Source organism: Muscardinus avellanarius, assembly GCF_963383645.1.
Source record: "Muscardinus avellanarius genome assembly, chromosome: 5".
NCBI classification, from domain to species: Eukaryota; Metazoa; Chordata; class Mammalia; order Rodentia; family Gliridae; genus Muscardinus; species Muscardinus avellanarius.
Genome location: NC_137790.1, coordinates 88,397,833 through 88,525,078, shown reverse-complemented (window position 1 = coordinate 88,525,078; position 127,246 = coordinate 88,397,833). Strand labels below are relative to the sequence as shown.

Genomic DNA, 127,246 nt, shown 5'->3' with positions numbered 1-127,246 from the left:
AGTAGAATGCACTTGCAGTAGATGAGATTAGCCGCCTGAAGGAGTCTCTCTAAAAGATTATGAATGTGTTGGAAAGGGGGTGTGTGTGTGAGGGGATTGAACCAGACATTCGACCTCCAAGCTACACTCCCAGGCTTATTATTTTTATATTTAAAATCAGGGTCTAAATTGCTGAAGCTGGCTTTGAACTTGCAATCTTCCTGTCTTAGCCCTCCAAGTACTAAGATTGCAGGTGTGCACCACCATGCCTAGCCAAAAGATGTTATCTTTTATGAGGCAACAAAGCAGCCCTGAGTGCTCAACCAGTACATAATTGATACAAAGGAAGGAAAGACCTAATCTGAGCACTGAGACAGATACAGAGCCTGTGTGCACATGTGTTGGGAGTGCTCTGTATACAGCACAGGAAAGGGCCAGAGCAGACAGGGTCTGGGGAGGAGCAGTGCTGGTGAGATGAGGAGTAACCAGGCTGTGGGAAGGTGTTTGCTGAGTGCGGGACAACACTGGAGTCACGCAGACAAAAGGCCAGGAGCGTGCACTCCCGTGGCAGCCTTCTGGGTTCAAATTCCAACTCCCCAACAAGTGGTGGGCAACAAGGCATCTGCTTTGCTGTCTCCTTGCGCTCTTCCCAGTTTGTGGAAGAGGATGCTGAATCTCCCCGACAGGGTTGCCATGAGAATGTGCACAGAGAGCAGTAAAGAAGCTATTGAGCTATAATTACTGATAATACTGACAGTGATATTATTTCTGGGAACTTACGTGGCAGTCTAGAAGGCCATTTAGCAGGAGCCAATCCCAGAAGCTGTTCTTGCGTGGTACACAGAATAAGGCCAACCACCCTGCACTCACCATGCTGAGGCCGGGACTCCGAGCCTTGGCACCAAGTGACCACCAAGGCCTTGCAGGGCAGCAGCCTCCTCCACCACCCAACCTCCACTGAGGACGTCAGACATGGCACAGGCAACTCAAATACAAGGTCTGTAGCTTTGTGTGAAGTAAATGCTATTTGTGGGGAATATAAGTTTTATTCAATATAAACCTATTGTAGCTAACAAAAAAGTTCATATTACAAAGATTTCTGAGAGTTATCATGAGTAGTGACCATGAGCACATATTGTGGATAACAATATTTACCTGCACTCTATAAAGTCTGTGAAGTTTAAATGGAATAGTGGACATAACATAAATTGCTTATCTCTTAAGCACAGAGTAGACACTCAATAAAAATGTTTCACATTTTGCAAATTTGAATTTTTGTTTCTAGCTCACATTGTGGACATTGTGGTTGTTATTTAAATCAGGCAGGCCTCTCTCCAACTCGGAGGCGGGGACAGAAATATTTCACACTCCAAAATGGCATATTTGTTCTGGTACAAAAGAAAAAAGTAGTCCCATTTATTTTACAAGGCAGTATTTTCCTAAAGTATTACACATACAAGGAGAGCTGAGCTGTCTTGGGAAAATGGAATATAATTTGGAAAAGTTACAGAAGAGTCAACATTGTGCTTAAAAAGCTTACATAGACAAGTTTTTTTTTAAGTAATTAAGTAAATATCATAAGGTACAAACAGCCTTACACAGCAGATGTGAGCGCAACGCTACGGAGGCGCTGTAATAAGAGCACTGTCGAGGGCCTCCAGCCACCCGGTGGGCCAGGCACGGCCTCAGCAATAGCTCAGCCTGAAGCAGAGCCCTTGCCCGATACACCCAAACGCTTAGTATCACAGTCACTACAAGAAGCAGTGACAACGTTCTTAAATGGTGAACTAATACTGATGTTTGGCTTTGAGAAAAACTGCTATCCCTGTGATGCGCAGCCCTGATGGAGCAGAGCTCACCTGCCTTCTCCCTCTCCTCCTCCGCGGGAAGAGGCAGCACACGTGACCAGAGGCCCAAAGCACAATTGGCCTCCTCTGCTCCAGTTCACACCTCCTCTGGACAAAGGTAGGAAAGAAAACTGCTCAACTCTTTCTTCATGTAAAAAACCAATGCGATAAAACTCTGCAAACAGAATGTGGGCGTAACTAAGAGCTGCCTGTATAAAGATTATTTTGTTCAACTTGTGCTTTTTTCTTGTCCAGTATACTGTAGCTATACTACCAAACGTAACTGGATGTTGTGACAGCTTTCTAAACTATCCTATTCCCAAAATAAAGAATTAAATTTGCCTAAGAGGAGTTTGTTGTGATCAGTTCCAAAAGAATTGCCATGTTTCAAATTAACCACAAAGTAGAGGTTAAGAAATAAAACCATCACTTCCATGATACAATCAACCCTGTATCAAATCCTAAAAGTATTTCAGGAAACTACATGGTTTGTTCTGGTGTTGGTGGTTTTGTTTAGATTTGTTTTTTACATTTCATACTGTATTACTTTGAACTGTGAGTCTTTCTCTTCCAGAAGCGCAACTGGTTTTCTTCAGGGTTGTTCTCAAATTCTTATTTTATACCTTAAAATTCCCATGAAGTCTTATTTCTAATATGCCAAAGAGTTTTAATCACAAAGGCATTTTAATTACATTTAAAGGCATTTTAATTGCTTTGTCATTTCTCATAAAAGTTAGGAGCATATTTGAAACTTAAAATTTTAAATACATACTTAGTGGAATTAAGCTTCTACCTAATAACCTGCATAACAACTTTCTTGAGTGGGAATGGTCCCAGGTTCCACAAAACCCCAAAAAAGCAGTTTATCCATCCATGTGGCCCGACCTGTGCTCCAAGTGAGCCTTCTACTAGGTCCAAATGATAAAGCTTTCATTTCGCTCTCTGTACAAGTATTAATCAAAAACCTATTTAACATGACTGTGCTTAATGTCTATAGTACACATTGCAGTCTAAATATTCCTAAAGTGCCTATAAATATGCTTATGCAAATTAGCAATATATCAGGATTACAGAGAAATTGTTTCCTATAAAACAGACGAGACCTAGATTTTAAGTTGAAACTACACATTTTTATATCCTTCCCAGGTGGTTTCAGAATGCAAGCATAGAGAAACAATTTTCAGTTCAATCATATTTCCGAGCAATATTATTAATAGTGCTAGGGCAAGAGAAATTCTTGTTTGTGCTTATTTAGAAAAGGCTGTTTTTATATTGGGAGTATCTGATATTTAGAATCCAACAGGCCATCTCCAACTCTATAAAATAGATTATATGTGAAGCTTTGTGAGTTTTTAATTATAAAGAGACTGTGTAAATATTTAAAGTGTTTATCAATCATTATTAAATCCAAAAATTCCATTAAAATCATAGCTGATCTGAGTGGTAGTTAGGGAGTTTAAAAAATAGGTACCTGAACAAAAGTCATAGATACTACTGATAAAGGGCCCCACCGCGACGCACAGCTCTGGAAGCGAGGCCCGTGCCCGTGTTTCCATGGCTGCAGAAGCCCTTGTTGTCTCTAATTAAAGTGTGTGGCTGAGGGCCCACAATAGAAAACCAGGGCGAGGTGTAGAGAGGCCGCCCTGTGTGCGGCCGGCTCGGGGACACCAGCAGGGCCCTCACAACCCTGAGGACAGGATGACTACTGAGGGCTGGCTCACAGGCCTGGCTTCCTGCCCACCTCCAAGCAGCTCAGGCAGGACTCGTCAGGTGTCCCAGGTCACTGGAGCACGCCAGGCCAGGACAAGCCCCCGGCCCACACCACCCTCATCCAGGCCTGGGTGTTCCCGAAGTATCTCGTACCACCTTCTTGGTTTGACTTGTTGTGTCTTTACATTTCAGTAAGTGGGAACTTCATGCTGCATTCTCCTCTAGCACAGAAAGTTTTGACTAATGTTGTTTTCCAAGGAAAATGTGCACTCTGCCTTCTAAACCCTATGGATGTTTTGGGTACCTAAACCTAACAAAAAGTTCTAGTAAATCACTGAACTGTACATACAACTAGGAAAGAAGATTCTTCCTTGAGTAGTTTGTGAAGAATATGAAATGGAAGATTCCGGGAAAAACACAACGAGCCTCTTCTTCTTTCCTAAAATACAAGCTAACAAGACACAGAAGAGACGTGCGGTATCACTGACAGGGCACAAGATACTGCCTTGGGAGCACGCTCATGGTAGTTAGGGTGCCAAGGGTCTCTCCCTCTGCAATGTTGACGGTTCTCATTTCTTTAGGCCAGTTTAAAAGTTCCTGGATTCTTAACTATTCCTCACAGAAGATTTCAGGAAATGCCAAATAACTCATATAAAAAAATACCTGGTATAAATGGGGATTAGGAATCAAATTCTGATGACAGCTAAATAAGAATTATTCACTATTTTGTGTGGTGAAAGAAGAGAACATAAGCCGGGCATGTTCCGGAGGATCACGGTTCACGGACAGCCTCAGCTACTAAGCAAGGCCCTTCACAACTCAAGAGAGACCCTGCTTCAAAATTTAAAAATGACTAAAAAATAGAGCTGGAGGTGTACTTCAGAGGGACAATGTCCCTGGATTCTATCCCCAGCAATGCAAAAATAAAAATAAGAAATAAAGAAAGAAGAGAACATATACAATGGACTGTGGCTATTAGTAGAGTAAGGTGAATATTATACAAAATATTTTCTCCTGACTTAGCAGTGAACTATTTCAACTGCTTTTGTATTTGCATAAAAACCATGCATCATACTTATTCTAATCCATTTCTCACCTAGCCATTCTAATGCTTCACACAACCAAATGAAGCAGAATTAATCAAACCTATTAGATTCATTCCTAATCCCTAAAGGACTTCTGTCTTTTAGCATTTCCATGCTAACTAAAACTATTAACTGATTTTTTTCTCTCAAGATGTCAAATGTGGCTGCCTCTTAAATACAATATCTAAAAACTTCCTAAATGTTTGTCCCAGATTTGAAGGATGGTTAAAGAAAGCAGAGAAATGTTGGGGAACCCACAGAGGCCTGCCCAAATGCCCCAGCACCCTCTCCAGCGAAGGCAGGCAAGTCCATCTCTCCTCCCCTGCTTTCTCAGGGCATCCTGGGTCCTGTTAGCACATGTCATGTCCTCTACTGGAATGTGGAAATCAGCTTTTATTTGTTCTGTGTCCCCACAGCCCCGACAGCGTGCAAGTGTTCCGCTAAAGCTGGAGTGAGCACAAAATTGAAGAGGTCATCTCTTCTTAAGTGAAGGTCTAGCTCAGGCCCATCGTGGTGGGCTGTGCAGATACTGGCTGTCACCGGGGGCCACGCTGGCCTCCAGCAGCCTCCCAGACATAAGCTGGAGCAGCTAGTCGAGACCAAGTTCAGGCGGTGGGGAGAGGAGAGCAGAGAGAAGGGAGAGACAGCACTGACCAGTGCGCACTCCTTCCCTACAAGTGAGCTAAATTCCTTGTGGGCCCAACAGGGTGGGGTGCTGTGAGCATACCAGAAGGGTACCAAGAGTCCTTCTACAGAGGACTGAGTATTTGGAAAGTACTACTGCCTTCATGCTGGGTGGCTGTTCCATCTGATCCATGATACTCTGTAATATCACTTCATTGCTTTCAAGGTCCCCAGTGAAATTAAGGCTGGGTCATAATTCATGACACCAGATGCTACATAGAAAGTAAGTCAAGGTACAAAAGAAAACCATTTGTAATAAAAAGAATGTCTTGGTTAAAAGACTAATCAGAGTGACACTAATCAGTAGACCACGGAACTGCTATGGTTGGTAGAGGAAGGGTAGAAAATACCAATATCCGACAGCACTGGAAAAGGATCCATCAGACAAAAGTACAAAAAGCTCACATGGATCAGAGGCCTGGGCTCTTGCCTGGACTCTCACACGGTGGTTTCTATTGTTTCAATCACTTCCAGATCAGACTGCGACGGGGAGAGAAGGGTACACTCATCCGGTTCCCAGCTGCTCTCGGGACTATAATCTTCCTCTGAACTCAGTTCTGCTCCTTCTTCTGTGTCCTCATCACAAGACTCCACATAGTGGGCCCCAATCGCATTGATCCCGGAGTCCTCAGAACTTGAGGGAGAAGAGCAGTGGTCTATTTTTGGTGTATTGCTCTCTTTTGAAATTAAGGCATTGTGTGCAGAGATCTCCTCAGGGCTCGTCTTGTGGGAATGTGGCACTGACTGCTTCTGCACATAGCACATCTTCCCATTAATACATTTCACCTGATAGTTGTCAATGAAGAGATCTGAAATCATACAGTACCTTGGTGAGTCCGGGGGGAGGGGAGGCTGGAAGACAGATGCAAATTTCAAAAAGTGTTCGGTGAGCGAGACTGAGATCTGAATGGTGTTTGTGGGTTCCCGAGGCTGGGCAGGAATCTCAGTGCTTGGGAGCTGTTCCACGGGAGTCATGGGCTGGTACACATATTTGCCTGTGGAACACAAAAGAGAGAGTTAAAATACACAAACTATATTATCTATAATGGTTCTGAGGACACAGAATTATCTTAAAAATATTTCAGTAATATCTAGACAGAAACTAGTGATAGAATCATTCAACATTGTTATAATCAACTAAAATACTGCATGGTATATAATAAATTTCATCTAAGAAATTCAATATATTTTCTAAATTTTAATCCCTACTTATGAGTTTTCTATGGCTCTGAAGTAAGTAGATGGTTACTATAGTCCTTAATTTACAGATAACTTTAAATGATTTACTCATCATACTGGAAAAAAGAAAATTCATGATTTTAGTAGGGTAAAATCACAATTTGTAAAATAGTATACTATAAAATTAGTTTATTTTTTATCTTTAACAATAAATTAATGTACATGTTATAATATACCAAATTATAATAAAAATTATGGAAGAACACAGATGGATGCAGTGGTACACACCTATACTCACAGCAAGTCAGGAGGCTGAGGCAGGAGGGTCACAAGTCTGAGATCAGCCTAGCCAACTTAGCAAAACCCTGTCTCCAAAAATAAAACAAAAAGATGGGGGTGTAGCTTAGTGGCAGAACACCCCTGGATTCAATTCTCAGCACCATGCAAAGAAAAAGAATTATGAAAGACATTCACTTTCTATGTTTCTATGTATGGTTTTCATTTCCTTTTTTTTTTAGTTTGTTTGTGGTACTAGGGGTGTGAGGGGTACTGGAGATTGAATCTGAGGCATTCTACCTCTGAGCTATACTCCCACCCCTTTTTTTTATTTATTTATTTATTTTTGTGGTACTGGGGGTGGAGCCCAGGGGCTTTCTACCTCCGGGCTATACTCCCAGAACTATTTTATATTTTATTTGGAAACAGGGTCTCACTAAATTGCTGAGAGCCTCACTAAGTAGCTGAGGCTGGCTTCAAACCTGTGCGATTCTCCTGTTTCAGCCTCCCAAGCTCTGGGATTACAAGTGTGCGCCAACACGCCCGGCCCGCTTTTTATTTTTGAAACAGGGTTTCACTGAGTTGCTGAGGCTGCCTTGAATCTGCCGTCCCTCGCTGGAACTGGTAATTAAACCCAGGGCTTTGGGCAGGCTAATGAGCATGCGCTCTATCACTGAGCATCCCAGCCCCTAAGTTTCCATGTTTCAGTCAGAACACACACACATATTTAATAAGAAATGGACTACTGAGTTTTCCTGGCCATTCTTCATGACAAGCTTGAGGGTGTAAAGATCCTCTCTAGACACAAGGATATCAGAGGCCTGCTGAGGAGGCTTTTTCTCTGACTCCAATGTGCAGGAACTCAGCAGCCCAAGCCTTACATGGGGCAACCTGCAGGGTGCTTCTAGGAGACCAAGCATCTCATCTCCAGACCCTCCCCTCTGCCCTCAGCCCTGGACCATTCCTCGGTTTACACAGAAGTGAAATCTAAAAGGATCTGGTCCCAACGTGTCCCCCTTCTTCAGTCTCCTTACTTTATTCTACACTTAGCAAAGCCTCTCATTTTGCCAAGGGCTAAGGAAACAGATGAAAAGTACCCAGTCTGTAAATCTAAAATTATTTCAAAATAAAAAGCTAAAAGGGAGAAAAGAGCCTCCCCAAACCCAGAGACAGTCGCACTACTGTGGGCACCTTGAGTTTCCCCAGTTTAGGTGAAATTGTTGTCAATCCGTCCGAGTGGTATCTTCTGCACATATCGGTGACAGAGCTTTTTAACCTTAGTGCTACTGGTATTTTAGGCCAGGTAATTCTCTGTTGTGGGCCATCCTACACATTGTAGGGTGCTCAGAGGCGACCCTGGCCTCTGCCCCTCAGTAGGTACCAGTAGCAGCTCTTCCCCAAGCAAGATAAAGAGAAATGTGGCTGGACATTGTCCAGTATCCCCTGAGCTGCAGCCCCTTCCCAGCCAGGAATCACTGGTGTATGGCAGCCTCATGAACATCTTTTGACTAGCAGTCACTGTGTATATCACTGATTTCTTGGTCAGACTGGAAATCTTGGTACATGATCACATTTGTGAGAAAAACTGTCTTTGGTTTTCTAGTATTAATTAAGCCATGGGAAAATAACAATTTCAGATCAGAAATGTGAGCAACACAGAACGCCATAAGTTATGCGCACTATTGGTGATTTACCCAAACCAACCCAGCCTGCGTGTGGTTTTTTACTTGTGTTTTTTTTTTTTTTTTAAAGAAGCAGCTTGGATTCCATGATTTCTTTGTAATGAAGTTACTCTGAAAATATCTTCAGTTTCATCCTGGAGTGCCTCACAGAACACTGTCATACCTTAGCAAGGTGCTGTGGCATAAGCCTGTAAGCCCAGTATTTGGGAGGCTTAGACAAGAGGATCGCAGTTTGGAGGAATGCCTCAGCAAGTAGTAAGACTCTCATCAACCTACTGAGACCTTGCTTCGAAATAAAAAGTAAACTGGGTGTGATGATGCGTGTCTATAATCCCAGTACTTGAGAGGCTGAAACAGGAGGGTGGCAGGTTTACAGTCAAGCTCAGCAAATTAGCAAGGCTCTCAGCAACTTAGTGAGATCCTGTTCAAATAAAAATAAGGCTGAGGATATTTCTCAGAGGTAGAATGCTCCTGAGTTCAATCTCTAGTAACACACACACACACACACACACACACACACACACACACACACACCTTTGGGTTCCCAGGTCTGCCTCCAAAGCTGAACAAATATCATACAGACTCTATGGTCTGAAAAAAATATAAATTATGGGAACAAATCTACCATTTGATCCAGCAATACCACTTCTGGGTATCTACCCAAAAGAAAAGAAACCAAACTACCAAACTAATGCATGTGTATCTATGTTCATAGCTGCACAATTCACCATAGCCACACAATTCACCATAGCCAAACTATGGAACCAGCCAAGATGTCCATCAACAGATGAATGGATTACAAAACTGTGGGATATGTACACAATGGAATTTTACTCAGCCATCAAAAAAAACCTCAATTACATCATTTTCAGGGAAATGGATGGAACTGGAGGACATTATGCTAAGTGAGATTAGTCAATCACAAAAAATAAGAAATCAGATGCTTTCCCTAATATGTGAGAGTTAGGGAGAATTGGGTCATAGGAGGAACTCTAGATGAAAAAGAAAATCCTACGAAGGAGCAAACAAGACAACCTAAAGGAGGAGAAAGGAGGGGGGAAGAGGAAAATCTCTAAAACACACAATGTACTTAAACATATCAAATTCAACCACTAAGCTGAGCAAGGGAGGGAGGGAAGGGGAGCGAATGGGGTGGGAATTGGGTAGGGGTTAAATCAGTGATGTGTGCATGTCTCTACACACAAGTTTTTTACCCCAATATGATGTATGAATATAATGCACCAATAAAAATTAAAATAAATAAAAATAAAAATTAGCCAGGCATAGTGGCACATACTTGTAATCCTAGTGCCTAAGAGGCAGAAACAGGAGGGTTGAGGACAACCTAAGCAAGTAGTGAGATTCTCATCAACCTAGTGAGACCATGCTTCAAAATAAGGATAAAATAGGGCTGGAGGTGTAGCTCAGACACAGAATGCCCTGGGTTCAATCCCCAGAACCACAAAATAATTAATAAATAAGTAAGTAAGTACGTAAATAAACAAATAAATAACAAGAACCCAGCCAACCTACCCAAAGAACTTGGTTTAAAATATACCATCTCCATTTCTCTGCATATGTAACAGAAGGTATTGCTGCTTGCTAGGCAGAGGTGAAAGCAGGTTAGATCTAATAGCTGGCACGGCAGAACCCCTGTGTTCAAGCATTGTGGATGGAAAGGAGACAGGCCCCACGGCCCCTCCAAATCCTCCAGCCTCAGGATTAGAGAAGGCGTGCTTGAGCAGAGGAGAGAGAAGGGACGCGGGGAACTTAATATGGAAAATCCTCTCTTGCCTGCAGAGTGATCACAAGGAGGTGGACAAGTTTCAAAGTCAGTTTTTACCTCTGAGTCCTCCATCTCTGGACTACATACAGTCCTGTTCCCTCTGGCTCTGAGGATGGTTCTGGAAGGCAGGAATCAATTGCCAAGATCCTCCTGTGGCTGTGATGAGTGGTAACTAGGCTAGAATTCACTGGGTGGAATGAACTTAATCAACAAGCATGTCTTGACTGCCCACCATGCACAGCTAAGATCAATAACTTCTGGCCAAGATAGAAAAGACAAATCTCCAGTCTACTCTGCACTGTGCAGACAGGAGAGGGTAATTCCCCAGGTCCCCCAAGATCCCTCTGTCCTGCATCCACGCACGCCATCTCTGGTCCTGAGCTGGAGGACCTGGGGGGACCTGCCCCTTGTGTCCCATCACCCATCTCCCCCCACCTCCTTGTGTGTCTTCAGACTCTTTGGTCTCTCCTCTTGGCGCGCCTCTTTCTTTCTCTGGTCCCTTCTCCTCCAATGCTCTATTTTTCTTTCTTGAAGCGTGATGCTATAAACTGAACTGTGTACACAGCAGGATGGTATTTGGAGGTGGGTATTGAGGTTGGGGCTGCCATACCCAACCTCTCCTAAAGCTCTCTTCATGCTCCCTTTGCTATGGAGAATCTTTTTAATGTGATGCCACCTTATTTATTGATTCTAGGTGTTATTTCCTGAGTTTTAGGGTCTTATTAAGAAGTCTGCTTGTACCTATATGCTGGAGAGTTGGCCTTTTTTTCTTCTAATATTTGCAAAGTGTCTTCATTTCAGAAGGGCATAACTTCTTTACCATGATGGAACCTATTAACATTGAGCAACACTGTAATGAGGCAGCTCACCAGAAGCAAGGTTTATCTACTCATTAAAACAGTTACTGAGTATCTGCTGCTGCAGGGAAATAAAAGGAAATGCCATATGTAGCCATGCTTCTGGGATTTTTCAAGTTTGTACAGAAAATTTTAAAAAGTAGAAAAAGAATAAACTAGCCACATGTGGTAGTACATGCTTATAATCCCAGTACTTGGGAAACTGAGGCAGGCCAGCACGTGGTAACAGAGCAAGACCCTGTTTCAAAATAAAAGAAGGCATTTCAATCCCCAGTACCACAAAAAGAGCTATGTGTAGGAATATCTAGATGCTCAGGGGCAGTGGGACGGGAATCCAGGCCCAGTGAAGGGTCTGACTTGGCTCTCAGGAGCTGAGCGGGGTTGTGGGACAGTGAGCAGAATGTTCTAGACTGGTTTCAGAGCTGGGGTGTGTCAGTTGAGCATTGGGGGCTCAGAGAGTAGACTAAGAGTGAAGTCTGAGGGCGAGACTGAGGCCAGGTGGGGCCTCACATTCAAAACCTAGATGCGCACAGGTGAGCTGCTAAAGACAGACACTGAGGCCGGCAGAGGCAGTAGGTACGGAGAGGACTTTAGAGTCTTTGCTCTGGTACACATATGCTGCTGGACTCAAAGAGGAGAGACAGGCGCTGCGAGGAGGCTGCTGCAGATCTTCAGCATGATGTTCTGATCTTGGCCACACAGCGTGGGGGGGGAGCAAACACAGGAGACACCTTCGGAAGGAGGCTGGTCCAGGGGTCAGAGCAGAGACTGTGCAGTCAAAGACACCTGAGGTCGTCCAGCCCTGCTGCTCACTGGCTGTCTGACCTTTATGAAGCTGTTACTGTTCTCTTGTTTTCAGCTTCCCCGGTGTAAGAGTGGATAGTGCTGTCTACTTCAAAGGGTGGTTGAAGGATTAAACATGAAAATGCTTCTAAGGATTAACTCAGTGCTGGGACGCTGTAAACACTCCATACTCTGCTTACGGCAGGCACAGCTACCTGCAGGGCTCTCTGAGCCTCTCTAGAGCCTGCCAGGTCGCCCTTCAGCCTAGTCTGGTACACACCAAATGCAGCCAACGTCCTGACTCAGCTCCTCCTGTCAACGCCCCTCTGACCCAGTCGTCTGCCACCCTACCCTCGCCACCTATCCCCAAGCCCTACATCTGCTTTCACCCCATTTTTCAAACTATTATTACTAAACCTCAATTATGTACTGGGTACACTAGGGACATGGGTCAAAAGAGCAAGCAAAATGACTGTCTCCTAAGCCCCTGGAGCCTACTCAAGGCAGGACTCATACTTTAAACAAAGGAGCACACAAAAAGATACATAATTACAAGCCACTAAAAGTGATAGGCAAAAGTAATAGGAAAGACAAGCAAAATCAGTGATTAAAAATTATTTGAAGCCGGGCGTGGTGGCGCACGCTTGTAATCCCAGTATTCGGGAGGCTGAGACAGGAGGATCGCATTTGCATCCAGCCTCAGCTACTTAGTGAGACCCTGTTTCAAAGTAAAGAATAAAAATATAGGACGGGGGGCGGGGGGGGGGCTCAGAGTCAGAATGCCCCTGGGTTCCATCCCCAGTGCCACAAAAATAAATTATTTGGGATGCCTGATTTGGATGGGGTGCCAGGGAAGACATCCCTGAGGAGAGAGAGTAGGGCTAATCAGGCCAAGAAAGAGGGAAAGGCCTGGCATGGCGGGGGCACAGGGGAAGGGTACAGGGTGATGGGGTGGTGGAGGCGGCACCACGCAGGCCCTAGGCCCTGCCGACACTGGGCTCACACGGTAGAAAGCCTTTCCTCAGTTTTAAGGACAGAAGTGCCATGGTCTGATTTGCTTTTTGCTCATTTTCACTCCCACTTGCTTCTCTTACTATATGGGCACCAACAAAGCTAATGCAAAGTACCCTTCTCCTAGGATCATCCTCAGGGCTTGACTTGAGCCACATGGGTAAGAGATGGAGTGAAGGAGGGGAAGGACCACCAAGTAACTGTGCAGGGAGGGCCCTTTGCCAAGAGACTTCTGTAATCCACACAGCTCCAGGCCACAGCTCAACACCCTGGAGTATGGCAGCAGGTACAGCGAGACTTGCCTTAAAAAGAACATTTCTGTAAGTACCATAAGCCAAAAATAGAAAAGCTATCTGCCTCACTCACTTATGAATTTGCTGCAGCCAAATGGAAAGGAGAGAATGATAGATGTATAATTTTTAAACCATGTTTAGTATTACCTGAGCCCAACTTTTCTGTTTTAAGGGATAGATATATGCAAAAACCTCTTGTGTATTTTAATAAGAAACTGCCAGTGAACAAACAGAATGAAGAGGGAAAATATAAAATGCACCCCACTTACAATCCAGCTTGGGTCACACAAACATCTGTGAACACAGAGGAAGAAAAATACCGAATTGTGGGCAGAGTCTGTGTAGTATAGTCGTTCAGGAAAAACTGAGGGTTAAAAGATTTGGGGAAGGCTCCACAGCAACCATGGAATGAAAACTGAGAGCCGGGACTTGCTAAGAGACAGTGATGTGCCTTGTGCAAACACACACTGGGGAAGAGGTGCGGGGTGTTAGGAGGGCGGGCGAGGTGAGCAGCCTGACCCGCGCCACGGCTCCCTATGACCAAGACTAGACACATCGCCCAGATACTCCGGAAAGAGAAAAAAACCCTCTCCTGTCGTGTGAGGTCAGATACAGTAAGAGTCACTCTGTTCCACAAATTGGCACAAGGACACTCCTTGAACCCAGAAGACACAGGCAACTGCAGTTCAAAGAGGTCCCTTCTAGGGCCAGAGTTTAGAGTCATTCTGCCATGCAGGTTTAACTAAAACAGGACATGCTGTGTGTGAGAGGGGGAAAGGGTGGGAAATCTTATAGGTGTCCAGTTTCTTTTAGGTCATATGAACTGTATATGTCTACCTATTTCACTTAACCTAGAAAGTCCTACTTATCTGCTGGGAGTGACTCCGCAGCGCTAGTGGAAGATAGTAATTGGTTAGAAACAGAGCTGAGAGAGCGTCTCCCCAGGATGGGTCACTGGGGTGGCATAAAGCTTGAAAACTATATGTTGAGAGAAACGATGGCTGCTGGCAGGGCACAGAGACCCAGCCAGAATGGAGTGCGTGTCTGCAATCTGCAGCACAGGAAAACACTCAGAAATGTGATGGAGGAAAAGAGGAATAAATGGGAAGGCAAGTGGCTGACTGTCAAAGCCACCATCACTATGAGGTGAGAAAAAAACCCTCTAACAGTTAATTTTATTTTATTTTATCTTTTTTGGTGGTACTGGGGTTCCTGGAAGCCCTTCTACTTCTGGGCTACACTCTCAGCCCTATTTTTATATTTTTATTTGTAAACAGGGTCTCTTAAGCCAGCAAGGCTGGCTTTGACTGCGTGATTCTCCTGTTTCTGCCTCCCAAGCGTGGGGATTACAAGCGTGCGCCACCACGCCGGGCGACAGTTAATTTTAAAAAGTGTTATTTTTTTGTAATAAGTTTTTAACTTACAGACATTTATGAGATGACCTCAGTTTCCTACCTTTCTCTGCAAAAATCATTACATATGGACTGAAACAACAGATTTTTTTTTCCAGTACTGAGAATGGAACCCACAGGCATTCTACCTCTGAGTTACACCACCTAGCCCTATTTCTTGTGTGTGTGTGTGTGTGTGGTACTGGGGATGGAATCCTTCTACCTCTGGGCTATACTCCCAGACCTATTTTATATTTTATTTGGAAACAGGGTCTCTTAAGCCAGCGAGGCTGGCTTTGAACCTGCGCAATCCTCCTGTCTCTGCCTCCCAAGCGCAGGGATCATAAGCGTGTGCCACCACGCCTGGCGATCCATCCCTATATTTTTTATTCTTTATTTTGAAACAGGGCCTAAGTTGTAGAAGGCCTCACTAAGTACCTGAAGCTGGCTGCTAACCGGGATCCTCCCATCTCAGCCCCTCAAGTACTGGTATTAAAAGTGTGCACCACCACGCCTGGCTGAGATAACAGATTTCTAAAACTGCAGTTGGAAAAGTCCATTTGGGAACAAAGAAATCCCTGTGTGTGGGGAGTGTAAAAGGTGAGAACTCCAAGCATAACAATTCTGGCATGGCTTTCTACCCCTCTGCTAGCACACCACTGTAGAGTTCTACAGATCCCAAACACACTAGCAGCCCTATATCCCATGGAAAGATACTGCTGACAAACTAAAGCAAAGGGTGTAAGACATCTGTCGTGTTTATTTATTGATCTAGGGTTGAAAAGTTCAGGAACTTACAAGGAAAGATGCTAACTAGACAAAGGTGATCTATGAATATAAGATCTTGAAGCACCTGAATTATCTGTGCTTATTAGCAGGCGGGCTCAGCGGGAACTCAGAAAATGTCTTTTTATGTGTGTGGGTACTAGGAATTGAATCCTGGTGCTTTCTACCTCCAGGCTATACTTCCAGTCCTTTTCTGTTGTTTGCTTTCTTGCTTGATGGTTTTGAAACAAGGTCTTGTTAGGTTGCTGAGGCTGGTCTTGAAACTGCAGCTCCTGCCTCAGTCTTCCAAGTGTTGAGATTACAAATATGCGCCACCTTGCCCAGTTCTAAGATTTTGTTTTTTGTCGTTTTTGTACTGGGGATTGAACCCAAGGGCATTCTGCCTCAAAGATACATCCCCATCCTATTTTATTACTTTTTATTTTGAAACAAGTTCTCACTAGGTTGCAGGGAGCCTCGCTAAATTGCTAAGACTGGCTACAAACCTGTGATCCTCCTGGCTCAGACTCTCAAGTAGTAAGATTATAGGTGTGCGGCACCATTTCCGGCTTCTAAAGTTTTTGTTTTTTTTTTTTTTTTCGGTACTAGAGATGGAACCCAGGGGCATTCTACCTCTGAGGTATACCCTCAGCCCCATTTTTAATTCTTTATTTTGAAACTGGGTCTCACTGATTTGCAAGGGACCTCACTAAATAGCTGAGGCTGTCTGCGAACCGTGATCCTCCAGTTGCAGCCTCCCGAATGCTGGGATTACAAGTGTGTACCACCATGCCTGGCTTTAAAGTTTTTTTTAAGTAACTTTGTCAAAGGTTATTTTGTAAGTAACATGTCTGTTCATTACTCAAGCACTTCATGTTCAAAGTTATATAAACTAATATGGGACTTTATTATTAATAATCAGCCACAATAATGATGAAACAAATTCTAAATATCTATAAGATATTTTAAAATGAAAATAACATTTATATATGTGAATTATAGTTTCAAATATAATCAAGGAAAATATACTTAGGTTTTTTCTTCAATAAATCATAATAATTATCTCTGATTTACCTTGGACTTGTGGTTAGGCTGGCCAACTTCGAAATCAATGCCACTGAAGAAATCCCAAGAAACAGGGGTAAGAAACAGCAAATTTCATACTAAACAATTAAATAATATCTCTACTTCACTATCCACTTAACTACTACCAAATGGGAACAAGGGGGCTCAGATGATCACACCAAAACTCACTGCCTCTTCATCACAGTAGTTAGGGTATAAATCTATGAAGGGAGTCAGTTCATAGTGGACATTAAATAGTAAAGAGAGAAAAAAAGCGAGTCCACAGTATGGTGAGACGATGCACGTGCACCAGCTGTCAATTCATGGCCTCAGCTCCAAAGTCACACCCATAGGAGAGATGCATTGCCAAATGGGCAGAATTTCTTTAGGCATGTTGCCTTTTTCTGATGTGACATGTTTTCAGGAGAAAGTGCTGGAGGGACACTGCAGGAGGAAGGGGCTCTTCCTGCTGAGGCCCTAGCAGTGTTCCCAGTTTCTGGCAACCTTCCCCTTGGCCTGGCTTGAGGATGAGCCCACCACAGGAAAGCCGGCACTGTGAAGGCTCCTGCCCGCTGAGCCCGCCCCACTTCTCAGCTTCGCCTCAGCCGCTGATCACCTGCCCCACATGCACCCCAGACACCTCTCTTCTGCTTGCCAAGCACTGGCAGACCAGGATGGTCCAGAACAACCAGCGAATATTCCTGCTATCACGTGGGCTGAACTACATTCTCTGGAGTGAATGAAGCTTTGGGGCAGGGATGGGGGATAATACTCTTTCCTAATTTGTCCTTCTTCCTGAGGCAATTTCCCAAGACCCTAGGGAACCATAGAATTTCCTTATATCTCATAGTCATTTATTTCTTAGCATTTAATAGTACTTTTTATTAAATTTCTTCTCCATTTAATCTACTCCATTGTCCCTATCTCCTTATTGGACTCAAACTGATTCAATGACCAAGAATAATATGTGGGATTTCTTGTAGGAGTGATTTTATGATCATCTACTGAGAAAATATAAGCACTAAGAAATTAGTATATATAGTTGGACTTATACTAATAAATACTAAATATCATATATTAAATGTCAATTAACAGGATGTTTAAAATAGAAAAATTGATGAGCTAACTTTAACATTTAAGTTTAATATCAATAAGATTTTAGAAGAATGACTTCTAAAACCTATTGTTTTAAAGAGCATAGCCTTTGCTACTTGAATATTTCTATATTAACAATGTCAAAAGAGCTAAGAAAGCCACAAAGAACTTACTGAATAACTTTATTCGCCCCTCTCCAAAGAATGACATATAAAACTAAAAATGCTTTACTTGAAAAATCAAGCAGGGGAAGAAAGATTTAATTCAGCTTTCATAATAAATGAACATCTTAATTCCAGAGTGGAAAATTTCCACACAATAACCAGGAATAACATTCAGCAATTTTATGAATGGGAGCAGAGCACTGAGGCTGGCCAAGGATAATATAGCTCTTTACTCAGAGCCTGGAATAAAAGTGTTTTGGAAGACTGACAGGGAGGGAGCACCTCCGCCTATAAAACACAGGGGACGTGAAAAGCCAAATCAGCCATCACAGAGAAGAAATCCTAGTTTACATGGGGCGTTCTAGAGAAAACTGGTGCAGAATATAAGACACGCGAGAGACATCGAGGACCACCACGGGCACTATGGAGCTTTGTCACATCGGGTGTGTGGAACCTTATGATTTTAACAGATAGCTTTCAGGATTTTAGCCTGCTGGAACAGATAGCTTTCAGGATTTTAGCCTGCTGGCACATCAAGGAGATTTGGTATTATGACAATGCAGATTCTCAAGGCCAAATAAGATTTCTTCTATGTATCTGATGAGATTTTTTAAAGTGTCTCTTAAGAGACCACCAGCGCAGTATGACCCTTCAGAAAAACAAAGCCACAAGCCCTGCCTCGAGGACGGAGCACAGCCAGGTATCATTGCTCTGGGTTTACCTGGGCTAATCAAGCAAATAAACCCATCCTGGAAACTGTATGTGCAGATAGCTGGCTCAAAGAGATCCCCAGCTGGTCTTCAAAGTGGCACACCAATTAGGGGATTTTTTAAAGCTGCTAATAAAGAATCAAGTAAGATTTCCTTTGTAGAACATGATTCTAAAATATCAGGTGAGAGCTTCTTGATGGTTTCAAACAAAGAGATTAATAAGGCTTTTATTGCTTCTACTTGAAAAAAGGACACATTCTGTTCAAAACAAGTATCTCTTAGATTCCATTGGTTAATGCCAATAACTCAGAAAATGTATTGTTTTCCCATAAAACTGCAAAGGATTAAAAAATAATGTCATGCATCTTCCTTTAAAATAAACATTTTTTGTAAACTCAACTAGTTATTCATTTTATATCAACTTGGAGGGTATTCTTAGACTAGATTAACATTTAAATCAGTGAACTTTGAGTAATTAGCCTGCAATCCATAATATGAATGGGCCTCATCCAAGCCTGAAGAGAACAAGACCAGTTTCCAGACCAGGAGGGAAATCTCCAGTGGACTGCTCTGGCCTCACCTACACCACTGCTCCCTGGGTCTCAAGCGTGCTGGTCCACACTAGATTTGAACTTGCCAGTCTTCCTCCCTCCCTCATTTCTCTGGAAAACAATAAGACAGTGGGATTCATTTTGCCTGCTCTGACGATAAGATATTGCCATGGCAATGTAATAAAATACAACCAATTTGAACTTCCTTTAATGGGCAAAAAGCATGTACTCAACTCTCTTCTTTTTCCTTGATGAAACAACCCATAAAGGAAATTTTCTACATTGTCTTTAAATGGCCCACGGGCCAGTTGGTAAGAAGCAACACTGATTCCGACATGGTGGCACAGGCCTGGAATCCCAGTACTTGAGAAGTGAGACTGCAGGACTGCAGGTTCACGGCCAGCCTTGACAACTTAGGAAACCCTGTTTGTGGTGTGGTGACACACGTTTGTAATCCCAGTACTTGGGAGGCTGAGACAGGAGGATCCATGTTCACGGACAGCCTCAGCTACCCTTTGCAACTCAGTGAGACCCTGTTTCAAAATAAAGAATAAAAAATAGGGCCAGGGCATAACTAGGAGGTAGAATGTTCCTGGGTTCCAACTCTAGTACTGAAAAGAAAAAAAGAAAAAAAGAAAAGAAAAGAAAAAATAAAATAAAATAAAATAGGGCTGGGGGTGTAGCTCAGAGACAAAATGTCCCTGGGTTCAATCTCCAGTACCACAAAAAGGGAGGGAGGGAGGAAAGGAGAGAGAGAGGGAGGGAGGGAGGGAGGGAACAAACATACATACATAGGCACTGAGAAGCCCCGATTTTCCTTCGTTTAAGGGTGAACATGCAAATGTATTATATATTCTAAAATGACTAAATTATATAGTTACATCTAGTTCAGTTCTCCTGTAATGAAAATGATAGATTTATATACATTAATAGATTATTTTAAGATACTTTCCTTGATTTTCTATTAAATATTATCAGCATATTTTCCCCACTTGCTTTGGCTACCAATATTTTAAGACTCTTAAATATTTCTAAATACCAGTTTTAGATCTTACTCTTTGCAATCTCACTTTGGTTGTGTTTGCATGTGACTGCAATTCCAATTCCATGTGGTAACATGAAATGAAAATGAGGTTAAGTACCTCAAATATTTTCCTCTAATTTCTGATTTTTTCCTCTAGGTAGTCTGAGTTTTTATATTGGGATTCATGTGGTTCTATTTCAAATTCTGCATCCCTCTTATATAGGGTTGATCCTACATAGCCCAGGATCAACCCTAGAAACTATCTTAGAGATTAGTCCAGAAGTAACTATTTTAATACAGTGTGACAAGTGTAATAACGGGACTATGAACAGAGTACATGGGAAGGAGAAATAAAAGAGTCTGGAGAGATGGGCAGAGACCATGCCGTATGTGCTTACAGAAAGGCTGTATGTGCTATGTTAGAGAGACTGGATCTGAAATTTCTATCTAGTAGGGAATAGGGAGTTCCAGATGTCAGAACATGTTTTTGTGTTAGAAAGACCACAGTATGGGTACTATGGGAGGAGGATTAAAGCATCAGGAAAATGACTTAGGTTGCAGGAAAGAAATGAACAAGAGCCTGAATCAATGGCAAAGGAGCAAGTTTAAAAAGAATAAATTCTGGTGGCACACACTTGTAATCCCAGCACTTGGGAGGCTGAGACAGGAGGATCACAGGTTCACAGCCAGTATCAGCTACTTAGTGAGGCCTCCATAACTTAGTGAGACCCTGTTTCAAAATAAAGAATAAAAAATTGGGCTGGGGATATAGCTCAGAGGTAGAATGTCCCTGAGTTCCATCCCCAGTACCACAAAAATAAATAAAAAATAAAAAATAAAAAATTCTGTAAGACTTGATAACTTGATATGTAAAGAAAACAGGGGCCAAAAGTGATCCCTGAGAATTCCACTTGTGGAAAAGACAGAGTAACAGGGACCAGAAAATTATATATATATATATATATATATATATATATATATATATATCCTGAAACAATGGTTTTCAAAACCCTGGATATCAGAGAAAAAGCCACTGCCTCTGAGAAATGATAAACTAAAGAAGGCCTTGAAGTTCCCGACCTTTCCACCTTGAGGTTTTCCTAGCCAAAGCACAGAGAAAGGGAACCCCAGCAAAGCCCAAAACACTCTGAAATGAGAAGATGAAGCTGAGGACCAAGAAGAAGAGTACCACAGAATAGGGAGCTGCACAAAGAGAGAAGCCCAGGGAATGAGCGTCAGAAGCACTCACTAGCATAAGGGAGAGTACATATACAAGAGGAGACTAACACAGGCTAGGGAAAGAATCATCTGAAATGTGCCCACCACTCACATGGAGTGTTTTCACCAGGCTGACTTTAAAAACTTACAATTCAGCCGGACATGGTGGCACATCCTTATAATCCCAGGTTCACGAGCAGCCTCAGATACTTAGTGAGGCCCTCTGTAACTTAGTGAGACCCTGTTTCAAAATTAAAAAAAAAAAAAAAACAGGGCTGGGAGTGTATCTCAGTAGAATGCCCCTGGGTTCAATTCCAGTTAAAAAAAAAAAAAAAAAAAAAGCTTAACAATTCCCAAGGCACTGAGGATAGTACTAGAGAATATCTTGCGCCTCAGTATTGAGAAAAAACTTAGCCCTAGTGTGAATATTACTCCCGACTCACCTAACATTCCAGAAAAGCAAAACCTGGAAGGATCAAACTGTTTGCAACTAACTGCATCCCAGAACAAAGCTCAAAAATGTTCATGGGAATACAAAAGTATCTATTAACCAACAAAGTAAAGATTATAATGTTGGTAACTAAAGATTACCGGACACAGCAAATGAGGAAAAAACACTAGCCTATAATATGGAAAATATCAATTAACCAAAATCTACCCAGAATTGACAAAGAACTGGTAGATATTAAAACTATCAGATACACCAAACAATTTTTATAACAAGCCTGTGTGTTCAATATACTAAGTAGTCAATAAGACAATTGAATATCCATGTACAAAAGAAAAAAGACATCATGCCAGGAACAAAAATTAACTCAAAATAGATCACAGTTGTAATCCCAGCATTAGGGAGGCTGAGACAGGAGGCTTGCAATCGCAAATAGCCTCAGCTACGTAGGCCCTTTACAACTCAGTGAGACCCTGTTTCAATATAAAGAATAAAAAATGGGGCTGGTGGTATAGCTTGGAAGCAGAAAGCCCTTGAGTTTCATCCCTAGTACCACAAAAAAAAAAAAAAAGAAAGAAAGAAAAAAAGAAAAAGAAAAATAGAGCTGGGCATGCTGACACACGCTTGTAATCCACACACTTGTAATCCCTGCACTTGGGAGGCAAGACAAGAGGATCGCACAGTCAGAAGCCAGCCTCGCTGGTTTAAGAGACCCTGTTTCCAAATTTTACATATATATATATATCGTATATATTTAAAAAAATAGGTCTGAGAGTGTAGCCCAGAGGTAGAAGGGTTTCCAGGAACCCCAGTACCACCAAAAAATAAAAAAATTAAAGAAAAATGTATCACAGATCTAAACATAAGAGCTATAACTATTTAATGCTTAGACATAGTAATAAATCTTTCTGATCTTGAATTAGGCAATGTTTTCTTTTTTTGGACCTGACACTAAAAACATGCATAAAAGAAAAAATAAATTTCACTCCATCAAAAATCTTTGTGGCTGGGCATAGTGTAATCCCAGCATTTGTGAGGCTGAAACAGGAAGATTACAGTTTGTGGACAGCCTCAGCTACTTAGTGAGGCCTTTTGCAACTCAGTGAGACTCTGTTTCAAAATAAAGAAAAAAAAATCTTTGTGTTTCGGATGATACCATGGAGAAAATAAAAGGACAATACAAAGAAGAAAGAAAATGTCTGCAAATCATATATCTGATAAGGGACTTTAATCAAGAATATATAAGCAACAAAAGCAAAGGGCCAAGTGACATTCAGAGGCAAACCAATTAGAATCACTCCAGACTTCCCAAACCAAGTTATGAGAGCCAGAAGGGCTTGGAGTAACATATTCCCAATTCTGAAAGAAAACAACTTCCAGCCAAAAATTTCCTACCCAGCAAAACTTTCTATCAAATTAGATGGAGAAATAAGAAGCTTCCATGAAAAACAGAAACTGAAGGAATTCATGTCTTCAAAACCAGCACTAGAGAAAATACTCAAAGAGATTAACTACAAAGAAGAAATAGGTAACACACACCAGAACCAGAGAAACAAGATTTTCCATCCAACAGACAACTAAGATTGGTTATCTGTGGAGATTCATTATTTATGTTAGTCTTTTACCTATCTCTAAAGGGTATTGTTTGCCTTTATTGTTGTTAATTTTTAGGATTTCTAGTTGGAATATTAATATACCTTCAGATATAGCAATTGGAAATATTTTATCCCATTCTATTAGTAACTGTTAACTCTGTTTACATTGTCTTTGGATATACAATATTTTTTTTTATTTTTTAGGGAGTTTGTATACTCCTCTGTTGCCTGTGCCATTGAAATCATAACCAAGAAATCACTGCCAATTTCAATGTTGTGAGGTTTAATGACCCAGATTTTCTCCTAAAAGTTTATAGTCTTAAGATTTATATTTAGGTCTATTATCTATTTTGAGTTAATATTTGTATATGGGATTAGGTAAGGGTCCAATTTTACTCTTTTCCATGTAATTATTATTTTTTAACAATATTTAGTTAAAAGATTAATATTTCCACCACCAAATGTTCATGGAAACCTTGTCAAAAATAACTTGACAATATAGGGAAGAATTTAGCTCTAGGCTTTTATTTAACTCCAATGGTTTATATATCTGCCTTTAGAATAGTACTATACTGTTTCAATTATTGTAGCTTTATATGGTTTGAAATCAGAAAATATATATCTTCTAGCTTTGTTCTTTTTCAAGATCGTTTTGGGTACCTAGAGTCCATATTCCATATTAGGATAGATTTTTTTCTGAAAAATAAATATATAAATATATGATAGTTTCACTTAAAAAATAGAAAAAAATATTCTCTGGTAAGAAAGAAAGCAAAAAGAAATATTGAAATGTTATCTTTAAGTCATCAAAAGGTTGGTATCAGACAAATGAAACTGTTATGTGAGATTATCATTTTTAATTTTAGATAAATTGCCATAATACTAGATGTCAACTACTAAGCCAAGCATGGGAGGGAGGGATAGGGAGAGAATGGGGTGGGGATTGGGTGGGGACTGACTGGGAAAAGTGTCTACAAAAGTATGTATCCTACTATGATGTATGAATACAGTGCACCAATTAAAAAAAAAAAAAAGGGCCAATAGATACATGAAAAGATGTTCTTCGTCACTGGCCATCAGGGCGATGCAAATAAAAACTACACTGAGATTCCATCTAACCCCAGTCAGAGTGGCAAGCATAAAGAAATCAAACAACAACAAATGCTGGCGAGGATGTGGGGAAAAAGGAACTCTTTTACACTGTTGGTGGGAATGCAAACTAGTTCAGCCACTATGGAGATCTGTGTGGAGATTCCTAAGAAAGGTGGGAATAGATCCACCATATGATCCAGCTCTACCACTCCTGGGTATCTTTCCAAAGGGGTTGAATTCAGAGAAATACAGCAACATATGCATACCTATGTTCATAGCAGCACAATTTGTAATAGCCAAAATATGGAACCAACCCAGATCACCATCAACAGATGAATGGATAGCAAAACTGGGAAATACACACAATGGAATTCTATTCAGCCATAAAGAAGAACAAAATTATATCATTTGCAAGAAGATGGAAAGCCCTGGAGAACATTATGTTAAGTGAGATCAGCCAAGCACAGAAGGAGAAAGTACATATGTTTCCTCTAATATGCCCAAACTAGTAAACACAGAGGATACCAGTGGGACTCCAGATAATGGAGGGGAAATATCAGCAAAGTTTGGATGGTAAGATAGGAGAGGAGGAAGGTCGATCTTGATTAATGAGGGTCTACATCTGAACATGTGTAAAATTATGAATATGACATGGTTAACCTGGACAACCATTGGTGGGAGGGGGGAAGGGAAAACGGGGGCGGGAGGAGAGGGCACCAAATATAGTTTAAATGTATACTATATATGTTCAATAAAAAATTGTTAAAAGAAAAAAAAATGAAACCAGGATAATAGCTACACATTGTTGGGGAAGAGGCTATTAATAACAGGAGGCTGTAATAAAGGGGGCTTCCAGAAAAAAAAAAAGAATATATAAGAACTCTTACAAGTTAACAATAAGAAAAATCTAATATTTAAGTGGGCAAAGGTTTTGACAAAATATTTCTCTAAAGTAGAAATACAAATGGCCAATAAGACTATAAAAAATGCTCAGCATCATTAGTCACTAGGGACATGCAAATTAAAACCATAATGAGCTAACACCTTACAACCCACTAGGATGACTATAATAAAAAAGAAGAGTTAGCAAGAATGTGAAGAATTTGAACTCTGACTCACTGCTGATGGAAACATACAATGGTAGAGGTGCTTTGGAAAACTATTTTAAGGTTTCTCAGAAAGTTAAATATAGAATTCCTATATGACCCAGCAATTCCTTCCCTAACTATAGAGAAGAAATGAAAATATATACACAAAATTTATACAAAAATGTTGACAATATTGTTCATACTAGACAAAAATGGGAACAATCTAAATGTCCATCAACAGATGAATGTATGAACAAAACTGGTATATCCATACAGGAATATTCATTATTCAGCCATAAAAGGAATGAAGTACATACATCCAGATAAAGCCTGAAATTGTTATGCTTAAAAAGTCGGTTAAAAAAGATGACATTATGTGATTCTATGTATGTGAAATGTCTAGAACAGAACTATGTAAAGACCGAAAATAGATTCTTGGATGCCTATGGCTTGGAGACTGGCGGGGGAGAAAGGAAGGGAGTGACTAATAAGGAGCACAGAGTGTTTCTGAAGTGGTGAAAATGTCGTGAAATTAGATGGTACTGATGACTGTACATCCTTCTGAATAAACTAAAACTCACTAACTGTATACTTTAAGTGGGTTTTTATGGTATGTAAAGTATACCTATGTTTTAACAAAACAGAATTTAAAACAAAACAAACAAACAAACAAAAAACCTAGTTCCACCTGTAACTCAAACTATTCACTCAAACTATTCACGGTAAGGGAACCCTTTGCATTGTGGTGGTGGTGGTGGTGGCTACTTTCCAATCCACTGTAAATACTTTTATGAAACCTAAAGGAAATAAACCACCAGGATATGAAACTTAAAACAATATAAAATGCAAGCCTAAATTTTTTACAATTGGTTTCAATAAATATGAACATTAAAAAATACCACAATGAGATGAAAAACAAATTTTAAAGCCAAGGTAAAAACACACAGAATGAAAAAGAATGCAGTGAACTAAGAAGCCCTGGGCCCTTCTCTCCTACCCCTAAACATCAATTCAGCAACAATTCACAGACAGAAAAAAAGTAAAAGACTCCACCCAGGAAAAGCGTGAAGTCAGAGTCACTGAGGCTGGCAAGGGTATTTGGAACACTCTCTTGCCAGAACCACTGACCCTAGCACAGGGCCATACGATCAAGAAGACGGCTTCTTCCTCCAAACTTTCCCCAGGGAAGGAAAGGGATCATTTATGTGCTGGGGCATTTCAACATGCTCCAGCTTTTCTGCAGAGGCTCCCGGAGGACAGGCATCTGTCTTTCCCGGCATGGAGCTCTGATGGGACTAGTGCATTTTAGCTGCCTGAAGGAAAATAGAGATGGCAATTTGGACTAGTCAATACTCTGCAATACTTTAGTATTGACTAAACACTAGTCAATACTCTGCACCACTAACAACAACTCTTCCTCTCTTTCCTCCTCTTCCTCCTCCTCTTTTTTTTGGGGGGAGGGTACTGGGGATGGAATCCAGGGGCATTCTATCTCTGAGTTACATCCCAAGCCTTTCTTATTCTGAAACAGGGTCTCACTAAGTTGCAGAAGCTGACCTCAAACCTGCCTCCCTGTCTCAGCCTCCCTGTAATGGGATTTCAGGTATATGGGGCCACACCTGGCCATCCCTGGCTCCTTCACAGAGTAAGTGGACAAAACCCAACAGCTTCCTGCCTCTCCCAGAGACAAGGTGACAGAGACCTTCAATCTCTGGCCAAGATGACTGGTAAAGGTCTCATGTCAAGGCAAACCCCTAACAACTGGAGGCGGGTTCTCCTTTGTTTAGCCCATAGAAACCAACAGTTCAGCACATAAAAACCAACGCAAAAATCAAGGAAATAAAAAATCAGGCAAATATATTCTAAATAAAAAAACAAAACAAATCTCCAGAAATCGATACTAATGAAGTTATATCAATTACCTGAAAGAATTAAAAATAACTGTCATAAAAATACTCAGTAAAAGCCTTGTAATCCCAACATTTGGGAGGCTGAGACCTGAGGATCACAGTTCACGGACAGCCTCAGCTACTTAGTGAAGCCCTTAGCAACTCAGTGAGACCCTGTTTCAAAATAAAAATAAAAAATAGGGCAGGGGGTATAGCTTGAAGGTCGAATGCCCCTGGGTTCCATCCCCAGATCCGCAAAAATAAATAAATAAATAAAAATAAAAACTCGGTAAAGTCAAGAGAACAATGCATAAACAAAGTCAGAATTTTTGTTTTTCTTTCTTTTGGTGGTACTGGGGATGGAACACTTCTACCTCCGGGCTACACTATTTTATATTTTATTTGGAATCAGGGTCTCTTAAGCCAGCAAGGTTGGCTTTGAACCTGCACGATCCTCCTGTCTCCACCTCCCAAGCACAGGGATTACAAGTGTGCGCCACCACACCCCGGAACAAAGTCAGAATTTAAACAGAGATAAGAAAATATTTTTTGAAAATGGGATAGAACAAAAATAGTACTCAGAAGTTTTTAATTGTGATAAATATCTACATTTAAAAGAAGAAATATTTGTCTCTTCTAATAAGCTTGGGCTTGAAGTCTATCTTGTCTGATATCATAGTTGCTACTCCTGCTTGTCTTCGAGTTCCATTGGCATGGATTACCTTGCTCCAGCCCTTTACCTTCAGTTTGTCTCTATCTTTATTTGTAAGGTGTATTTCTTGCAAGCAGCAGATAGATGGGTTCTGTTTTTTTAATCAATTTTGCCACTTTATGTCTTTTTATTCGGGAGTTGAGGCCATTTACATTCAATGTGATTATTGAGAGATAATTTTTAATTCCTAACATGTTGATGTTTTATTTCCATTTGAGGTACTGTTTGTTCTTTTTTGCTTAGTTGTCTGCTGGATGGAAGTTCTTTTTTTTATATATTTTTTTGTTGGTGCATTATCTTCATACATCATATTGGGGTAAAAAGCTTGTGTGTACATACATGTACACATCACCAATTTAACCCCTACCCAATTCCCACCCCATTCCCTCCCCATCCCTTGGATGGAAGTTCTTATTTTTCTGGTTCTGGCATGTATTACTTATTTCTTCTTTTCTCTAGTGCTGGTTTTGAAGACATAAATTCCTTCAGCTTCTCTTTGTTGTAGAAGCTTTTTATTTCCCCATCTAACTTGAAGAATAGTTTTGCTGGGTAGGAAATTTTTGGCTGGAAGTTGCTTTCTTTCAGAGTTTGGAATGTGTTACTCCAGGCCCTTCTGGCTTTCATGACATGGTTTGGGAAGTCTGGAGTGATTCTAATTTGTTTTCCTCTAAATGTCACTTGGCCTTTTATTTTTGGTGCCTTTAAGATTCTTTCTTTAGCTTCTACATTGGTCATTTTTACTATTATGTTGCATGGGGAACATTTTCTCGGATCTTGTCTAAAGGAAGTTCTATACGTTTCCTGGACCTGTGTTCGACCTCTTGCTCTGTTTAGAAAATTTTCCGCTATTACTTCTTTGAAGAGATTGTTGATCCCTTTGGTTTCACCTTCTTTTCCCTCCTCTATGCCAATAATTCTTAGGTTAGTTCTCTTAAGATATGTCCATATTTCTTCAATGTCCATTTCCTGTTGACGATTTTTTTTTCTGTTATGAACTATGCATTCATTTTTGGAGTGATTATCCTCTAGGAGTGAGATTCTATTCTCCATGTGGTCTAATCTATTGTTTATAGTTTGAATTGATGCCTTTACTTCAATGATTGCATCCTTTATTTCTTTCAGACTCTCTCTAAATTCTTTTCTAAAATCCTGAATTATTTCTACAGTTAACATTTCTGATTTGATCTTCTGGAAATCTCTGCATTTCTGTGTTATCAGGTGCTATTATTATGGGGTTATGAGGGCTTATTGCTCTGTTGTTGTTCCTATTTCCCATGATTTCAGAAGTTTGTACCTGTTGCTTTTGGTAAATTTCTTTCAGTCTCTAGGTGTCAGCTTGTATAATCAAGGGGAAGTTGTGTTCATCAATGAAGGCTGAGTAAGGAGGGATGAGAAGGAGTAAGTGGAAGAATAGGGTGCGGTCAAAAAGGGTAGAATAGTATGAGTTTGTTGAGGTAGTACATACTAGAGATTAGAGATATTACCAAGTTAGTAGAATTCTAGTAGCCAATGTATAGTTTCTGGTATAGTGATATGAATTAACTTCAATATAGGGCATGGTGGCTCATGCTTGTAATCCCAGCATTCGGGAGGCTGAGACCAGAGGATCACAGTTTGTGGACAGCCTCAGCTACTTAGTGAGGCCCTCGCAACTTAGTGAGACCCTGTCTCAAAATAATGAATAAAAATAGGGCAGGGGGTGTAGCTTGGAGGTTGAATGCACCTGGGTTTCATCCCCAGACCCGCAAAAAAAATAATAATAATAATTAAAAAGAGTTAACACCAGTTGTTCTCAAATTTTCCAAACGCTGAAGAGGGATTATTTCCAAATTCTGATACCAAAGCTACATAAAAGTCATTGTTGGAAAAAATAATAAAACAACAGGCCAATATCCATGATGAATATAGGTGTAAAAATCCTCAATAAACTACTAGCAAGCTGTATCCAACAGTACATTAAAAGGACTATCCACGATGAACAAGTGGGATTTATCCCTAGATATAAGGACGGTTAACAGAAGAAAATCAATGTAATACACCATCAGAAAAAAAGGATAAAAAACACAATTGTTTCAATAGATGCAGAAAGTATCTCACAAAATTCTATACCCTTTATGATAAAAAAACTCTCAACAAATGAGGGACAGAAGTTAACTACCTCAAGATAATAAAGGTTTTGTATATATAAAAACCCACAGAAACATCATACTGAATGAAGAAAAACTAAAACTTTTTCTGTTATAATTAGAAACACAGCAAGAATATAGTAAACTCTCATCGCTTCTATTCAACACAAAAGTGGAATGCAAGCCAGGGCTTAAAAAAATAAGCAACCAAATTGAAAATAATGAAGTAAAGTAGTCCTGATTGCAAACAATATAATTTTCGTGTGTGTGTGTGTGTGTGTGTGTGTGTGTGTACGTGCACGCGTGCATATGTGTGTTATACTGGGGTGGGGACTGAACTCTGGAGCATTCTATCTCTGAGCTATATCCCCAGGCCTTTATTTTTTTTATTTTATTTATTTATTTATTTATTTATTTATTTATTTATTTATTTATTTTGCGGGTCTGGGGATGGAACCTAGAGGCATTTGAACTTCGAGCTACACCCATTTTTTCCTTTTATTTACTATTATTATTATTATTATTATTATTATTATTATTATTATTGGTACTGGGGTTCCTGGAAGCCCTTCTACCTCCAGGCTACACTCCCAGACCTATTTTTACATTTTTTAAATTTGGAAACAGGGTCTCCTAAGCCAGCGCACGCGGCTGGCTTCGAACCTGCACGATCCTCCTGTCTCTGCCTCCCAAGAATGGGGATTACAAGCGTGCGCCACCAAGTCCGGCTTTTCCTGATTGCTGAGGGCCTCACTAAGTAGTTGAGGCTGTCCGCGAACCGCGGTCCTCCAGTCTCAGCCTCCCGAATGCTGGGATTACAAGCATGCACCATCACACCTGGCTTCAGCTCTTTATTTTTTTAATTTTTGAAATAAGGTCTCACTAGTTGCTAAGAGGCTGAGGCTGTCCTTGAACCTGTAGTCAGTCCTCCTATTTTAGTCTCCCAAGTACTGGGAATACAGATGCGTGTCACATACCCGGCTCAGATGATGTAATTTTATATATAGGAAATTCTAAAGACTCCATTTTAAAAACTTTTAAAAATAAGCCAAGCATGGTGGCAGACGCTTGTAATCCCAGCATTTGGGAGACTAAAACAAGAGGATTGCAGTTTGCGGACAGTCTCAGCTACTTAGTGAGAACCTTTGCAACTCAGTGAGACCCTGTTTCAAAATAAAAAATAAAAAATAAGGCTGGGGTGTAGCTCAAGGTAGAATGCCCCTGGGTTCCATCCCCAGTACCACAAAAAATTGTTAAAAATAAAAAAACAAATTCAGTAAAGTTTCAGGATACAAAATCAACAGGCAAGCCAGATGTGGTGGTACACACCTGTAATCTCAGTAGTTGGGAGGCTGAGACAGGAGAATCGCAGGTTCAAGGCCAGCCTCAGCAAGTTAGTGAGACTCTGATCAACCTAGCAAGAAACTGTTCCCTGTTTCAAAATAAAGATAAAATCAGGCTGGGGGTGTAGCTCAGAGGTAGAATGCCCCTGGATTCAATCTCCAGAAGAAAAGTCTACAATATGCTACAAATGGATAAACCTTGAAGACATTATGCTATATGAAATAAAATAGTCAAAGAAAACCAAATAATGCATTATTCCACTAATGTGAAGTATTTAAAATAGTCAGGATCATAAAACTCAAAAAGTAGAATGGTATTTGTCAGGAGCTAAGGGAAGGGAGAAATGGATAGTTACTAACAAGTACCAAAAATTTAATTAAGCAAGATGAATAAACTCTACAAGCCATTCTAGACACTATTACTATCATAACAACGTGTTATACACTTAAAAATTTTATTGAGAGTAGATCTCGTTATTTTCTTACTACAATAAATTAAAAACCACTTTCCAGTAAAAGCATTTCTTAGAAAGATTCGAGCCAAGACATAAAATTAAAAAGAATTGGACAAAGAATATTCCAGGAAGAAAGTACAAGGAATTTTCTCAGATAAAGAACCTCTAGAGCTGGGCGCGGTGGTGCACACTTGTAATCCCAGCATTCGGGAGGCAGAGACCAGAGGATCGCGGTTCCTAAACAGCCTCAGCTACTTAGGGAGGCCCGTCACAACTCAGTGAGACCCTGTTTCAAAAAATAAAATGACAAAAAAAAAAAAATAGGATTGGGGGTAGAGCTTGGAGGTAAAATGCCCCTGGGTTCCTTCCCCATACTGAAAAAAAAAAAAAAAAAAAAACAACCTCTAAAGATGTTAAAATTTTGTTCAAAAATATTTTTCCACTGACAAATGGGCAGATACCTCTAGTACAAATACCTCTAGTACTATGCAACCAATTATCTATAATTACATGCCCTCCCTCCAGAAGTAATAATCCTGAATTTTGTTCCACTCATTCCCGTGGTTTTATTTACCAAAGCTTAATATTTATTTATTTATTTATTTATTTATTTATTTGTACTGGGGGTGGAACTTAGGGGCTTTTCTACCTCAGGCTATACCCCCAGACCTATTTTATACTTTATTTGGAAACAGGGTCTCACTAAGTTGCTGAGAGCCTCACTAAGTAGCTGAGGCTGGCTTCGAACCTGTGTGATCCTCCTGTCTCAGCCTCCCAAGCGCTGGGATTACAAATGTGTACCACCATGCCCCGCTACCATATACTCCTTTTTAAAAAAGATAATTTTACTCTTGCATATTTTAAACTTTATGGAAATTAAACAATTCTTTTGATTCTGTTACTTGAATTCTTATTACTCAACATTGCATTCATGAGATTTAATAGTTGTAAACTAATTTGTTTTACTGCTGAAAAAAGACATACAGAGAAATAAAGATAGGAATGACAGAGGATTTCTTCTCAGAAAAATCTCAATGAAGCCAAGTATGTGGTACATGCTTGTAATTCCAGTACTTGGGAGACTGAGACAGGGGATCACAGGTTCTTGGCCAGCCTCAGCTACTTAGTGAGGCTCCCTGCAACATAATGAGACCCTGTTTCAAAAAAAAAAAAAATGAAGAATGAAAAATAGGACCAGGGATGTACCTTAGAGGGAGAATGTTTCTGCGTTCAGTCCTCAGTAACACACACACACACACACACACACCTCAATGAAACAGTGGAACAATATTTTTTAAGTAGTGTCAATGTAGAATTTTATAGCCAGAGAAAATATATTTCAGGAGCAAACTATAAATAAAAATATTTTCAGACATACAAAAACTGAATTCATTATCAGAAGACCTGCACTACAACAAACAAATGAACAAACAGCAAGAACAACAAAAAAAAGAAATTCCGTCTGGCAGAAAGAAAATTAGACCACATAAAAATCTGGATCTACACAAGGTAACCAAGATCCAGGGAAATGGGAACTATATGGACAAATGTGTAGAATTTTGCTCTTATTATTTAAATGTCAATGAAAGTAGATTACTGACCAGGTGTGATTCCAGTACTTTGGGAGGCTGAGACAGGAGATCACAGGTTGGAGGCCACCCTCACCAACTTTGTGAGGAAAAATTATATTTTGGCTCACAGCTCCAGAGGTTTCAGCTCATGGTTGGCCAATTGCATTGCTTTTGCCCTGAGATGAGACAGAACATCATAGCAGAAGGGTGTGGAGGAGGAAAGCTGCACAGCTCATGGCCGCCAGGAAGCAGAAAGTGGGGAGCAAGGGGCTGAGATGATGATAAACCTTTCCAGGGCAAACCCCAATGAGCTGCTTCCTCCAGCAAGGTTAAGGCCCAACTCCCAGGAGTCCACGCAGCCATCAGGTATTCATCCACTCATGAGGTCATAGCTCTCATGATCCAATTACTTCTCAAAAGCCCGACATCTGAGGCCAGGCCAGGAGGATCACAGGTTCAAGACCAGCCTCGGCAATTTAGCAAGCCTCTGAGCAACTTAGCAACACTCTACTTTAAAATAAAAAAGGACGACGCCAGACCCCTGGAGAAACCGGGCCCAGTAAGACGCTGGGTTCTGGGCGGGGGTCGCACGCGGGGCACGCCAGCCGGGGGCCAGGTTGCGGGACTCTGGGCCCCGGGCCGAACTGCGCATAGCATGCCAGACCCCTGGAGAAACCGGGCCCAGTACCCTGGGACCTGGGCAGGGGTCAGGCGGGACACGCCAGCCAGGGCCCGGGTCACGAGACTCTGGGCCCCGAGCCGAAATGTGCGTAACATGCCTGGAGAAACCGGGCTCAGTACCCTGGGTTCCGGGCAGGGGTCGCGCGGAGCACGCCAGCTGGTGCCCAGGTCGTGGGACCCTGGGCCCCAGGCAGAGTAGTGCGGATCACTCTGGACCCATGGGGAAACCGGCAGGGTTACAGTGCTACTGAGTGCCTGATCCCATTACCTCTTCAAACCACATATACTGTCTTCTCTTATTTAAAAAAAAAAAAAAAAAAAAGGAACAGAAAAAGAAAAAGAAAAATATCGGAGAGGAGGTAAGAAAGCCGTTAGGGATGCCAGGACACTGGAGATGCAGACAAAACTTATCTAAATGCACTGGAACTTATGGAAAATTCCCCGTGAAAGAGGACTGCGATTTCTCTATATTGTTAAGAATCTCGGACATCACCTGTAAGGAGAGAGTTTAGCGGAGACCAAGGAGAAAGGCGGTGTTGAAAGAGTTCTCCGCGATGGTGGTGGAGACTTGTATTCAGAAGAAGCAGAAACCGGATGCTACCAACCTTATATTTTTGGAGAAATTACACCAAATGTCGAATGCTACCATCATGCATGTTTAGGAACACTGGACAACATTCAGAGTGGAAAAAGAGCCTGGGAAGGATTTGAAATGGTGGAGGCAGTGGCAATGCCAGTGGCCAGTACTCAGGGGAGGCAGACATCTGATACATTACACCTGGAACCTTTGAAATAATAACCACAGAGACAGTGATCGGAACCTGCTGAGGGGTTAGGCGGGCGCCGGGGCCAGTGGCCGACATCGGAGCTTGCTGTGAGGCAAGGCCACTACTGAGGCCTCTGTGGCCAGGATTGGAGCCTGCCGAGGGGTTAGACCGATGCTGGGGCCAGCGAGGTCGGCACTGGAGCCTGCCATGAGGCAAGGCTGGTGCTGGGGCCTCCGAGGTCGGGTCCGGAACCTGCTGAGGGGTTAGGCCAGTGCTGGGGCCAGTGAGGTCGGAATCGGAGCCTGCCATGAGGCAAGGCCGGTACTGGGGCCTCCGAGGCCAGTATAAGAGCCTGCCGAGGGGTTAGGCCAGTGCTGGGGTCAGCGAGGCTGGTATCGGAGCCTGCCGTGAGGCAAGACCGGTGCTGGGGCCTCCGAGGACAGGACCGGAGCCTGCTGAGGGGTTAGGCCAGTCCTGGGGCCAGCAAGGCCGGCACTGGAGCCTGCCATGAGGCAAGGCCGGTACTGGGGCCTCCAAGGCCAGGATAAGAGCCTGCTGAGGGGTTAGGCCAGTGCTGGGGCCAGCGAGGCCGGCATCGGAGCCTACCGGCAAGGCCGGTGCTGGGGCCTCCAAGGCCGGGATAAGAGCCTGCCGAGGGGTTAGGCTGGTGCTGGGGCCAGCGAGGCCGGCATCAGAGCCTGCCATGAGGCATGACCAGTGCTAGGGCCTCCAAGGCTGGGATCGGAGCCTGCCGAGGGGTTAGGCCAGTGCTGGGGCCAGCGAGGCCGGCATCGGAGCCTGCCGTGAGGCAAGGCCGGTGCTGGGGCCTCCGAAGCCAGGATAAGAGCCTGCTGAGGGTTTAGGCCGGTGCTAGGGCCAGCGAGGCCAGTATCGGAGCCTGCTGTGAGGCAAGGCTGGTACTGGGGCCTCCTAGGCTGGGATCGGAGCCTGCCTTGAGGCAAGGCCAGTACTGGGGCCTCTGAGGCCAGGATAAGAGCCTGCCGAGGGGTTAGGCCGGTGCTGGGGCCAGCGAGGCCGGCATCGGAGTCTGCCGTGAGGCAAGGCCGGTGCTGGGGACTCCGAGGCCGGGACCGGAGCCTGCCTTGAGGCAAGGCCGGTACTGGGGCCTCCGAGGCCGGGATAAGAGCCTGCCAAGGGGTTAGGCCGGTGCTGGGGCCAGCGAGGCCGGCATCGAAGCCTGCCATGAGGCATGACCAGTGCTGGGGCCTCCAAGGCCGGGATCAGAGCCTGCCGAGGGGTTAGGCAGGTGCTGGGGCCAGCGAGGCCGGCATCGGAGCCTGCCTTGAGGCAAGGCCGGTACTGGGTCCTCCGAGGCCAGGATAAGAGCCTGCCGAGGGGTTAGGCTGGTGCTGGAGCCAGCGAGGCCGGCATCGGAGCCTGCCGTGAGGCAAGGCTGATACTGGGGCCTCCGAGGCCAGGATAAGAGCCTGCCGAGGGGTTAGGCCAGTGCTGGGGCCAGTGAGGCCAGCATCGGAGTCTGCCGTGAGGCAAGGCCGGTGCTGGGGCCTCCGAGGCCGGGACCGGAGCCTGCCTTGAGGCAAGGCTGGTACTGGGGCCTCCGAGGCCGGGATAAGAGCCTGCCGAGGGGTTAGGCCGGTGCTGGGGCCAGCGAGGCCGGCATCGGAGCCTGCCGTGAGGCAAGGCCGGTGCTGGGGCCTCTGAGGCCGGGACCAGAGCCTGCCTTGAGGCAAGGCCGGTACTGGGGCCTCCGAGGCCGGAATAAGAGCCTGCCGAGGGGTTAGGCCGGTGCTGGGGCCAGCGAGGCCAGCATTGGAGCCTGCCATGAGGCATGACCAGTGCTGGGGCCTCCAAGGCCGGGATTGGAGCCTGCTGAGGGGTTAGGCTGGTGCTGGGGCCAGCGAGGCCGGCATCGGAGCCTGCCATGAGGCAAGGCCGATACTGGGGCTTCCGAGGCCAGGATAAGAGCCTGCCGAGGGGTTAGGCCGGTGCTGGGGCCAGTGAGTCCAGCATCGCAGACTGACGTGAGGCATGGCCGGTGCTGGGGCCTCCAAGGCCAGGATCGGAGCCTGCCGAGGGGTTAGGCCAGTGCTGGGGCCAGCGAGGCTGGCATCGGAGCCTGCCGTAAGGCAAGGCCGGTACTGGGGCCTCCGAGGCCAGGATAACAGCCTGCCAAGGGGTTAGGCCGGTGCTGGGGTCAGCGAGGCCGGCATCGGAGCCTGCCGTGAGGCATGGCTGGTGCTGGGGCCTCAGAGGCCAGGATCGGAGCCTGCTGAGGCGTTAGGCCAGTGCTGGGGCCAGCGAGGCCAGCACTGGAGCCTGCCATGAGGCAAGGCCGGTACTGGGGCTTCCGAGGCTGGGATTGGAGCCTGCCGAGGGGTTAGGCCAGAGCTGGGGCCAGTGAGGCTGGCATCAGAGCCTGCCGTGAGGCAAGGCCGGTACTGAGGCCTCCGAGGCCGGGATCGGAGCCTACATTGAGGCAAGGCCGGTACTGGGGCCTCCGAGGCCAAAATAAGAGCCTGCTGAGGGGTTAGGCCGGTGCTGGGGCCAGCGAGGCCAGCATCGGAGCCTGCTGTGAGGCAAGACCGGTACTGGACCTCCAAGGCCGGGATAAGAGCCTGCCGAGGGGTTAGGCCGGTGCTGGGGCCATCCAGGCCGGCATCAGAGCCTGCCGTGAGGCAAGGCCGGTACTGGGGCCTCCGAGGCCAGGATAACAGCCTGCCGAAGGGTTAGACTGGTGCTGGGGCCATCGAGGCCGGCATGGGAGCCTGCCGTGAGGCGAGGCCAGCATTGGAGCCTGCCATGAGGCATGGCCAGTGCTGGGGCCTCCTAGGCCAGGAACGAAACCTGCCGAGCAGTTAGGCCAGTGCTGGGGCCAACAAGGCCGGCATTGGAGCCTGCCGTGAGGCTAGGCCGGTTCTGGAGCCTCCGAGGCCGGGATTGGAATCCTGCCAAGGGGTTAGGCCGGTGCAGGGGCCAATGGCCAGCATCGGAGCCTGCCATGAGGCAAGGCCACTCCTGCGGCCTCCAAGGCCAGGACCGAAGCCAGCTTAGGGGTTAGGCCGGTGCAGGGGCCAGCGAGACCAGAACTGGGGCCTCCCATGAGGCAAGGCCGCTGCTTGAGCCAGTGAGGTCTGGATCAGTCCACTGAGTACCCAGGCCACTACTGGGGCCATCAAGAGTGGGATCAGTACTTGCAACGCAGCATGCACAGAGAAATATCACAGAAAATATAAATCAGACGCTTCTCTTAATCAGCAATAACTAGGAGGAAAGGGGCAACATGAAGAGGTTGAGCTATAGAAAGGGCCCTATAGTGAAGCAACTAATGTGACCAATCAGAGGGTATGTAATACTGGAGGACGGAGCCTCTTTAAAACGCAGGAGGTACATAAACAAATGTATCAAAGTAAATCACCAAAGAAGCGTGGGATGGAGGGAGGGGGAGGGAATGGGATGGGGGCTGGAGGAGGGCTAATTGGATGATGTGTGCTTGTATATCCTCTCAAGTCTTGTACTCCAATGTGATCGATATATGACTACAATGCACCAATTTAAAAAATAAATAAATTAAATTTAAAAAGAAAAAAATAAAATAAAATAAAAAATAAAAAAGGACTGGGGTGAATCTCAGAGATAGAATGCCCTGGGTTCCATCCCTTAGCAATCCTCCCCCCAAAACACACACAGAGGATTCTAAGGGAAGTGGGTTTTGGAAGAGGGATAGATGAAGAGTGCAGTCTTTGCATGTTGAACTTCAATCCCTTATGGGGTAACCTATGTAGTGGTGCCTGGGAGCAGGGGCCTAGAATACAGGACAGAGATCTGAAGAGGACACAGAGCTTTAGGAGTCCAAAAAGTATTTGAGGTCATGGATGTGAGTGTTATAACCCTACTAGTGTACAGAGAACAGCAGTTTTCATTTTGAGGAAGTGGATATTAGGGCCTCTGTGAAGACATATCAGCCTCAAAGGGACAGTATACACACATGTAAAAGGCATGTAAACATCAAGATGTAAGTTTATACTTACTAATCCTTGAGCATATATTCAAGGCTACACACACATATGGATGAACACCCACTCAGTGCCACCTGCCCCCACAGGATATTCTTTGTTAAGCCACTCTGAAAATCCATGTCTTTGCCACCATCTTGTATCTAGTGAACTTACATGGCAGGGAAGACACCAAAGGGACTTCACAATACAACCCATCCTTTGTTTCCAGCAGAGCCTGAACCAAGGTCCAGGGAAATGAAAATGGCCCAAATTCCTCTCCAGAAGACCCCTACTGCTTGATGCCCCTTAACAACACACAAATAACAGGGGCAGCCTGAGGTATCCTGGAATTCCTCTGGATAGAAATGCATGTTAAATTCTAATAAAGACCTTACATGATATGTAAGACTAATTACTCTCTCTTCCAAATTAACCTCTTTGTAGTAAAAGGTTATAAAAGGACACTAGGGAAATAACTACATAATCAGTTAGGCGAAGGTCTATGTTATACTATTTTACATCATTAAATAGCTCAATTCTCACACCTTATTGTTCGAATAATATCAGTGCTTTCTCCACTGACAGTTTCTCTAAATTATGGATCAGGGGAACAGTTTGTTCTTGGCCTAATATCATGCTTAATTTGAAATGAAAATCCTTTAAATTAGGGAATTATTATGAAAAGTTTTATTTTTATAATAGGAAATGACAAATAAATGTAAAATATTCAAATAAAGTATTATCAATCAAGTCACATATGAAATAGTCCAGGAAAATTGATATATAATAAATTCAATAGTATTTTTTTTTAATGCTAGGGATCAAACTCAGGATGTCATGCATGCTAGGCAAGTACTCTACCACTGAGATATCATCTACCCAGTGTCCAACAGTGATTTTTTTTTTTTTTTTTGGTGGGTCTGGGGATGGAACTCAGAGGTGTTTGACCTCTGTGCTACACCCCCTGCCCTATTTTTTATTCTTTATTTTGAAACAGGGTCTCACTAAGTTGCGGAGGGCCTCACTAAGTAGCTGAGGCTGTCCGTGAATCGTGATCCTCTGGTCTCAGCCTCCTGAATGCTGGGATTACAAGTGTGCGCCACCACACCTGGCTAACAGTGAATATTTTTTATAAAATATTCTTTCTTTTTCCTTTCCTTTTATTAAAAGAAATCTGAGCCAGATGTGATAAGCACGCCCATAATCCAGTATTTAGGAGGCTGAAACTGGAGGATTTCAGGTTTGAAGCCAACCTCAGTAACTTAGCAAGGCTCTCAGCAGTTTAGCGAGACACTATTTCAAAATAAAATATAAAAGAGGGCTGGGGAGGTAGCACAGAGGCAGAATGCCCCTGGGTTCAATCCCCAGTAACACACACACACACACACACACACACACACACACACATACACACACAATCTGAATCCTTAAGAGATATTAGAAAGCATATATCTTAACTGGTTTAAAACAGTAAATAAAAAAATGAAAGGCAAAGACAGTTACTGAATAGAGGAAATGATCATCACTTTTGTGGTGGTACATCCTATGCACACCATGCCTTCAGAAGAAGGCAGCAAGTGGTGGGCCCTCATTGCTGTCACATAGAAAGTATTAGATACATGTTTAGTGGCCATAAATTGAAAAAAAAAAAAAGTACGCCGGGCGTGGTGGCGCACACTTGTAATCCCCGCGCTTGGGAGGCGGAGACAGGAGGATCGCGCAGGTTCGAAGCCAGCCGTGCTGGCGTAAGAGACCCTGTTTCAAAAATATAAAATAGGTCTGGGAGTGTAGCCCGGAGGAAGGAGGGCTTCTAGGAACCCCAGTACCACCAAAAAAAAAAAAAAAAAAAGTACATATTAGGAACGATATGTGTATCCTAACTAGAAAAATATTTCAACCAACAGCTACTCTGAAGTCACTAAAAAAAAATCATCCTTCCTATACAGGAGCACAGATCAGAAATAAAGCATCAGGAGCTGAGCGTGGTGGCACAAGCTTGTCATCCCAGCATTTGGGAGGCTGAGACGGGAGGAGGTTCACGGTTTGCGGTCAGCCTCAGCTCTTAGTGAGGCCCTTTGCAGCTCAGTGAGACCCTGTTTCAAAATAAAGAATAAAAATTAGGGCTGGGGTATAGCTCGGAGGTGTAGAATGCCCCTGGGTTCCATCCCCACTACTGCAAACAAACAAACAAACAAACAAAGCAAAAGAAAATGTAGTTTCAATTTTGTTTTTGTTTGATTTGGTTTGGTTTTGGCAAATTAGGTTACTGAGAACAAAAAGAGACAATACTGAAAATAAATTTATCGAAAAAACGTTTGCTTTATAAATCCATCCTAAAATTAATAATTTAGTACACATTTATTTACAGCCCTCACAGGAAAGATCTTGGCCTACCTACTACAAGCTCACACTTAAAACTTACTAAAAAGGGATACTAATAAGTGATGAAAATGAAAAATTTTAAGAGTATTTTATAATTGCAAACATACTAAGATATTAAGGAACTACACTGTCACAAGGATCCCACGGCACAATGAAACACACACTGCTAAATTCTGGTGAGATGCTCACCTGAGTAAAAGGTACAATCACAGGACTATGGAGAGGATTAAACACATGGTGAAAATAGAAACTATCCTTAAACTTCAGTATGTTATGTACTAGTATTGGGGAGAGGTTTCAAAATGTATTATGAACCAGTATTGGGAAAGATTTCCAATTTTGAAAACATATTATCTTTGGAAGCAAAGAAAGCCAGGAGTGTCAGGGAGAAGGGTCTTTTTACATTTCTAAAGAAAAGTAAAGAAAGCCAGGAGCCAGAGAAAAGGGTTCTTTACATTTCTAAAGAGAGACAAACTGCCTCAAGAATGGGAAGAAATCCCAGATCCCAGATAAGCAACTTAACACATTTTGGGAGTACAACAAAAGGTGTGGGGGTCTGTGCAAGACAGAGCTGCCCCCCCCCCCAAAGGGGGTGAATCCTAGAGATAGGGAAACATATCTACATATCAAAGGACCTGCCTCAGACTTAGTTGGGGATAAGAACACTCAGCATGTGGGGTCTTCTGGTAAATTCACTCGAATTGCCCCCCTGTGCCATTTTCTAGATGGCATGGGGCTTTAACTGTCTTCTGTATTTCTATCTTTTTAATAAACTTCTTTAAATCTTCAGCAACAGTCCGAGCTATGTATACCTATCCTTAGCTCAGGACAAGAACCTGTGGTTTTTCTGTTTGTGTGGTTGTGTTGGGGGAATTATCTCTCCCCTCACACACCGAACATATTTCGCCGTAACACGTTATCCTATTAAGGAAAGTTTACAACATAATTTACCCAGACAGGAAAGGCCTGATAGTGACCACAATCTTCTAGTATTGTTTGTTTTGTTTCGTTTTCTGTAGTTCTGGGAATTTCAGCTACACTCCCAAGCCCTATTTTCCCTATTTTTTTTTTTTTTTATTTTGAAAAACAGAGTCCTCATAAGTTGCAGAAACAAGGCCTCACTAAGTTGCTGAGGCTGGCTGGAAACCTAATCCGCCTGTTACAGCCTCCCAGGTACTGGGATTACAAACATGCACCACCAAACCTGGTTTTAGTATGATTTTAAATTTTTGTTTTGTTATCTAGTAAGGTTTTGTCTTGTGTTTGGTTTGGTATTTACTGACAATAGGGATAAACTATTTTTCACTTTTTTTTTTTTTTTTTTTTTTGCGAGTCGAACCCAAGGGCATTTGACCTCCAAGCTACACCCCCTGCCCCATTTTTTTTAATTATTATTATTTATTTTGAAACCAGGTTTCACTGAGTTGCAGAGGGCCTCACTAAGTAGCTGAGGCTGTCCATGAACCGCAATCCTCCGGTCTCAGCCTCCCAAATGCTGGGATTACAAGCGTGCGCCACCACGCCCGGCTGCTATTTTTCACTTATCTTGATGAAGAGAAGAATTTCCAGTTATTTTACTAAAAGGCTGCCTTTTTTTTTTTATTAATACATCTCTGGCAATCTTTTCCCCTAATTTATATTTGCAGCTTTTTTTTTTTTTTTTTTTTTTTTTGGTGGTACTGGGGTTCCTGGAAGCCCTTCTACCTCTGGGCTACACTCCCAGACTTATTTTTATATGTTTATTTGGAAACAGGGTCTCTTAAGCCAGTGTGGCTGGCTTCGAGCCAGCGCGATCCTCCTATCTCCACCTCCCAAGCGCGGGGATTACAAGCGTGTGCCACCACGCCTGGCTGTATATGCAGCTTTTAATTGACAAAAGTTTGTTCCTAAAGGATTCATACGCCTATACCTCCGATAGAGGACTAATATCCAGAATATACAGAGAACTCAAGAAACTCAACACTAAAAAAATAAATCATACAATTAGAAAAATGGGCAAGGGAACTAAATAGATACTTCATGAAAGAAGAAATTCAAATGGCCAATAAATGCATGAAAAAGTGCTCAATATCACTGGCAATCAGAGAGATGCAAATCAAAACTACCCTGAGATTTCACCTAACTCCAACTAGAATGGCAATCATTCAAAACACAAACAACGACAGATGCTGGAGAGGATGTGGAGAAGTGGGAACTCTAAAACATTGTTGGTGAGATTGCAAATTAGTGCAACCACTTTGGAAAATAGTATGGAGAATCCTCAGAAGAATGGGAACAAATCTACTATTTGATCCAGCAATACCACTTCTGGGTATCTACCCAAAAGAAAGGAAACCAAACTACCAAACTAATGCATGTGTATCTATATTCACAGCTGCACAATTCACCATAGCCAAGCTATGGAACCAGCCAAGATGTCCATCAACAGATGAATGGATAACAAAACTGTGGGATATGTATACAATGGAATTTTACTCAGCCATTAAAAAAAAAAAAAAAACTCAATTACATCACTTTCAGGGAAATGGATGGAACTGGAGGACATTATGCTAAGCGAAATTAGTCAGTCACAAAAAATAAGAAATCGTATGCTTTCCCTAATATGAGAAAGCTAAGGAGAAATCGGTCATAAGAGGAACTCTAGATGAAAAAGGAAATCCTATAGAGGAGCAAACAAGACAACTTAGATGAGGGGATAGAAGGGGGGAAGAAGGAAACTCTCTAAAATACACAATGTACTTAAACATATCGAAGTCAACCAATAAGCCAAGCAAGGGAGGGAGGGCCGGGGAGGGAATGGGGTGGGAATTGGGTAGGGGTTAAATGGGTGATGTGTACATGTATGTACACACAAGTTTTTTTTATCCCATTTTGATGTATGAATATAATGCACCAATAAAAAATTTTAAAAAATAAGGGATTCATACAGGTAGCCGGGACTAAGGTGTCATCCAATCTAATGATCTCATTTTACCGATGAGGAAACTAACGTCCAAGATGGTAAGAGATCAACACCCATTCTTCCAGGAGTTTCATGAAATCTGTTAGTTCCCCAAGGCTGGATTAACAAATTGCCATAAACTTACAATAATAATTCCAGCACTTGGGAGGCCGAGACAAGAGGATCACGGTTTGCGAACAGCCTCAGCTACACTTAGGCCCTTTGCAACTCAGTGAGAACTTGTTTCAAAATAAAGAATAAAAAATAGTGCTGGGGGTGTAACTCAGAGGTTAGAATGCCCCTGGGTTCCATCCCTAGTACTGCAAAAAAATAATAATAATAGAAATTTATTCTCATAGATCTGAAGGCCAAAACCCTGTATCAATGAGCTATCAAGACCATGTTCCACCAACTCTGGAGGCTCCAGGTTGCCTGGGCTTGCATCACTCCAATCTCCTGCTATAGTTTTGCATGTTCTTTTCTTCTGTTTTTTCTCTTCTGTCCCTTCTAAAGACATATGTCACTAGATTCAGGGCCCACTTAGATTATCTAGGATGATCCCTTCATCCTAACCTAAATTATATTTTCAAAGATATTTTTCCAAACAATGTCACAGTCACAGGTAGACCTATTCTGGGGAGGAGGCAACATTTTTTTTTTTTTTTTTTTTTTTTTTTTTGGTGGTACTGGGATTCCTGGAAACCCTTCTACCTCCGGGCTACACTCCCAGACCTATTTTATACTTTTTTTTTTTTTTTTGAAACAGGGTCTCTGAAGCCAGTGTGGCTGGCTTCGAACCTGAGCGATCCTCCTGTCTCCCCCTCCCAAGCTTGGGGTGTGTGCCACCACACCCGGCCTGGAGGCAACATTTAACTCACCATTGACTAAAGAATAAGCAGTCAGTTAAGGATGAATGGTATCTGATTGATTCTCTCTTCCTCTATGATAAAGAAAAGTGAAAAACAGTGTTGGAACTGGACAACAAAAGTTACAAAAAGGGAAGGAAGGCAGGCAGGCAGGCAGGTGCTGAAGGAAGTAGAAGCAACAGGTTTCTGCCAGAAGACTTCTTTGAAAGGCTTCACGTATTTTGTCAGAGATCAACTTTATCATGACCTCTGATCAAATAACTGCAAATTGTATAAAAATGCTTTATCACTCAAGTTGCATGCTGTTAGCATCTAGTTTCTATAATGAAATACTTGAGCCAATTAACTTATGAAAAAAAGTATTTCTGTTGGCACAGGGCTGTGGTGCTTTCAGTGGACACTGGCTGGCCCCACTGTTTGGCTCTGTGAGGCAGCCATCACGGCGGGAGGACGCGGTGGGAGCACATGCAGGAGCAAAACTGATCGCCTCAGGAGCCGGGGAGCAAAAGAAGAGGCTGGGTCTCATGATCCCTTCAAGGGAATGCCTCAAATGACACAAAGGCCTCCTCCTAAGGGTCCCATGGAGCCCTGCCTCCTAAAAGTGCCACCACTTCACAACAGGGACCAAGTCTTTAAGACACAGACCTCTGGGAACACTTATCTAGACCACAGAATTAGGTCCTTTGCTCCCCCCAAGGTTCACCTCATCATGTAAAATGTACTGATTTTATCCCAAGAGTTCCTAAAGTCTTAAATACTTCAGTGTTGCTCAAAAGTCTGAATTCAGCTGGGCGTGGTGGCGCAAGCTTGTAATTCCTGCACTTGGGAGGCTGAGACAGGAGGACTGCTGGCCTCCAAGGCTTTCCTTTGAAATCTCAAAGGAAAATCTCATGGAAGCTGCCATGATGCCTTAACTTATATTGTGCATGTCCACAAAACCACCGCGTGAATGTTTCCGGGGTTTCCTGCTATTACTAGTTCCTGGGACAACTTGAACCACAGATGTGGTAGCCTCAGATGCTTGCCAGCTGAACTTGGGGAAATAAATCCTGAGGCAGTCCTGGGTGCACAGGGCATTCTGAGGATCTTCTCTGGCCAAGCTATATTTTTTTCCCTGTTTTTTGTGCTGTGGATCAAAAGAGTTTCTTAAATCATTTCACTTTGCTTCTTTTAGCTCTTAATTCTGATTATGGGTTTAGATCAAATGACACTCAGTATTGGGAGGAAGGGAAAAGGGGAAGGGGGGGACACCAAGTACTACGTGAATATACGCCACTGTCAACATGAGCCACACGACGATGTGAGACTATAGTGCACCAATAAAGTAAAAGTTAAAAATGTTATATAAATGAGAAGAAAAAAGCCAGGCGTGGTGGCACATGCTTGTAATCCCTGCGCTTGGGAGGCGGAGACAAGGAGGATCGCGCAGGTTCGAAGCCAGCCATGCTGGCTTAAGAGACCCTGTTTCCAAATAAAAATATAAAAAATAGGTCTGGGAGTGTAGCCCAGAGGTAGAAGGGCTTCCAGGAACCCCAGTACCACCAAAAATAAATAGATAAATAAATAAATAAGATTTTTATTTTTATTTTTATTGGTGGTACTGGGGATGGAACCCAAGGGCCTTCTACCTCCGGGCTACATTCCCAGACCTATTTTATATTTTATTTGGAAACAGGGTCTCTTAAGCCAGCTGAGGCTGGTTTCAAACCTGGGGGGATTACAAGTGTGTGCCACCATGCCCGGCTATAAATAAGAAAATTTTAAAAGCAGCCAGTAATCCTATGCTGCAGCTTGGATATTTAGTTGCCTTCAAATTTTCTCTATCAAGTAAGCTACTCTGTTACCTTTATTTGGCCTCCAAAAGGTATAAAGGCAGAAACAAGAAGCATTGTTTTTTGTTTTTTGTTTTTTTTTTTTTTTGCCATGGTGTAGTAAGGACAGCCAATTCCCAACAGAATCTCACTTCCATCTAAAATCTCATCAGTGTGGCCTTTGCTGTTTGCACTTCGACCAGCATTCTGGTTTTGCAGCTGTCACTTAAATCACCTGTTAAGCTCCACTGAGAAGATTTTAGGCTTTCTGAGCTGCTTCTTCAAACACTTCAAAATTTCTCCTGTAAACAAATTTCAAAAGTTCCTACACATTACCAGGTATAGTTAAAGCAACAACTACCCCTGTTACCAATTTCTTCTGTCTTCTTTCTTTCTTTCCCTCCTCCTCCTTTTTTTTTTTTTTTTTTTTTTTTTTTTTTGTGTGTGTGTGTGTGTGTGTGGTACTGGGGATTGAACCAGGAGCATTTTTCCTCTGAGATACACCTCCAGCCCTATTTTTTATTCTATATTTTGAAATTAGGGTCTCACAAAGTTGCAGTATCTTACTAAGCAGCTGAGGCTGGCCGCGAACCTGCAATCCTCCTGTCTCTGCCTCCCAAGTACTGGGATTACAAGTATGCCCACCACACCTGGTTTACCTCTGTTACCAATTTTTGGTGTTACTCATCTTCCCATTGGTTATAGTTTGAATCTTAAATGTATCCTAAAGGTCCATGTGTTGAAAGCTTAATTCCTAGCTGCAGCTCTATTAAAAAGTTATGGAACCTGCAGGGCGTGGTGGCGCACGCTTGTAATCCCCGCACTTGGGAGGCAGAGACAGGAGGATCACGCAGGTTCGAAGCCAGCCGCGTGCACTGGCTTAGGAGACCCTGTTTCCAAATAAAAATGTAAAAATAGGTCTGGGAGTGTAGCCTGGAGGTAGAAGGGCTTCCAGGAACCCCAGTACCACCAAAAAAAAAAAAAAAAAAAGTTATGGAACCTTTGAGAGATGAGGCCTAATAAGACAAAGTTAAGTCATTGAGAGCATGCTTTTGCAAGGGATGTTGGAGCTCTGGCCCTTTCTTCTCCCTCTCTTTTTGCTTTGTAGTCCCTATGAGGTGAACCCCCTCCATCCCATAGTCCTGCCATGACATGATGCCTCGCCACAATGTAATAATTCACCACAGGCCAAAAGCAGCAGGATCAACTGTCCATGGACTGAAGCTCCTACAACGGTGAGCCGAAATAAACAGTTTCTCTATTTAAGCTGAATATCTCAGATATTTGATAAAGTATAAAGCTGACTAATCCACCATCGCTGTAATGAACTACTTAAAGAAAAAGGCTTATTTTGGCTCAGTTTTGGCTGTGACAGTCCATGATCAGTTGGCCCTGTTGCTTTGAGCTTGTGATGAGCAGATGATCACGGTTTGCGGACAGCCTCAGCTACTTCATGAGGCCCTTTGCACTTCAATGAGACCTTGTTTCAAAAAATAAAAAGACTAAAAAATGGGACTGGGGGTGTAGCTTGGAGGTAGAATGTCCCTGGGTTCCATCCCCAGTACCGCAAAAAAAAAAAAAAAAAAAAAAAAAATCCAGTTTCAGTAAAAACTCTCGTTTTTCAAACCTCGTTATTTCAAACCTGAGTCACTGAATAGGAGTTTCATTTTTAACATTTTTATTCTAAAACAATAGTTGTCGTTTAACTTGTACATAAACTCTGTAGGGATTTATGACAAAAATAAAGTAGCATATCTAAGTATTTACCTTCAAATGGAAGTTTTTATCTAACTAGAAAAAAAACTATTATATGTAGAAAGTTAATAGTGATGTAGGCAAATGAAAGGCAAATGAGACATAAAGAACTAGTTGCAGGAAAATGTATGAAACTAGAGAATATTTGTGTGTGGTACTGGGATTGAACTTGAGGATATTATGCTACACGAGACCAGTGAGTCTCCAGAAGCCAAGGGTCACATGTTTTCTCTCAGATGTAACAGCAGGAAAAAAAACAGGAAACAAAAGGGACTTTGGATAAATGAAGAAAGAGAGCAGCAGAATAGTGGGAAGGCCCCAAGGAGGGATGTGGAAAAGAAAGAAATGAGCACTGAGAAACGGAAGAGATCAAACAAGGTTACTCCATATGTGAAGTGTCATTGCCCATCTCACTAACACGTGTGCAGCGGGCTGGGACGGGCCACCTAGTGACGTGTGCATGTATGTCTGCCTCACTGTGAATCTCACTATAATGCATAATTACGATGCATCAATGAAAGTACTTTTAAAAAGAATGACTTGTGCTATACTTTTTAAAATAGAATTTAAGAATATAAGTTGAAAGAAACCAGACTGCTTAACGAGATTGTACCTTTTCTTTCCTTCCCATGTGGCTAAAAATAGCAGTATCTTGATTCCTGCCTCATCTGAGGTTAATTCAGAAGGAGAAGCCTGGAAAAACTTATCCAGTCAAAAAATAATGGGCAAACATCAAAGAGCCTAGTAGAAATACTTGTTGAAATAAACCTATTCTTTAGTCTTCTTGCTTCTATTATAATTCACTGCTAGGCAGTGCCAAAATGGAAATTCCAGTTGTGATATATTTGTGAAAAAGACACAGTGGATTCTTAATACCAGAGTAATTAAGCAAACAATAATTTATTAAGCACTATCTGAGTACCAGGGACAGAGCTATGTGGGACAGTGAAGGGGAAGGATATAGCTTAATCCCTGGGATATATTAGGCCCAGAACCTGTAAATAGTTAACTGACCAACTTCAATTCCAAATAACACTTACTAAATTGATTATCATAAAAATAACTAAATGAACACAAAAGTAACCTAAAGAACATAACTGGATAAAACAAACTGTGACAAGTTATATTTATATATTGAGAAATACTTGGGAGAAAAGGACTCAAGTAGTTATTCAGCTATTTGGACATATTCACACATGAGATACAAAATTCAATTAGCAGCATTTTTCTCAACAAGGAATATGAAAATATGTCCTTAGTGTCCAAATACACAGTAAGTTAATAAGACAGATTAATGAAACTCAGACATTCAAGGCATTCTAATTTTTTGTGTGTGGTATCAGGAATTAAATCTAGGAGCATTCTACCTCTAAGCTACACCCCCAACTCTATTTATTTTTTAATTTGGAAACAGGGTCTATTAAGATGTTGAGAGCCTTACTAAAGCTGACCTCACACCTGTGATTCTCCCAATACTGATATTACAGGAAAGTGCCACCACACCTAGCTAAGGCATTACAATTTTAAACACTGATAGGTAGTATCAAGATGTTAATGATTAAGGATCTCTCATCAGAAATATGTCCTAAAATATGCTAATTAAAATGCCTTAATGAAGCCGGGTGTGGTGGCACTCGCTTACTGTAATCTCAGCATTTGGGGGGCTGAGACAGGAGGATTCGGGTTTGCAGACAGTCTCAGCTACTTAGTGAGGCCCTTTGCAACTCAGTGAGACCCTGTTTCAAAATAATGAATAAATGCCGGGCGTGGTGGCACACGTTTGTAATCCCCGCGCTTGGGAGGCAGAAACAGGAGGATCGCACAGGTTCGAAGCCAGCCGTGTGCGCTGGCTTAGGAGACCCTGTTTCCAAATAAAAATGTAAAAATAGGTCTGGGAGTGTAGCCCGGAGGTAGAAGGGCTTCCAGGAACCCCAGGACCACAAAAAAAAAAAAAAAAAAAAAAACAATAAAAAATAGGGGCTGGGGTGTAGCTCGGAGGTAGAATGCCCCTGAGTTCCATCCCCAGTACCACAAAAAAGGGGGGAAATGACTTAATGAAAATGAAAGCACCTATCATCACACTTGCTAAAGAGTAGATTCTTGGAGAAATAGGAACGCTTCTATACTGTTGGTGGGAATGCAAACTAGGTCAGTCGCTTTGGAGATCAGTGTGGAGACTCCTTAGCAAACTTAAAATGGACCCACCATATGATCCGGCTATTCCATCCTGGATATCTTTCCAAAGGGGCTGAAATCAGAGAACTACAATAACATGCATATGCATGTTCATAGCAGCACAATTTGCAATGGCCAAAATATGGAACCAACCCAGGAATCGATCAACAGATGAATAGATTGCAAAATTATGGGAAATACACACAATGAATTCTACTCAACAATAAAGAAAAACAAAATTATGTCAATTATAAGATGGGAAGACCTGGAGAACATTATGTTAAGTGAGATTAGCCAAGCACAGAAAGAGAAGGGACATGTTTTCTCTGAAAGCTCAAGCTAGGGAGGATTAGGGATACCAGAGGGACTCCAGACAATGGAGGGGAAACCTCAGCAAAGCCAGGACAGAAGGGTAGAGGAGAAAGGAGGCTGAGGTTCATTAATGGAAAAGCTACATGTGACTATGTGACGTGAATATAACCTGAACATTCAGTATCTAGAGGAGCACAGAGAGAAGGGACATATGTTTTCTCTAATATTCCCTATCTAGGGAGTATTGGGATTACCAGATGGACTCCAGATAATGGAGGGGAAACCTCAGCAAAGCTAGAATGGAAGGATAGGAGAGGAAGAAGGCCGACATTGATTAATGGAAGGAGCTACATCTAAATATGTGTAAAGTATAAATGTAGCATGGTCAACCTGGACACTCATTGTTGGGGGGGGGGGAGAAGTGGGCGGGTCACCAAGCACAGTCTGAATGTACGCCAATTTCAATATAGTCCACATAAATATTTAAAATTATAAATAAATAAGTAAATTCTTTAACTATGCTAAAATTATGGGAGGGAAATGAACCCACCAAAAGCTTTGTTTTCAGTAAGAAGTCCTGGACACTGAGGTAGAAAGCCAGATTCTTCACTCCAGCTCTGATTACAGCTTTGGGTGAGCCTCCAAAACTCTCTGGGATGCATTTTGTAAAAAATGAAGTTAGACAGAGCTATGAGTCTCAGTCTTGACCATGAAAGCGAATCCTCTGAGCAGCTTTTTTTTTTTTTTTTTTTTTTTTTTTTGGTGGTACTGGGGTTCCTGGAAGCCCTTCTACCTCCGGGCTACACTCCCAGACCTATTTTTACATTTTTATTTGGAAACAGGGTCTCCTAAGCCAGTGCGCGCGGCTGGCTTCGAGCCTGCGCGATCCTCCTGTCTCTGCCTCCCAAGCGCGGAGATTACAAGCGTGCGCCACCACGCCCGGCTCCGAGCAGCTTTTTATAAAGCAACAATGCCCAGGTCCCATCCCTTCCTATCCAAGATTTTAATGGTCTGAGATGGAGTCCCAGACATCAGTATCGCTTTACAAGCTTCTCAAGTGATTTCAATACGTGACCACGATTGAGATACCACTGATGGACTTTTAAGGTGCCAAGTTTACCATATAAAATTTGAACCCATTTTTTTCTTATTTTTGTTGTATTTCTTGAAATATCAGTTAACTGATAAGTAGACACAAATTCAAAAGAAAATAGAAGGAGAAAGGGAGGGAGGGAGGGAGGGTGGGACACACCTGATATTTCCCTTTCACACTTAGAGGACATTTATGGTTCGGGTCGATTCTATAACATACTCTACTGGCATACATACATAGAGGACAAAGGTGGAGCAGGCTTCTGCTTCCCTGATCCCCCTGCAGGGAAGGAGCTCAGTCCGAAACTCCTGCCCCTCTCCATTTCTTTCCTCCCTCTATTCGAGGACAGAGAGAATGTCTTACTGGTTGGCAAAACTGGAGGAATAAAAAGCATATGCCCCGCTGAGCCCCATTCTTTTGCCTCTTGGGAACACACCAACCAAAGAGAATACAAGTCCTAACATAGTCCCTTCGGGACAGCACCTTAGGTTCAACTGCTACAGCAAAGTACCAGGCTCTGTGGCTTATAAACAACAGAAGATCTCACCTCATCTGAAATGACAGAGGGTTGGAGCAGATGACCTCCAAATATCTTTCCAGCTGTCATAGTCTATTATTCTGTGTTTGCTGTCCAATAGGTAATTTTTCAACAGGTGGTCACACACATCTGCCTTGTATGGACACATCAAATTAAAGCAGTGCTTCTTGGTAGTGGGTAATTTTGCCATTCACTAATCAGGATTATTTCTGGAGTAGTGCCATATCACTTTAAAGAATATGAAAATATTTCTCCAATTCTGTTCTTATAAGTTTTCTAAGAAATCATGCCTACTACTTAGGGTAAAAGCCACATTTTTTACAAGATATGTATTATAAAAAGAAAAATTACCATAGACATGGCAGAACTGAAGAAATTAAAATGTTAATATTTGGAAGGTAGGAAGGAGATATTGATGTACTCTTAACTTTCTTCTATCCTCCACAGTAACTTTTCTCAATGAGATCTCACTGAAAAGGTCTCCCTCAGCTGGCTTCAGGTCCTATAATGATGCACACTACCCCTAACCTTTAAGATAAAACCAACTTTCTTAGAAAGGTTCACACGTGAGGCCTTGAGCCTCTTGTTCATGCGCTCCTCCCACTTCCAGCCTTATGTCTTTTCCTTCTTCACACAGATGGCCTACGTTCTAGCCATACTAGACTTCTGAAGATGCCGAAAGGTACCCCAAAACTTTGTTTTTGTGGGGTAGGAATAAAGGCATTGAACTTAGAGCATTCTACCCCGAGCTAAACCCTCAGCCATTATTGACTGATTGCACTAGAGGCTGAACGCAGTCTACCTCTGAGCACATTCCCAATGCTCTTTTTATGAGTGGTACTGGAGATTGAGCTCCACCTCTAAGCCTCATCCTCAGCCCGATTTTACTTTTTTTTTTTTTTTTTTTTTTTTGTGGTACTGGGGTTCCTGGAAGCCCTTCTACCTATGGGCTACACTCTCAGAAACCTATTTTTTATATTTTTTTATTTGGAAACAGGGTCTCTTAAGCCAGCAAGGCTGGCTTCAAACCTGCATGATCCTCCTGTCTCCACCTCCCAAGAGCGGGGATTACAAGCATGGGCCACCACGCCCGGCTATTTTACTTTTTATTTTGAAACAAGTCTCACTAAATTGCTGAAGGTCTCACTAAATTGTTGAGGCTGGCCTCAAACATGCAATCCTCCTGTCTCAGCCCCCCAAATAGGATTAGGCCTGCATCACCATGCCAGCTTTTCTCTTAATTTTCAAAAACTAGAAACAATGCAAATATCTACCAACAGATGAGTGGATTGACAATGCAGTACATCCATATGATGGCTTACTAAAACACAGCAGAAATATTACACGAGGTATTGTAACAGGTTGCCTATTATATGACTTCATTATAAAACATTCTTAGAAAGATAAAATTATGGAGCACAAAAACAGATCAGCAGGTGCCAGGGCTAGAAATGGGGATAAGAGATGAACTACGAAGAAGCTTGCAAGAATCTTAGAGGAAAGAGGAATACCCTACCACTGTGATGATACGGTAGTTAGACATTACAAACATTTATTAAAATGCATATAAAACTGTACACTTAAAGATGGGATTTTACATTATCTAAGTTATTCTTAATAATTTATAGTGTGTGTGTGTGTGTGTGTGTGTGTGTGTGTGTGTGTTACTGGGGGTTGAACCCAGGGGCGTTCTACCTCAAAGCCACACCCCAGATCTTTTTATTTTTGAAATGATGTCACTAAGTTCTGAGTTAGTGAGAACGGAGTGAGTTGCTGAGGCTGACTTCAAACCTGTAATCCTCCTGTCGCAGCCTCCCAAGTACTAGGATTGCAGGCACTCACCACTGCACTGGGCTCAAACCTGACTTTAAGAGAAAAGTAAACAAGGACTATAGCAAGTAGAGTAATGCAACAATGAAAAAGAAAAGCTTAAAAGATAAATACCTTACAACTCTGTAAGGCTCTGCTTTTCTAAAGTGTTTCACGTTATTTCCTTTCAGGCCTGCCCTTTAACTTATGGAACCTGCAGAACATCAAGTGGTACATATCTATAATCCTGTACTTCAAAGGCTGAGACGGGAGGACCACAGATTCGTGGCCAGCCTCAGTAACTTGTGAGGCCCTTGGCAACTTACTAAGACCCTGTTTCAAAGACAAAATTTAAATTTAAAATTAAATTAAATAGAACTGGGTGTGTAGCTCAGAAACAGAATGCCCCTGGGTTCAGTCCCCAGTACACAAAAATAAATAAATGTTGAATAAGTAGATAAATAAAATATAAAATATAGAATATAGTAGTCGAAGTCCAAGCTGCCAATGTCTGGCTTAGCTAAAAATTCCTGGCAGTTGGAAGCTCTGGAGCCAGGGGTAGTGCCACGCACTTATAATCCCAGCACTCGGGAGGCAGAGACAGGAGGATCTTGGTTCCTGGACAGCCTCAGCTTCTTAGTGAGGCCCTCCGCAACTTAGTGAGACTCTGTTTCAAAATAAAGAATAAAAAATAGGGCAGGGGGTGTAACTTGGAGGTCGAATGCCCCTGGGTTCCATCCCCAGATCCAAAAAAAAAGCTCTAGACCACTCTCCAAAGTAAACACCTCAGAAAACTTAATGCAAAATTATTAAAAACACATTGAGTCAGACTGAAGGCACATCTTCAAAGTCAAGTAAAATTCAGGAACATACATAAGGGCTATAGAAAAGGGCCATTACTGTTACAGCAAGGACTTGCCAAATAATTTCTCTGGGATCCCCCAGGTACATGAATCCAGAAAGCAAGCCTGAGAAATGATCTCGAAAGCAGAAGTTCCACTGCACAGTGGTGAGGAGGCTCACAATGCACTTTCACCTGCTTTAGTTCCCATCCTCTCCACCATGTCCAGACTCACGTCTAGAAACTTTCCAAACCTGCCCTGGCCTCTTCTCATTTTCCTTAGTTTTATCATAGACTTTGGTAACTTTTTCTAAGTACTAAATTACTTCAAAATGAAGAAGTACAGTCAAGTAAATAAATAAAAATTCAGATCCTGATTAGATTATTCCAGTAAAATAATAAATAGCAACTACAATAAACACTAATAAAGAGCAAATACAACAAAAACTGACACCGGCTCTTCTCACTTCCCTGTACGCACTGATCTTCTGTCCTTCCGAAGGATCTTCCTGCATCTTCTCCCCCTGTGCAGACTGCTCTCTCTTCCCTTCCTATCCCACAGCCCTTAGTTTTACCAGCACTCAGCTCCCAATGCAAGTATCATGTCCTCAAACAAGTTTTCCCCTCTGTCAACTTTCCCATGCCTTACATCAAACCTAAGCCGGCTAGATCTTCCTTCTTAACTGAAATTGCAGTTATGATTAGATACTCGATGGTGTAACCAGTTATTTAATGCCTGTCTCACCTGCTAGAAAGCTCTAGGAAAGTAGGAATCACGGCAATCTTCTTCAATGCTATATCCCCAGATATATTATGTATATTCTGCTATAGTCTAGCTCAGGGTTTTACATTCAGGAAATGTCCAATAAAGTATAAGATGGATGACAGATGAAGTCAGGAACCCCTTCAGTGTAGCACTAGTAGAGAGGGCTAGCACAATGGGGTAGATATTGGGGGGTGGGCTAAAAGGCAAGAATTCTCAGTACAAGAATAGCTGGCTAATAATTATATTGCCCAAAGATGAAATCAGTAGCTTTCTAAGCCTCTATAGAAGCTAAATGCCATTTTGAAAAAAGGATGTAGAAAAGATTCAAAGTAAAAGGTTAGACTCAGAAACTTTTTTGTTACTCAAATTTTATATTCTGATCAGTATTATTATGCATAAGCAATTACAGTACACATGTGTTATACTAATTAATGAATTAACTATCATGACTATAAACCTAACAATATTTCATAAACTATAAATCTATGTAGAATGACACAACTAACAAGATAAACACTGCCATTTGTCAAAATTAATAATAAACTTAAAAACTTGGCAAAGGGGGAAAGGTAAGTATAGTGAGAATGTAACTTGATAAAGTTACAAAAAACAAAGATCACTTAAGCAAATATGCTAACAATATTAATATTTTTAATTTAATCTATTGCCTTATTAAGAAGGCAGTTTCATACTTATCCTATTACATTATTTAATAACAAAATTTTAAGAAACTTGTTCATTTTATTCTGAGTTAAAAGCAGACTGTAAAGCAATAGTGATATGACATCCAAAATGATAAGAAAAAGATCATAAGTAGTATTTTAACTGGGATTACACAATAAAAACTGAATTCCCATTTATATTTTGATGTAGATATAACCTCAATGTGAACAACTAAAATGTCAGCCAGCTCCTCTTTCAGTGTGCACCTAGAGACGAGATGTAATCTTAAACTGGCATTACTCTTTTTAAAAACTTATATTGTTCTTTTTTTACTAACTAGGAAGTCATTTCATGTTATGTCAATTATATCATAAAATGATCCTATAAAAATATTTTCCTAAGCTAGGCACGGTGGAACACACCTGCAATCCCAATACTTGGGAGGCTGAGACAGAGGGACGGCAGGTTCAAGGCTAGCCTCAACAACATAGTAAGACTCTTGGCAACCTACTGAGATTCTGTTTGTTGTTGTTGTTGTTTGTGTGTGTGGTACTGGGGGTGGAACCCAGGGGCTTTTCTACCTCCAGGCTATACTCCCAGACCTATTTTATACTTTATTTGGAAACAGGGTCTCACTAAGTTGCAGAGGGCCTCACTAAGTAGCTGAGGCTGGCTTTGAACCTGTGCGATCCTCCTGTCTCAGCCTCCCAAATGCTGGGATTACAAGTGTGCGCCACCATACCTGGCACGAGATTCTGTTTTAAAACAAAAAAGTGCAATCCTACTCACCAATAAGGAAGAACAAAATCACATCGTTTGCAAGAAGATGAAGAGTCCTGGAGAACATTATGTTAAGTAAGATCAGCCAAGCAGAGAAAGAGAAGGGACTAATATGCCCAAACTGGGGAGTATTAGGGATACCAGAGGGACTCCAGATAATGGAGGGGAAACCTCAGCAAAGCAAGAAAGGAAGGGTAGAAAAGGAAAAAGGTTGAGGTTGATTAATGAAGGAGCTATATTCGAATATGTGCCTAAGTGAATGTAGCATGGTCAACTTGGACATTCATTGTTGAGAAGGGGGAAAGGGGAGACAGAGCGGGAGGGCACCAAGCACTGTGTGAATGTATGCCTTTTCCAATATGATCCACATAAAAATAAATAAAAATTTTAAAAAGGGCTGGGGGTGTAGCTCAGAGATAGAATGCCCCTGGGTTAAATCACCAGTAGTGGGAAAAAAAAAAATTTTTTTTTTTCCAGTACTGGGGATTGAAGCCAGGAGCATTCTCTGAGTTACACCAAGCCTTCTTTTTTATTATTATTACTGGTTTTATTATTAATACTGGTTACTCAGTAGCTGAGGCTGGTCGAGAACCAGTGATCCTCCTGTCTCTGCTTCCTAAGTACTGGGATTAAAGTATGTGCCACCATTCTCAGCTTATTTTATTTTATTTTACTAAAACTGAGTACATAGCTCAGTAGGGTTCAATCCCAATATCATCCCTCACAAAAAAGAAAAAAAAGGTTACTACTTCTTGGGTCAGAACTAAACACACTAAAGAAAACTAGTTTCTTAACACAAAAAAAGCTATAAATGTACAAAGTGAAATAGTATTTGTTACAGTCTGAGGGAAGATGGAAGATGTTACGGTTTTGGAAACTGTCCCTGGGGACCCCTGTTAGGCTCCCGGACACAATTTCCCTCAAACCACAAAAAAGATAACAAGCGTGGGTTCTTGTCCTGAGCTAAGAATAAATATGCAATATCCCAGACTCTTGCTGAAGATTTAAAGAAGTTTATTAAAAAGAAATACAGAAAAGTTATAGCCTCATGTTACCCAGATGAGGGGGTGGTTCAAATGAATTCACCGAAGTACAAAACATGGAACAGACTTTTTATACACACAACTTCCATCTTGTTCACGTAATTCTGACCTAGTACAAGTCCCTGTAAGGTACCTCCCCTTACTTTCCCGCCAAGGTGTCTCTTTACATGAAAGTCGAAAGTCAACCCCCTCCTCCCATCCTAGCTAGATTATTCAATTATGTAAACCTGTCTTTAGAATGAGGATGAGGAAGTCCTAGTTCCCCTCTCTTATAGACTTGCTAATCACCTTTAGCTAGGTTAATTTACATTGGAATAGTTGCCTGCTTTTTTGGGCAGAAACCAAGTCCTTTCACCAATTTTTGAAATATATTAATAATCAGAGCTTTCTCAAATCTTCCTAGATCATTCCCAATACTGGTACAGTATTTTTCATATAATTTATATTGCTGATTCCCATATCATTAAATTCATTATTTTAAAGAATATAAATTAGTGGTGTTAAGTATTTTCACAAAATTCTACAAACACTACTGTCTAATTTCAGAACATTTTCCCTACCTCAAAAAGAAGCCCCAGACTGATTGGCAATGAATCCTTCTCTATTCTTTCCTTCCCTAGCCTGTGACAATTACTAAATAAGTTTCTTTCTCTACAGAGTTGCCTATTCTGGATAATTTATATAAGTAAAATCATACAACAGATAGGCTTTTGTGTCTGGCTTCTTTCACTTAACATGTTTTCAAGGTTCATCCATGTTTCAATATGTATCAGTAACTCATCCCATTCTATTTAATTGCCAAGTAATAATCTATACCATACCTTGTTCATCCATTCATCAATTGATAGATATCTGGGGTGTTTCCACTTTTTTGGCTATTACCAATATGCTGGTGCAAATATATGTGTTTTTATGTAAAAATATGTATGTCTTTCTATTGAATTATCTAGGAGTGGAATTGCTATGTCATGTGATAACTATGCCTAACATTTTAAGCAACTGCCAAACTGGTTTCCAAAATGTTTGAACCATTTTATATTTATACCAGCAATGCATGAAGGCTCCAATTTCTCCACATTTCCACCAACACTTGTTATTTTCTGTCTTTTTCACTACTGTCTACCTGGTAGGTATAAAGAGATATCTTGCTGTGACTCTAAAAAGTAATTCTAAAATAGTTTGGCAATCTAAAAGTTGTAATCAATTAAATGATTATCCACCTTACCCAAGTCAAAATAATTTTACAGACACTGTAAATTAACCTGAAAGTTAACGATAATAAGTCTATGACTAGGTGGTAATTTCCCCAGCATTCTGAATGGAGTGCTTGGCATGCAATAAGAAAAGAAACCAAGTGGTAACATTTTTCTTATAATAGAATTTGCCTAAAGTCTGATGTCTGGTTCAACAGAGGATTAATATACTTATTTTTTCTTACTATATTAATAGGTATATGTAGTCAGATTCCATGTTGCTCAAGAATAAGCTCTGAAGCAACTTTTTAAGATATGTATAATATAGTAGGAATTCTAAAATAGACTTATTTCTATATGGTAAGAGAAGCAACCTGACTAATCTTCCTGATAAAAACAAATTGAAAGTGCAGTAAAAATTATTAATATTATGCATTATATTGATGAATTGGCCAAAAAAAAAATCAGTAAAAATAAATAAGGCCAGCACAGTGATGCACACTTGTAATCCCAGCACTTGGGAGGCTGAGACAGGAGGATCACACAGGTTCAAAGCCAGCCTCAGCTACTTAGTGAGGCTCTCAGCAACTTGGTGAGACTCTGTTTCTAAATAAAATATAAAATAGGTCTGGGAGTATAGCCTGGAGGTAGAAAAGCCCCTGGGTTCCACCCCCGGTACCACCAAAAAAAGAAAAATAAAGATAAATAAATAAATATGTAAGTAAGTAGGTAGCCGGGTGTGGTAGTGCATGCCTGTGATCCCTGTATTTGGGAGGCTAAGAAAGGAAGATCTCATGTTAAAGGACACCCTCAGCAAGCAGTGAGACTCTTATCAATCTAGTGGGACTCTATTTCCAAATAAAAAATAAAATCAGGCTGGGGATATAGCTCAAAGGTAGAATGTCTCTGGGTTCAACCCCAATACTATAATAATAATAATAATAATAATAATAATAATAATAATAATAAGTAGTAGTAGTAGTAGTAGTAGTAGTAGTAGTAAAAAGTAGAAATTAAGTGAACCACATGAACATGATGTTTACTTTGAATATTTGTTAGAAGAGGTGAAATTTAGCCTTGGTATATATGGCTTTGGGGAAGCTCAGAGTTCTGGAGACAAAACTAAGGCATGCCAAAGGTAGTCTAAGAGAAGCCCCCAAAGGTTGGCATTAATTGTGAAGATACACTAGAAAGAAACCTACCCCACAGGGGTTTTACTTATCATGAACTCAGAACAATGTGAGTAAAAGAGGGACAAAAATGATAAATCATGAGAAAAATGTCCTTTATAGGTTTCAGCCAAACTTCACATTTCCTAAGTAATCTAAATATGTCAAGCTGTTTCTTTAGTTCAAAGCAATTCTGCCTTAATAGTGTACTCAGGCAGCCTGCAAAAGCAAAAGCAAATCCTATCTACAGGAATTCCCAAGGAATAACATTCCAAGAAAAGGACAGGTTAAACACACACCCCCAAAAATATGCAAATGAGCAAACCACATAGTAAATGTAGTAGAATCGGATCACCAAAGCTTCAAATATGACCAAGACGTGGTGGCACACACTTGTAATCTCAGTACTTAGGAGGCTCAGACAGGAAGATTGCAGGTTTGAAGCCAGCCTCAGCAATTTGGTGAGGCTCTCAGCAACGTGGCGAGACCCTGTTTCCAAATAAAAAAATAAAATAGCTCAGGGAGGGTAGCCCGGAGGTTGAAGGCTCTTGGGTTCCATCCCCAGTATCACACACACACAGAAAAAAAGCTTCAAATATTGGAACTATCACAAAAAATCATATTCATTATGTTTAAAGAAATAAAAGAATTTAAAGTGAGTGAAAACAAGTAACTATTAAAAATTTGCAAATTCTTTTTCAAAATGACTATTTAGAAAAAGAAAAAAACAAAGAGAAGACCTACAAAAAAACTACAAAAGAGGCTATAGTCCCAGCTACTCAGAAGATTAAGACAGTCATAAGCCCATAAGTTACAGAACAGGCTGGGCAGTACGGCAAAACTCCCATCTTTCTAAAAAAAAAAAAAAAAATACTACAAAAGGAAGATCAAAAAACTCAACAAGCCGGGCGTGGTGGCGCAGCTTGTAATCCCCACGCTTGGGAGACAGAGACAGGAGGATCGTGCAGGTTCGAAGCCAGCAGCGCTGGCTTAAGAGACCCTGTTTCCAAATTTAAAAGAAAGTATAAAAATAGGTCTGGGAGTGTAGCCCGGAGGTAGAAGGGTTTCCAGGAACCCCAGTACCATAAAAAAAAAAAAACCTCAACAACTTAGTTTCATGGCCGCCGCAATTTAGGTAAGCAGATTCACTAACCTGAAAGCGGTATCTCTAAAATAATTATCCCCAATGCAGTAGAGAAAGACTAAGGGATTCATAATATTAAACAGATGTCAAGATATGGTTGATAAAATGATAACATATTAACCTAATAAGATTTCCAGAAAAAAGATAATGGTGAAAGGACAATATGTGAAGAGTGAGTTATCAGGTATTTTCTAAAATTGATGAAAGACATCAATTCACAGACTGAAGAATTCCAATTAGTCTGAAATAGGATAAATAAAAAGAATTCCACACCTAAGACATGGTGACATGTATAATGCTAAAAACAAAGGCAATAATTTGAAGGCAGAGAGAAAAGAGAGAACCTTCAAAGGACTGGCACTTTGCAGCTTCTCCACAGCCACAGGAAACACAGAAGATAGTGGACTGTTCTCCTCAATATACTATGAAAATATCTTAGAAGAATAAATATAAAAACACACAGAATCAACTTCACTCCTAACACAAGAAATGTAAAAAAAAAAATTACACTGAGGTACTATTTCTCATGTGTAACACTGGCCAAATCTCAAAAGTTGACAATATGCTCTGTTGGTGAAGCTGTGAGGAAAGTTGTTATACATTGCTGGTGGGAGGACAAATGGTACAACCCATTTGACTCAGAATTTGGCAATAATGAACAAACATACATTAAGTCTTTGATACAGTAATCCCTTTACTAGGATTTTACTCTAAAAATATACTCCCACAAATATATAACAATATATCCACAATTATATGGAGCACCAAGAAATATTAAGGAACAATGAGAAGAAAACAAAGTGTTCAGCAAGAAACTGGGTAAAAGACCTACTGCACAAATATTCAACAGAGTACCATGCAGGCAAAAGAAATGAAAAGGCCCTGGAGAGATCAATATAGAACTATTTTAGAATATACTGTCTAATGAAAAATATCACAAGAAAAAAATACTTGGGTATGGCTACCTTTTGTTTAAGAGGGAAAACATGAGCGTATTAAGGTATATAAATACACAAACATATACATGTGTATACATGTATATACACATAATGCAAATAATTTTGCAAAAAAAAAACCAGAAATAAAGCAAAGTGAATAAAAATCACATCCAGAGGAAGTGGGTAAGAACAGAGTAGAAAGTATAAAAACACTAATTTGTTTCAGTATTCTTTTGTGTATGTGTGTTACTGGGGATGGGACCTAGGTGCATTTACCTCCTGGCTACACCCCCAGCCCTATTTTATTTTTTATATGTAAACAGGGTCTCACTAAATTGCTGGGAGCAATTTAAGTTGTTGAGGCTGGCTTTGAACCTGCGGTCCTCCTATCTCAGCCTCCCGAGTACTGGGATTACAGGTGTGCTACCATTTTTGGCTCAGTATTCTTTTTTATACACATTGACTTTTGAACTGTGAAAATTTTTATATATTCAAAAATCAAAATCAAATTAAGAAGATGAAGGCTAATATTTCCAGGAAGATAAGTAGACATGTTTCCCTATTCTTTGCCACTAAGTATAATTAAAGACTAGAAATATTAAATATGAAACAAAAATACAATAAAAAGTAGAAGCCTGACCCACTGAGACCTCAAGGCGCAAGCAACCTTATGGTGGTGAGTTCCCAGGGTTTCTGTATGTGTTTTCTCTCCCTTCGTATACACCAGAGATTTAGATGTGAAGAAGCTATCAAATGGGAAACATCAATCTGACAGACAAAATAAATCCCAATAAATACTTGCTCTTTCTAGTCAAAGGACCAGGACAGGAAGAACCTAAAATGACAGAAAACTATTAGACAATAACTGCTCTACACCACTTGAACATTAGAGAAAAGCTGCATACCCACCACCCACCCTTATCCATGTCAGCGAAGCCCAGAGTTGGGATTGAAGGAAAAACTGGATTTCCACCCCCGAAATGCTGTGAGGAAGTGCCTCAAAACCAGAGTGAGGAGTCCTCGGAGAACTAGTGTAGAGTCAGTCTCAGGGGCAGTGAGACCACACCCATGTCTGTGTCAGGGAAGATCTAAAGAGTTTCCATCCCACCCAGAGGTGAGAAGGAGCCATACACAGTGGAATGTGAAACTCAGGCTTCTACCTCCACCAGGCAGTAATGAGGTGGGCCTCTTCCCCTACTAGAATGGTACCCAAAAAATCCACTAAAAATACAAGGTTTAAATAAAATGCAGAGTCTCATAATCAAAAATGTCCAGGTTTTAATCACAGGTCACTTGTCATAGCAAGAAACCAAAGGGAGAATTCAAATGGAATAAGAAATGACAATCAACAGATGTCAACTGAGATGATAGAATGGTTAGAATTATCTGACAATGAAGCAGCCATGATTTTTAAAAAATGCTTCAGCTGCAAATGCACTCAAAACAAGTGAAAACACAGGAAGCCTAAGAAGAGAAATAGCCTCTGGAGAGAAATAGAAAACAGCCAAGCAGAAATATGATAAATAAAAAATGCTAAGTGAGTTAGCCAGTCACAAATAGCAAAAAAAATCAGATGCTCTCCCTAATATGTGGAAACCGGGGAGAAAAAGAGTCATAGGAGAAACTCTAGACAAAGAAGGAAAAACCATAGATGAGCAAAAAAGGTGAGCTAACTGAGGGGCATGGGAGGGGGAAGAGGGAAACTCCCTAATGTATATGATAGATATTAAACATATCAAAGTCAATCATGAAGCCTAACATGAGGAGGGAGAGGGAGGGAATGGGTGGGAATTTGGGAAAGACTAAATGAGTGATATGTGCATGTATGCCCTACCTTGTACCCCATTAAGATGCACAAATAAAACATTTTTAAAAGGAAAGAAAATGTAATAAAAATAATAAACATTTAAATATATTATCTGCTAAAAAATAAATACTTTATTATGATTATGATTATTATTTGGTGATACTGGGGTTCCTGGAGAACCTTCTACCTCTGGGCTACATTCCCAGACCTATTTTTTAAATATTCTTTTTGGAAACAGTGTCTCTTAAACCAGCGAGGCTGCCTTTGAACCTGCCTTTGAACCTCCTGTCTCCGCTTCCCAAGCGCAGAGATTACAAGCGTGCGCCACCATGCCCATGCCCAGCTTACCTATTAATTTTTTTTTTTTTTTTGGTGGTACTAGGAGTGGAACCCAGAGGCTTTCTACCTCCGGGCTATACTCCCAGACCTATTTTATACTTTATTTGTAAACAGGGTCTCACTAAGTTGCTGAGAGCCTCACTAAGTAGCTGAGGCTAGCTTCGAACCTGCACGATCCTCCTGTCTCAGCCTCCCAAGCGCAGGGATTACAAGCGTGCGCCACCATGCCCGGCATTATCTATTAATTTTTTAAAAATGTAATACCAATATAAAAAGCTTAATAAAAGAATGAAATTGAGTAGATGGACTCAATAAAAGAATAAAAGAGGAAACTTTCAATGTATTACAAAATGTAGCAATAGAAATTACCCAATTTGAACAAAAAAGAGAAAATATACTTAAATTAATAGAGCATCAGGAACCATGCATGTATAATGAAAATATAATCTAAAAGCTCAGTGCTGCAGGAGTACTTGAAGAAACAATGGCTAAAAACTCCCCAAATGAGCCAGGCATAATCCCAGTGCTTGTAATTCCAGAGTTTGTAATCCCAGCGCTTGAGAGGCTGAGGCAGGAGGATGGCACAGGTTCGAAGCCAGCCTCAGCTACTTAGTGAGACTAACAACTTAGTGAGACCCTGTTTCCAAAGAAAATATAAAATAGGCCTGGGAGTGTAGCCCGGAGGTAGAAAGCCTCTAGGTTTCACCCCCAATAGCGCCAAAAAAAAAAAAAGACCTCCCCAAATGGCTAGAAACATAAACCTACAGATACAAAAGCTGAGCAAACCTGAAATAGGACAAACCCAAAGAAATCCAAGCCAGGACACATCATGTTCAAACCTCTGAAAAGTAAAGAAAAAGAAAAAAAGCCCTTACATAAAACTAGAGGAAAAAAAGAACTTTACCTATAAGGAAAAAATAGTTCAAATGGCAATAGATTTTTTTCATCAGAAACCATGGAGACCAGAGAAAGTGGCAGGGGGCTTGTTTTTTGTGTGTGTTTTGTTTTGTTTCCAAGTGCTGAAAAAAAAGTTAATGCAGAATCCTTTACCAATCAAAAATATCCTTCAGAAAAAAAAATCACAGGGTTCTCAGATGAAGGAAAACTAAGAGAATTTGTCACCTACAGACTTAGTGGTGACATTAAATATTAAATCTCTTGCTGGGCGTTGTGGCACACGCCTGTAATCCCTGCACTACAAGCGCTTGGGAGGCAGGGACAGAAGGATCGCTCAGGTTCGAAGCCAGCAAGAGACCCTGTTTCCAAATTTAAAAAATAGCCAGGCGTGGTGGCGCACGCTTGTAATCCCTGTGCTTGGGAGGCGGAGACAGGAGGATCGCGCTGGTTCAGAGCCAGCTTCGCTGGTTTAAGAGACCCTGTTTCCAAATAAAAAGTATAAAATAGGTCTGGGAGTGTAGCCCAGAGGTAGAAGGGCTTCCAGGAACCCTAGTACCACCAAAAATAAATAAATATATATAAAAAATACGTCTGGGAGTGTAGCCCAGAGGTAGAGGGTTCCATTCCCAATACCACCAAAAACAAAACAAAACAAAACAAAAAAAAAACCTTAAATCTCTAAAAGAATGGCTAGAGGATGTTTTCTGAACAAAAAGGAACAATAACAAAGATTCCAAGCCAGGTGGGTAGCACACCCCTGTAATCCCAGTAGAGACAGGGGGATGACAGTTTCAAGGCCAGCCTCAGCAACTCAGCGAAGCCTTCAGTAACTCAGTGAGACCCTGTTTCAAAATAACAAAATAAAATAGAACTGAAGGTGTAGCTCAGAGGTAGAATACCCATGGGTTCAATATGGGTTCAGTCCCCAGTACCACACACACACAAAAAAAAAAGAGAATCATCCTTGCCGGGCATGGTGGCACACGCTTGTAATCCCCGCACTTGGGAGGCTGAGACAGGAGGATCATGCAGGTTTGAAGCCAGCTGTGCTGGCTTAAGAGACCCTGTTTCCAAACAAGAAACATAAAATAGGTCTGGGAGTATAGCCTGGAGGTAGAAGGGTTCAATCCCCTGTACCACCACCACACACACACACAAAAAAAATCATCCTTGAAAAATCAAAATCAGAGGGAGAAAAATAATAATGGACAAAAAGACTTTAAAGACACTTTTCTTTCCTTTGTGAATCTTCTAAATTAATTTTACAGTTAAAATAAAAATTACCACCCTTTTGACATGGTTCTAAATACATATAGAGGGAATATGTTAATACAATTATATTTTAAATGGAGGACAAATAAAGGTACAGTTAATATACTTTATGAAAATTGGCCAAAAACTATGATATATTATATATAACATAATACCTATAGCAACCCAAAGCTACACAAAGATAACACTCAAAATATTAAATCAAAAGGGAACAGTAAAGTCAGTTGTGGTAGTGCACACCTTTAACCCTAATACTTGGGAGGCTCAGACAGTAGTATCATAGATTCAAGGCCAGCCTTAACTTAGCAAGACCCTGTTTCAAAATAAAAAAAATAAAGCTGGAGTGTAGTTCAGAGGTAGAATTCCATGGGTAGAATTCCCCCACCAAAAAAATATAAATGGAATTGTTTTTAAAAAAATTTCAAGTAACTCATGGGAAAGCAGATAAAAAAGAGATCAAAAAAAAAAGAAAAAATGATACTTAATCCCTAATATATCACTAATTATATTAAATATAAATAGCTTACATATAAAAGACTGATAAAAGACATTTATAAAATGTCTTTTATAAAATGTCTTTTATAAATGTCTTTTATAAAATGTCATTTATAAAAATATAAATAGCTTACATATAAAAGACTGATAAAAGACATATAAAAGACATTAAAAGACTGATAGACAGAGTGACTTTAAAAGCATGACCAACTACATGCTGTGTATAACAAATTCACCTCTTTTTTTTTTTTTTTTTTGCAATACTGGAGATAGAACTCAGGGGCATTGTACCTCTGATCTATACCCTCAGCCCTATAGTTTAGTCTTTTTTATTTTTGAAAGAGGGTCTCAATGAAGTGCCAAGGGCCTCGCTAAGTAGCTGAGACTGTCTGCAAACCACGATCCTCCAGTCTCAGCCTCCCAAGCGCAGGGATTACAAGCGTGCGCCACCACACCCAGCAAACTCACCTTATATTGAACAGTATGAATAGGATGAAAATAAAAGGGGAGGAAAAGATGCCCTACAAACATTAATTAAAAGAAAGCAAATACAGCTATGTTTGTCAGATAAAATAGACTTTGGAGCAAATATAATTACTAGAAACAGAGAGGAACATTAAATAATGATAAAAAGATCAATCTCACAAGATGTAGCAATCCTAAATGTATATAAACTAAACAATGGAATTGCAATTTTATGTCCTGAAAAAACTGACAGATATAAAGGACAGATATACAACTGGTTGAAGACATCAGAGTCCTTCTTTCAACTACTCACAGAACACTTAGACCAAAAATAAACCAGCTAGGCATGGTGGTGTGTGCCTGCAGGCACACATCCTAGTATTTGGTAGGCTGACATAAGAGAATCACAAGTTTAAGACTAACCCCATCAATGTAGCAAGATTCTCAGCAAACAGCAAGAATAAAAATAATAAAAAGGGCTGAAGGCATAGCTCAGAGGTTAAATGGTGCTGGATTCAATCCCCAGTAACCTCCAACACACACACACACACACACACACACACACACACAGTAGAAAACCAAAACAACAAAGCAACACACTGAATAAACATGATCTAAGACACACAGAGAACGTGTCACCCAATAATAGTAAGAATACTCACTCTTTAAGCGTTCATGACATGTGGGTCAGATCCTGGCCATAAAACAAACCTTAACCATGTCATAGGAATTAAAATAATAAAACATGAAATAAAACTAGAAATTAATGTACAAAGATGGAAAAATATCCAAAGAGTTGGAAATTAAACCATACTTAGAAATAATCCATGGGTCAGAATGGAATTCTCATGGGAAATCAACAGATACAATGAACTGAATGAAAATAAAAATAAAACATATCAATATTCATGGTAAACAGCTAAAGCAGTACTGAAAGAAATTTTATAGCAATAATGCATCTACTATGAAAGTAAAAAGTCTCAATCAGTAATCTAACCTCCCACCATCAAGATCTTAGCCAGAAAAAGCAGCTTACAAAATTAACCCAAATCCTGAGGGAGGAAGAACATACTAAAAATGAGAACAGAAATCAAGGGTAATAGAAAACAATAGAGGCAATTAAGTAGCTGGTTCTTTGAAAAAGTCAACAACATGAAAAAATTCTAGCAAGTCTGATAAAGAATAAAGACAGGCACAGATTACCAAGATCAAGAATGAAATAGACGATAACACAAAAGACGCTGAAAACATCAAGAGTGGCCAGAGGGGTGGGGTGGCCAGCCTCAGCAACCTCATGAGGCCTTCAGCAAATTAGTGAGACCCTGTTTCAAAACAAAAAATCTGAGTAGGGCTGGGGGTGTATCTCAGAGGTAGAATGCCTCTGGGTTCACAAAAATAAAACAAACAAAAACAAACAATTCTACATAGAAATCTAACAACTTAGGAAGAAATAAACCAATTCCTTAAAAAAATGGTTACTATTAAAATTCATCCATTGGTGATAATTTGAATAGCACTGTAACTATTAAGAAATTAAATTAGTTCCAATTGAATTGAATTTTAAACTAATAAAAATAAATCTCTAGGCCCATATAATTTCACAGGAGCATTCTACCAAACATTTAAAGAAAAGTTAATATCAATTCTATACATTTTCATCCAGAAAATAGAAGGAAAAACTTTTCACTTTAAATTATGCAGCTAGTATTACCCTGATACCAAGGCCAAAGACAGTACAAAAAACTATAGACCAACACTCATAAATACAAACATAAAATCCTTAACAAACTATTATCAAATAGAATTTATCAGTACATAAAAAGAATTATATATCATATCCAAGTGGGTATTATTTCAGGAATAAAAGGCTAGTTCAATATCTGAAAATAAATCATATTAACAGGCTAATAAAGCAAGAAAGGTTCGTATGGGAAAAAGCAAACATATTTGGAAGCAAAACAATAGTCAAACTATGCCTTTTTATAGACAAAAGATTATCTATATCAAAAATCCCAGGGAGTCTATTTGAAACAATAAAAACAAACAAAACCTCCTAGGACTAATAAGGGAGCTCAGCAAGTTCACAGTATAATACATAGCACAGAAAAATAAACTGTAGCGGGGCATGGTGGCGCACACTTGTAATCCCTGTGCTTGGGAGGCGGAGACAGGAGGATTGCGCTGGTTTAAGAGACCCTGTTTCCAAATAAAAATATAAAAAATAGGTTTGGGAGTGTATCCCGGGGGTAGAAGGGTTTCCAGGAACCCCAGTACCACCACCCCCCAAAAAAAGGAAAATAAAAAGAAACTGTATTTTTATATACTGGCAATGAACATAGGTCACCAAGATTGAAAACACAAAAACAGCTGGGCGTGGTGGCACACACTTGTAATCCCAGCATTTGAGAGGCTGAGACAGGAGGATCGCGGTTCACGGACAGCCTCAGCTACTTAGTGAGGCCCTTTGCAACTCAGTGAGACCCTGTTTCACAATAAAAAAATAAAAAACAGGGGCTGGGGGTGTCGCTCAGAGGTAGAATGCCCCTGGGTTCTATCCCCAGCAACACACACACACACACACACACACACACACACACACACACACACACACGACTATTTGCAATCACTCAAAAAAAAAATAAGTATTTATGTGTAATTCTAAAAAAGACACTTGTAGGACTAGGATGCATATGCTAAAAGCTATACAATATTAATGAAATAAATCAAATATCTAAATAAATGGAGAGACATGCCTCGTTCATGGAATGAAGACTCAAAATAGTAAAGATTTTAATTCTCTCATGTTGATATACAGGTTTATATCAATTCCTACCAACATTCCAACAAGTTTTTTTGGTACTAAGGATTAAATCCAGGGTTTGCGGGGGTCTTGTTTTTGTTTTTTGGTACTGGAGATTGTACCCAGGGGCATTCTACTTCCAAGCTACACCCCCCCAGCCCTTTTTATTTTGAAAGAGGGTCTCTCCAGGTTGATAGTCTTACTACTTGCCAAAGCTGTTTTTGAACCTGCAATCCTCCTGTTTCAGCCTCCTAAACACTTGGATTACAGGTGTGCACCACCATGCTCGGCCCAACATGATTTTTTTTTATAGATTTGGCCAAGATTATTTTACAATTCACATAGAAAGGCAAAGGAATTGGAATAGATAAAAACAATTCTGGAAAATGAAAAGTGGGAAGAATCAGTTTACCCAATATAAAGACTTCTTATACTATACAGCTATAGTAACCAAGACTGCTATTTCAGAGGATATACAGATGAATGGAACAGAATGAAGAGCCCAAAAATAGGCCCATGGATATGATTTTTTATAAAGGTACCAGAGCAATTCAATAGAAGAAAGCTAGCCGGGCGTGGTGGCGCACGCTTGTAATCCCCGCGCTTGGGAGGCGGAGACAGGAGGATCACGCAGGTTCGAAGCCAGCCGCGCTGGCGTGAGAGACCCTGTTTCAAAAATATAAAATAGGTCTGGGAGTGTAGCCCGGAGGAAGAAGGGCTTCCAGGAACCCCAGTACCAAAAAAAAAAAAAAAAAAAAAAAAAACAAATAGAAGAAAGCTGTTTCATACCATGGTACTGGATCCAATGGGATATTTAGGGCAAAAAAGCTAACTTTGGTCTATATCACATACCTTACACAAAAAATTAAGTCAAAATGGATGATTAATTTAATTGTAAAGCTTTTAGGAAAAAATGAAAAATCTTTAAGATCTCAATCTTGGCAAGGGTTCTTAAAAACATCAAAAGCATGATTCGTCAAAGGAAAAACTGATAAACTGGACTTCATCAAACTTAAAAATTTCTGATTTTAAATGACTGTTAACTAACCAAATTTATACATTAAGTGTGTGTGATATTTTGAGTATTAATAAAGACGGAGGGTTTTGTTAAGAGGATATAAAGAGAGGCTATAAACAGTGAAAATTACAAGTCAGTAGGCACAGGAGAATTCTCAAAACTCAGCAATAAAAATAAATAAATAAATAAAACCTAACCAGAAAAGGATAAAGACATGAATAAATATTTCACCAAAGACAATATACAACTGGCAAATAAACACATGAACATTAGCTATTAGGTAAATGGAAATTGAAACCAAAATAAATCACACAATACACACTTGTAGACTGAATGTTTGTGCCTGCCCCCAAACACATAAGTTGAAATCTTATCAACAGTGTAACTGTAATAGGATATTGGTGGTAATTAGGTCTACAGAGTGGAGCCCTTTTGATTGGGATTACTGCCCTTATAAAAGAGAACCCAGAGAGCTCTCTACTCCTTTTTCCATTGAGGAGGAAGACGTGGAAGATGGAGGAAGAAGAGGAGGAGGAGGAGAACGACAATGACAAGGACAGCAATGATGTGATGAGGAAACTGGACACTCATACACTGTGAGACTGTAAAATGGTACAGTCCCTCTACAAAAGTTTGGAGTTGCTCAGGAATATTTAACATGTAGCTAGCATAAAACCCAGCAGTTGTACCATGGATATTTATCCAGAAGAAATGAAAAAATATATTCACGGAAAAACATACAAAAGTATTTATAGCAGATTTATGTGTACTAACTCAAAACTGTAAGCAGTGTAACTTCCTTCAATGGGTGGATGATTAAACAAACTGAGGTATGTATATTTTATGGAATACAATTCAGCATAAAAGAAACTACTGATATACCCAGGAATTTGGATGGCTCTCCAGAGAATTATGGTGAGTAGAAAAAGCCATTCCATAGATTACATACTGTATGAGCGCGCGCGCGCGCACACACACACACACACACACACACACACACACACTCGGAAAATAAAATTACAGAAATGAAGAACAGAGCCAGATATGGTGGTGAACACTTGTAATCCCAGTACTTGGGAGGCTGAGACAGGAGGATCACAGGTTCAAGATCCTGTGTTTCAACAACTTAGTGAGGCCCTCAGCAACTTATTGAGACCCTGTTTCAAAATAAAAAGAAAAAATAGGTTTGGAGGTATAGCTCAGAAGTAAAATGCCCCTGGGTTCCATCCACAGTACCACAAAGAAATAAAATAAACAAAGAAATGAAGAACAGGTTAAAGATTACAAAAAACTGATGAAGAGTTGGTTCTAGAGGGAAAGTGTGTGTGGCTGTAAAAAACCAGCATTGCTATATCCTTATGGAAATGAAAATGCTCTTCATCTTGCATTGATGTCAGTTTCTGAGCTGTAGCAGTACTATAGCTTTTCAAGGTGTTACCACTGGAGAATTGGATAAAGGGTACATAGGACCTCTCAGTATTATTTCTCATGCTTGCATGTGAAATTACAATTATCACAGAAGAAAAGTTTAAATGAAGAAAAAATAAAATCTAAAAATTGCTCACAATCAGAAATAAATGACTCCAGATGACAACCATAGAGAAAAAATAATTCAAGAAACATTTGAGCACAATGTTCTCTTACTATACACATTTTCTTTCTTTCTTTTTTTTTTTTTTTTTTTTTTTTTTTGGTTGTTGTTTTTGTTGTTGTACTGGGGATTGAACCCAGGTACATTCTACCTCTGAGCTATACCACCAAACCTATTTTACTTTTATTTTGAAACAGAGTCTTCCTAGGTTGATGAAAGTTTCACTACTTTGCTGAGGCTGTCCTCGAGCCTACAATCCTCCTGTCTAAAACTCCCAAATACTGGGATTACAAGCATCTGCCACCACGCCCAGCTTACCGTATATCTTTTCTAAATTATAGTTTGAAGACAAAGCATGCAAAGAACCTTGAACTTTAATCATCTTATGTTGGTAGTTGTAGGGGTGTTGTAATTTCTAAACTATCTTGTATTCAGCTGACCACAGAATACATGGGTAAATATTATGATGTATTGGAAACCAAGGTATTTACTAATAGAGAAAGGAGGTACACATAGGCAGTAAGAAAATATGAAGGACACACCCAAACACAAATTTCTTGAATCTGTCCAATGGAAAGGGTCAAATTCAACAACTTCCAATAGAAATAAGTAGAACCAGAGCCCAGATAATGGTTTCCATACCATTATACACACACACACACACACACACACACACACACACACACCCCTATGATTTTTAGTAAAATTATCAGGGAAGCTGGGACATCTTGTCATGCCAGAACACTAAGGAAGTGATCAATAAATGATAGGTCATGTCAAAAGGACACAGGAGTGGGCTGTGGTGGCACATGCCTATAATCCCAGTACTTGGGAAGCTAAAATAGGAAGATTGCAGATTCAAGGATAGCCTCAAAAACTTAGTGAGGCCCTCTGCAACTTAGTGAGACCTTGTTTAAAAATAAAATAGGGCTAGGAGTGTAGCTCAGAATACCCTTGGGTTCTATCACACACACACACACTCTCTCTCTTTCTCTCTCTTTCTCTTTCTCTCTCTCTCTCTCTCTCTCTCTCTCTCTCACACACACACACACACACACAAACAGGACACAGGGCTAGCTAGAAGGGACTTTCCCTGGACAAACACAAGATAATATGAGTACTGAAACAAATTATATTATTTGATTTGATTATAACACCCTGAATAAAAATAAATGTCTATAATAACACTTAAAAATGAAAGAGTATAAGCAAAGAAGATAAATTCTTCTTTATACAGAATGTCCTGTCAAATGGAGGGAAGAATGACAGAATTAGACCTCTATTTTACAAACACTAATGTAATAAGTGATATATTCAAAAATCTTCAGCCAATACTAAAATCACAGTGTTAAAGTTGGTCAGGGGAAATAGGAATATTCACTCAGTAACAAAGTACCACCAAATTATTTACTGAAAACAAAATTACAACATATAAAGAATTAGAAAAACTTAGCACTAAAAAAGCAAATAGCCCAATCAAAAAATGGGCATTTGGGCTGGGTGTGGTGATTTATGTTTGTAATCCCAGTACTTGGGAGGCTGAGATAGGAGAATCACAAGTTCAAAGCTAGCCTCAGCCACTTAGTGAGACCCTGTTCCAAATGAAAAATAAAATAGGGCTAGGGTATAGCTCAGAGGTAGAAGGCCCCTGGGTTCCATCCCCAGCACCATAATAAAAGGGGTGGGAGCAAATAAACTACTAGATGCTTCTCAAAAGAAGAAATACAAATACATGGAAAAAAAAGTTCAACATCATTTAGCAAAAATACGAATCAAAACTAAACTGAGGAGCTGGGCGTGGTGGTGCAGGCTTGTAATCCTAGCATTTGGGAGGCTGAGACAGGAGGATCACAGTTTGTGGCCAGCCTTAGCTATTTAGTGAGGCTCTTTGCAACTCAGTGAGACCCTGTTTCAAAATAAAGAATAAAAAGTAGGGCTGAGGGTGTAGCTCAGAGGTAGAATGCCCCTGGGTTCTGCTCCAGTACCTCAAAAAAAAAAAAAAAGAAAGAAAGAAAAAAAAAAACTACACTGAGATTTCATCTAACTCCAGTTAGAATAACAATCATCAAGAATTCTAACAAATGTGGAGGAAAAGAAATGCTTATACAGTTAGTAGGACTGCAAATTAGTACACTTCTATGAAAATCAGTACAGAGGTTCTGCAAAAGACCAGGAATGGATCCACCATTTGACCCAGCTATACCACTCCTTGGTGTCCTTCTGAAAGAACTACCATTAGAATAGTATAGTGCTACATGCATATCCATGTTTACAGCAGCACATGTCACCATATGGAGTCAAATTATGGAGCCAACCTAGGTGTTCGTCAACAAATGAATAGATAAAAATAAAATAAAATGTGGCATACACACACAATGGAGTTTTACTGAGCCATAAAGAAGAACAAATTTTTTAGGAAAATAGATGGAACTAGGGAACATTATGCTAAGTGAGATAAACCAGTCTCAGAAAGTCATGGGTCATATGTTTTCTCATATGTGGGAGCTAGAGAGAAAATAGGAAAGAAAGGGGACTTCGTGAAAATAAGGAGAGAGCCAGAACAGAGGGAGGAAGGGAAGGGGAAAGGACGTTTGAGGTTAAAAAAAAAGACCAAATATTAAGTTCATATTTGAAGGTATCACTACCAATCTCACTATCATGTATGGAGAGGGAAGAGGAGGTGCAGGACGGGATGCTGAGGAAAACCCACCAACATCTGTGTGCATATATCAATGGATCACTTTGAATCTCACCACAATGTAATTATACTGTACCAATAAAATTCTAAAAAAAATTAATAAAAAACCAAAACAAAATTATACCATAATTTTTAAAAGGAAAAAAGGGGGAGGTGTGTTTATAATGGAGCAACTTAGCAGTTCTCATCTTACAGCAGCAATCGAGGAAGGACCTGGCATTGCATGCCTTCTCACCATGCTGGAAGAAGGACACAAGGTCACCTATGCAATAACTTGGCGCACATGTTTAACCAAAATTTAATCATGAGGAAACAATTAGGCAATCTTATAATATGAAATATTGTATAGATACTTAACCTAGACTCTTCAAAATATTCAATGTCATCAAAAAAGTATTAATTGTTTTAGAATGGTTAAAGTGATATAATAAACATAGGTTACTTTGGATTGGACCCTGGATTGAAAAAAAGCCAATCATAAGTCTTTTTGTTTGTTCTTTTTAATTTTTGTGCTTTTGTACCATTCTATGTATTATGTTTTCTTGCTTCTATACAACTTCAGGGACGATCACATCACTATAAGGTTGATATTGGTATTATTATCTCTATATTAAAAATGAGAAAACTGAAAGAGAGGTTTTAACTTCCCCAAAAATACATAACTATGAAGTTGGTAGATCCAGGATTCAAACACCAACTGTAACTCAAGAACCTGCCATCAGGACACTACCTTATCTAGTATTTTCACTGGGTTGTTGTCTTTCTTTTCTTGGAGAAAGAGTGGATGGTGCTACCTTTTACAGAACACCTTGAGCTAAGTAATTTGCTTTTATGTCATTTAAGCTTCATGGCAACCATGTGAAGTAGAATTGTTATTCCTGTTTTCTAGAAGAGAGCATTAGAATTAAGAAAGGTAACCTCTCCAGAGTTACACTATGAATGGTGGAGGCCTATGACTAAGCACAAGTGTGTCTGATTCCAACCCTTCTTTCTAGGACAACACTCTGCCCCTGTGTTCTATGTATAAACCATTTCTTATTTTTCAAGAAATCTAATCTACTATACAACTTTTGCTTGCCAAATATATGTTCCATATTTGTTTGGAATCAGTAACATTTAATTTCTCTAGAAATATTTTCCCCATAATCAATGAAATTCTATTATGAAGCAAACTCAAATCAAATGAAGGTTTCATACTGTAGGAAACTGGCATAGAAAAGCACTCAAAGCCACCTGGTTGAAATCTCAGTTCAACGGGCTTGGAAGCCAGTAATAATTAATGGACTGTATGCACATCTAATCCCAAAGAAAGGCTTGCAGCCGTTAGAAAATTATTAAAATTATTTGAGGATATGACATAACTGAGACTTCATGTCATACAAATAGTTGTCTATTTTTAAATATTCGTTATTCAAATACATTATAAAATGCTATTTTTTTTTTTTTTTTGCGGGTCTGGGGATGGAACCCAGGGGCATTTGACCTCTGAGCTACACCCCCTGCCCTATTTTTTATTCTTTATTTTGAAACCGGGTCTCACTGAGTTGCAGAGGGCCTCACTAAGTAGCTGAGGCTGTCCATGAACCGCGATCCTCCAGGTCTCAGCCTCCCAAATGCTGGGATTACAAGCATGTGCCACCATGCCCAGCTATAAAATGCTTTTTTTATAGTAGTGGAATTGAACCCAGGGGTGTTCTACCTCCGAGCTATACCCCTAGCCTTTTTTTGTTTTGAAACATGGTCTAGCTAGGTTGTTCAAAGTTTCACTAAATTGCTGAGGCTGTTAAATCTGCAATCTTCTTGTCTCAGCCTCCCAAGTACTGGGATTACAAGCCTGTGCCATCATACCCATCCTCAAATGATTGTTTGTGGTACTGGTGGTGGAACCCAGGGGCATTCTACCTTCAAGCTATACCCCCAGCCCTATTTTTATTCTTTATTTTGAAACAGGGTCTTACTAAGTTGTGGAGGGCCTCACTAAGTTGCTGAGGCTGGCCACAAACCTGCAATCCTCCTGTCTCAGCTTCCCAAGTACTGGGATGACAAGCGTGTGCCACCATACTCTGCTCTCAGATGCTTTTTTTTTTTTTTTTTTTTGGTGGTACTGGGGTTCCTGGAAGCCCTTTACCTCCGGGCTACACTCCCAGACCTATTTTATATTTTTATTTAGAAACAGGGTCTCCTAAGCCAGCGCATGCAGCTGGCTTCGAACCTGCGCGATCCTCCTGTCTCTGCCTCCCAAGCGCGGGGATTACAAGTGTGCGCCACCACGCCCGGCTCTCAGATGCTTTTTAAAAGCACAGTTTTAGGGAGCTCATGACCACTCTGAAAAATTCCAGATTGCATAAAGTGCCCTTCTCTTAAAATCAGAAGCTATTTTCATTTAATTTTTGCTGGTTCCAAAAAGAATTTTTTTCATCCTCATATTACCTTCAGTAGAAAGAAGTGCCCAGAAGCCCTAGTTGGTTTGTAACACTGATGCCCATCTACCACAAGCCACTGAGGTGACCTACATGTAACCTTGAGTAAATTTTCTAATTGAAAAAAATGAGGATATACCAGGTTTGGGGGCATATCTTAGTACTTGGGAGCCTGAGACAGTCACAAATATGTGACCAGCCTTGGCAATTTAGTGATGCCTTCCGCAACTCAGTGAGACACTATTTCAAAATAAAAAATAAAATAGGACTAGGGTTGTAGCTCAGAAAGAGAATGCCCCTGGGTTCCATCCCCAAGTTGCTGTGAGGTTTGAATAAACTAAAACATACAAAAAGATGATTACTGTGCCTGTGCATAAGCATTAAGTATGTTATCTGAGGTTGATACAACCATGATTCAAGCAGCACCTGGATGAAAAGACACTATCAGCTTTCTCTATCTCTTCTCAGCTTCAAAGAAATTCATCCAGAACCTTGTACCACATACTCTTCTTGAAACCTGTGTTTTTTGGTTTGTTTAGGTTTGGGTTTTTATTTGTGGCACCGGGGATTGAACCCTGGTACATTTTAATTGGGGGTGGGAGTTATGCCCTCAGCCTTATTTATTTTTTTATTTGGAAACAAGATCTCCCTAAACTACTGACAGCTTCACTAAGTTGCAAGGGCTGGCTTCAAACCTGCAATCCTCCTGTCTCAGCCTCCCAAGGATTGGGATTACAGGCATGCGTCACCACACCCAGCTTAACACCTATATTCTCATCTCCCAACCAACAGACATGGTTAAAATCTTCATTGTTAGGGAGGGAAAAAAAACATAAGTTGACTCTTCCATCTAATCAACCTCCCACTCTTTTTAAACTTTCAATTGTTTGCTAGGTTTCACTGTCAATCTTCTTGAATATATTTTCTCTAACTACTGTGACTGAGATGTCCTTTAGGAAAACCAACTATCATCCCCTAGGGAAGGTAGAACTTGATCATGTGAGTTTCTGTAGAGCTGGATAAAAACAGTAACAGAACAAATAAAATAATATGGAAACTACAATGCTAATTTATCAACTAACAGAAAGAAGTATATTTTCCCTAAGGTCCTGACAGCTGAATTTCCTAACTAACTTCTCTCCACACAGGAAATCTATAAATAGGAAGCCAAATTGTAACCAATGTTTGCTGGGATAGCTCAGCCTGAAGGACCAGACATTTCACCCTTGGCAGCATACCATCTTCTCTGAACAGTCCTGAAAAACACTTGAGAATTCTGCCTCTCTAACTCCCATTTTCCCACATTTTTATGCTGCCCATCCACCTTCTACAGTGACAGTCTTTCTTTAGATATGCTAATATAATCTATTAGACAACATCAAGTCCCACTCTTCCTGCTTTCGACCTGAAAGAAACAGAAATCTTTTAAGATGTCTCCTGCAGAAAGTTGAGCTCTATTATGTGATTTTTATTAAGCCAACTCTGAGTTCTGCCAGTGGAACCTACAGCACACCATGAACACCCACTCACCCCACCTGCCACCTTCTAATCACTTCTCTCTTAACCCTTCACTTACGTTTGATTCTTTACCACATACAGTGAGTTCTCTACAGTTCTCATTCTTCTCAATTTCACTACTGCAACTAATACAACTTTCCCATTTTGTAAACACTTTCCCCATCATTGCTTTAACGGAACTGACCTGCTGTTTCTGCTTATCATTTTATATTGTTCTGCAGTGTCAATGGTGGGTCGAGTTCAGATCCTAGAATGAGGTATACCTGAATCCAAATTCAGGATCTACTCCGTACTAGCTATGTGCCAATGGGAAAACAATTTAACTCTTCCAGGCCTTTTTTCTCAACTCTATTTTTGGTGGTGCTGGGGTTCCTGGAAACCCTTCTATCTCCAGGCTACACTCCCAGACCCATTTTATATTTTTTATTTGGAAACAGGGTCTCTTAAACCAGCAAGGCTGGCTTCGAACCTGCATGACCCTCCTGTCTCCGCCTCCCAAGCGCGGGGATTACAAGCGTGCGCCATCACGCCCGGCTTTTCTCAACTCTAAAATGGACACAATTGGCTAGTAAGTGCTCGGCATAATATTATTCTGCACAAATTAATCACCGAATATTAAAAATCAACTCCTGGCACTCCAATCTCTTTTTACCTTGAAGAATTCCCCATCTCAAAATAGCTTTGAATAATACTTCAATTAAGTATATTCCAGAAGCCACTGTCCCAAGACTCAAATCACTCACCCTCTACCGTAAAGAAAATCACTGCTAGCATATTGGGGGTATAGCTCAGAGGTAGAATACTCCTGGGTTCCATCCCCAGTACCATGAGAGGGGAGGGGGGAGAGGCCGACCTTCACTCATTAATTCAACTATTATCATTCCTTACTGGGAAGATTAAGTCAAAGATTTGGAGTTATGGTTTTTTCAGCCCAATAATCTACCCTCGACACCAACAGAATATTGATGGTTTTTCTCCCAGACATCACCCTCAAAAATCAGCCACTACCCAAACACACCAATTATGCAATAATGCATCAAGTACTGCATCTATGAATATGCACATGATTTCATGCCTTTTATAAACCTGTGAATATTTTTCAGCTTTTTCTATTGCATAAGATTATAACTTTCACAACTGTAACATCAACCATTCAATGCTGAATTGCCTTTACTTGTTCTGAATCTACCTTTTTCAAGTATGAAAGGAATCCTCCCATGTTAACATTCTCCACTTTGGTGAAAAGACCTATAGTTTTCTCACCTTCAACATTTGTGAGTATAAAGGAATTAGAAAAACAAATACAGCATAGGTCATGCCCTGAAACTCTGCTTAAAGGGCAGAATCCAGCTGTATTCGCAGTTGTACTGTCTCCATAATAATGTCTCATAAAGAGACACGTGAAACAGAATTAAAGGGATCCTGCTTAGGACTGATGTGCTGTATGAATGCCAAAAGAAAACAGAACCTCTCAAGTATGTTAACTCTTTCTCCTCAAGAGAATACGCTATTTGGGGTAAAAAGGGTGGAAAGAATTCATGCCCAGTCAGGTGAGGAGACTGCCACAAAGCACCTGGATGCTTTAAACGGCACAGTTCCTGTGAGTGGATCATTGAATGCTGCCAGCGCAGAAAGCATAAGAACCAGGCCCTGGTTGAAGAATGGAAATGAACAAATGAACATAAAACTGAATTATTTACTTACTTATTATTTGGTACTGAGGATTCGAGGCATTCTACCTCTGAGCTACAAGCCCCAGCCCCTCTCCTTTTTATTTTTATTTTCTGAAACAGTGTCTCGCTGGGTTGCTGAGGGTCTCAGTATTTGCTGAAGCTGTCCTCCACATTCAAATCCTCCTGTCTCAGCCTCCCAAGTCCTGGGATTACAAGCTTATGCCACTATATCCAGCTGGACTGAATTTTTAAACTAGAAAAAACTGCCAACAGTCCAGTATACTTGAAAGTAATCCATTTCCAAATTCAGATTATTTATTTTAAACCAGTTTCTAACCACTGAGAAAAGGAAATGGTAAGCATTTTGGTAAAAATGGAAAGCAGTTGTGGAACTGACCCGAGTTATATCAGATTAATCTAATGGGTCTTTTCACCCTGTTTTGAAAGAGTCTGTACAGATCATAGATTAGAATGGAACAGTAAATGTCCCATGTTTGTAGAACTGAGACAAGATATTTGACCAGATGCTCATGGTTCCCATATGGACACGAGAAATAAAGGATGGATAATAGCATACTTCGGTGACCAGGAAATTGTGTGAACAACTTGAACAAGTACCCATTAATAAATTGCTATCAACCTAAAGGACAGGTATATCAGCAAGTTTCATGATGCCATATATGGTCATCTCCTGTTCAACTCTTTTATCAATAACTTGAACAAAAGTGTGAAAGGTTACTGCATTATTGTTGGCATCTAAAATGTGCATGACATGAACCTAGGAGGAATAATATATATTATTTAAAAGCCAATCTGGGTGTGGTGGCGTACACCTGTAAGCCTGTATTGAGAGGCTGAGACAGGAGGCACACAGGTTCACAGCCAGCCTCAGCTACTTAGTGAGGCCCTTGGCAATTTAGTGAGCCCCTGTTTCAAAATAAGGAATAAAAAAATGGGGCTTTGGGAGTAGCTCAGGGGTAGAATGTCCCTGGGTTCAATCTCTAGAACCAAAAGGGAAAAAAAAGCCAAAATTATAAAACACAGTATTTCAGAAAAATGAGCTAGTTCTAAAAACAGAATAGGGAAAATACCTAAGGAATGAGAACCTATTTATAAAAATATCCCAATAACTTTGAGTTGGACAAGCTATGTCTCAGTGGTCACAGATTTTTTAAAAGAGCCCAGTTAATGGCATTAATTGTCATCAAGCTCAGTATGATGAGATACAGACATCAGGAGAACTAATGCAACAGTAGCTACTGTAGCAGCAGCAGCAGCAGAAGTATCTCAAAGGTGGGAAGCGCAGTCTTGCTCCACTCTGGACTGATCAGCCCACCACTGGCATACTGCCAACCTTTCTGCCCCTTACAGTCTTTACAGGATCATGGCCACATTAGTACATGTTCAGAACAGAACGACCAGGACATAGGAGCTTGGATACTATTCCAAAAAAAGGGTAGAAGGAAATAGAAATTTACAAATAGGACAAAATAATGCTCAGAAGAAAATGGAGACCATCTTCATTCAGTCATTCAATGAATATGAAGTTCAAACCTTTTACAGGAAACCCCACTCCATTGGGAGAAAGGCCAGGGATACAGAGATAAGCCATGCCTGCAGTAAATTCACATGCATATTTGGATATGTACATATGAAGAGTTAAAACGGCCATAACCTGAAAAAGAATTTGTTCCATACCTCTCACAAGGTACAAACAGGGCCAATGGAAAGAAGTTAGAAAGCAACCGATTCCAGCTCCTTATATGGAAGAGTATTCTAAGAGTCAAGGATAATGAAGGAAGAAGCTAGCTGATTAGATTGCAAGGTTCCCAACAGTAATTGTGCACTTACAGGGGATATTGCTAAAATAAAACAGGCACTGAGTTGGACCACAATAAACCTTCCTCACATACCACACTACCACAGTAGCTTCTCCAGGAAATGGAATCTCACCAGACTCATTCTACTTGTGTATTTCAGCACCTCAGGTTTCCCTCAGTTGCTACTTCCCACTCCGTAACCTGCCCCCACTGCTTTCTGAGAGCAACCTGACCACAAGAAGAAAGATAACAGGAAAAAACTGCCCCACCAGTCGATGAAACACGAAACAGTACTGCCTAAAATCTGTAAAGAACATGCAAAGTGTATCCTTTAATTCATAAATCCAACTAAAAGTATTCAATCGTGTTCAATTAATGTAAATAAGGATTTGTTACATACAGCATCTTCGGCTTAAGCCATTTTCTTCTAGCAATAAGGAACAAATAAATTTAACAAGACCACCTGAAAAACTTGTGTCCTAAATAAGCACTCAAAGATCCTCTAAGATCATGTGGAAACTAACTTTAGAATATATTTCTAAAAAGATGGATTATTCATCAGATAGAGCGAGCCAAACGCCGTAAACTAATCAATTTGTGGAATTCTGATTAAACGGCTGCTTAAATTTGATCTACTTAAAAAAAAATCACAGGGAGAATAAATACAGAGGAAGGTCTGAGCCCATTCATTTCTGGCTTTTGCACATCAGGGTAAGATCATTTAAGCTCGCGTTCATTTGCTTTATCTTGTAGTTGTTAAACAGACTCTTGGGCTCTAACTGCTGCAGCCGGGTATTAAGGAGTTTGTCCTCCAACACTGTTCCTTCTAACTTCTTGGAGCAAGCCCTGCACTGAGCTCTTTCTCAGTTCGCACAGGCTCAACGGGACGAATCCGATTTCCAAGCGCCCCAGCACCGAGCCGGCCTGGGCGGCGGCGCGTCCACTTACAGTGACACCAGCCCAGGTGGCAGCACCAGTGCAGCTTGAAGCACTTGCCGTGGCTGTGCGTGGCACAGATGGACAGCCCGTCGCACGGCTGGAAGTCGGGTCTGCGGGCGGCGCACGTCCGCGCCAGGGCCTGCGCCTCGTCCACTTTCTCGCTCTTCCAGCCCCGCTCGGGCGGCGGCGCGGCGGCCGCGCTCATGTCTCCCCGGCCCGCCGAGCAGAGCTGAGCCGAGCCGAGCCGAGTCGGGCCGCGCCGAGCCCAGGCGAGCCCAGCGGCGGCCGGTCCGGGCGCCGGGCGCCCAGGCGGCGAGCGGGAGGAGGGGCGCCGCGTCGGGCCGGGGCTGCCGCGCCGCCGCCCGCCTCCGCCGCCCTCGGAGCCCGGCCGCTGTGGCCCACGCCTCGCGGCAGCCTCGCGCAGGCTCCCCGCGCCGTGGGGCCCGCACCGCGCCGCTCCCAGGCCGCGCGCCCGCGGGGCGAGGCCCGCTCACGCCCGCCCCGCCCCCGCCCGGACACGCCCCTGCCCGCTCTGCCCGCCCCGCCCCCGCCCAGGGCACGCCCCCTGTCCGCCCCGCCCCCGCCCAGGGCACGCCCCCTTCTCGCCTCGCCCCGCCCCCTCGCCGGCCCGGGCGGCTCCGCTCCGCTCCCGGAGGAGGCGGCCTGCTGCCTACCCGCCCGCCAGAGCCGGAAAGCAGCGGCTGGGTGCGGGGGGGAGGGGGGGGCACGCAGTTCACGAGTGTTGGGGGTACTGTGGTGGGCCTGGGTGGGGGTTGTGCCTCACGCAGAGTGTTCCATGAAGTGGGCCTCTGATGTGTATGGGTATGATTAATGTAATGTGGGGGGGGGTGTGGAGTGCGTACGTGTCTGTGGCTTGTGGTGGGTGTTAATTATATAGTGTGTATGGGCAGTGTGTGTGTGTGTGTGTGTGTGTGTGTGTGTGTGTGTGTTGTATTGCAGCGTGGCACGTGTGACTAGCGTGGCGAGCGTGTGCTCGGTGTATATGGGTGGAGATGGCACGAGTAGGGGTAGCACGCTAGATCTATTTGCATTTCAGTGTTAATGCTCCCTCTGGCCAGTGGGTGTGACTGGCAAGGATGGTGGCTGCCTGCTCCCCCCCAACACACACACACACACACACACACACACACACACACACACACGCAGAGTCAGCTTCAGTTCTTCCCTCCTGGCGACAAGTTGCTCTAAATAGGTTTTCCATGCCAGGCTCTGCTGCTGAGAATGGACCCCGGCTGGATTCAGTAAGGAGTAAACAAAGCATTTGCTCCCAGGGGGCCCCGCTGGGGATTGGTGTTTCCCTGCAAGGCGGCCAGAGCCCAGCCTGGAACACAGGAAAGGAGGAGACACTCTCTTTTGCCAAACGTTTTTCAGAGCACAGGAAAATGCCTGTAATAACGGCGGTTCAGGGAACAACAAAGCCTTTCAACGCAAATGCTGTGCTGGAACATGCTTATTATGACCAGCTCCCCTTTCTCCACTTTATTCCTTTCCTGCTTTGCACTGACAGGAGACTCATCCTGGCTTAGAAAGAACTGAATTTTATCCTCAAGCCCTGGAAATCCTTGCTGCCATAAGCAATCTTTCATAATTTTCCCTTTTATTTAACCTTGGCTTGAGAAATGTAATTTGCATATGTCTGACTCCAGTGAAATCCCTATTAGGGATGGAGAGAGACTCCCTTTGGCCGCAAAGATATTTCCAAGAAATGTCTGAATCTAAGTCACAAATGGTGATTTCCCATTAACCTAACGTTGAAAACAGTTGTAAACATGAGCCGTCACCTCTTCACCTTCCGTCCCAGGCGCCCACCTCCCTCAGTGCATGGGCTGACATAAAATCCAAGCATCCCTGCTGTTAAATTCATATTCTAACCCACCTCAGAATAACAGGAGCAAAAGAAAATCAGAGTAATCCACACTACTTTATTACAACACCAGGTCAAACAAAAAAATTTTAAACAAAGGGGTATTTCTGTCTGTTCTGCATTTTTCTCCTTCTCCAGCCTATAAACTCGCTGTAGTACTGTCCATATCATATAATGCCTAATAACAGAGTCCCTTCAAGAAAACATACACAAGATATTTCCATTGGCTTTTCCTCTAGGGTGAATCACGCTATAACATTCCACTAAATATGAAGCATACCATCTCAGCTAGTGAAACCTGAGCACAAGAAAGAATGCAATATAGCACTATAGCCAAGAGGCAAGGTGACTTACCCCAGCATCCACATGATTAGAAATGGGGGTGTTTTTACACTCTCTTTTCCATGACATTCCATCCCCTTGACCTAAAGGTGTTCTTAACCTACACTGTCTGGAATGGAGCAGGGAAAGATAAATGCAATAACCTCTTAAAAAATACACACACAGCTTTTAGGATGTGTTCTTGGGATATATTTTTTCAAGTTTTATTATGGAAAATAAAACTATTTTATATACCAAAGTAGAATAGCATAATAGACTCTTATAGTCATTACCTGATATTAATTCATCTTTTTTAAAAAAAAAGTCTTGTTTTGGCAGGGCATGGTGGCGCATGCTTGTAATCCCAGCATTTGGGAGGCTGAGACTGGAGGATCGCGGTTCGTGGACAGCCTTAGCTATTTAGTGAGGCCCTCTACAACTCAGTGAGACCCTGTTTCAAAATAATGAATAAAAAATGGGGCAGGGGGTGTATCTCAGAGGACAAATGCCCCTGGGTTCCATCCCCAGACCCACACACAAAAAAAATCTTGTTTTGTCTGTAGGTTTCCCTACTCCTAACCCTCTACCCTGCCACTGGGTTATTTTGAAGCAAATGCAGACAACATATAATCTCATCAACAAATATTTCAGTATGCATCTCTAAAAGAACCTTTAAAAACAACATCACACAATACCAGTATCACATAATAGCATACGGTTTGATCATAAAGATGAACTTGTCCCACAGCTGCTGGCAACTTCTCTATCTCCTCTTTAAGAACACCACTTGCCAGGTATGGTGGCACACACACATAATCCCAGTACTTGGGAGGCTGAGACAAGAGGATCACAGATTCGTAGCCAGCCTCAGCAACCTAGAAAGGCCTTCCACAACTGAGATCCTGTTTCAAAATAAAAAATAGAAATAGAGCTGGGGGTGTAGCTCAGAGGTAGAATGCCCCTGGGTTCAGTCTCCAGTACCACAAAGAAAGAAAAATTAAGCCAGGACTGGTGGTGCACACTTGTAATCCCAGCATTTGGGAGGCTGAGACAGGAAGAGCGTGGTTCAAGGACAGCCTCCACTACTTAGTGAGGCCCTTTGCAACTCAGTGAGACCCTGTTTCAAAATATAAAGAATAAAAAATAGGGCTGGGATGCAGCTTGGAGGTAGAATGCCCCTGGGTTCCACCCTGAGTACCACAAAAGGAAAAGAGGGAAAGAAAGAAAGAAAGAAAGAAAGAAAGAAAGAAAGAAAGAAAGAAAGAAAGAAAGAAAGAAAGAAAGAAGGGAGGGAGGCAGGCCATGCCCTCTGCCTGGAATTTTCCTCTTCCTCTGCCTTCTCCCTTTCCCACCTCTTCAGTTTTAGTACCACTTTCTCAAAGAAGCTTTCTCTGACCAACCCAGACTAAGTTATATACACTCTTCCTTCATGTCCAACATTAAGTTAATAAGAAGGAATCACTGAGCTAATGTCTGTCTCCATCTCACACTGTAAGCTCCTGGAGACCACAAACATGACCTCTGTCTTGTTCACCACCTTGTTCCCACTTGTGTTAACTTCCCATCACTGTGACAAACCAGCTGAGAAAAACAAGAGTAGGTAAATTTTATTTTGTCTCACAGTTTCAGAGGTTTCAGTCCATGATCTCTTGGCTCCATTGTTTCGGAGCTTGTGATGAGGCAGAACTCCATGGAAGAGAGGGAATGGGGGAGGAAAGCTGTTCACCTTATGGTGGTAAGAGTCATAGACAGACAGACACAAAATATACCCTTCAAAGCCATGTCTTCAGTGATCTACTTCCTCCAACTAGGTCCTACCTCCTCAAGTTTCTACTACCTCCCAATAGCAGCACCAGGAGACCAAGCCTTTAAAACATGAGCCTTGCAGGGTGTGGTGGCGCACGCTGGTAATCCCAGTACTTGGGAGGCTGAGACAGGAGGAGGTTCAAAGCCAGCCTCAGCTACTTAGTGAGGCCCTTTGCAACTCAGTGAGACCCTGTTTCAAAATAAAAAATAGTGCTGGGGGTGTTGCTCCGAGGTAGAATGCTCCTGGGTTCCATCCCCAGTAACAGTAAAACAAAATAAAATAAAACATGAGCCTTTGGGGGACATTCCAGATCCAAACTACAATACCACCACTTATAGCAGAGTAAATAAACATTGAAGTAATAAAATAATTCCACCTCAAATTCTAAAAAGCTGAAGAAAAAAATTCATCTTGGTAAATGATTTGCAAACATGTAAATATCTCATAAAGTTAACTCTTCTTATAAAGCACACCGTGTCGAGAAGGCCCACCCCCCTCCTACTCTGACTCTGAGCTTAGCCATGAATATTAACTATCTTTTGCTATGAAACAAATGACCCCCTAATTGAAACAACACACAGTTTCTGTGAGTCCAGACCTAGGCTTGCCTCGCCAAGTCATCTGTTTCAACATTTCTCACAAGGCTGTAATGAAGGTATGGGCAGATCTACATTCCCAACTAAGGTTCAGATAGGAACCTAGCTTCCAACATTACTCACTAGTGGTTGGCAAGATCCAGTACCTTGAGGAACTGCTGGGCCAAGGGTTCAGTTCCTCACTGGTTGTTGGACCTCTTCATGGCCTCTCTGGATATGCACACATTGCAGCTGGTTTTATCAGAGCAAGCATGTCTTTTTTTAGGGGAAGGGTACTGGGGCTTGAACCCAAGAGCATTTTATCTCTGAGTTAGACCCCCCAGCTCTCCATATACATATATATGTTTTGAAACAGTCTATTGCTAAGTTGTTGAGACTGGCCTTGAACCTGCTATCCTCCTGTGCCGGCCAAGAAACATGTCTTTAAAAAAAAAAAAATCAGGAATTGGCTGGGCTGGAGATGCTGCTCAGAGATGGAGTGAGGCCCTGGATTAGATTCCAGCAACACACACACACACACACACACACACACACACACACACACACATGCGCGCGCACACACGCGCGCACACACACACACAAGTGCGCGTGCACACACACACGCACACGCACGCACACACACGCGCGCACGCATCACCATCCTTTATAAACTAATCTAGGGATAGAATTTCCATCATTTGCGCCATCTTCTACCTATTAGAAGCAAGTCACTAAATCAAGGATCAAGGCCTGTGCAAGAGAAGAAGTTACACAAGGGCAGGAATACTGGAAGGCAGGAATCATTGGCAGCTTTTCAGAAGCTACCTACTGCAGCATGTGACTTGTCTTAGCCAATGGGAGACTAGCAAAGATGGTGTGGTATGGATTTGCCAAGAGCATGCTCCCTGGGTTCGTCCTTTCTTTCTGTGCTTGGAAGCCTGAGACCACTGTGTGTACAAGCCTGAGCAAGACTGCTGGAGGATGAGATGACTGTGGAGAAGAATGGCGCATCCGCAGTTGATGAGCAGCAGTCCCCAGCCAATGATCTGTCAACCACTAGACCTATGAGTGAGCTCTACTAGATCATGCTGGACCCACCAGCTGATCACAGAAGCAAATGAGAGTCCAGCTGAAAACTGGCCAGCCAGTTCAGACCAGACAACCATCACTGAGAGCACAGAATAATAAGCTAAATAAAGTGGCTGTTGTTTCAAGCTATTTATGTTGTTTCTTACATAGCAAAATCTGATACATCTACCAGTCTTCTCATGTTTTAGACAAAGTAGCTGAGGATTCAAGAGGCTATGTGACTCACTCAATGTACCGTGCACCAGGCATAGTAGGGAAAGATCTGTAAGATTTGTGATGGCAACAATGCAAATAGTTCAAATCTAACCTCTGTCAGTAACTGGCTGAAGACACTGCAAGTCGATTATGCTTTCTAAGCTTTAATTTCTTTATTAATAACAAAAAAGTTTCTATATAACATCTCTTAGTGCCCAAATTTATGACTCGTCCATTGGGTCATAGAGCTAGGGTTAGAGTCTTTTTGGTTAGAATGTCACTTGTGAATAGTCAGATATTCCCTTCCTATTGAACTGCACATATTTGTCTACTGCTAATATAAGCTGTCCGTGTACACCAACCCTTCCGAACACTTTGATAAATCGAGTCATTACAAATCAGTTAGTTTTTTGTTGCTTGATTGAACCAAGCAACCAATTCCACCACAGTTATAAATAACCCGCTAGTAATTGGTCAATTAGTCATATTAAAGCAATTAGAGTGATGAAGTGGATGGAGCAGCTTCCAAATGCAGTGCAACTAAATTCAGAGACTGGGAGAAGTTAGAATGCCTCTTAGCAAGGCCGCTGCCATAATTCAGACTCTTCATTCATTTCAGTGTCAAGGAAAGAACAGCAGCTTTGGAATCAGACTTGATCAAAGCTCAGCTTCACCACCACCCTGCCAGGAGACCATGGGCAAGCTATTGAGCCTTATTTCTTAAATGGGAGTTTGTTGCTCACTTGTTTGTTTGTTTGTTTGTTTGGGGGGGAGATAGGAGAGTGAACCCAGGGGCATTCTACTTGTGAGCTACACCTCCAGCCCTATTTTATTTTTTATTTGGAAACAGGCTCTCACTAAGTTGCTGAGAGCCTCACTAAGTAGCTGAGGCTGGCTGCAACCCTGCAACCATCCTGTCTCAACCTCCCAAGTACTGGGATTACAAGTGGGCACCACCACACCCGGCTTTAAATGGGAGTTTCAATTCCTACTTCACACACTTGAATGAATATGAGCTATGATAACATATGATAACACAAGAGCCGAGCTCTGTGTCTGGCACATTGCAGATGTTCAATCCACATAAGTCCCTCCTCTTTGCAACACCTGCCACATCTACAGACTATCTTTATCCCAACTTTCTACTCTCCAATCCTTCAAGGAGCTGTGAAGAGATCTCTCTAAAACATAAATTTGATTATGTCACATCTGCACTTAAAATTCTTTGATGGCTCTCGTTGCTGGCTGGACCAAATAAAAGTCCTCTGTAGGAAATACAAAGCCCTCCTGGCCTCTTCTCCAGCCATCCGCCTGTGTTTTCAGATCAGACACCTTCCTATATTATTGTTCTATATACTTTGCTTTTCTGCCTGCCACTGCGCCACCCTCATTCTTCCCTCTTTGCCCTCAGCTATCCAATCCCTGTTATGTGCAGGGAATCCTACTCTGGTCAAGTTCTAGCTCAAATGCTACCCAGAGTCTTTTGTTGATTCCCTCCTCCTCCTCCTCCTCCTCCTCCTCCTCCTCCTCCTCCTCCTCTCCTCTCCTCTCCTCTCCTCTCTTCTTTCTCTCTCCCCCGCTCTCTCCTTTCTTTCTCTCTCTCTCTCTTCTCTTTCTCTCTCTTCCCTCTCTCTTTTCTTTTCTCTCTCTCTCTCTCTCTCTCTCTCTCTCTCTCTCTCTCTCTCACTTTCCTAACTGTGTCTGCCTCTTGGTACCTCAAGAAACGAGGCAGGTGCTAAGGTCCGAGTGTCTGACACTGTGCTGGGCACATCAGAGACACTGGACAAATATTGTTGAATAGACACATCAAAATATTTATAGCTAAAAATTCATAATTAATATGGAAAGACAAATCGCCTGCTTTTCAAGTCTCAGCTCCGCAGAATGAGCAGCTTCATTTGAAGTCTTACTTTAAAATCTGACTGAAAATCTTCCTCAATGTCTTCCCTCTGTAGGTGACCCAGGCTGGACAACTATAGGTTCAAAGAGGTATTTTAGACATTTTAAGAATGACAGGCCTATAACAGAGAAATATTCACGGCCCCTCCCTAACCCTTTGATATTGTAGCACGAAGGGCAGTTTTCCACAAGATACGCCATTGTGCCACCACCATCAAAGGCAAGACTGAAAGCCAGATGAACCCTGAGTGAGCCCCAAATAGCACTTCTGTTGTGCTTAATGGGGTGGAAGTGGTTGATATTTGTGGATCACCTCAATATGATTTTTAAAATTTGTCATTCTATCCCTCGGCTGTTCTTTTAAAGGGACACAGTAGTTTTATACCACTTTGTTTTTATCGACTAGAGATCTGTTTTTATCACTGAAAATTTTTAGTGGAAAATAAATCTGGGGAGGGGATTTGAACATAAAAGGGGAAGGCAAAAAGGGCTGTCATTAAACTGCCAAAGATCCCAGGCCCCTGGGGCATCAGTAAATCTCCTCTGTGTTCATGCTCATCTGGACAAATGACCACTGCGCTCCTCCAGAGTCACGTGAAGGGGCTCAAACAGGAGCAGGATGTGGGTCGATTTTGCGCTCCACACAGCACAGCCTGTTCTTGCACTCTGACAGCTCAACCTACTTCTGGGAGCAGTGGACCTCTCATAATCTGGAAGCAAGAACACTCTGGCTCCTTTTAATGGTGGGATAACACACATATTCTGCATTTCCATTTTTTTACAAAATATTTTTATCATGATTAACAATTAAAATACTTCGGTTTTAATTAGCTCATTTCAGTAAGCAGCAAAATGCTCTAATGACATGAAGAACAGTTTAGAATGTAATGACCGGCCTCTAGATTATAAATGAGGTAGTTGAAGTACTACATGCAACCCATGAAGCTGGGCTGAGCCGCAGCCAGCATTGGGCCTACAAGGCTGGGCTCATTTACACATTCCACACTGGCCATCAAGTGTCTTCTGTGACAGGTCCTGGCAAGGATGCTAGAGGCAATTTAGAGGGGAGAAATAAACCAATAATAAGAGTATAGGAAGTAGCTGGGCGTGGTGGCCCACGCTTGTAATCCCAGCATTCGGGAGGCTGAGACACAGACAGCCTCCTTCACGGACAACCTCAGCTACTTAAAGAGGCCCTTTGCAGCTCAGTGAGACCCTGTTGCAAAATAAAAAAGAATAAAAAATAGGGCTGGGGTGTAGGTCAAAGGCAGGATGTCCCTGGGTTCCACCCCCAGTAGTCCCAAAAAAGAGTATAGAAAGTAATTGGATTAAGGCATCTAATGCAAGCACAATAGGAGAGTGAGGGAGAAAAACACATGCCTGGAACCATTAAAACACATTCCCAGCTGAGTGTAGTGACACAACCCTGCAAATCCCAATACTTGGGACACTGAGACAAGAGGATTGCAGGTCTGCGACCAGTCTCAGCAACTTAGCAAGGCCCTTAGCAACTAATGAGACCCTGTTTCAAAATAAAAATAAAATAGGACTGAGAGTATATCTCAGAAGTAGAATGCCCCTAGGTTCAAACCCTAATACCAAAATACACACACACACACACACACACACACACACACACACACACACACACCAAGAATAAGTTAGCACTGGCTAGGCAGGCTGCGGTGGGTACTGGGAAGAGGGCACAGTGCATCGCGGCAAGAAAGGCAGAGGGGTGCCCTCTAGGGTTGTTTTATTTAAAGTAATGTGGGCTGAAGGAGCAAGTAAGAGGCAGAAGTGGAGAGATCAGATCATGGAGTGCCTTACAAGGTTTAGATTTAGTCTATAAACCAGAAGGTTTTGCACATGTTTCAGCTGGAACAACTTGGTCAATAGAAATACTCTTCAGAAGCAGAAATGAAACCGATTTGTAAAATCCCACTGCTCCAGTTGAGGCTGACACTAATTGGTGAGCAAAGCTGGCACGCTTTTTGTTTATAATCCCCATAACAGAGCAAAATTTGCTCCAGGAGGTGGAAGCTAAGGTAGGAAGCCTCTTAGGTGGCCCCCAGTGGTCACACCTGCCGGTATTCACACCCCCTGTAATAATTTCCTCCCTTGCAGTAGGAGCCTGGGCTTGGAATCTCTCTCTCTCTCTCTCTCTCTCTCTCTCTCTCTCTCTCTCTCTCTATCTCTATCTCTATCTCTATCTCTATCTCTCTCTCCCCCCATCTTGTGAGTGGCCTGGAAGCTTATCACAAATTCCCCCAGTTGGATCCTTAGATAAAACCACCACTCTGGTGAACACCTTGATTGCATCCATGTAAGAGATTCCAAGGCAGCTGAGCTGTGCCTAGATTCCTGACCCATGAGAACTGGGAGGAATAGGTAGCTGTTTTTTAACTCTCTAAGTTGTGGGGGCATCTGTTACTCCTCAGTACGTAACTAATTCAGGAGCCACTGAGCACAAGGTGACAGGACCAAATGTGCATGTTCAGTGCTAACTCTGGAAAGACCCAGGAGGATGTGCTGAATGGGAAGAGAGAAGAGATAAGGGACTCACCGTCCGAAGGGAGTCTGAATGGTAGGATAGGAAGGGCGGGAGATGATATAAATCCTGAGGTGGTGAAATTATTAAGATTTGGTTCTGGGAAGCAGAGGGGTTGGAAGGACAATGCCAGTCATTAGCTATAAATAAGAAGAAACATATCTGGAGAGAAAGAAGAAGAGTCCAATTTGGAATGTGTGGAGATAGAAGTGCTGGGAGCTATGCATATGGAGAATGCTAATGGTCAGTTGGGGACACGGTTCAGAGAAGTGTGAAATTGGGTACTCTGCATAAGAAATTGTACTTACACATTCAGCAGCTTCACTTACACAGGCTGCAAACTCCAGCGCCCTTGGGGGCCAAGAAAATAACATAAAATGTTAGGGTGGCCTTGGGGGTTGTCACTTGTGGAGTTACTTCCCTTCTGTTTGCCTAGAATTCTAAATTCTTAAGAAAAGCAATGCCCGAATGATTGAGATGTTACCTGCTAAATAATCTTTTTTTGTATTTACAGAACATTAATGACCTTAGATAACATCAGAGAATGTAACACCCCTTCTAATTCTTTGGCCCTGTGCATCAACTCATACAAAGTGTTTAAAAACTACTGTGAGGTTTCACTTACAGTAAAGTAATACATTTGTCTAAAAAATTGCAGGAACTAACCAGGCATGGTGGTGCACACCTGTAATCCTAGCACTTGGGAGGCTGAGATAAGAAGATCACAGGTAAGCAGCCAGCCTCAATAACTTATCAAAACTCTGAGCAACCTAGGAAGACTCTGCTTCAAGGAGGTGTAGCTCAAAGGCAAAATGCCTTAGGTTCAAGCCCTCCAACCACAAAAAAATTACAGTAACTAGCCCCAGGAGTTCAAGGCCAATTGTGATGTTTGAGGAACAGGCATAAGGCCTAGATAACAAAGATCCCACTCATCTTGTGGTCTTCCTGCCCATTGCTCCCTATACCTCTTTTCTCTCCCAATAAAAGACCTTTCTTGAGCTGTGGTATGGTGAAACATGCTTGTAATCACAAGAGAACTACTTGAGAGGCTAAGACAGGAGGATCAAGGTTCAAGGCCAGCCTCAGCAACTTAGTAGGCCCTCTGCAACTTACCGAGACCCTGTTTCGACATAAAGAATAAAAAAAATAAGCTGAGGGTGTAGCTCAGAGGCAGAATGCCCCTGGGTTCCATTCCCAGTACCAAAGGAATAAAGAAAAGAAGAAAGAAAGAAAGAAAGAAAGAAAGAAAGAAAGAAGGAAAGAAAGAAAGAAGGAAAGAAAGAGAAAAAGACCTTTTGTACACTTCAATTCTCCCAGATGGTCTTTTTTCAGTTCAATAATTCTCAGGATTCCCTTGAGGAAACCTGATTTCCTTCCTACCAACTCTCATCTCCTGAGTATTGGCTCTCAAGTGGTGAGTAGATGGACTTGGGTACAGTAACAAAAGGAGTGAAGAATCCTAGGTATAATGCAATAGAAAACGACAGGAATTGTGTTCAATGGCAGGGCACCTGCCCTCCTTCTAAGTGTCAAAGCCAAACATTTGTGAAATGCTGTGCTATCTGCGTGGCCGATATCTGTACCACAAGCAGCTGCCTTTGATGGCACTTTTCAGTGAGTTGTTGAAGCAGAGAAAGGATAGGAACTTAGGAGTCAACACTGAGTTCAACTCTTGCCTCTTCCACCCGATAACTGGCATCCCTGGACAAGTTAATTATGCTCTCTGAGCCAGCATTTTCTTAGCTGCATAAAGGACTGAAAAAATCATCTTAAGTAGGGTTATGGTGATGGGATGAGGAAATGATTGTTAAATGCCAAGTATAGTTCCTGGCACAAAATAGGCGCCTGATCCACTGGGGCAAAGGGTAGGGAGAAGGACTCCTGGAAGAGGTTCTCTGGTATTGTACTGGGTATGTATCCTCTTTTTTGCAACTCATGAAAGCTACTTTTCCAACACCAGCAGCATATTTCTTATTTTCCCTGTGGCTCCCAGCCTCCAGCTGACCTGCATCTGTACTGCACCGGGCCATATCCATCATGCTGCCATCTTGCCTACAGTCCCTCCTATGGGAAACTCCACTCATGGCTTCTGCCAACTCATCAGTTTAGGTGGCTCTCATCTTGCATGACATCCCTCCTCCTGCTTCATGTGCAAATGACTGCTGAGATGGTGTTTGAAATAAATCCCCACTCTTAGGAATCTGAATTAGGAAGGAAGAGAAAAAGGTTGTTTATATCAAGAGCTAAATTAGGAAGATGGAACTGGGATTTTATAACATCAACATAAGAGACAACAGATACATGAGTAAAGAGATATAAATTAGAGAAAAGACAAAACAGAATAAATGTGTTGGAGAGATAAACCCATAGTAAATAGCAAAGTACCACCAGCTTCCTGGAGGCCTGGATATATTGCGACTTCCTTTCTTAAAACCTCTTACTGCATCACATGCCTCCTGATGGCGCGTCTGCTCTCTGAACAGGATGGCAAGGATCACTGGGCGCCAGAGTGCCCTCTGTGGAAGATGATGGCCATCATCATCTCACTAACACAGCATCTGCTACCACTTCTCAAGTGCCTATTTTGTGCCAGGAACTATACTTGGCATTTAACAATCATTTCCTCATCCCATCACCATAACCCTACTTAAGGTGATTTTTTCAGTCCTTTATGCAGCTAAGAAAATGCTGGCTCAGAGAGCATAATTAACTTGTCCAGGGATGCCAGTTATCGGGTGGAAGAGGCAAGAGTTGAACTCAGTGTTGACTCCTAAGCTCCTATCCTTTCTCTGCTGCAACAACGCACTGAAAAGTGCCATCAAAGGCAGCTGCTTGTGGTACAGATATCGGCCACGCAGATAGCACAGCATTTCACAAATGTTTGGCTTTGACACTTAGAAGGAGGGCAGGTGCCCTGCCATTGAACACAATTCCTGTTGTTTTCTATTGCATTATACCTAGGATTCTTTACTCTTTTTGTTACTGTACCCAAGTCCATCTACTCACCACTTGAGAGTGAATACTCAGGAGATGAGAGTTGGTAGGAAGGAAATCAGGTTTCCTCAAGGGGCACCTGAGAATATGGAGGGAGCTATTGAACCCAAAAAAGATTGTCTGGGAAATTGAAGTTTACAAAAGGTCTTTTTCTTTTTTTTTTCTTTTTTTTTTTTAAGTGCTGGGGATTGAACCCAGGGACATTCTACCTCTGAGCTACACCAGTCTAAAAGACGGGTCTGGTGGTTAGCTGTTGGCCAGGACAATCACATGTGGCTTCTTCAAAACACAGCAATGTCCCTTCCCGAGAGAACCACGTAGAAAGCATATGGACATGTATGACATGGCCTTAAGTAATGCAGCAGTACTTCTGCATTCTGTTTGTTTATGCATTAGCAAGTCTGCCTAGGTTAGAGGAGATATCGGGGCCCCATTCCACAACAGAAGCCTGTCAGTAGCACATTGGAAGAAAAACATGACATGGGGCATTTTAAGAACATAATCTGCCACATAGCCAATCCACATTATGGGCTCTACTATTTAGATTAGAGACTTCTTCCTTATAAACAGGAGTCACAAAAAGAGTGGTCTTGAGAGAAATGTAGCCCACATTGTGAGAGAAGACTGCTTACAACTTTACAATTTTCTCAAAGAACCACAACCTTTTGCCTAGAAACATTCACTTAGAGACTCCTTTCCACTCTCTTTGTAGGTTCTGTACCTTGACACACAACAAAATTTCAAATAATCTGTCTGGCTTTGATCTCTGGACAGACTAGGCTAATGGATAAGAGGACATACATGGAAATTCAGGAAGGACCCTCACTCAATCAGCCACCTTCCAAAGTAAAACAAAAATAAAACCTAGTGCTTCATTTTACTGAGCTTGAAAACCCCACATGAAGTTAAATCTATTTTTCTTAAAACTATATTACACGGTAAATTCAAATACAGAGGAAGTAATGCATTCTTTTTTTTTTTTTTTTTTGGTAGTACTGGGGTTCCTGGAAGCCCTTCTACCTCCAGGCTACATTCCCAGACCTATTTTTTATTTTTGGAAACAGGGTCTCCTAAACCAGCACATGCGACTGGCTTCGAACCTGCGCCATCCTCCTGTCTCTGCCTCCCAAGCACGGGGATTACAAGAGTGCGCCACCACGCCCGGCTAAGTAATGCATTCTTAATCATGTTTATTGTAAGGAAATTCACTTGGGTTTGAACAGGGGGAGAAAGGAGACCGAGGGTGGGGGGATTGAGGAACAAGTAAGGAAAAGTAGAGATGAAGGGAAAGTAAAAAGCCAAGGCTGTATCTACCTAGAATTTTGCTTGTGTTATTGTTGACTAAAGGCCAGTTCTTGAGAGCAGTTTCTGTGGTTTTCTAGCTATAAACACATAGTATCAGCTCGGGGGGCCAGAGATGGTTTTCCAGTCCTCTCTCAGAGGCCAGCCCTCAAGGCCAAGGGTTCTCTTTCATCCTAACTCTTACAGAAACACCTCTTCCCTCTGAGTATTCAGAGGAATGAGGCAATTCATACTTTCTATTTAAAAACAATAACTGAACTGAGCAAGGTGGTACAATCCTGTGATCTCAGTACTTGGGAGGCTGAGACAGGAGGATTGCAGGTTCAAGACCAGGCTCAGTAATGTAGTGAGACTCTTAGTAACGTAGCAATATCCTGTTTCAAAACAACAACAACAAAAAAATATTTTTTAAAGGGCTGAAAGTGTAGCTCAGAAGCAGAACATCCCTGAGTTCAATCCCCAACACCATACATACAAGCACACAACCCAGTATTTGACAAATAACTAACATACTAATATTTGTTAACTGCTGCCCCAAGTGCCATGTTAATGTTCACACAATCTTAACACAGTTTTTACAAAAATAATCTGAGATGTGTCTTGCCTGGTAACTGTCTCCACTGTACACATGAGGAAGCTGGAGATAAAAAAAGGTTGATTAACTTGCCCAAGGCAGTGCAGCTGGCCAGCCCTGAGGTTGGGTTTTGAACCCAAGCAGTCTGTGTAAGTCTGCGTTGCACTGCTGTGTAGAAATGCCTGAGCTAAGTCAGCCTAAAAGGAGTGAAGGTTTATCTTGAGTCTTGGTTTCAGGTCATGGTCATTTGATCATTCTTTACCTTTGGGCCTGTGGTAAGGACCTCATGACAGCATGGAAGCAAAGAGAGAAAGGAAGGGCTGGGGTCCCCAGATTCCCTTCGAGGGTACATACCAAATAACCTACCAGGAGGTTCCACCACCTCCTAGTCATGCCAGGGATAGGGATAAAGCCTTTAACACCTAGGCCTTTGGGGTGCATTTCAGAGCCAAACCATAGCAAGCAGAAAGGTAGATTGCCTGGCCCGCATTGTTCACACTCATATAGCCTTTGATCCTGGAGAAGGAATGAGGCGGAAGGCGACTGCTACTAAGGAATCATCTTCTGGGGTAGGGACCCTCATGTCTACAGGTCTTGGCACTGGGAGTCCAGGACCCAAGGAGAGGTGGACTCAAGAGATTGGAGTGTGTCAAATACCTTAACAATGCCCGGGAAACTGGGGTAAAAACCATTGCTTCTACATGTGCAAATTACAGGCGCACGCATGCACATGTGTGTTTGTGTGTGCATTTGTGTATGCTTATTTTGATTTGAACTGTCTTCAAGCTATTTTTATCCTCAGCCTTTCAAAGAAGTAAAGACATTAGGGGTATTGTGTTTCCAGTCTAAACATGATTGGAAAGCAGTCTATTTTAATCTTTTTTTGTGTGTGTGGTATTGGGGGATGGAACCCAGGGGCATTCTACGTCCGAGCTATACCCTCAGTCCTATTTTTCATTCTTTATTTTGAAACAGGGTCTCACTGAGTTGCAAAGGGCTTCACTAAGTAGCTGAGGCTGTCTGCACACCGTGATCCTCCAGTCTCAGCCTCCCGAATGCTGGGATTATAAGCTTGTGCCACCACGCCCGGCTCTATTTTATTCTTAAAGAAGAAATACATGCAGATGGCATGATTGTAGATTTAGATATGTAAGGAGTCAACTAAAAATCACTAAAAGTAATGAGTTCAAATGCAATTCCTAAATTCTTCAAACACTTGTACATATGTATATACTATGTGTTGCATATGTGTATATTGTTTAGTGTACAGATATATATTGATATGTTAGAAGAAAATAAAATAAAATTGGATTCTATTGTTAATAAATAAATAGGAAAAACAGACACATAAAAGTTAATTTCTGACAAACACTATTCTGAGAAATTATAAAGAGATTTTTTAATAAATAAAGTGCTATATACTATTAGAAAAATATATATAATAGTATTTCCTTAGTTAATATGTAGACTTACCAATTAAAGCCTCAGCAAGTTAATTTTTTTTTTTTTTTTTTGGTGGTACTGGGGTTCCTGGAAGCCCTTCTACCTCTGGGCTACACTCCCAGACCTATTTTTACATTTTTATTTGGAAACAGGGTCTCCTAAGCCAGCACGCATGGCTGGCATCAAACCTGCGCAGTCCTCCTGTCTCTTCCTCTCAAGCGCGGGGATTACAAGCGTGCGCCACCACGCCCAGCTCAGTAAATTAATTTCAAATGATTAATAACTTAATTTCTTATTTCTAACAAAATAAAAATGCAATTTGTTTGGTATGGTAACAAGAATGCCAAAGAACATTTGTTTTAAAAGAATGATTATAGGCTCACATTTTTTGCTATGAAAATTTAAAATATATTACAGCCAGGCATGGTGGCGCATGCTTGTAATCCCTGCGCTTGGGAGGCTGAGACAGGAGGATTGCGCAGGTTCGAAGCCAGCCTCAGATGGTTTAAGAGACCCTGTTTCCAAATTTAAAAAATATAAATTAGGCCTGGGAGTGTAGCCCGGAGGTAGAAGGCCCTTGGGTTCCATCCCCAGTACCACCAAAATAAAATAAAATAATTACAAAATAATCATTATAAAAGTAATGGAGAGGCCGGGCCCGGGCGTGGTGGCGCACACTTGTAATCCCTGCACTTGGGAGGCAGAGACAGGAGGATCGTGCAGGTTTGAAGCCAGCCTCTTTGGCTTAAGAGACCCTGTTTCCAAATAATAATATAAAAAAGTAGGTGTCTGGGAGTGTATCCCAGAGGTAGAAGGGTTTCCATGAACCCCAGTACCACCAATAAATAAATAAATAAATAAAAATAAAAGTAATGGAGTATTAAGTTAAATATAGAATAAAGTTGTTAAGCAGAACCAAATAGATATTTAGCAAATATCTAAACTCTAAGAGCTTCATATATAATAAATTAGAAGTGGTACAGTCATGAAGGAATCACTACTAAATATTATTGAGCCCATTAGATACTCATGTAAAAATATCTACATATATAATTGAGAATAAAACTTGAAATTAGATAATCTTTGACAAGTCTTTTAACATTCTCAAGTTTCTGTTTTCTTATTCATAAATGGAACTTAAAAGTTCTTACCTTAAAGGAAATTTTTGAATAATAACATAGATAATGTATGCAAGGCATTTAGCCTAATATACCAGAAACATAGTAATTATTTTCATGAGTCAGTGTGTTAAATATAATCTAGAACAAATAAACTGGTTAAGCAAAAACATAAAAAACATTTTTTTACCACAATGGAAGAGAGGAAACATGTTTGTGATCATAGAAACATGAAAAACATTATCATAGACAAGATGAATTTCCAAAAAATTTTAAAGTATAGCAAAACAATTTTCAAGAAAAATGTGGTATGGGAAAAAATACCCTTTCTGAGGATGTGACTTTAAAAGTACTACTCAAAAAAAAAAAAAAAAAAAAAAAGCAATGACTGCAGTGACTATTCTACTAACTCTGGAGGTGACATAGAAACAAATGACATCAGACCAAGACCCCTCCCACCAAGGCAACCTCTACCATAGGGACTGGACTCCGATGCAGGTGGCCTAACTCCACAAGAGGTAAAAGAGGGTCCTGGTAGACAGGCATGATGGCACACGCCTGCAGTCCCAGGACCTGGGAGGCTGACACAGAAGGATTGCAGGTTGGAAGCCAGCCTCAGCAATTCAGCAATGCTCTCAGCATCTTAGAGAGACCATGTTTACAAATAAAAAATAAAATAGGGCTGTGCTGGGGGTATAACTCAGAGGTAGAATGCCCCTGAGCTCCCTGGTACAACCATAAAAAAAAAAAAAAAAAAAAAAAAAAGGAGACTGGGAATGGACAGGCCAAGAAACAAGGCTTCACTCATAGCAACTGCGTGCTCCCTCCAGGGAAGAAGAAAGGGCTCTGTGTGCCAGGCCTGTCCCCTGCCAGCAGCCTGGCAAACAGCTGCTGCTGTCCTGAAGGGAGCTCCTCCCCATGTCCAGGCCCAGGCACTGGGAAGTGAGGACATCAGCTGCAGAGAAAGAAAGAAGTGCTTTGAGCTTTGCTATGCTGCCAGCTTTTCTTTCCTCTGTTGCTCTTTCCAGTGATGATCTCAGAGTCTGTACCCTCTGGCAACCCCCAAAGCCCGCAGGTCCTGATGTCTACTCTTGGGGCTCCTCCAACTCCCTAGGCGCTGTCATTCCTCATTCCTTCTCCCTGAAGGAGCTTTGGGAAGCCCTGACCTCGCCCTGCTCTTTCCCTGGCTTGCCCTCCCATCCCCTGGGATGGATCTATAATTTATGTAAATAAATGTAGATGAGTATGTAAATGATGTCTTCCTTTTTTCTCATCCCTATTCTGCTAACACTAGGAGAAAGTAACAATAATGACCAAAAACTAGAATATAGAGTCAACATGTAAAACATAAGGAAGCTGGAATTTAATCTAGAAAAGGAAGCATAATGGTGATTTCACAGCCAGGTTTAGTTTCCACTGTGGATAAGTAAGAGGTCACTCACTGACCCCTCAAATTCCCATAAAAGACTCAAATCTGTAGCAAATTATAGAATCTTATTACCCATATCCATAACTAAGGGATGTGGGTAATCCACGGGTTTCTCCTTTGAAATTAGTGGCTCGTGGAAAATGGTCAAGCAAATTAATTGCTATATTTTACCAAAGCTCTTACTATTACCTTGATATACTGTGTATATCATGCACAGGTTTTCATGAGCCACATAAGAATAAGCCATTGGGTTTTTAAAATTGAAATGGTGTTATTACGCTCATTCTTGTAAGTTGAACAAAAGTTACAAGAAAATTGTGTCTCTCTCACTTAACTTTTAAATCAGATAAAGGTTATTGAAAGTCAAATACATGATGATCACTGGAAATCCAATAATGTCAAACACTGTCGCAGCTGAAATCCTAGCTCTAATTCCCACCTATTCATGGCGCCTATGAATTATTAGGGCGATTCGCATGTCCTCCACAAGCTCCAGGAGCCCCTAGGACATTTTATCTAAAGTTATTAAAACAAATGTTAGTTTAGAGAACCAATATTGAACAGATGAATTGCATTTTATGGCTTAGTTTGAAAGAGGACCCTTGAAATGTTTAAGAAAACTTCTCAGCAGCACCATCTGGTGGGGAGTACAGCAAAAAATAAAATAAAAACCTTGGAAGTGATTTATTTATTTCAGTAGCACTTCATCAGGTTTATTTTTTTTTCCACACAGGGTCTATATTGCCAGATGTTCCTGAGGACCTCTTTGGTAACTGAAAATTTGGTAACATGAAGAAATTAGATTTTCTGCAATAGTTCAGATTCCAAACTTTCATATATTCTAATAATATTCTTGTGTTTTTTATTTTATGTAATATTACCTCAAAGAAAGAAGTAATTGTACAAAATTAATTGTAAAAAATAAATTTGATTTTTTATTCTTTGTAGTTTTTTACATACGTTACAAATCAGGAAAATATTACTGGGTTGTGGAATCCATATTTAGAGGTAGATGAAGGAGACAAAAGTTAGGTTACTAATAGAAACTTAATTTCTGTATTCTTTATGTTAAGCTGTGATAAATAGTTATTTTTGTGGTACTGGGGATTGAACCCAGAGGCATTCTACCTCTGACCTACATGCCCAGCCCTATTTTACTTTTTATTCTGACACAGGGTTTTACCAAGTTGCAGACGGCATCTCTAAGTTGCTAAAGCTGGTCCTGCCTCTGTGATCTTCAGCCTCCCAAGTACTGGGATTGCAGCGTGTGCCACCATGCCGAGCACTAGTAGAACATGTTCGGTAGGGAATTCTGTGGCTGTTATGTGGACACAGCCGCTGCGTTTCATGTTGGTGGGTGCTCAGGGAAGTTCTCTTATGATCGCCTCTATTATCTTAGTGAAGGAAGCAAGGATATCAGCTGAGAATGGGGTGTAAGTGGAGGTGATGGACTTTGGAAGAACAGAATGAATGAGATAGTTGTCTGGTAGAATGAGGGAATGAACAGGCTAAAGAAAAATAAGCACGACCTCCACTGTGGGCATTACTGTCTTAGCAATCACCGCCTCTGAATCCCAGTCACGATGCTCTGCACCATTCACCTGCATTCTCTCTCTCTCTCTCTCTCTCTCTCTCTCTCTCTCTCTCTCTCTCTCTCTCTCCCTCCCTTCCTCCTTCCCTCCCTCTCTCCCCCTCTCCCTCTCCCTCTCTCCCTCTATCTCCCTCTCTCTCTCTTTCTTTCCTTCCTTCTTTCTTTCTTGATTGAATCCTGGGAGATCCTGTCTTTAAGCTATACCCCAGCTTATTTTTAAACAGCTCTTGCCAAAATGATGAGGCTGGCCTCAAACTTGCTATCCTCCTGTCTCAGACTCCCAAGTACTGGGGTTATAGGCATTTGCTATCATGCTGGCTGCTTACATGTTTCCCTGCATCCTATCTGTGTGTGTGTGTGTGTGTGTGTGTGTGTGTGTGTGTGTGTGTGCGCGCGCGCGCGGTTCTGGGGATTAATCCAGGGGATTCTACCTCCAGCCCTATTTTTTTGTGTATGTGGTATGGGGATGGAACCTAGGGGCATCATACTTCCAAGCTACACCCCAGCCCTATTTTTTATTTTTTATTTTTTATTTTTTATTTTGAAACAGGGTCTCACTGAGTTGCAAAGGGCCTCACTAAGTAGCTGAGGCTGTCCACAAACCGCGATCCTCCTGTCTCAGCCTCCCAAATGCTGGGATTATAAGTGTGCACCACCACTCCCAGCTCCTATTTTTATTCTTTATTTTGAAACAGGGCCTAAGTAGCTGAGGCTGGCCGCAAATCTGCGATCTTGTCTCAGATCCTCCTGTCTCAGCCTCCCAAGTACTGGGATTACAAGCATATGCCATCATGCTTATCTTTTCTTCCTCTTTTTTTTCCTCCCCAGTTATACTTGTGTGTCACCCATTTCCAAAAAGAACCTGAAACAACTACCATGCAATAAGTTCCTATTTTTCTTTTTTCGTTATTACAAGTAACTAGATCTCTTAGTAAGAGAAAGGATTATTTTCAATCGCAGGCTTGGGGGCTTTAGCTCACAGTCAATTGGTCCCATTCTTTTGGGCCTTTGGTGAGGCAGCATACCACAGCAGGAGAACAAACAGCTCAGCTCGTGGCTGAGAGGAGAGGGAGGAGAGGGAGGAGAGGAGAGGAGAGGAGAGGGAGGAGAGGGAGGAGAGGAGAGGGAGGAGAGGAGAGGGAGGAGAGGGAGGAGAGGAGAGGAGAGGGAGGAGAGGGAGGAGAGGGAGGAGAGGAGAGGGAGGAGAGGGAGGAGAGGGAGGAGAGGAGAGGGAGGAGAGGGAGGAGAGGAGAGGAGAGGGAGGAGAGGAAGGAGAGGAGAGGAGAGGGAGGAGAGGGAGGAGAGGAGAGGGAGGAGAGGGAGGAGAGGAGAGGAGAGGGAGGAGAGGGAGGAGAGGAGAGGGAGGAGAGGGAGGAGAGGAGAGGGAGGAGAGGGAGGAGAGGGAGGAGAGGGAGGAGAGGGAAGAGAGGAGAGGAGAGGGAGGAGAGGGAGGAGAGGAGAGGGAGGAGAGGGAGGAGAGGGAGGAGAGGGAGGAGAGCAGGATCCAACATTCCCAGTGACCTAAGACCTCCCAGCAGGTCCCGCCTCTTGAAGTCTCGCCCAACTCCCAGGGGCACAAAGCCACACACCAAGCCTTTAACACATGGGCCTCTGGGGGACATTTTAGAACCAAACTATAGCACTACTGAACTGAGGGCTTAGAAAAGATGAGACTATATATGTAGTCTAGTGTGACTGTTACCGCATGGGGAGGGCTGTCCAGCTCTCCAGTGCAATGTTATTAAATTGATGGGATTAATATACCTAAAACTATATCCTCTAAGCTGCCCTCTCACTAATAAAGGTGATATTTTAGCCCCTAAAGTTAATTTTTGTTTTATTTCCCAATTTATTTAGAAGCTGGCCAATGAAACTGTTCACTGGAGACTCCCTTAAAAATACCCTAAGAATTTCTGCCAAGATGAAGGAATGTTCAGGGAACATTTTGAGATTAGAGAATATGTTGCTGATATAAATTGTGAATTCTAGAGAACTCAGGGGAAGAAACTCGAGAGTTGGGAGAGACAAGATGAGATGCCATATGGAGATGCCGGTCCAGATGATGAGAGGGTGTCAAGGGGTTTTGAGTTTCAAATAGTGGGTAACAAAAAGAGGTGAAAGTATGGTAAGAGCAATGCCACTCTCCAAGGAAGGATTGACTGGATTCCCCCTTCGGTTTCAAGGCACTGACTTCTTCACTTCTGGGAGTCTCTGGGATAGAGGACCTGAGTTCCTTCAAGGATACTGGCCTTGGCTGAAGCTGTGTCCAAGGCCACGCTTCCCGCCTGAGGAGCAATTCATACCCAAGGGTATGAGTCCAAGGGGTCCATGGGTGCAGCTCCCTTGCTCAGCTCAGACCTCCCCTGTCTGAGCCTCAGAGCTTCCAGTGGGTCCCTCGAGGTTTCCACTGCATCTGCATCACAGTTCAACTCCTCCTGTTCAGTCCTCCATCTTTGCTCCCTGACGGGTCTTTCCTCAGGGCATTCACCAGATGACCTCCTGACTGGATACCTCCACCTCAGAGTCAGTCACTGGTAGAGGAGGTTCTAGGAAGTAACCTCTAACATAGGATTTAGGAACTGTATCACCAACCAGTCAACTAGGTATAAGGACGTCGTTGCTGGTTGAAAGTGGAGTCGTCATAATCACTGGCCTACTGCAACTGTTAAAGTGGATGGGATATTGGTAGAAGGTAATGAGGGCAATATCTCAGGTGTTTGAGAGGTTTATAGGAAGTTGTAATTACATGGAATCAGATGGCTGTTGCCGGGGGCTGTTGCTGCACTGGAGAAATATAATAAAAGGTGTAAAGGTGATTAATTACCAATGTAAAAGGAACCGTGAACATCAGATGCCTGCTTCAGCAGCATATAAAGAGACTCATCTCTTGTGGTCACAGGGGAGAAAAGGCAGAGGGGTCAGACCCAGGATTTAATTATTAAGGCAAGTAGAGTTCTAGAGGTTTAATTCTCATGGCAAGTCCACTATGTGTAGTTTAGGACCTTGATTAAACAGACTCAGAATAGTTCTTTCAATGAATTTGAAAATCTCACATTCTGGGTGTCCCCTGAGTGCTTTGGGCCTGCAGAGGTGGCCTGGGTCTCCCTGCTCAACACTTGTGCCCCTCCCCTTGCTCGAAGGCAATTCAGAGGCTTCTGACTTGTGAGGCAACATGTGTCCAACTTGGGAAATATCTCTCACCTCACATCCTGTCACCAGAACAATAATTACACTTAGTACTGTGTCAGATTTTCATCACTGTGACCAAAATGCCTGACACAAACAAACAACTTAGAGAAGGAAGTTGATATTTTGGCTCATGGTTTCAGAGGTTCAGTCCATGGTCAGCTGGCTCCAAGGCAGAAATACCATGCAGAAGTGCTTGGGGGAGGAAGCTGCTTAGCTCATGACAACCAGGGGGGAGGAAAGGAGAGGGGGGATAAGCTTTGGAAAGATAAAGTCTTTCACAGAACAACCCTAGTGACCCACCTCCTCCAACCATGTCCCACCTGCCCACAGTTACCACCCAGTAAGTCCATTCAAATTATGAATCTATCAGATAGATGAGGTTACAGCCCTTCTGCTTCAACAATTGCCTAAAAGCCCCGCCTTACTGCATTGGAGATGGTGCTTTTTCCATAAATGAGTTTTTTTGGAGTACATTCCTGGTCCAAACAATAAAAAGTCCCCAGACAATCTCTTCAGAGATGTGATGAGACTACTAAGGGAGAAAAGAGCTGCACCAAGTAGCCAGCGCATATGTGTAGAAGCCAGGAGAGCATGTTTGGGACCAAACCCTGAGGATGCTGAATTGAGGGCACAGAAAGGAAACTTTGGTCGGTAGAGGCTGTCATTGTGAAAACACTCATCATGACACAGGACTCAGTGCCTTGTCATTCTAGGAGACTTTGCTAAGACACTTGGAAGCGTGGAGAAAACGAAGGCACACATTTAATGAAGCAGAAATGCCAGAACTTCCATGGCAGGTGGTAGAGGAGAACATTTGGATTCGAAAAGTGGCTTGAAATCAGAATGGATGGGGGATGGCAAATGTCTTGAATAGATCAGGGTCTGGAAGGAGAAATAGTGGAAGAAAAGCAATAGTGAGAACTGGGGAATTGAGATATGGCCTCTGGGAATGAGAATGAAATGTGTGTATGAGAAGCATTGGGGATTGAACCCAGAGGCGTCCTACCTCTGAGCTATACCTTCAGCCTCGTTTTATTTTTTATTTTGAAACAGGGTCCTTGCTAAGTTGATGAGACTGGCTGCAAACCTGTGATCTTCCTATCTCAGGCTCCAAGTATTGGGATTACAGGCATGAGCCACCATGCCTGGCCCCCAGAATCACATGTAGCTAAGTAGCTGAGACTGTCTGCAAACTGTGATCCTCCTGTTTCAGCCTCCTGAATGCTGGGATTACAAGCGTGCACCACCACGCCTGGCTTATGCATCAATATTTCTAATAGTTTGAATAATATCAAAAGTTTTTGAAGCTGGGTGTGGTGGCACATGCTTGTAATCCCAGCATTTGGGAGGCTGAGACAGGAGGATCGCGGTTCGCGGACAGCCTCAGCTAATTAGTAAGGCCCTTAGCAACTCAGTGAGACCCTGTTTCAAAATAAAGAATAAAAAATAGGTGCCAGGTGTGGTGGTGCACACTTGTAATTGTAGTATTTGGAAGACTGAGACAGGAGGATCGGGGTTCACGGACAGCCTCAGCTACTACTTAGGGAGGCTCTGTGCAACTCAGTGAATCCCTGTTTCAAAATAAAGAATAAAAAATAAGAATAAAAAATAAAAAATAAAAAAAGCACCTGAAGGTAGAATGGCCCTGGGTTCCATCCCCAGTACTGCCAAAAAAAAAAAAAAAAAAAAAAAGTTTGAGCTGGGTGTGGTGACAACCCGATAAGGATGACAGTGTATATTGGCATACAAAATATTAATCATGATTAGTCTCTTATTTTTACATGAAGTGGCAAATATTAGTTCCAATATTTTCTACCCACACCCCCACAGATCATCCCTTGGGCTTGGGACCCCACTTTAGAGAACTCTGACCTAGTGAGTAGGTCTGTGTCCCCAAGACTTGGTAGGATGTAGAGAGATACTGCTTTTTGAATGACTCTTCTTTTCCATGTGTCATTGTTGACTACCTCTCTAATATTGCGCCCGTTCATAATGAGTGCTTTTATCTCTTATTATGTGGAGGGCAATTTGAGGTTCAAGTAGGCCTGTGAGACTATTTCCTACTAACTGCTGATGAAGGTCTCACTCTCAGGTTTATAGTGGGTATCTCTATGAACTGTCTACAGTTATTTGCACAATATGACAAAAACATTTCTGAACAATTCAACATCAAGTTGGAGGACATCAGGTTGAACAAAAAATAATTCTTAAAGCAAGAAATGTGTTCCATAAGACTAGCTCCTCAAAATTTCCTGTGCATCAGAATTACCCATGGCAAATATAAAACAAAAATAAAATGAGGGGGGAACCCTCACTAATTTCTGGACCCCACCTACATTAATTCATATTAAGCTTAGCTATATTTAAAGACCTATAGTAATACTGACACACCCGAGATGGGAAGATAATTTTTCCTACATAAATGTTTGTAGGAAGGTCTTTTTTTTTTTTGTGGTGGTACTGGGGTTCCTGGAAGCCCTTCTACTTTCGGGCTACACTCCCAGACCTATTTTATATTTTTATTTAGAAACAGGGTCTCCTAAGCCAGCGCGCGGCTGGCTTCAAACCTGCGCGATCCTCCTGTCTCTGCCTCCCAAGCGCGGGGATTACAAGCGTGCGCCACCACGCCCGGCAAGGAAGGTCTTTTGGAGTGGAAACTGTGCTCCCTGAGGTCCTTGGTGACCCAAGACTCTCGCTGCTCTCCATTCTAGGGCATGGCCACTGCCGTCAGGGTCCAGGATAGTGGGGAGAACTCCAGCCATCACATCTGTGTTCCAGGCATCAGGATGGAGGAAGGAACAAAAAGAAAATAGGCAAAAGACACACATCATTTCATTGTTAAGGGAGCTTCTGAGAGCTGCCAGAGACCCCTCCAAATACATTCTACTGTCTAGAACGTAATTACGTGTCCACACTTGATATAAGAAAAATTGACAAAAATATTGTGTTCTGGACAACTACATGCTCAGTTAAATACTGGGATATTTATTATTATGGAAGAAGAAAAACACTGATGAAAGTCAATAGTCTTTGCTAAAATTTACAAATCAACAATTCTCTAGGCATTGGCCAGTTCTAGAAAGCCAAGTGCATTTATGATTTGTTTGAAAAAAGTTTAGCCCTAATTAAAGGAATTAGCAATGGTTCCCCCCCCCCCCTCTCTCTTTTTCTCATAGTGCTGGAGATTGAACACGGAGTCATTCTACCTCTGACCTACACCTCCAGCCCCATTTTTTATTCTTTATTTTGAAACAGGGTCTCACTGAGTTGCAGATGGCCTCACTAAGTAGTGAGGCTGGCCTCAAGCCTGAGATCCTCCTGTCCCAACCTCCCAAGTACTGGGATTACAAGTGTGCATCACCATGCCCAGCTCTAGTAACTGCTTCTGTGTCTTCTTATAGTACAGTGAAAATGTGCACAAGACATCTCATGTCATCTCACAGGGTGTTCTCAGGCCCTGATTCTGACAGACTATTTAAATTGGATTAAAGACAACAAATAAAACCAGGTGTAGTAGTGCATGATTGTAATCTCAGTACTTGGGAGGCTAAGACAGGAGGATCACAGATTCAAGGCCAGTCTCAGCAACTTATTGAGACCTTGTTTCAAAATAAAAAATAAATAAAAAAAAAAGGACTGCAGGTATAGAGGTAGAATTCTAGAGGTAGAATGCAACTGGGTTCAATCACCAGTAACCAAACCAAACAAAACAAAGACAACAAATAAACACTACAACTGAAATACCCTAGAATTCTTGGAACAAAAATTAAAAGTTCTGTCTGCTTTGCTCACATTCATCTTTCTTGGAGTACTAGAAGGAAAAAAAAAAAAAAAAACCCACACAACTAAGTAGAACAAATAAGATGTAATCAGTTTCTAAACATTTGGTCTCATTAGAGACTCAGTCTATATGGAGATCATCCCATGGCTACTGTCAACTAATTTGTTTAGGAAGATACTTATAGCAATCAACACAAGAGGTTTTGTTTTGTTTTGTTTTGTTTTGGGTACTGGGGATGAAACCCAGGAACATTCTACCTCTGAGCTATACCCCAGCCCTATTTTTTATTTTAAAACAGGGTCTCACTGAATTGCAAAGGGCCTAAGTAGCTGAGGCTGTCCTCGAACCTCAATCCTCCTGTCTCAGTCTCCCACATGCTAGGAATACAAATGTGCACCACCACACCCGGCTAACACAGTTTTTTTTAATGTGAAACTTCCACATGGACCGCCTTAGAAACAATACTGGGCATAGCTCAATGCTAAGGGGTAGCATTCAGTTTTCTTCTATGTGAATGACAATTCAATGGTGTACAGGATGAATGGCGTCTCCTAGAGTGGTAGACACTGCTGTGCTTCTTGGAAGCTGTGTAACTTGTGTATTAAACTCAAAATCTGCATAAAATGACAAGATAAGCAGATGGGACTGACAGTCCCCAAAATAGTTGGGACTATTCCGTTCTAGAGAAAGCTCTTTCTAAACATAGCCCAGAGAACTTGACTTCAATTCATCTCATCAATGGCTTCCAAAGGGGTCCAGAGCCTGCAACATTTCTGATTTCTGGGAGTCTATTTGATTTATTTAAATTTTTTGTAGTAATTGAGATTGAGCCCCAGGGCATTCTACCTCCAAGCTACACCCCCAGTTCTATTTTTATTCTTTATTTTAAAACAGGGTCTAAGTTGCAGAGCGCTTCACTAAGTTGCTGAGGCTGGCTGCAAACCTGTGATCCTCCTGTCTCAGCCTCCCTCATACTGGGATTACAAGCGTGCGCCACCGTGCCGGGGCCCTGGAGTCTATTTTAAAGACATTCTAGCTTCTCCCAGTTTCTACACTAGAAGTGACATGTTCTACTTTTCACATACTCTCATCTCTGCTAGAAATGAGTAAGCAGTAGCAACTGTAGCTGCAAAAGTGGCTTTGCTGATTTGCGGTATATCGTTGGTTTCATAAAGCCAGGGTGAATTAACAAAGCTTCTAGGGTGTTTCCAATATATTGTCTTTTTCAGAGACAATTCCCATTATAACTCATTTTTTAAGATGTCAGTATCAAGCCGGGCGTGATGGCACACACCTGTAATCCCAGTACTTGGGAGGCTGAGACAGGAGGATCACAGGTTTAAGGAGTGCTTCAGCAAGTCGGGAGACGCTCATCGACCTAGCAAGGTCCTGTTTCAAAATAAAAATGAAAAATAGGGCTCCGGGCGTGGCTCAGAGGTAGAATGCCCCTGGGTTCCATCCCCAGCAACACACACACACACACACACACACACACACACACACACACACACACACTCATCACTCTGAACGACAGTATAATAGAAGACTAACATACTGATAAAAAGTATTTTTAAAAATGCCATTTGGAAAAGTTTTTCTCTTAAGGATGGATAGCTTGAAGAATTATTAACAACAAAATCAGCCTTTTCTTTTGCTTTCCTCTTTCTCTTTCTTTCTTTCCTTCTTTCTTTCTTATTTTGCAGTACTGGGGATTGAACTCAGGGGCATTCTACCTCTGAGCTACATCTCCAGCTTTTTTTTTTTATTCTTTTATTTGAATCAGGGTCTCACTAAGTTGCAGATGGCCTCTCATGAAGCTGAGGCTGGCCACAAACCTGCCATCCTCCTGTCTCAGCCTCCCAAGTACTGAAATTATAAAATCAGCCTTATAAGCCAGTGCATTTTCAAAAATAAGATGTGATATCCTGAAAGGTTTCATCTTATTAAACACTGTTATAGGTAGGACTCAACAAATTAGAATTAGTTTTGCTTCCTTTGCTATAAAATAGAAATACATGGACTAATATTTCTTCTTCCTATTTTTCAATACAGAGTATTAGTCCTTTACTTTTATGGGGTCAGAGACACTTTTCAGAATATGATGAAACACATAGGACCTCTTCCAATAAATACTCTCAGATACATATGCACAAACTTTATCATAAAAATTTCTGCCGGGCGTGGTGGCGCACGCTTGTAATCCCCGCGCTTGGGAGGCTGAGACAGGAGGATCGCGCAGGTTCGAAGCCAGCCTCAGCTACTTAGTGAGGCTCTCAGCAACTTAGTGAGACCCTGTTTCCAAATAAAATATATATTAAAAAAAAAGGTCTGGGAGTATAGCCCGGAGGTAGAAAGCCTCTGGGTTCCACCCCTAGTACCACAAAAAAAAAAAAAAAAATCTGCGGGGTATGATGGCTGAGACAGGAGGATCACACAGGTTCAAAGCCAGCCTCAGCTACTTAATGAGGCTCTCAGCAACTTAGTGAGACCCTGTTTCCAAATAAACTATAAAATAAATCTGGGAGTATAGCCCAGAGGTAGAAAAACCTCTAGGTTCCACCCCTAGTACCATCAAAAAAATATTTTTCTGGGGTTATTGACTCATAAAATATACTCATGGGCCCTTTTCATTTCAAAGCTTCAAACTAGAGACAAATATAGGGAGAAGAGGAGTTTTAAGGACTCAAAATCCATTTAAGGCTTTTTTGGCTGCTGTTGCTTGTTTTGTTATTTTGGGGATTGAACCCAGAGTTTTCTACCTCTGAGCTACACCCCAGCCCTATTTTATTTTTTATTTGGAAACAGGGTCTCACTAAGTTGCTGAGGGCCTTGCTTAGTTGCTGAGACTGGCTTCGAACCTGCAGTCCTCCTTTCTCAGCCTCCCAAGTACCGGAAAACAGGCGTGAACCACCACACCTGGCTCCATTTAAGGTTTAAAGAAGAAAAGTTGGAGCCGGGCATGGTGGCACACACCTGTAAGCCCAGAACTTGAGAGGTTGAGACAGGAAGAACACAGGTTTGAGGACAGCCCAGCCAGTAGTGAGACTCTCATCAACTTAATGAGACCTTATTTTCAAATAATTAAAAACAATAGGACTGGGGATGTAGCTTGGAAGTAGAATGCCCCTGGGATCAATCCCAAGTACCACAAAAAGGAGGAAGAGGAGGAGGGGCAGGAGAAGGAGGAGGAGGAGAATGCTCATGTGGTTTTGTCTATATTAAGTTAAAATATGTTACTTTGGTAAAAAAAAGTTACTATATTCAAAAACATTTCTCATGAATGTCCTTAATATTAAAAGCCAGATTACAAAAAAAAAAAAAAAGCTTTGAATGTATAGGTCTCAAAAATTAAATTGAGCTGGGTGTGGCGGCGCACGCTTGTAATCCCAGCGCTTGGGAGGCTGAGACAGGAGGATCGCACGGGTTCGAAGCCAGCCTCAGCTACTTAGTGAGGCTCTCAGCAACTTAGTGAGACCCTGTTTCCAAATAAAATAGAAAATAGGTATGGGAGTATAGCCCGGAGGTAGAAAAGCCCCTGGGTTCTACCCCCAGTACCATTAAAAAACAAATTGAAGTACAATTCAAGATGAGCCCTCAGTATCTTTTTTTTTTTTACAACAGAAAATTCACTCCATTCATTCAACATTTCTCTACCAGGACTTTTTGTTGTTCAAGATGGGAGTTTTGCTATATTGCCTGGGCCAACCTGGAACTCCTAGGTACAAGCAATTCTCCTGCCTCGGCCTCCTTTGTGGCAGGCACTACAAGTGCAAACCACCACTCCTGGTTTCATTAGGAACTTTGATAACTTTGTTTGAGCAGGTGAAACTATTGTGAAAAGAGCTCATTTCCATCACTGTGAGGGATGTCAACTTTAGCACCATTTATTTGTTTATTAATGACTTTATTGAGGTATTTTTCACATACCAAATTATTTGCTTTTTTAAATTACACAAGTCAGTGACTTTTTAGTATATTTACATAGTTCTACAACCATCCAGCATCACAATAATTTTAGAACATTTTCATCAAATCCCAAAAAATTTTGTACAAATTAGCAGTCACTCCACATTCCCTGTCTGCCAACAATCTCAGCCGTAGGCAATGACTAATCTGCTTTTTGTCTCTATAGATTTGCCTATTCTGAACATTCCACATAAATGTCCACACAATATGTGGTCTTTTATGGCTGGCTTCATTCACTCAGCTTAATGTATTCAAGGGCCGTTGTGTTATACAGCAAGTATCAGTACTTCATTTCTTTTTATGGCTGAATAATAGTTTACTGTCTAGATATATCACAGTTTGCTTATCCAGTTATCCATGGAGATTTGGGTTATTTTCAATTTGGGGCTATTATGAGTAATTCTACTAAGAACATTTGTGTACAAAATTTGAGTTGATTTAGCCCCTTAATCACACAAAACAAAAAGTCAAAAGAGAAGAACACTTATAAAAAAATCTACAAAAATTTTATTTGGCATAAATTTTAGATATTTAAAGATTCAACCATTTTGAGGCACAAAATTGCAAAGGCTTATCGAGACAAGAGAAACTAGCTTCCTTGAAGGCTTAGATCCCTTCTTACACTAAGTTAACAACTTAATATTTTTTATTACTTTTCCTTGAACACAAAGGATCATAAAGACCTGGTTGTAAACACGTCTCGGGAGAATGATCATCAGATGTTACTGTGCCCCTTGCATGTAGCAAGCACAAATCCACAGTTCCTGGGTCTAGGACAGAAGTGACATGTCCAGCATCTTGCATCTTGGTCTCGTTTTGGTTCCCTCAGCAGTTCCCGCTGTGTGTTGCTTCTTTCTTGATGCTACCTCTGCCCATCCTTGGCAGCCCGCTCTGCACCTCACAACCATCGCTGCTCACTCTGCCCCACCAACTGTCTCCACCTCACCTCGAAGGGTAGAGACTTCTACAGAGGCTTTCATGTTGGTTGGTTGGTTTTTTGGAGTACTTGGGATTAAACCCAGGGGCAGTCTACCTCTGAACTGCACCCAAAGCCTCATTTTTTTTTTTTTTAAATATTGAAACAGGGTCTTGCTAATTTTCCAAACCTGTGATCCTCTATTCTCAGCCTCCCAAGTACTGAGATTAGAAGTGTGCATCGCCACGTCCGGTTTATTTTTTGTATTTGAAATACGATCTTACTAAGTTGTGGAGGGCCTCACTACATTGCTGAGGTTGGTTACAAACCTACCTGTGATCTTTCTGTCTCAGGCTCCCCAGTAATTGGATTGTAGACATGCACCACCATATCCGGCTCCATGCTGGGTTCATGTCCCCTAGGCTCAAGGTCTTCCAAGTACTCGCAGATGATGCAAAAACTCAAAAGGTACCCAGTGAATGCTTGTGAATGTATGACCCGTAAGATTTTACATCAATGCTACATATGTGTGGTTAAAGCATCACAATGAGTTAATGATCTGCATTTACCATTTATTAATTGATGACTTTATCTCTTCAATGATCGAAACACTTGGGAGCCTCAACGTAGTCCTGAGGCTCTATCATCAGCTATTGTGACATTATATTAACACAGGTTCATTCACTGAATCGATCTGATAGCAGCACATTCAGAGGCATAAGAAACAGTCTTACAGACTTCAATCATTAGAATTAGCAAGCAAAAGACCCAAAGAGAAGGTTTGACTGACTCAATATTTCTTTTGCTTCCCATTTCAGGGCAGTCTTATTTTGGATTTAATTTCATTAAAATTCAGTGGGTTTTACCTGATGTAAGCATGTGAGGCACAATTTGGAAGATGGAATCACAGTTTACTGCTGGGGGGTCCTGCCAAGCTTTGCCATTTTTCCAAAGGAGGGTTTCCATGGGAAGCTAACTTTTTTAGATAGTCACTGGGTTCCAGTTGGACAATATCAGGATTCTGCCTATAATACTTCTGCAACTTCTCCAGAACTGTGGGCAACCCAACTGTGGAAGCATAGAACATGGGTCCACCCTTGTGCCTTGGCCAATTAAACCCATGCAAGTAGATAACGTCAATGTGGTCTGGGCTAGCAGCTATGCCATCTCCCAGGATACGAAATGCTTCATTGATAAGTGAATACAAACAGCGCTCAAGAATCTCATCCTGGCTAATGACACGTGGCTCAAGGTTATAAGTTTCTCTGTACTGTGACAGGAATGTGGAAAGCCAAGGGTCAGGTTTGTAAATCCTACCAAATGGCTTATCATACTGATACCAACCTTTACCTATCTTCTGACCAAACCGTCCTGATTCACAGAGCATATCAGGAATTGGGCAGTATCTTGCTCTGCCCCGCTTTCGGGCAGGAGTCCCTGGAGGCAACGCAGGTCCAGTAAGACCTTGCCCCTTGCGAACTCTCCAACCTATATCCAATCCAGCAAGGTCAGATGCTCTAAAGGGTCCCATTTTAAAACCAAACTCCTCCAGCACCTGATCTATCTCCTCTGGCTTACTGCCTTCTTCTACCAAGAAATATGTCTGATCACGATAAGAAGCCCACATACGATTCGCAACAAATGCGTGACAGTTGCCTACAACTACTGCAATCTTTTTAATCCTCTTCGCTAAGTTTGTAACAGTGGCAATGGTGGTAGGAGAGCAGAATTGGCTGGGAATAACTTCTAACAACTTCATGACATTAGCTGGCGAGAAGAAGTGGGTGCCAATGACCAAGTGAGGACGATCAGTGGAAGAAGCAATCTCATCTACGTCCAGGACTGAAGTATTGGTGCACAGAAAAGCTTCTGGCTTGCACACAGCTGACAGTTCAGCAAAGACTCGCTTCTTCAGGTCCATTTCCTCAAATACTGCCTCAATGACTAAGTCTACACCAGCAAGCTCCTTTATTGATGAGGCGAACCTGACCTTTGACCATGACCTAGGTTGGCCAATCTGTTGCATTTTGGATGCTTCCTTTTCCAAGTTGAAAGCTATTATCTTCTTTGCAGCTTCAAGTTGCTTTTGGTCAGATTCTACAGCAACCACGGGGATTCTGGCTCTTGCGAAACAAATAGTAATTCCTCTGCCCATAGTACCCAAGCCTGCAGATACAGCGAGAAGGAGAAAGAGGTAGTGAGAACCGGAAGAATACTCACTGGGTGAAGGCTTCTATGGTAACGTAGCATTTAAAAGACAAATTTAGCCAGGCGTGGTGGCGCACCCTTGTAATCCCAGCATTCGGGAGGCAGAGACTGGAGGATTGAGGTTCGCAGACAGCCTAGGCTACTTAGCGAGGCCCTCCGCAACTCAGTGAGACCTTGTTTCAAAAAAAATAAAAAGACTAAAAAATAGGACTGGAAGTGTAGCTTGGAGGTAGAATGCCCCTCTGTTCCATCCACAGTACTGCAAAAATGAATGAATAAATAAATAAATAAATGACAAATTTAACCAGGCATGGTGGTTCACATTCATAATCCTAGTACTTGGGAGACGGAGACAGGAGTATTGCAGATTCATGGCCAAACTCCGCAACCTAGCGAGGCCCTCCACTACTTAATGAGACCCTGTTTCAAAATAAAAAATAAAAGGCTGTAGCTTAGAGATAGAATGCCTCTGAGTTCAATTCCCAGTACCACACAAAAAAAAGGCAAATTAAAAAACACAAATGGGTGCTGGAACATTCTACAGGGCATAAGGGACCAAGAGAAGGCTGCATCATAAAGTAATGGTGAGCCAGGCCCAGTGGCTCATGCCTGTAATCCCGGGGAGGCTAGGACAGGAGGATCTCAGGTTTGGTCCAGCCGCATGATGCCCTTCACAACTTAGTGAGACACTGTTTCAAAAAAATAAAAAGAAAACCATAAAAATAGGGCTGGGCGTGAATCTCAGAGATAGAATGCTGCTGAGTCCAATCCTCAGTACCCAAACAAACAAAACAAAAACAAAAACAAAAACAGCCTCAGTGACTCAGTGAGGCTCACATCAACTAAGCAAGATCCTGTTTCCAAATAAAAAATTTAAAAAATAAGGTTGGGGGTATCTCTTGGAGGTAGGATGCCTCTGGGTCCAATCTCCAGCACCACATATACACAATAATTAAGTAAGTAAATTGGTAGTGATTTTGAACTTGGAGAGTGATGGATCCAGGATAATTCAGTCCAAATATTGAATTACAAGAGTGGCAGGCAGTAGTGTTCTAATGTTACTCTACCAGTAGAAAAGCAATACAACTTGCACATGCTTATTATTGAAATGTGGTACAAATATTAATTACTGCTGAAAAATCCAAGAGTGAAAGATTTATCCACGGACCAGGTAGAGATGAGAAAAATATGCCAGGAGTCTGCAGTCTGTGTCCAAGGTCAGGCCCTCACCTAACTCAGGTCGAGCTCACTGTTGACAATGTCAGCATCTCTGGGCCTCACGTGTAAAGTGAAGAGAACTCATGGACTCGGGTAAGAAATAAGGAAGCTCAAAGGGAATAACATACTCAGCATAGAACCTGGCGCCTGAGGGTCTTACACAAGTGGTAGCTCTTGGCGTGTGCATATTAGGAGAATCCCAAGCACTTACCAAGAATCCCGACTGAGGAGATGGGTCGCGCTGACGCTGTTTTCCAGGATGCTCCAGAAGGCACTGACCATTTAGGTGCATTCCTTTCAGCAAAGAAAGCGTATTGCAGGGCTCTAGCCTGCCCCGATTCCCGAAGGTACATAAACAGTTTCTCCTCCTCCTTGATGCCCACTTCATAGGGATACTTTACAGAAGCCTGGACTGCACGAACACAAGCCTCCTGAGCAAGGCACCCCGGGTACTGCTTCCGCATCTTCTCGAAGGCGTCCCTGAAAATGGCATCCATGTCGGGCAAGCTCGGAACTGGTTTGTTCAAGATTCTGCGGGATTCTAAAGGTTGATCTGAAAGGAATAAGAAAGATCAGAGCTTTGGAAATGCTACATATACTAAGGGAATAGAAATATATAACAACAACAATAACCAATACAAATTCAAAGTACCAGCCAGGTGTGGCGACACACATCTGAAATCCCAGTACTTGGGAGACTGAGATAGAAGAATTGCAGATTTGAAGCCAGCCTCAGCAACTTAGTGAGGCCCTCGACAACTTATTGAAACCTTGTTTCAAAATAAAAATAAACTAGGATGGGGTTGTAGCACAGAGAGAGAGAGAGAGAGAGAGAGAGAGAGAGAGAGAGAGAGAGAGATTCAAAGTTAAGTTATTTAAGTTATTTAATTTGGGCATAAAAGTTACACTTTCATTTTATTCCAAGGCCAAGAAAACTTTACAATAAATTAAATATTAATCAGTCAGTAAGTTCAAAGAAGATTGTTTTGAGTTAGTATATCTATAAAAGAAGCTAATCTGATATTGATGTGAGGATATATATATATGGACCAGAATTGCTAGTTCATCAATAAACCCAATTATGGTTAAACAATTTTCAACACAGATGAAGATAATTCAGTGGTGGGAAGGAGAGTCTTAAACATATGACATGGGTATAATTAAATATTCACATGCAAAAAATATTAATTAACCTATATCCTTCCCTCATACCATCTAGAAAAACTAACTAAAAATGGATAATGGATCATAAACCTATTGAAGGACTAAAACTATAATAATTTTCAGAAGAAAACAGGAACATCTTTGTGACCTTCTTATATAGAAAATCAAAAGCACAATCAATAAAAGAAATCAATGGGAAAAAATCAAAATGTAAGACTTTTATATTTTACAAGGCACCATTAAGAAAATGAAGAGTCACAGTATAGGAGAAAATATTTGAGTGGAAAAAACAGAATCACCCCTAAGTGTCCACATTCTGATCCCCAGAACCTGTGAATAGATAAGCTTACCTGGCAAATGGAATTTATGGGTATAATTACAGTTAAGACTTTGAGATGGGGATATTACCCTCTATGATCTGGATGAGCCCAGTCTAATCACAGCTGTGATAGGAGAGATTCAGCAAGGGAAAAGGGCCAGAAAGATGCAGCTGGGGAAGGTCAGGAGCTGTTGGAAATGATGTAGGTTTTTGTTTGTTTTGTTTTGGTACTGGGGATTGAACAAAGGGGCATACTATCTCTGAGTTACATTCTTTTTTATTTTTATTTTTGTGGTACTGGGGTTCCTGGAAACCATTCTACCTCTGGGCTATACTCCCAGACACCTATTTTTTATATTTTTATTTGGAAACAGGGTCTCTTAAGCCAGCAAGGCTGGCTTCAAACCTATGTGATCCTCCTGTCTCCGCCTCCCAAGTGCTACTGCCACCACACCTGGCCTCTTTTTTTTTTTTTAATTTAAAACAGGATCTCACTAAACTGCTGAGGCTGGCCTTGAACCTGCAATCCTCCTATCTCAGCCTCCCAAGTACTGGGATTACAGGTATGCACCACCATGCCCCGCTAATGTAGCTTTTAATATAGGCGAGGAGGACCAATTGCCAAGGGAAGGAGTGGCCGTTAGAAGCTAAGAATTACCCTCAGTTTACACACAGCAAGAACATGGAGAACTCCATCTTACAATGGAAGGTACTGAATTCTACCAGCAACCCAAATGAGCTGAAAATAGTCTTCAGCCATGCATGGTGGCGCACGCTTGTAATCCCAGCATTTGGGAAGCTGAGACTAGAGGATGGTGGTTCAAAGACAGCCTCAGCTACGTAGTGAGACCCTTTACAACTCATTGAGACCCTGTTTCAAAAACAAAAAGACTAAAAAATATGGCTGGGGTGTAGCTCGAAGGTAAAATGCCCTGGGTTTTATCCCCAGTACTGCAAAAAAAAGAAAAAAGAAAAAAAAAGAAAAAAGAAAAGGAAGAAGAAGAAGAAGAAGAAGAAGAAGAAGAAGAAGAAGAAGAAGAAGAAGAGGAGGAGGAGGAGGAGGAGGAGGAGGAGGAGGAGGAGGAGGAGGAGGAGGAGGAGGAGGAAGAGGAGGAGGAGGAGGAGGAAGAGGAAGAGGGAAAGAAAAAAAAGAAAACAGAATCTTCTTAGAGCATCTAGAAAGGCATACAGTAGCCAACAACTAGATTTTGGTCCAGTGAGAGCTCTACCAGACTTCTAGCTTCAGAACTGAAAGATAATTAATTTGTGTTATTTAAATTGCTAGGCTTGTGCTAATTTTTTATTATACTAGAAGAAAACAAATACAGCTTGCACATCAAATATCCAAAATAGACCTTGTGACTAAGAATATATCAAGAACTCTTACAGTACAATATGTAAAAAGCAAACAATCCAATTTTCTAAAGGGGTGAGAACTGAAGCAGATATTTCATCAAAGAAGAGATGATACATGAGTGACTAACACGCATGTGAAAAGAGCTCAACATCACTGGTCATCACAAAAAAGTAAGTTAAAAACACAAGAAGCTGAACATGGTGGTGCACACCTTAGTCCCAGTACCTGGGAGACTGAGAGAGGAAGACTGCATTGGCAACTCAGTGAGACACTGTTTCAAAATAAAAAATAGCCGGGTGTGGTGGCATGGTGGCACACGCTTGTAATTCCCGCACTTGGGAGGCAGAGACAGGAGGATCACGCAGGTTTGAAGCCAGCCACACTGGCTTAAGAGACCCTGTTTCTAAAAATAAAATAGGTCTGGGAGTGTAGACTGGAGGTAGAAGGGCTTCCAGGAACTCCAGTACCACAAAATAAATAAATAAATAAATAAATAAATAAATAAATAAATAAATAATAAAAAATAGAATTAGGCTGGGGGTGTAGCTCAGGGGGTAGAATGCCCTTTGGTTCAATCCCCAGTACCATGAAAAAAAAACAAAACCACCAACCAAAAACAACAAAGAATATGGCAGGGAGCCTCAAAGCAATGGGAAATTATTTCTGGTTTGCACTTACAAAAAGACTCTGGCTTCAGTCTCATTTGACCCTTGTTATGGTTAGATCTAGAAGGTTCCCTGAAAAAGCTCATGTATCAATGTTCTGAGTTAATCATAAGGGTTGTAATCTCATCAGTGGATAAGTCCATTATAACAGATTTACTGGGAGGTAACCTGGACAGGTGGGTGTGGCTGGAGGAGATAGTTGGGGGACATGGCCTTGGGGATTGTGGATTGTGCTTGTGTCGATGAATCCCCTTGCTTGCTCTCTCTTGCTTCTGGCCTCCGTAATGTGAGAACAGAGCCCTTGCTTTCTCCCTCTCTCTACTCCCACTGCCATTTTCTGAGCTCTGCAGATGTAACTGGCCTGACATGGCCTGAACCCCTGAAATCTCCAGAACTGTGAACAAATAAATCTTCCTTCCTCTTAGTTGTTTTGAATTACAGTGTGAGCATGCAGACTGAAACACCCCTCTTATTCTTTTACTTTCTCACTCCAATAGAAACCAGTTGTCAGTATATGAGCTGCCCTGTCGTGAAGCCCACATGACCACAGAACTGAAGGAGGCGTCCAGCCCATAGCCAGTGAGGAACTGAGGCCCTCGGTCTAAAGGCACAAAAGGAACTGAATTCTACTAACAACCCTGTGTGAGCTTGGCAGCAGGTCCTCACCAGTTCACCCTGAGATGAATACAGCCACAGCCAATGGCAAAAGGCCAAATCTGGATTGCAGTTTTGAGTGAAATCCTAAAGTCAGAGGACTTAGCTAATCACATCTGAATTCCTGACCCATGGAAACTGAGAGATAAAGGCTTAATTTTAAGCCACTAAGTTCTGGGGTAAATTGTTGTACAGTGATATATAAATAATACAGACCCTCTAGAATGATCGTAATAAAAATGACAACAATATAAAGTGTTGGTAATGATGGGGAGAAACTAGAACCCTCATACCTTGCTTGCGAGAATGTAAAACAGTACTTTGGAAAATTATTTGAGAGTTTCTTAAAATTACTGTTCCACCCAGAAATTTCACTCCGAGGAGTCTACCCAAGAGAAACGGAAGCATATGTCCACACAAACTTTGCGAGTATTCATAGCAAACTTATTCATGATAGCAGAAACTGGAAACAACCCAATGTCCACCAACTGCTGAGTGGGTAAAGATGTGTGGTATGTACAGACAGCTTTACCAGAATACTATGCAGCATTAAAAAGAAGCAGACCACTGACACAGCTGCAAGACACGAGCTTCGAAGCACCGTGCTCACTGCAAGAAGCCAGAGCGGGGGAGAAATCACATGGTGTAGGATGTCATTTTTACTTAATGTCCACAAAAGACAAATACATAGATATAGAACAATAAAAGAAATTGGTGGTCATCTAGGTCTCAGGGTTTGTGTGGGGAGTTAGGTATAATGCACAAGAAAGAACTTTTTGTAGAAGTGAGCAAATTTTAAAACTGATTCATGGAAATAGTGTCAGAACGCTACACAGCAAATTATTCTTCATTGAAATTGTTAAAGTATATCTAGAAATGAATCCATCAAGAGCAGCATAAGATCTTTCAGAAGATACCTCTAACAAAAAAAGAGCATAAAACCAGACCTTAATGAAGAAAGACCCCCCATGCATAAAAGCATAAAACTATAACTAGTTTCCATATGGACAATGCAGGAAAATCTAATCAGAATACTTAAGGTTATATATTTTACTCAATAATTCAACAGAACTATTGTAAAGTTTACATAAAAGAATAAGTGTGATAAATTACAGCTACCAAAATTCAGCTCTTACAGAAACTATTTTCTAAAAGTACTACTGTCTCAAGAACAAACCTTAATATGAAAAATGTATGTCTTAGCTATTTAGACAAAAGCCCTGAGAGCCTCTAATGCGGCTCCATTTCAGAGAGCTATAACTGTGAGCCTGTCTGGCATTAGTGTGTGAAGGTGTGTCCAGGAGGTGTGTGTATGGCGTGGATGTCATCATGTCCATGAGACATTATATATCGTCTCATCCTCTTTTTGTAAAAGCTGCAAGGCAAGAATCCCCTCTCCCCTTTGGTACTGAGGACTGAACCTAGGAGCATTCTACCTCTGAACTACACCCCCAGGTCATTTTCTTAAAATTTATTTATTTACTTATTTATTTATTTATTTTTTGTGGTAGTTGGAATGGAACCCAGGGGGCATTCTACCTTCAAGCTACACCTCCAGCCCTATTTTTTATTCTTTATTTTGAAACAGGGTCTCACTGAGTTGCAAAGGGCCTAAGTAGCTGAGGCTGGTCATGAACCACAATCCTCCTGTCTCAGCCTCCTAAATTCTGGGATTACTAGCATGCTCCACCATGCTGGCTTGTTTTTTGTTTTTTAAACAGGTATCACTAAGTTGCTGAGGCTGGGCCTCAAACCTGCTATCTTCGTGTCACAGCCTCATGAATATTTCTTCATTCTTGATTATTTGCTGAGTTGAGAAGAATGAGTGGTGTCCACATGGTAAGAACAACAGGCAGGAAAGGAGGGAAGGCAGTGGTTAGCGGCATGTGGCCCTGCGCACCCTGCTCCTTTGGAGGAATCTGCATCCACACAGGCCCATGAGGTACTTGCTCAGTTATGCAGTGAGTTGGCCTGCTCCTCCCATGTGTGGGAAGACGAGGTTGGCTAAGAAGGAAGGGGCCCTGGCAGAGCCTACAGCTGATTTCATTCACTTGCAGCCCAAAAGGAAGAAAGAGCAGAGAGTGGGAGAGGACAGTGTGAGTACAAGCAGGAGGACGAGGAAAGAGTCAGAGTTGTCCTGTTGGGATGCAATCATCCTGCTGAGTCACC

At 41.7% G+C, this 127,246-nt stretch overlaps 2 protein-coding genes across 2 annotated transcripts in view; both read right to left on the bottom strand.

Annotated features, from left to right (window-relative positions):
• Positions 1-5,743: 5,743 nt before the first annotated feature.
• Positions 5,744-85,075, bottom strand: LOC308263384 (UPF0524 protein C3orf70 homolog; the record flags this gene model as incomplete). The annotated part of the gene is made up of 2 exons (XM_080696385.1): positions 5,744-6,300; positions 84,880-85,075. The coding sequence occupies 2 exons, from the start codon at positions 85,073-85,075 to the stop codon at positions 5,744-5,746; spliced, it is 753 nt and encodes a 250-aa protein (XP_080552511.1).
• A 33,321-nt stretch (positions 85,076-118,396) lies between these two features.
• The window catches only part of EHHADH (enoyl-CoA hydratase and 3-hydroxyacyl CoA dehydrogenase), a gene marked incomplete at both ends in the record, with an annotated part of 53,241 nt that continues 44,391 nt past the window's right edge, over positions 118,397-127,246 (bottom strand). The window contains 2 exons of the mRNA XM_080696877.1: positions 118,397-119,658; positions 121,130-121,471. Coding sequence (XP_080553003.1) covers positions 118,397-119,658; positions 121,130-121,471 — 1,604 coding nt within the window. The remainder of the gene's footprint in view (positions 119,659-121,129; positions 121,472-127,246) is intronic.